Here is a 142,491-nt window from a genome sequence, read left to right as displayed (position 1 = left end):
AATTCCCTGAACTGTCTCACTTAGCAACTGATGTTTTGGGGGTCATTTGTGGTCGTAATGCACGGATTACCTGCTATACCAAGATAGTTAAGATAATTAAAAGTATGAGAGGCCTGGCTGTATTTTTAAAGAGAACATTTTGAGAACATAGGACAAAATGACTAATCTTTTCAAGTTGCCTAGATTTAATGATTTGAGACTCTGATTTGAGTCTCCATAGGAACTGAGGAGAGAGCGAGCTAGTGGAAAATATAGGATTTGGGCTCGTCTCTGATAGAAGACAGGGACCCGGTGGCTGTGACTAAGACGCTGAGCTTGTCTATCAGAAAGGTCGGCAGTTCGGCGGTTCGAATCCCTAGCGCGGCTTTAACGGGGTGAGCTCCCGTGACTTGTCCCAGCTTCTGCCAACCTAGCAGTCAGAAAACACATAAAAATGCAAGTAGAACAATAGGAACCACCTTTCTGGGGAAGGTAACAGTGTTCCGTGCGCCTTTGGCGTTTAGCCACATGAGCACAGAGACGTCTTCGGACAGCGCTGGCTCTTCGGCTTTGAAACGGAGATGAGCACCGTCCCCTAAAGTCAAGAACAATTAGCACATATGTGCGAGGGGAACATTTACTTTTACCTTTACCTGATGGGAGAACTTAAAAGGAGGTGGTTAGCTAGCCATTACGCAGCAGAGGCGTAGATGAAAAAAGCAAAAGGAGAGAGAGAACAAATGAAAATTTTATTCTGGCTGATATCCATCAAAGATAAATAAGTAGGTTTACTTTCCCTTCAACCAGTGTTTCTGAAAGTTGACCGTTTTAAGATGGGTGGACTTCAACTCCCACAATTCCCTAGGCAGTTTTGTATTTTGTATATCTGAAAAGTCTCAACAACAGGGGTTGTACTCAGCTGGTTCGGACAAACCGGTAGTGGCAACCTGCGGGTGTGGTGGCCCCCTGCCACAGCTCTATGCTGTCCTTTTTAACCACGTTTTTTAAGCCGCATGCATGCATGCAAGCCGCACATGCAAGCAAAGTGCATGTGCAGAAGGTGCACGCACTCACAGAGTATGCATGCACACGCACTCAGTTTCGGTGCGCGGTGAACTGGTGATAAAATTATGTAAGACCCGTTCAATAACCCCACTTGGTGCTTCGATAACAAAAACTCCATGTAACTTTATTCTTATTTATAAACACATCCTCCTTGAGCCGTTTCTGTCTCGTAACCGGGAAGAGGGATCCAGTCTGTGTTTTTAATCAAAGGCCACCTTGCTGTCTTATCAACATTCCTCGCAGGAAATACCTCCGGTTGTTATCCTAATTTTCCCTAGAGCAAGCCATGCATTTCTCCCCCTCCTGCTTCTCCCCAAATTCGGCCAGCGGAGAGAGCAAATGCACAGGAAACTCGGCTCTGAAAAACGCCTGCCGGAGGAATGGCCCAGACTGACTCTTGGCACTTCTCCTTCGGCTGCAGCTGGAGGCCCCAAAAGTGAAGGGCTGAACGGGTTCCAAGGCCAACAACAGCTGTGGGCCATTTGTGCTCTGCACTCTTCGAACCCAATGAGATCCATGGCGGTTTGCTCCACGGTTTGGGCTGTTTGAAGTCCAAGGTCAACTGCATGGAAAGGAACTCCGCTTCGGTCCAGAAAAATCTGAATTGCAGCTTGCAGAGTCTTAAGGGGGGGGGAAGGGGGGCTGGCTAATACTTGGGTTTGGTGGACAAGGTTTGGTTGGCTTGCGGCGCTTTGGATTTTCAATGGTGCAGAAACCACAGGTGGGGTCCAGTAATTGACTCAAATGTGGCCTTGCCAAGATGTGGATCTCAAACAGAGCATCAGTCTCATTTTCTTTCTTTCTCTCCTTCTTCCCTCCCTCCCTTCTTCTTTCCCTTTCTTACATTCCTTTCTTTATTCTTTCCTTTTTTCTCATTTTCTTCTTTTTTTCTCTCCTTCCCTTCCTTCCTTTTCTTTCTTCTTTCCTTTTTATGTTCCTTTCTTCCTTCTTTCCTTCCTTTTCCTTCTATCCTTTTCTCTCTCCTTCCTTTCCTTCCTTTTCTTTCCTTTTTCTTTCTTTCTCTTCTTTTTCCCTCCTTCACTCTTTCTTTCCTTCTAACATTCCTTTTTTCTTTCCTTCCTTTTCCTTCTTTCCTTTTATCTATTTTTCTCATTCTTTCTTTCCTCCTTTGTTACATTCCTTTTTCCTTCATTCCTTTTCCTTCCTTATTTCTTTTTTTTCTTTCTTATTCTTTTTCTCTCCTTCCTTTTCTTCCTTCCATTCTTCCCCCTTTCCTTCTATCTTACCTTCCTTTCCTCCTGCCATGTTTGCCCCCCCTCCCCCGCCTTAGAAAGTGGCACTAGCGCTTCACGGGATCTTGATTCTCAGTCTCGCTGTTGATGCAGCCTGGGAGTGCATGGGCTTTCTTGGTAGCTGCAGCCAACTGCTAGCTCTCCCATAAATGCAACGCATCCCGCGCGACCGCGCATAAACACGTGTCCCTGGGTTCACAAGAAGATCTTTTCGGACATTCCCGCCGGTTCCAGAGCCGGGACTTTCACACGGAGCAAAACGCTGCATCCCTCACGGCAGAATCGCAGCCTCCCTTCCTCGCAAAGCATCACGGTAGAAGATAATGCAAATGAGGCTGCACATAGCCCCGCCCAGTTCGTTCTCCGTGGGCTGCGATGCGAGTGATAAACCCGAGCGATTCAATCGGGGCCACGCCTCAAGTTACCATCAGGATGCAAAGTGACGTCAGGCACATGGGGCTCGTTCATCTGACGTCACTTTGCACCCGCTTGAGGCGTGGCTCCGATCTGAGGGGCCGGTCTTGCCTCGCCAATAAGGCATTAAACGTCATCCAAACGGAGCGGGGAGCTGAGCGGGCCGATTTGCATGGACTTCAACCGTGATGCTTTGCGAAGAAAAAGGACCGGCGACTCTCCCGTGATGGGTGCTCCGTTTCGCTTCGTGCGGAAGTCCCGGTTTTAGAACCGGCGGGAATGTTCGAAAACACCCTCTTGCCCACTCACGGACGCGTGTTTCGCCGCGGTTGCGCGGGACGCCGTAATCTCAATGTGTGTTGCCGCCGTAGGGTTTGGTGTCTGTGAAAATTATTCTTACTTTCTCGGACGGTGGAGATAGCATCCAGATGGGTTGTTATTATTCAATTTTTGGAGGCCCAATAGGGCTGGTTTGGTTCTAAAGGTAGAGGAAATAGAAGAAAGCCTGTGATTTGGTTGCCATATTTCCCTTTTTATGTCTGTTTGAAAGTGTTTTTCTTTCTTCCGTTTATTGCTCGTTTTCTTTATAGTATCTTGTTGGGGGAGAATATCCTTTCGTTCTACTTTTGATCCCCTCCCCACTGCTGGCTGGGGAATTCTGGGTGTTGAAGTCCACCAGTCTTAAAAGAGTCAACTTTGCAGACTTCTGCCCTAGCCGCATAATAGCAATAGCAGTTAGACTTATATACCGCTTCATAGGGCTTTCAGCCCTCTCTAAGCGGTTTACAGAGTCAGCATATTGCCCCCAACAACAATCCGGGTCCTCATTTTACCCACCTCGGAAGGATGGAAGGCTGAGTCAACCCTGAGCCGGTGAGATTTGAACAGCCGAACTGCAGTCAGCTGAAGTAGCCTGCAGTGCTGCATTTAACCACTGTGCCACCTCGGCTTTATTAAGCAAACTGCGTTGGCGGAGGGATACAATCAAGGTCAAGTTGAGGTATTAATACCACTTTTTAAAGCCTCAACACCACACCTACAATACTGCATCATAAAAAGATGTTGAGAAAGACTCTAGAAAGAGTGCGGAGAAGAGCGATCAGGATGATTAGCGGACTCGAGGCTAAAACATATGAAGAACAGTTGCAGGATCTGGGTATACTTAGTCTGATGAAAAGAACTAGGGGTGACAAGATAGCAATGTACCGATATCTAAGGGGCTGCCACAAAGAAGGGGAAGTCAAAGTATTATCAAAAGCACATGAAGGCAGGAGAAGCAGCAAAAGCCAAAAATCAATCAGCCGCCTTTCGTGCCTAAGGCGGGACTAGAACTCACTGTCCCCTGATGATTGGCCCAAAGTCACTCGGCTCACTTTCATGTCTAAAGCGGGACTAGATCACATGATCACATTTCGGAAGCTCTGTAACACAGCCTAATTAATGGCTGCTTGTAGCGGCCCATTGTCTCCTGACAGTCACTGATGTTTTTAGTGAAATACACTTTCTCTTTCTGGCAAAACCATGCCCGTTAACAACGGTGTTTAACAACCACTGCAAAAGAAGCTCCTAAAGCCTCCTGGAAACCCCCAATCCCCGTTATTGCTCTTCTCTGGACTCTACAGTCTCAACATCCTTTTCACATCGTGGCCACCAAAACTGGAGGCAGCACTCCAAATGGGACCTTCCCAAAGCCTTAGAACAGGGGTGCCCAAACTTGGCAACTTTTGAGAGTTGTGGACTTCAACTCCCAGAATTCTCCAGCCAGCATAGCAGCATAGCTCCAGCCACCATAGCTGGCTGGAGAATTCTGGGAGTTGAAGTCCACAAGTCTTAAAAGGTGCTAAGTTTGGGCACCCCTGCCTTAGAAAGTGGCACTAACGCTTCACGTGATCTTGATTCTCAATCTCGCTGTGGATGGAGCCTGGGAGTGCACGGGCTTTCTTGGCAGCTGCAGCCAACTGTTGGCTCCCCCATAAATGCAAGGTTCCCTCGTGACCGCGCATAAACACGTGTCCTTGGGTTCACAAGATCTTTTCGGACATTCCCGTCGGTTCCAGAGCCGGGACTTTCGCACGGAGCGAAACGCTGCATCCATCACGGCAGAATCGCAGCGTTAGAAAGTGGCACTAGCGGATCTTGATTCACGGGATCTTGATTCTCAGTCTCGCGGTTGATGCAGCCTGGGAGCACAGTGGCTTTCTTGGCAGCATCGCAGCCTTCCCTCCTCGCAAAGCATCACGGTAGAAGATAATGCAAATGAGGCTGCTCATCGCCCCGCCTCCCCGCCCAGTTCGTTCTCCGTGGGCTGCGATGCTGGCGATAAACCCGGGCGATTCAATCGGAGCCACGCCTCAAGTTACCATCAGGATGCAAAGTGACGTCAGGCACGTGGGGCTCGTTCTTCTGACGTCACTTTGTACCCACTTGAGGCGTGGCTCCGATCTGAGCGCCGGTCTTGACTCGCCAGCAAAGCGTTAAACCTCATCCAAACTGAGCGGGGAGGCGGGGAGCTGAGCAGCCTCATTTGCATGGGCTTCAACCGTGATGCTTTGCGAAGAGGACGGACCCGCGACTCTCCCGTCATGGATGCACTGTTTCGCTTCGTGCGAAAGTCCTGGTTCTAGAACCGGCGGGAATGTTCCAAAACGCCTTGTTACCCACCCACGGACTCGTGTTTCGCCGCGGTCGTGCGGGACGCCCTAATCTCAATGTCTATTGCCGCCGTAGGGCTTGGTGTCGGTGGGAATAGTTATACGATTCTCTGTGCGCTGTGGGAGACTCCACGTATGGGTTAATTAACCAATTTTTGGAGGCCCAATAGGGCTAATTCTACGTTGTTTTAAAGTTAGAGGAACGGGTAGTCGCCTCTTCATCTTATGCTTTTGTTCGAAAGTGATTTTGATATGTGTTTTGATCTTTTGGGAGAAAGTTCATCCCCCACCGGTGGTTTATGGGTCCCCTGGCCGCGTAAGTAACCAGGAGGATTAGCTGGTTGGAGGATGAAACACATGAAGAACAGTTGCTGGAACTGGGTATGCTTAGTCTGATGAAAAGAACGAGGGGTGATGTGATAGCAATGTACCCAATATCTAAGGCAGTGTTTTTCAACCTTTTTTGTGCAAAGGCACACTTTTTTCATGAAAAAAATCACGAGGCACACCACCATTAGAAAATGTTAAAAGAATTTAACTCTGTGCCTATATTGACTATATGTAAAGTAATTTTCCCACGGCACACCTTACACTATGTCACGGCACACTAGTGTGCCGCGGCACAGTGGTTGAAAAACACTGATATAAGGCAGTGTTTCTCAACCTTGGCAACTTGAAGATGTCTGGACTTCAACTCCCAGAATTCCCCAGCCAGCTGGCTGGGGAATTCTGGGAGTTGAAGTCCAGACATCTTCAAGTTGCCAAGGTTGAGAAACGCTGATCTAAGGGGCTGCCATAGAGAAGGGGAAGTCAAGCTATTCTCCAAAGCACCTGAAGGCAGGAGAAGCCACAGTGGCCCAAAGTCACCCAGCCACCTTTCATGCCTGAAGTGGGACTAGAACTCACTTTCGGGTGAGGAGTGGCTCAAACTCACTCAGCTCCCTTTCATGTCTAAGCCGGGGGACTTAGATCACGTTTTGGGAACTCAGTACCTAATTTATGGCTGTTTGTAGCAGCCTACTGTCTCCCGACAGTCACTAATGATGTTTTTAGTGAAATACACTTCCTCTTTTTGGGAAAACCATGCCAGTTAACAACCGTGGTGTCCATTTAACGACCACTGTAAAAGTACAGTAGTTTAAATTTACAATGTACGTACTCACATAATGGGCAGGCTCCTTGTGGTCGTAACTGGAGGATTCCCTACCTGCATTCCTAGGGGACAGATTCATCTTTTAGAGCCTTTTCAGTCGAGGTAGTTCTCAACTTACAACCGTTCGTTTAGTGACCAAACTTAAAACAACATTGAAAAAAGTGATTTGTGACCATTTTTCACCCTTACGACCATGGTGGCATCCCCAGGGTCACATGATCAAAGACCCACTAATTCCAACAACACGGTCAAACTATTTACTAAGGCTGTAATTATTATTATTCTCATCCTTCCTATTACCTACCTATCTCCTACTTATAAACTTGTTGCTTGTATCTTTAGGATTTATATTGCTTTACTTAGTTTCCTAGTATGATTCGATTGCTTATTTAGTATCCTATGACTATCACTGATTGTTATATCTTATGATTCCGGATTTCTATGTATACTGAGAGTTTACGCACCGAAGACAAATTCCTTGTGTGTCCAATCACACTTGGCCAATAAAGAATTCTATTTTGTTCTGTTCCATTCTATTCTATTCCTTAATTCTATTCTATTCCTTCTATTCTTATTCTATTCCTTATTTCTATTATAATCTATAAATTCTATTCCTTCTTTCTTTTCTATTCCATTCCATTTCATTCTATTCTTATTCTATTCCTTATTTCTAGTCTGTTCTGAATTCTGGGAGTTGAAGTCCACAACTCTTGAAATTACCATGTTCGGAGAACCCTTATATAGGGCCAGAGGGTGGTATTCAGCCGGTTCGGACCAGTTTGGGCAAACTGGTAAGCACCGGCAATCTGTTGGCCCTTCCCCTGCCCTATCCTGTCCTTTATTTCCTGTTTCCTAGCTAATCTCAATCACGCGGCACAGCTGATTTCCGCCCCCTTGCTGTTCTAGTTACGGTTGTTAAGTGAATCTGGCTTTCCCATTGACTCTGCGTGTCAGAAGGTCGCAAAAGGGGATTGCGTGACCCCATAACGTTGCCATGCCCACCAAAATTCCCTGAACAACTGTCTCACTTAGCAACAGGTGTTTGGGTCTGTGGTCATAATGAGAGGATTACCTGTATATCAAGATATTTAAGATAATTAAAAGTATGAAAAGCATGGCTGTATTTTTGGCTGTGATTGAGTCTCCAGAGGAACTGAGGGGTCGAGAGAGCTGGTGGAAAATATAGGATTTGCGCTCCTCCCTGCGGGAGACAGAGGCGTGGTGGCTCAATGACTAAGATGCTGAGCTTGTCGATCAGAAAGGTCGGCAGTTCGGCGGTCCAGTTCCCTAGTACCACTTAATGGGGTGAGCTCCCGTCACTTGTCCCAGCTTCTGCCAACCTAGCAGTTCAAAAGCACATAAAAATGCAAGTAGAAAAATAGGAACCACCTTTGGTGGGAAGGTAACAGTGCTCCATGCACCTTTGGTGTTGAGTGATGCCAGCCACATGACCACGGAAATGTCTTTGGACAGCGCTGGCTCTTTGGCTTTGAAACGGAGATGAACACCATCCCCTAAAGTACAGAATGATTAGCACATATGTGTGAGGGGAACCTTTACTTTTACATTTACTTGATGGAAAAACTTAAAAGAAGGAGGTCAGCTAGCCTTTATGCAGCTAAGGTGTAAATGAAGAAACAAACAAAAGGATGTGCACCCTTCCACAGCTCTGTGCTGTTCTATTTAACCATGTTTTATAAGCGCATGTGCAAAAGGTGTTTGCTCAACAAAGCGTGTGTTTTCGGTGCATGAACTGGTGGCAAAATTGTGTGAAATTCACCTCTGCTCATCAACCGCACCTGATATTCGATAAGAAAAAATCCCATGTAAATTTATTCTTATTTATTTATAAACATGTGCTCCTTGAGCAGTTTCTGACTTGTAACCAGGAAGAGGGATCTGGTCCGTGTTTTTAATCAAAGGCCACTTTGCTGTGTTATCAACATTCCTCGCAGGAAATACCTCAGGTTGTTATCTTAATTTTCCCTAAAAAGGGGTCTCAACATCCTTTTTACATCGTGGCCACCAAAACTGGAGGCAGCACTCCAAGTGGGGCCTTCCCAAGGCCTTAGAACAGGGGTGCCCAAACTTGGCAACTTTTAAAACTTGTGGACTTCAACTCCCAGAATTCTCCAGGCAACATAACAGCATAGCTCCAGCCACCATAGCTCGCTGGAGAATTCTGGGAGTTGAAGTCCACAAGCCTTAAAGGTGCTACGTTTGGGCACCCCTGCCTTAGAAAGTGGCACTAGCGCTTCACGGGAACTTGATTCTCAGTCTCGCTGTTGATGGAGCCTGGGAGCACATGGGCTTTCTTGGCAGCTGCAGCCAACTGCTAGCTCTCTCATAAATGCAATGCATCCCGCGCGACCGCGCATAAACACGTGTCCCTGGGTTCAGAAGAATATCTTTTCGGACATTCCCGCCGGTTCCAGAGCCGGGACTTTCACACGGAGCAAAACGCTGCATCCCTCACGGCAGAATCGCAGCCCTCCGTCCTCGCAAAGCATCACGGTAGAAGATAATGCAAATGAGGCTGCTCATCGCCCCGCCTCCCCGCCCAGTTCGTTCTCCGTGGGCTGCGATGTTGGCGAGAAACCCGGGAGATCCAATCGGGACCACGCCTCAAGTTACCATCAGGATGCAAAGTGACGTCAGGCACGTGAACCTCGTTCATCTGACGTCACTTTGCACCCGCTTGAGGCGTGGCTCCGATCTGAGCTCCGGTCTTGACTCGCCAACAAAGCATTAAACCTCATCCAAACGGGGCGGGGAGCTGAGCAACCTCATTTACATGGGCTTCAACCGTGATGCTTTGCGAAGAGGAAGGACCCGCGACTCTCTCGTGATGGATGCACTGTTTCGCCCAGTACGGAAATCCCGATTGTAGACCCGGTGGGGATGTTCGAAAGCCCCTTCTTGTATAAAATATTTTATTCAATTTTCACATTCCATTTGCAATCATTTATATACAGGGTATTTACTATAAGAAAAGAAAAAAAAAAGAAAAAGGGAATAAAACGAACAAATAAAAAGGAAACACAACTCATCATTCACAACCCCACCTAACCCTTGCATCCTCCATACACCCCATCTACCCCCTCCAACTTTCCTTTCTCCCTCTAACACTCCCCTCCTACTTCCCTTTCCCCTCAAACCTTCCTTCTCCCCTTACTCCCCAGACACCCTCCTTACATTCCCCTTACTCCTTACATTCCCCTTACTCCTTCCTTACTCCTCCCTCTTCCTTCCCTCTACCTCCCTCCTTGGTGTATGCCTTTATTCGAGTATTGTTTGATCTAATAAAAGTAAAGTGAACCAAGGAAAATAATAATAATAATAATAATAATAAAAAAAAGAACCACCGTATATAAATACATTCTTGTTCTTATTAAAACTATATTAACACCCCCCCCACCCCACCCCCCACAATCCCCATCCCTAATCCTCCCGACTTCCCAGGGCCCACACCTGGCACTACCTTCTATCTAAAATATCTTGTATACATATGGATTAAAAAATAAAAGTAATATATCAAAAAAAAAAAAAAATAAAAGCAGAGAAAGAAAAAAAAAAAAAAAAAAGTAAAAAAATAAAATTGAAAATATAAAAAAGAAAAAAAAAAAACCACTCTTTGTGTTGATCTCAGCCCCCCATCTTTATCTATGCTTAAATAGTATAAATCATTCTATCTATATTTTATTCTCATCTCTTACTTCTTTGCTATTTACCCCGACCTTCTGTAGGCTCTCCCGTTCCCTTCCTAAACCTCATGATCCCTTCCAATAAGATTTAAGCAACGTGGTTCATGCCATATATTCAAATATAACTTTACAGACAAGTAATCAAACTTTCCCTTCTAGTAAAATTTAAACAACGTAAGTGATCTTTCTTTACCCCTTTTTCAAACAGTAATTCAAAATAATCTAACCAGATTTCCCCTTCTTAGTAAAGTTAAGCAGCGTAGATCAGATATTACTTTACACAGGAATCAATTTCTATCTTAAGATAATTCCAACCGACTTCCCCTTCTAATAGAATTTAAATAACTTAGTTCATTCCACATGTATTTTACCCTCATCCCCCACTTGTCTGATATTTACCACTATCAAATTTATACTACCATTTGTTTAAAATATAACTCAGAGCAATTTGTAGCATAAATCATTCCACATATTCCAATAATACTTTCAGCAAGAGTCAGTTAACCTTCTATTTTAAGGTAGTCGCTTCTAACAAAGTTTAAACAACATAAATCATTCCGCATTCTTTTTACAGTTATCTTAAGATAATCCCAAGCGGCTTCCTATTCTAATAAGCTTTAAACAACATAAATTTTGCCCTCTTCCCTTGCTTGTCTGGTATTTACCTCAAATAACGTAGTTCATTCCACATGCATTTTACCCTCATCTCTTGCTTGTCTAATATTTACCACTATCAAATTTATACTAGCGTTTATTTGAAATGTAACTCAAAACTATTACAACCAACTTTCCCTTCAAATAAAAGTTAAATAGCATGGATCATATTCAAATAATACTTTCAGCAGGAGTCAGTTAACCTTCTATTTTAAAATAGTCCCATCTAACAAAGTTTAAACAACATAAATCATTCCGCATTCTTTTAACCACTATCAAATTTATGCTAACGTTACTTTAGAATCTAGCTCAAAGTAGTTTCACCCAGCTTTCCCTTCTGATAAAAATTAGTCCACTTTTTCTACCGGAGAGAGGTCTCAAACCCCCATTCAGTCCTCAACTTTAGGAAGTCTTTTGAAGTATCTAAATTCTCGATCTGCGTTCTTCTGCTTCTCCGAGGGAGGAGGGGCTACCCCCTCCATCTTGCAGCCGCATGGCCAGCCGTTTGCTTTCTCCTTCCGCTTGTCTCTCCTCTCTTCCAAGCGCATCAGGAAGTCCCGCCTTCAGAATCCTACAATAGAAATCTTGAGCCTCTGAAACAGAGTTAAGACGAAATCTTTGATTCTCAAATGTAACCGTGATGCCGGCAGGGGCCTCCCATCTGTATCGAATCTGTTGACTCCTAAGCTCTTTAGTTAAAAAGGTGTAGTTCCTTCTTGCTGTCAACATCTGGGAAGGTATATCTTTGAAGACAATCACGTCCTGGTCATCAACTCGGAGACTGTTATTATGAAACTTTTGCACAATCGCGTTTCTAGATTCTTTTGTAGAGAAATGTATAATTATATCCCTCGGGAGCTGTCGCTGTTCCGCTATCAATGAGTTCTGGCGATAGATTTTCCGAATCTGCCAATCAAAGTTAAGTCCCGGGCTTCCCAGCGCATGGCTGAAGGCTTCAGCAAAGGTCTGTTTCAAATTCTCTTGCTCCTTTTCACGGAATCCTCTGACTCTTATTGAAAATGCCTTCCTATCAAAATTTAGCATCATAAGCTGTTCTTCGTTATTTCTAATTTTTTCTTGTAAAATTTGAATGTTGGTAGTCAAATCAAAATTAGCCTTCTCCAGACTTTCCAATTTGTTCTCTATTTCAGCAGAGTAATCCGACAGGGCAGACACGGCTGCAAACGTATTCGCCTTCATTTGATTAACTTTAGATTTTAGATCATCATAAAGTTGCAATACAAATTCCTTAAGTTCTTGCTTAAAGGCATCAAAGATTTTAAAAAGATATTCCTGTGTTAAAACTTCTCCAGTAGAGGGCGTAGGAGACAAAGGCTGTATTTCCAAAAAAGATTCTTTAAATTCTTTAGACACATTTGTAGCAAGACGCTTCTTTGATCTGGGTGCCATAATAAATAAACAAGTAAGCAGCGCTTCGCTCCCCTCTATTTCCAAAGAAAAGGAGTTTATTTTGTTAAGGAGCGGTCTGCAGGAAGATAAGCCCGACTAAGTACATCCAGTAATCATCCACGGAGAGAAATCGCCATTTTGAAGTCTATTTAAACAAAGAAGTCTTTAAGACGAATGGTGCTGGTATTTAAGATAGTAATAAAAGCATAAATCTCACAGGGGTGGTACCCTCCCGTATCAAATCTAGCTTGAAAAAAACTTTGTTTTGTCCTGGGGGGGGCTAGCCTGTCTGGGGCTGCCAAAAAAAAAAAAAGGCAGCTGAGAAGAACTGGCCGGAGATAAAAGCTCCGCTTCGGCTGGATCTAATCTCTTCCACAGCCAAAAAAAGAAAAAGGCTGTGGCTTACGAATAGACCCTAGTCTACAGAGCTACCCTCCCTGCCCCTTTCTTAGCCAAAAAGGGGTGCTATCTATGATTTTATTTAGATATACAGACCAGATCTCTGAGGAGCTCGGTGGAGCCCTCCTCGGCAACAGGCCACGCCCCCAGGAAGTCCGAAAGCCCCTTCTTTTCCACCCACGGATACGCGTTTCACTGCGGTCGTGCGGGACGCCGTAACCTCAATATCTATTGTCGCCGTAGGGCCCGTGTCGGTGGAATTGGTACTTCAATTTTCGGAGTTTTGCAGGATGATCCAGTGATGGGTTATAATCAATAAATTTTTGGAGGCCCAGTAGGGCTGTTCTTACGTTGTTCTGAAACTAAAGAAACTGGTTTGCTCTTATTTCTCTTCCTTTACGTGTGTTTTTCACTGTGGTAAACCTATTACTATCTTGCGTTGTAGTATCTTGATGGGTGAGAATGGGAGATAATTCTTTTGTTCCGCTTTCGTTCCCCCCTTCTTGGTTTCTGGGTCCCCTGGCCGCACAAGCAAGCGGCGCCTCTTGGGATGCAGGCAGCATTCAAAACTACGTGGCGAGCAACCAGGATGATGGGGCTGGAGGCTGTACTGTAACTCCGTATGCTTAGTCTGATGAAAAGAATGAGGCGTGACATGATAGCAATGTACCGATATTTAAGGAGCTGCCACAAAGAAGGGGAAGTCAAGCTATTCTCCAAAGCACCTGAAGGCAGGAGAAGCCGCAGTGGCCCAAAGTCACCCAGCCACCTTTTATGTCTAAGGTGGGACTAGATCACATGATCACACTTTGGGAGCTCTGTAACACAGCCTAATTTATGACTGTTTCTGGCAATTCATTGGTCACCTGACAGTCACTAACAATGTTTTTAGTAATATATAGTTCCTCTTTGTGGCAAAACCATGCCCATTAAAAACCATATTGTCCATTGAGCAACCAGTGCAAAAGAAGTTTATGTTTACAATTTATGTACTCACATAATGGGCAGGCTGGGGTTATGGTCATAACTCGAGGATTTCCTATCTGTATTTCCAGGTGACAAATTCATCTTTTTGGAGCCTTTTCAATACAGGTAGTTCTCAACTTACAACCGTTCGTTTAGTGACCAAACTTACAACAGCACTGAAAAAAAGTGATTTGTGACCATTTTTCACCCTTACGACCATGGCGGCATCCCCAGGGTCACATGATCAAAACTCAGACCCTTGGCAACTGACTCATATTTATGACGGTCAGTGTCCCGGAAATGTGTGATCCCCTTTTACGACCTTCTGACAAGCCAAGTCAATGGGGGAAGCCAGATTCAGTTAACAACCGCGTGACTACATCTGTCTCACTCTTTCTCTTCTACCCTTTTCTTCTTTCCTTTCTTTTTTCCTTTCTTTTTTCCTTCCTTTTTCATTCTTATTCTTTCTCTTTCTTCCTTTTTCTTTCTTTCCTTCTTTTATATTCCTTTTTTCTTTCCTTCTTTCTTTTCCCCCTTCCTTTTCCTACTTTTTCTTTCATTTTTCCCTTCCTCCCTGCATTCTTTCCTTCCTTTCTTACCTTTCTTTTTTTCCTTCTTTTCTTTCTTTCTCTCTTTCTTCCCTTCCTTCTTCATTCTTTCTTTCCTTCTTTCTTACTTTCCTTTCTTTTTTCCTTCCTTCCTTTTCCTTTTTTATTTCGTTCACTTTCTTTCTCTTCTTTCTGACCTTCCTTTCTATTTTCTTTCTTTTTTCCTTCCTTTTCCTTTCTTTATTTTCTTTCTTTTTTCTTTTTCAAACGTTCCTTTCTTTTTCCTTTTTCTTTCTTTTTTAATCTTATTTTTTAAATTATTTTTAGGAATAACTCAAGGCAGCAAACATATTTCATATTCCTTCCTCCTCCTATTTTCCACACAATAACCTTATAAGGTGGGTTGGGCTTAGAGACAATGACTGGCCCAAAGTCATCCAGCTGGCTTTCATGCCTAAGATAGGACTAGATCACATTTTGGGAGTTCAGTAACACCATCCGTCATACAATTTATCCCGCAGACCCCTTAATCCTTTTTGCTCTTCTCTGGACTCTTTCTAGAGTCTCAACATCCTTTAAACATCCTGGCAACTTAAACAGGAGGCAGCACTCAAAGTGGGGTCTTCCCAAGGCCTTAGAACAGGGGTGCCCAAACTTGGCAACTTTTAAGAGTTGTGGACTTCAACTCCCAGAATTCTCCTGCCAGCATAGCAGCATAGCTCCTGCCACCATAGCTGGCTGGAGAATTCTGGGAGTTGAAGTCCACAAGTCTTAAAGTTGCTAATTTTGGGCACCCCTGCCTTAGAAAGTGGTACTAGCGGATCTTGATTCACGGGATCTTGATTCTCAGTCTCGCGGTTGATGCAGCCTGGGAGCACAGTGGCTTTCTTGGCAGCATCGCTTCCCTCCTCGCAAAGCATGAGGGTAGAAGCCAATTCAAATGAGGCTGCTCATCTCCCCGCCCCCTTCGTTCTCCGTGGGCTGCGATGCGAACGATAAACCCGGGGGATTCAATCGGAGCCACGCCTCAAGTTACCATCAGAATGCAAAGTGACGTCATCCACGTGAGCCTCGTTCACCTGACGTCACTTTGCAGCCACTTGAGGCGTGGCTCCGATCGGAGCGCCGATCTTGAATCTCCAACAAAGCATTAAACCTAATCCAAACTCAGCGGGGAAGCGGGGAGCTGAGCAGCCTCATTTGCATGGGCTACAACCGTGATGCTTTGCGAAGAGGAAGGACAAGGGAGTCTCCGATGATCGATGCCCCTTTTCGCTTCGTGCGGAAGTTCTGCTTCTAGAACCGGCGGGAGTGTTCGAAAATGACCGCCGGACACGTGTTTCACCGCGGTGGCGCGGGACGCCGTAACCTCAATGTCTAATGCCGCCGTAGGTTTTGTCGTCAGTGGAAGCGGCTATTTGTTTCTCATAGTGCGGTGGGACGAGTTACAGTTGGGTTATTCTCAATGAATTTTTGGAGGCCCAATAGGGCTAATTTGGCTTGTTTTAAATCTAAGAAGAAAAGCTAGGGGTTGGGTTTTGTCTCTCTGCTTTTCTATATCTTTGTTTGAAAGTGATTTTCTCTGTGTGCCAATTGTTTCTGTATCTTCATAAGCGAGAATGGGAGAAAAAAGCTAATGAAATCCTAGAATGCATTAACAGAGGGATACAATCAAGATTGAGGTATTAATAACCACTCTATAAAACATTAGTAAGAACACACCTAGAATACTGCATCATAAAATAGATAAAGGGCAACCAGCATAATGACCATGGGCAGCCCTTGAAGAGTATTTGGAGACTTCAACTCGTCCAGAATGCAGCCGCACGAGCAATTGTGGGTGCACCTCGGTACACCCACGTTACACCTATCCTCCGTGAGCTGCACTGGCTACCGATCGGTCTCCAGATACGCTTCAAAGTGCTAGTCGTAACTTATAAAGCCCTTCATGGTATTGGACCTGGGTACTTGAGAGACCGCCTGCTGCCAATTACCTCCCAAAGACCCGTCAGATCTCACAGGGTTGGCCTCCTCCGGGTTCCGTCCACCAGCCAATGCCATCTGGCTACCACCCGGGGGAGGGCCTTCTCTGTAGCAGCTCCGGCCCTTTGGAATGAACTCCCCGCGGAGATCCGGACCCTCAACTCTCTCCAGGCCTTCCGGAAAGCCGTTAAAACCTGGCTGTGCCGGCAGGCCTGGGGTTGATGAGTTCCCCTCCCCTCTCGACTGGTATGGCTGTGTGATTTTCGTGTATTTTAATTATGTGTACTGTTGTTTATGTTCCCTTTCCCCCCTGAGTTGTTCGCCGTCCTGAGCCCTCCTGGAGAAGGGCGGCATACAAATAAACCAAATACAAATACAAATGAGGGGACGAGGCTAAAGCTTATAAAGAACAGTTGCTGGAACTGGATATGCCTAGTCCAATGAAAAAACTAGGGGAGACATGATAGCAGTGTTCCGATGTCTGAGGAAGAGGAAGTCACCTTATGCTCCAAAGCACCTGAAGTCAGGAAGCAGCAAAGGCCCAAAGTCGCAGCCACCTTTCATGCCTAAAGTGGGACTAGATCACATATTGGGAGCTCAATATCATGGTCTAATTTATGGCTATTTGTAGCAACCGATTGTCACCTGACAGTCACTAATGATGTTTTTACTAATATATACTTCCTCTTTTTTGGAAAACCATGCCTGTTAAAAACCATGTTGTCCATTTAACCGCCAGTGCAAAAGTTTAAATTTACAATTTGTGTACTCACATAACGGGCAGGCTCCATTATGGTCATAACTCGAGGATTATCTACCTGCATTCCCAGGGGACAGATTCATCTTTTATAGACTTAGAGCCTTTTCAATACAGGTAATTCTCAACTTACACCCATTCATTTAGTGACCAAAGTTACAACAGCGCTGAAAAAAAGTGATTTGTGACCATTTTTCACCCTTACAGCCATGGTGGCATCCCCAGGGTCACATGATCAAAACTCAGATCCTTGGCAACTGAGCACAGCTGGGGAGAAATGAGGGGGAGAGAGGGAAGAACGGCCTTCTCCCCCTGATTTCTCCCTCGCCGCTTTCCCGGCCAGCCACCCAGCTAAGCAGGCATACAGGGCTGCAGCCAACTGGAGCCAAGAGGAAGGAGAAAGCCGAGCTTCTGCTAGGGACGGCCTTCTCCTCCCTCTCTCCCCCTGATTTCTCTCTGGCCACGCATGCAGAGGAAAGAGGCAAGGATGCTGGCCGGCGCTTGCTTCACTTACTACTCACCACTGCCATCCCTGCGCCTGCCAGCTTTAGCCCCACCTGCCCTGCTTAGCTGGCTGGCTGGCTGGGAAAGCAGTGAGGGGGTGAGTGCAGCCAGAATCCCTGCCTCCTTCCTCTGAGAGCTGCGGAACGGCGGCCTCTGGTCTGGTGCCATCTGGGGAAAACCCCTCAGTGGTGTTGCGTCTCCTCCCGAAACAAAGCCGCGGCGAGGAAGGAGTCTCTGGTGGTTGCAGCAGAAGGGGTGGGGGCGGCTGAAGCACTGTTCTGAGCATGTCCTGTTGTTTCTGGCGCCGTTTTGGTGAATCTGGCTTGGCAACAGGGTTTTCGCCATTGCTGAGAGCATCACTGGCAGCCGCTTCTTGCCATTGCCACCGAGCCACATTCATCAAAAGCAATGGCAGCAGCAATGGGACATGCTTGGGGAAGGGAGAGCCGGAACTGACTGCCCGGGATTGTGTTTCAGCCGCCACCGCTTCTGCAGCCACCAGAGACTCCTTCCTCACCACCGCTTTGTTTCGGGCTGAGAAGCAACGCCTCGGAGGGCCTGTCCCCAGATGGCACCTGAGGCTGCCTCGCCTCCCTCTGCCCCGCGGAAAAAAGAGCAGCTCCCCTTTCCCCTCTCACTTTCCTCAGCCAATGCACTATTTGGGGTTGGGGGAAAGTACTCCTTAGCTGCCCCTCCAGGAGGACCACCGCACATGCTCGATGGCTGGGAGGTTGAAAGGGCGACCACAGGTGAAGAGCGGCGAGGGGTTTTGGCAGCACGAAAGACTTCCAAGTCAGTGGAGGTGTTTTGTGTGGCTGGTGTACCTTGTTCCGACTTTCCCCAGGTGCAAAATGCTTTAAAAAATAAAAGTTTAAATTTTGGATTTTTTTTCTAAAGGGTTAGGGGTGCAAGGGTCTTGTAACTTGACAGCTTTAAGACTCGCACACTTCACATGCCAGAGTTTCTGAGCCAACATTTTGGTTGCTAAGCAAGAGCGTTGTTAAGTGAGTTTCACATTTTACAAGTTGGCCACGCCCACTCAGTCACATGACTGCCACCCCATGCCCATGAAATAGGCCACACCCACATAATAGGTAATAAAAAATTGTGAAAGCCACCCCTGGTCACTTGGTGATTGGCCCAAAGTCATCCAGCTCATTTTCGTATCTAAGGCAGGACTAGATCACATTTTGGAACACAGCGTAACCACCCGTCTCATACAATACTCTTCCTGCAAACCCCTTAATCCGCCTTTTTTTCTCTGGAGTCTTTCTGGAGTGTCAACATTCTTTTATATCGTGGCTACCAAACCTGGAGGCAGCATTCCAAGGGGAGGCCTTGCCAATGCCTTAGAAAGTGGTGCTAGAGCCGGGACTTTCGCACGAAGCGAAATGCTGCATCCATGACGGCAGAATCGCACCCTTCCCTCCTCGCAAAGCATCACGGTAGAAGCCAATGCAAATGACGCTGCTCATCTCCCTGATTCCCCGCCCAGTTCGTTCTCCGTGGGCTGGCGATAAAACCCGGGCGATCCAATCGGAGCAACGCCTAAAGTTACCATCAGACATGTGAGCCTCGTTCATCTGACGTCACTTTGCAACCGCTCGAGGCGTGGCTCCGATCTGAGCGCCGATCTTGACTCGCCAACAAAGCATTAAACCTTATCCGAAGTGAGCGGGGAGGCGGGGAACTGAGCACCCTCATTTGCATGGCCTTCAACCGTGATGCTTTGCGAAGAGGAAGGACCCGCGACTCTCTCGTGATGGGTGCCTTCGTGCGGAAGTCCCGGTAATAGGACCGGCGGGAATGTTCGAAAGCACCTTCTTGTTCACCCACGGGTACGAGTTTCGCCGCATTTGCGCGGGACACCGTAACCTCAATGCTTATTGCCGCCGTAGAGCTTGGTGTCGGTGGAAATTGGCGCTGTCTTTTCGGAGGATCGAGGGAATAGTCACGTGAGGGTATTCTCACAATAATTTTTGGAGGCCCAGTGGGGCTAATTTTCTGTTGAAGGTAGAAAATTGCTTTTAGTTGCGTTTTCTCTCTCTCCCTTTTCCGTATTTCTTTGAAAGTCATTTTCACTGTGTTCCAGTTATTGCTCGATCTTCCTGCCCCCTCTGTTTTCTGAGTCCTCTGGACGGAAGCGACTACAGGCAGCGTTCAAAATTGCACAAGAGTGTGTGGTGGAGGCAGCCAAAAAAACCAATGCAATCCTGAAGTGCATTAACCCAGAGATACAATCAAGATCAATTTGTAAAAAGTAAAGCTTTTAGTAACTGCGAGCGGGTCGCCCATGAGGCCAATGATGAAGGAAGACTCGGTCACAGGTCTTTCTCCGGGATGAGACGACCCAGAGCATAGTCTGGATGACTCTTTTATTGAGCATACACAAAGGAAGGGTGGAGTCACATGGTCTATGTGGACCAATCATGGTTGTACAAGTCTATGGTATATGGCAGTGGTCCCCAACCCCCGGTCCGCGGACCGGTGCCGGGCCGTGGAGTACCTGGCACCGGGCCGCGGAAGCCGGGTGTTCGCTGTCCCAGGCAGCCCCGCTGCGGGGAAACGGAAGCCCCGAGAACAAAACAGGCGTCAACGCAGAGAACGGGAGCCTCGCAGAAACAGCCCTTCGGGCGCTTCCTCTGCAGCCGGAAGCTTCAGCGGCCAAGGCGGCTCCGCTTGAAGAGGCTCTTCGAAGCTTTTTCCGGCGCCGAGAGGAGGGCTAACCCGCCCTCCCTAGCCAGGGCTCCGGCTTCGCCACATGCGATGCTCGGCGCATCCCCCGCTGCTGCTTGGCCTGCGAACCCCGGCAGCTCCGCTTTCCGGCTGCAGCGAAAGCGGCAAGGCACCTGCCGAGCGGCCCCAGCCCCGTTGGCAGTGGGCATACGGTCCCAGCCCAGCCAGCCTCATCGCAGCGAGGGGCTCTTGGGGAAGCCGCCTTGATCGCCCCCCGACCGGCTAATTTGCAGGGCGAGGCTTCCCCGGATGCAGTCCCGGCGACTTCCCTTCGGCTCGTCGGAGCTGCCCCGCGGCCAAGAAGTAGCCGGGAGGGCGGCCGCGGCTCCCCTGGGCGAGGTCTGACCGTGTCTCGGGAGGCGCCCACGCGAGCACGGCTCAGCCGGCAGCCGGGCGGGCCTCCGGAAGCGCTGGCGTTCCTCTTCAGTGGGATCGCCGAGAGGCCGAGGGCAGAGCCGCTCCCTTCCTCCCCATGGAGCCCACCGTGGGGAGGGGGCGAGGAGGGAACCGCCGCCCGTCCCGGCAGGTGGGGGCGGCGGTTCACCGGGGAGACGATCCGGAGGTAAGCACGGCTGACGACCACGCCCGCCAACCCACCTCCTTGCGGGCCACTTTGGCCTCGGCGTGCCGGAACTTGGACACCCTGAACAGGCTCATGCACCTTTCCCCGCACCTCTGAAGGACGCCGACCAATGACCGCCCTCTGGGCTAGTGCCCAGAACCGCTTCGCGGGAGCCCTGTGGGCGGAGGGGGTGGGCAGGCAGGGGCGCAGGGTCGCGAACAACGCCCCCCCACCCCTGCGTGCGCTCAGCGGGCCACGGTAAAATTATCAAAGGCTGACTGGTCCGCGGCGATAAAAAGGTTGGGGACCACTGGTATATGGTAACTCATTCACTTCCATGTAGACCTCTGAACCTAGAGAATGCCCATAGTCAGCAAATAAATCTTTTACTAGCATGCAAACTTTTGACCCCTAGTTAATGCTGAGAGTTAACCAGTTGTGACCTCTGACCTACTTAGTGCTTCAGAGTTAAATTGTGACCTCTGACCTTATGGTAAGTGATTACTGCTGATTCGCATAGTGTTCCAGCATAGCTATGCATGCCTACACTTATGTTACAACAAGTAACACCACACCTACAATAATGCATCATAAAAAAGATGCTGAGAGATCTTTTCTAGAAAGAGTGCAGAGAAGAGCAACCAGGATAAGGGGAGGGGAGGCTAAAACATGAACAGTTGCAGGGAGTGGGTATGCCTAGTCTGATGAAAAGAACTCGGGGTGACATGATAGCAGTCTTCCAATATCTGAGGGGCTGCCACAAAGAAGAGGGAGGGAGTCAAGCTATTCCCCAAAGCACCTGAAGGCGGGAGAAGCAGCAATGGCCTAAAGTCACCCAACCACCTTTCATGCCTAAGGCGGGACTAGACCTCACTGTCTATTGGTTATTGGCCCAAAATTGATATTGGACCTGGGTACTTGAGAGACCGCCTGCTGCCAACTACCTCCACCAGACGATTAGATCCCACAGATTAGGCCTCCTCCGAATTCCATCCGCCGGCCAGTGTCGACTGGCGACTACCCGGAGGAGAGCCTTCTCTGTGGCTGCTCCGACCCTCTGGAACGAACTCCCCGTGGAGATTCGAACCCTCACCACCCTCCAGGCCTTCCACATAGCCCTTAAAACCTGGCTGTTCCGACAGGCCTGGGGCTAAAGAATCGTTGCCCCTATCTCGAATGGTATGATTGTTGTGCTTTTAAATTATGTATTGTTTTGTGTTGTTGTCAAATTGTCTGTATCCCCCTTCCCTTGTTTGAGTTGTGAGCCGCCCTGAGTCCCCTTGGGGAAAAGGGCGGCATACAAATGAAATAAACAAACAAACATACAAAATTATCCAGCTGGTTTTTGTGGCTAAGGCAGGACTAGAACTCACTGTCCCCTTGGGAGCGGCTCAAAGTCCCTCAGCTCCCTTTCATTCTAAGGTGGGAATAGATCACATGATCACATTTTAGAGCTCAATAACACCGCCTAATTTATGACTGTTTGACCCCCCCCCAGTTAACGACCAAGTTGTCCATTTAACGACCACTGCAAAAGAAGATTACATTTACAATTTATGTACTCACATAATGGGCAGGCTCCATCATCGTCATAACTCGAGGATTCCCTACCTGTATTTCCAGGTGACAGATTTATCTTTTTGGAGCCTTTTCAATACAGGTAGTTATCAACTTACAACCGTTCGTTTAGTGACCAAAGTTACAACTGCACTGAAAAAAGTGATTTGTGACCATTTTTCACCCGTATGACCATGGCAGCATCGCCAGAGTCACATGGTTAAAACTCAGACCCTTGACAACTGACTCATATTTATTAACGGTCGCAGTGTCCCAGAAACGTGTGATCCCCTCTTGTGACCTTCTGACAAGCCAAGTCAATGGGGGAAGCCAGATTCAGTTAACAACCGTGTAACTAATTTTAGAATGGCAGTGATTCACTTAACAACGGTGGCAAGAAAGGTTGTACAATTAATGGCCTTGGTTAGCAACAGAAATGTTGGGCTCAATTGTAGTCGTAAATCGAGGACTACCCGGAGATGGATGGATGGATTGATAGAGATGATAGATGATTGGATAGACAGACAGATAGAGATTATATGGAGTGGGGGGAGAGAGTGTGCTCTTACATCCTGGACATAAATTGTTCGGACCAGTTCTGGCAAATTAGTAAGCATCAATGATCAGTTGGCCCCGTCCACCTGCTCTATCATGTCCTTTATTTCCTGCTTTCTAGCTCATCTCAATCGTACGGGATAGCTGATTCCCCCCCCACCCCCCGCTGTTCTACTTACCCCTGACTTGGAAGGTAAGCAGCCGAGCTTCTAAATGCTCCATTTTCAGCACTGCACACAAGCACTTTAGATGAGCGTGCGCCAGTGATGGGGTTCAAAAACTTTTACTACCAGTCCTGTGGGCGTGGCTTGGTGTGCGTGGCACGGAAAGGATACTATAAAATCTCCATTCTCACCCCACTCCAGCAGAAGGTTACTGCAAAATCCCCATTCCCTCCAGATCAGCTGGGACTCAGGAGGCAAAGAATAGATGGGGCCAGTCAGAAATGGTATTTACTGGGTCTCCAAATTACTCAAAATTTCTGCTACTGGTCCTCCAGAACTGGTCAGAACCTGCTGAATACATCTGGCTTCTGCGCGCTCACCGAACCTGTTATTAAACCGGCAACATCCCACCACTGTATAGGGTCTCCTAAAACTGCCAAATTTGGAGAGCCCTGGTATAGTTCAGAGCTCTGGTATAGGGTGTCTCCGCTTGAGCAAGGGGTTGGACTAGTAATCCAAAGGTGGCTGGGTGACTTTGGGGCACTGCTGGTTCTGCCATAGCTGGGGGGGAAATCCGGGAGAGAGCGAGGGAGGAGAAAGCCGAGCTTCTGCTAGGACGGCCTTCTCCTCCCTCTCTCCCTCATTTCTCTCTGGCCACACAAGTGGAGTAAGGAGGCGGGGATGCTGGCCGGCACTCGATTCATTTACCGCCCGCCACCGCTGCCCCTGTGGCCTACCATCTTCAGCCCCGGCCGCCCTGCTTAGCTGGCTGGCTGGTTGGGAAAGCGGTGAGGGGGTGAGCGCCATTCCTGCCACCTGCCTTCTTCCTCTAAGCGCCACGGTGAGGTGGCAACAGGTCAGGTGCCATCTGGAGAAAGCCCCTCAGTGCCGTTAATTCTCAGCCCGAAACAAAGCGGTGGGGAGGAAGGAGTCTCTGGTGGCTGCAGCAGAAGCGGTGGTGGTGGCGGCTGGAACACTGTCCTGGGCAGTCAGTTCTGGCTCTCCCATCCGTCATACAATTTATCCTGCAGACCCCTTAATCCTCCTTGTTGCTCTTCTCTGGACTTTTTCTTGAATCTCAACATCCCTTTTACATCGTGGCCACCGAAACTGGAAGCAGAGTTCCAAGTGGGGCCTTGCCAAGGCCTTAGAACAGGGGTGCCCAAACTTAGCAACTTTTAAGACTTGCGAACTTCAACTCCCAGAATTCTCCAGCCAGCTCCAGCCCCCATAGCTGGCTGGAGAATTCTGGGAGTTGAAGTCCAAAATCTTAAAAGGTGCTAAGTTTGGGCACCCCTGCCTTAGAAAGTGGCACTAGGGCTTCGCGGGATCTTGATTCTCAATCTCGCTGTTGATGGAGCCTGGGAGTGCATTTTTTTCTTGGCAGCTGCAGGCAACAGCTGGTTCCGCCATAAATGCAAGGCGACCGCGCATAAACACGTGTCCCTTGGTTCACAAGAAGATTTTTTCGGACATTACCGCCTGTTCCAGAGCCGGAACTTTCACACGGAACGAAACCCTGCATCCACCACGGCAGAATCGCAGCCTCCCCTCCTCGCAAAGCATCACGGTTAGAAGCCAATGCAAATGAGGCTGTTCATCTCCCCCGCCTCCCCGCCCGGTTCGTTCTCCGTGGGCTGCGATGCTAGGGATAAACCCGGGCGATCCAATCGGAGCCACGCCTCAAGTTACCATCAGAATGCCAAGTGACGTCAGTCAAGTGGGGCTCGTTTAGATGACGTTTTCCGTGGCTCCGATCTGAGCGCCGATCTTGAGTCGCCAACAAAACATTAAACCTCATTCAAACTGAGCGGGGAGGCGGGGACCTGAGCAGCCTCATTTGCATGAGCTTCAACCGTGATGCTTTGCGAAGAGGGAGGACCCCGCGACTCTCTCGAGATGGGTCCCCTGTTTCGCTTCGAGCGAAAGTCCCGGTTCTAGAACCGGCGGGAATGTTCAAGAATGCCTTTTTTTCCACTCACGGGCACATGTTTCGTCGCGGTCCCGCGGGACGCCGTATCCTCAATGTGCATTGCCATCATAGAGGTCGGTGTCGGTGGGGGAAAACTATGTTTCGTAGAGAAGTGTGGGATGACTCACCTTTGGGTTATCAAGAATTTTTGGAGGCCCACTGGGGCTAATTTCTCTCATTGTGAAAAGTAGACAAGTTCTGAATTCCGTATTGTATTTTTCCCCTTCTATGTCTTTGTTTGAAGATGATGTTCGCTTGTGTGCTCCTTTTTGGTCTTTTATATTGTAGTAACTTCATGAGTGAGAAGTATTCATGTAGTAACTTCATGAGCAGCTAAAAAACCCAATGCAATTCTAAAATGCATTGACAGACGGTTACAATCAAGATCAAGTGAGGGATTGATACCACTCTCTAAAGCTTTTTAGTAAGACTACACCTACAATAATACATCATAAAAAGAGGTTGAGAGATCCTTTCTAGAAATAGTGCAGAGAGGAGCAACCAGGATGATTAGGGGACCAATATGCTAAATGCTAAAACCTATGAAGAACAGTTGCTGGAATTGGATAGGTCTAGTTTGATGAAAAGAAGGACTAGGGGAAACATAATAGCAGTGTTCCAATAGTCAAGTCAAGTAGATTTTATTGTCGTTTCAACAATATACAGTATCTCCTTCCCCTCTCCCTGATTTCTCGCTGCCCACACACGTGGAGGAAGGGGGCGGCGATGCTGGCCGGCGCTCGCTTCATTTACCGCCCGCCACCGTTGCCCCTGCGGCCTATCATCTTCAGCCCCGGCCGCCCTGCTTGGCTGGCTGGGAAAGCGGTGAGGGGGTGAGCGCCGGCCAGCATTACTGCCTCCTTACTCTAAGAGCCACAGTGAGGCGGCAACAGATCAGGTGCCATCTGGGGAAAGCCCCTCAGTGCCGTTGATTCTCAGCCCAAAACAAAGCGGGGCGAAGGAGTCTCTGGTGGCTGCAGCAGAAGCGGCAGTGGCGGTGGCTGGAACACTGTCCTGGGCAGTCAATTCTGGCTCTCCCTTTCTCGAGCATGTCCCGTTGCTTCTGGTGCCGGTTTTGGTGAATGTGGCTCAGCGGCGGAGCTCTTGCCATCGCTGAGAGCATCACTGGAAGCCGCTTCTTGCCATCACCATTCAGCCAAACCCATCAAAAGCGGCCGCAGCAGCAACGGAACGTGCTCAGGGAAGGGAGACCCGGAACTGAAGACCCGGAACTGACTGCCCAGGACAGTATTTCAGCCGCCACCGCCGCTTCTGCTGCAGCCACCAGAGACTCCGTCCTCACCACCCCTTTGTTTCGGGCCGAGAAGCAACACCTCTGAGGGCCTCTCCCCGCATGGCCCCTGAGGCTGCCTCGCCTCCTTCTGCCCCACGGAGAAAAGAGCAGCTCCCCTCTCCCCTTCCTTGGCCTACCTGCTATTTAGGGGGGGGGGGGAGTGCCCCTTGGCTGTGGATTCTCAAAGGTTAGGAGGTTGAAGGAGCTACTGGAGGTGAAGAGCAGTGAGGGGTTTTGGCAGCGTGAGAGAAAGACTTCCAAGTCAGTGGCTTTATGGCTTTAACCGTCTGCCTTAATCCTCCTTGTTGCTCTTCTCTGGACTCTTTCTTGAATCTCAACATCCCTTTTACATCGTGGCCACCAAAACTGAAAGCAGAGTTCCAAGTGGGGCCTTCCCAAGGCCTTAGAACAGGGGTGCCCAAACTTAGCAACTTTTAAGACTTGCGGACTTCAACTCCCAGAATTCTCCAGCCAGCATAACAGCATAGCTCCAGCCACCATAGCTGGCTGGAGAATTCTGGGAATTGAAGTCCACAAGTCTTAAAAGGTGCTAAGTTTGGGCACCCGTCTTAGAAAGGGGCACTAGCGCTTCACGTGATCTTGATTCTCAATCTCGCTGTTGATGGAGCCTGGGAGCGCATGGGCTTTCTTGGCAGCTGCAGCCAACAGCTGACTCCCCCATAAATGCAAGGCGTCCCGCGCGACGCGCATAAACGTGTCCATTGGTTCACAAGAAGATCTTTTCGGACATTACCGCCTGTTCCAGAGCCGGGACTTTCGCACGGAACGAAACCCTGCATCACCACGGCAGAATCGCAGCCTCCCCTCCTCGCAAAGCTTCACGGTAGAAGCCAATGCAAATGAGGCTGTTCATCTCCCCCGCCTCCCCGTCCGGTTCGTTCTCCGTGGGCTGCGATGCTAGGGATAAACCCGGGCGATCCAATCGGAGCCACGCCTCAAGTTACCATCAGAATGCCAAGTGACGTCAGTCAAGTGGGGCTCGTTTAGATGACGTTTTCGATCTGAGCGCCGATCTTGAGTCGCCAACAAAACATTAAACCTCATTCAAACTGAGCGGGGAGGCGGGGACCTGAGCAGCCTCATTTGCATGAGCTTCAACCGTGATGCTTTGCGAAGAGGGAGGACCCGCGACTCTCCCGAGATGGGTGCCCCGTTTCGCTTCGAGCGAAAGTCTCGGTTCTCGAACCGCGGGAATGTTTAAGAATGCCTTTTTTTTCCACCCACGGACACATGTTTCATCGCGATCACGCGGGACGCCGTAACCTCAAGGTTTATTGCTACCGTAGCGGTCGCTGTCGGTGGAAAAAAAATTTCGTTTAGAAGTTGGTGTGGGATGACTCACACGTGGGTTAACAAGAATTTTTGTAGGCCCATTGGGGCTAATTTTCCTCATTGTGAAAAATAGAGAAGTAGTTGCGAATCGCATGTGTTTCTCTCTTTCTATGTCTTTGTTTGGAAGTGATGTTTGCTGTGTGCTCCTTTTTGGTCTTTTACATTGTAGTAACTTCATGGGTGAGAATGGGAGAAAATCCTTTAGTTCTGCTTTTCTCCCCCCCTCCCCTCCCCGTGGTTTCTACTTCGCGGGAAGCAGGCAGCGTGCAAAACTACCCAACTGTGTCCAGTGGCAGCAGCTAAAATAGCCAATACAATCCTAAAATGCATTAACGGAAGGTTACGATCAAGTGAGTGATTAATACCACTCTGTAAAGCTTTAAGCTCTTAGTAAGACTACACCTGCAATAATGCATCATAAAAAAGATGTTGAGAGATCCTTTCTTGATAATAAAATATTAGTTGATTTTGGTGATCAGTAAGTAGGAATTTAGTAACTCTTCGATTGTTATTAAATGTTTATTTGTTCATAGTTTGTAATGAGGGGTCCGTGACCCGTCAAAACCGCGGTAGAATAAAGCGCACCCGACGAAAGCGCGTACGTGATGTCAGTAGCGCGATGAAAAAAATTAAAAATAAATTAAATTAAAGCAAGCCGATTCACATAAAGGTAAGGGTTAGGTTAAGGGTTAGGTTTAGGGTTAGGTGAAGGGTTAGGTTTAGGGTTACGTTAAGGGTTAGGTTTAGGGTTAGGTTCAGGGTTAGCGTTAGGTTTAGCGTTAGGTTAAGGGTTAGGTTTAGTGTTAGGTTTAGGTTAAGGGTTAGGGTTAGGTTTAGGGTTAGGTTTGGGGGGGTTAGGGTAAGGTTTTCGCTTTAATTTTAAATTTACCGCTCACAGTGCGATGTTTTCGTCGCGCTGTGATGACGTCACGTACGCGCTTTCGTCGAGCACGCTTTATTCCACCGCGGTTTTGTGGTGGAACCGAGGGGTCCTGGGTGCTCTCTGAGCTTGGTGCAGATGTGTCATTATCAAAGTAGGTAACATCATCAGTGCTAGAAGGGAGTCAGGTTGGGGGGAAAAGAGGAGAAAGGACAAAAAGGAGAAAGGGTGGGGGGGAAGGAGGTGGAGGATAGTGGGATCCTTGCTGCTTTCTGAGCTTGGTGGTTTTCTTACAGACATTTCATTACCAAACTAGGTAACATCATCAGTGCTAGAAGGGAGTGGGGTTGGAGGCGGGGAGGAGGAGAAATAGAAGGACAAAAAGGGAAAATATAAGGAGGGAGATGACTGTGGTCCTTGGTGCTCTCTGAGCTTGCTTGTTTTCTTGCAGATGTTTCATTACCCAAACCAGGTATTATCATAATCAGTGCTAGAAATAGTGGGATATATTGAGAGAAGGAAGAGGAGTGGGGGGCGGGGAGAGAGACAACAGCGGGGTCCTTGGTGTTTCCTGAGCTTGGTGGTTTTCTTCCAGACATTTCATGACCCAGCTAGGTATCTCACGCCAATGACAATAAAACATCTGCAAGCAAAGACCACAGGGCATTTATTTCTTCATTTATTAAGTTTATATGCCTCCTGCCTCACGGTCATCACGAACTCCTCATCAGGACCTCCAACAATGACCGGCCTCAGAATTACATCTCCACAATCTCAAATTTTATTTATTGTGCATAGAATACTTTTAATGGTTTTATTTTAATTTATTCTGTGCAGAATATTTTTTTAATTATTTTTTGAGAATTTTTATTTATTGTTTATAGAATGTTTATTACAAGAAATGTTATCCCTTTTTGCAAATGTTTTATTTGTGATGCAATATGTTGCTTTTAAGTGTACAGGTTGGTGCATGGTTTATGTGTCTCAAGGTCGCTGCTTTTTTATGGGCAGGCCAGGTTGGTGCAAGGCAGCTTTGCCAGATTTTGTGTGTTTCTGTTTGACATCTTGTTGTTTAGGTAATTGTGAGGTGGTTGCTGGTTCTGTGAGCTTCCTGGCACTATCCTTTATAATTTCCCACAATACCTTGATGCTTTTTATTCCAGTGGCTTTGTCTTTCCTGTTCTTGGGGTTAGGGGAAAAAACTGGTTTCATCTGCAGTCTTTTGGGGGGAAATTATTTTTTTGGTGTTTTCCTGGCACTGTCATAGTTTGTGTGTGTGGGTGTGTAATGTCCCACAGTTATCTACACATTAATAATGATCAAGTACTAATAATATTTCCTTATACATTTTACTGACCTTTCCTTACATAATTGGTCTTTTCTTTCATACTTTTAGATTTCTAATTGCTGTTTCTGTTAGCAATTGATAAAACAAATCCCACGTGAAAAAGTATTTGAAGCCTTCTTGATTTTAATTGTCAATTTATTCATTCATGCACATTCTAATATTTATTCAGTTTTATATCTTTGTTTTTTCCACTGTTGTGCAAACACAATTCCAGCAGCTGTTAACATGTGTAAAATTAAATATGTATTGTATTCCCTTTGAAATACAAGTAGTAAGTAGTAAGCTAGCTACTTATCTTCTCGAAGTAGCTCTTTTATTGTTTTGTGTACTTATTTTAATCTTATTTAAGTAGTAAGTGCACAAAATAATAAATTTCCTTTTTTATATCTTCTTTTTGTAGATCATCCATTGGGGCAAAGAATTCAGTGACATTGTCTTGGCCACTCCGGGCGCATGATGGCCAAGCCACTCCCACCCAGTCACATGGCTGGCAAGCCACGCCCACTCAATCACATGGCCAGCAAGCCACTCCCACAAAGCAGGCTAAACCTACAGAAGAGGTTCCAAAATTTTTTGAAACCCACCACTGATTCAGGCCCACACAAACAGACTGTAACAGTTTCTTCCCACAAGCCATCAGACTCCTCAACACTAAGTTCTTAGACTTAGAGCTATATGTAGTCTGTGTCCTGCTCTTTTTTTCATCTATGTTGTCTGATGTAGCACCTCTTTGTGGAAACGTTTCATTTCACTGTGTACTGTACTGTACTGTACTGTATATTGTTGAAACGACAATAAAACCGACTTGACTATTGGAACATTGCTATTATGTCTCCCCTAGTCCTCCTTTTCATCAAACTAGACCTACCCAATTCCAGCAACTGTTATTCATAGGTTTTAGCATATTGGTCCCCTAATCATCCTAGCTGCTCTTCTCTGCACTCTTTCTAGAAAGGATCTCTCAACCTATTTTTTATGATGCATTATCGTAGGTGTAGTCTTACTAAAAAGCTTTAGAGAGTGGCATCAATCCGTCACTTGATCTTCATTGCAACCGTCTGTTAATGCATTTTAGGATTGCATTGGCTTTTTTAGCTGCTGCCAGTGGACACCGTTGGGTAGTGTTGCAGGCTGCCTGCATCCCGGGGAGGGGCGTGGGAGGAAAGCAGAACTAAAGGATTTTCTCCCATTCTCACTCATGAAGTTACAATATAAATGACCAAAAAGAAGCACATGCACTTTCAAAGAAAGACATAGAAAGGAAGAGAACTCGCAACTTCTCTATTTTTCACAATGAGGAATATTAGCCCCAATGGGCCTACAAAAATTCTTGATAACCCATACAGTGAGTCATCCCACACCTTCTTCGAAACATACTTTTTCCCCAACCGACAGCGGCCCCTACAGGGGCAATAGACCTTGAGGTTACGGCGTCCCGCGCGACCGCGATGAAACGTGTGTCCGTGGGTGCAAAAGGCATTCTTGAACATTCCCGCCGGCTCTAGAACCGGGACTTCGGCTCGAAGCGAAACGGGGCACCCATCTCGAGAGAGTCACTTGTCCCCCCCTCTTCGCAAAGCATCACGGTTGAAGCTCATGCAAATGAGGCTGCTCAGTTCCCCGCCTCCCCGCTCAGTTTGGATGAGGTTTAATGTTTTGTTGGCGACTCAAGATCGGCGCTCAGATCTCAGCCACGCAAGACGTCATCTAAGCGAGCCCCACTTGACTGACGTCACTTGGCAGTCTGATGGTAATTTGAGGCGTGGCTCCGATTGGATCGCCCGGGTTTATCCCTAGCATCGCAGCCCACGGAGAACGAAGCGGGCGGGGAGGCGGGGGAGATGAACAGCCTCATTTGCATTGGCTTCTACCGTGATGCTTTGCGAGGAGGGGAGGCTGCGATTCTGCCGTGGTGGATGCAGCGGTTCGTTCCGTGTGAAAGTCCCGGCTCTGCAACCGGCGGGAAGGTTTGAAATGATCTTGTGAACCAAGGAACACGTGTTTATGCGCGGTCTCGCAGGACACCTTGCATTTATGGGGAGTCAGCAGTTGGCTGCATCTGCCAAGAAATCCCATGCACTCCCAGGCTGCATCAACAGCGAGACTGAGAATCAAGATTCCGCAAAGCGCTAGTGCCACTTTCTAAGGCAGGGGGCCCCAAACATGGCACCTTTTAAGACTTGTGGACTTCAACTCCCAGAATTCTCCAGCCAGCTATGGTGGGTGGAGCTATGCTGTTATGCTGGCTGGAGAATTCTGGGAGTTGAAGTCCACAAGTCTTAAAAGTTGCCAAATTTGGGCACCCCTGTTCTGGCCACTCAGCTCCGGCGGTCCTTGGAGGAAACCGATTATCTAGACTCCTTTCAGTCTAGATTCAGGCTTGGCTACAGCACAGAAACTTGACCGTCCAACCAGATGTTCAGGGCTGTGAGTACAGAAGGTGCAAAGAAGCAGAAGAAACAGGAGTAGATCACAGAATCCTGCAAAAAGATGCCAAAACAACACCTAACACAGAGGCCAAAATGAGTCACTCCAACATCTGTAAAAATTACCCTCCGCCAATCCTGAACATGGGTGGGAATTAGAAGGGGGGAAAATATGTGGAAAATGAGCAGGTTAAAAGGTTGCGAGATTATCCAATACAGGTGGTCCTGGACTTATGGCCGCAGCTGACCCCCAAAATTTATGTTGCTAAGCGAGACGTTTGTTGGGTGAATTTTAGCCCGTTTTCATGGCCTTCCTTACCACAGTTGTTTTACGTGAATCTCTGGATTGTTGAGTGAAAAACACAGTACGCAAACTGAATCTGGCTTCCGCATTGATTTCGTTTGCCGGAAGGGCACAAAAGGGGAACCCGTGACCCTGGGACACAAGAACCGTCATAAAGATGAGCCAATTGCCCAGCGGCCGGATTTGGATAACGTGACCACGGGTTGCTGCAGTGGTCACTAAGTGGGAAAAACGGTCATAAGTCACTTGTACAAACTTGGCTCACAACTCAGGATATGGAACTGTTTTTGAACGGAAGGGAGTGGGGGTAATGGGTAATATCAGGAGATTGTACAGCTAGTCCTCGATTTACAATGGTTCAAAGTTACAACGGCCCTGAAAAAAGGGACATGACTGTTTTTCACAGTTACGGCCGTTGCAGCATCCCCATGGTCGCGTGATCAGAATTCAGATGCTTGGCAACTGGTTCATCTTTACGACGGTTGCAAGATCCCGGGGTCATGGGATCCCCTTTTGGGACCTTCTGGCAAGAAAAGTCAATGGAAGAAACCGGATTCACTTAACAACCATGTTGCTAACTGAACGGCTGCAGTTATTCACTTAACAAAGGTGGCAAGAAAAGTCATAAAATGAGTCAAAACTCACTTCACAAATTCTCACTCCACAATAGAAATGTTGGGCTCAGTCGAGGTGGTAAGTCAAGGACCATCTGTAGCAAAGAAGAGGAAGAATTGAAGGGATCCGAGAGTCCAGAAGGGGAAACGGAAGTTGGAAAATTGTGGCCTAAATCAGCCCTGATGCCCTCAGTGGTGATTGGCAGACGGGCTGCCACAGCAAAACATCTCCGTGTATTGACAAAATCTGCCCGTTACAAAAGCCCCCCCCCCCCCCGCTTAGATCTGGGCATATGCAGGTAGTCCTCGACCTACGACGAGAATTGAGCCCAACATTTCTGTTGCTAAGTGAGACATTTGCCAAGTGAGTTGTGCCACATTGTGCGACCTTTCTCGCCACGTGTGTTAAGTGAATCACTCCAGTTGTTAAGTTAGGAACATGGTTGTTAAGTGAACCTGGCTTCCCCGTTGACGGTGATTGTCACAAGGTTGCAAAAGGGGGGGGGTCACATGATCCCGGGAAACTGCAATCGTCGTAAATACGAGTCGGTTGAGTTTTGATCATGTGACACCATGGTCATAAGTGTGAAAAATGATCCTGTCGCTTTTTTCAATGACGTTGTAACTTTGGCCACTAAATGGACTGCTGTAAGTTGAAGACTACCTGTATTGTGCCATCCATTACGACATCCCAGATCTTGGGAAGAACTTAATGCAGACGACAGCAAAAGAGAGGAGAAAGAAACGGGGGAGGATACAAAGACCTGCAAATAGAAATAGAACAACTAAGGCAAAAGAAAGCAAAGGTAGCACCAATAATGATGGGCGCCTTGGATGCAATCCCAAAACAACTGGAGCACCACTGCAACTCCCCCCCCCCATTGACAAAATCCACATTATAGGTAATCCTCGACTTACAAGAGTTCATTTAGCGACCGTTCAAAATTACAAGGGCACTGGAAAAAGTGGCTTATGATTGGTTTGCACACTTAAAACCATTGCAGCATCTCCATGGTCAGGGGAACAAAATTCAGATGCTCGGCAACTGACTCGCATTTATGACGGTTGCAATGTCCCACTGTCAGGTGGTCCCCTTTTGATCCCCAATGGAGAAGCCCAGATTCACTTAACAGCCATGTTCCTGACTTAACAACCACCATGATTCACTTAACAAACGTGGCAATAAAAGATCGCAAAATGCAGCAAAATTCACTTAACAAACATCTCCCTTAGCAACAGAAATTGGGGGATCAATCCTGGTCGTAAGTCGAGGATTAGCGGTAGCCAATTGCGAAAGGCAACTTTACTTGGAACAGGTGAGATTGTGCCCAAATCCCTTTCATGCCAACATCCCATCCTGTCTATGGAGAGAACTCCACAGGCGGACAAAAGCCCCCAATCCCCTCTCAACCTCCAGCTGACTCTGCCATCCGCCATAACCACACATGACATTTAGATGCCCCTCAAAAGCAAAACTCAGGGGGCTGAATTCTACGGGGGGGGGGAGTAAAGGGGGGGATTTGAGGGGCAGCCCAAAGCACCGTCTGTCTAAAGTGTGGGGCACGTCAGACAGGCAGTAACATTTTCATAGACCATGATCAGAGGAGCAGCTGATCCTATGGAGAGACTCCTCCTGCATTCAGTCCCAGACCTACAAGTGGAAGTACCCCTTCCTTCCTTCCTCCTTTCACCTTCCTTCCTTCCTTCCCTCCCTCTTTCTTCCTTCTAGCCTTCCTCCCTTTCCATTCTTTTTCCTTCCTTCCTTCCTTCCATCCATCTTTTCTCCTTCCATCCTTTTTTCTTTCTTTCTTTGTTATATAAGTTTTTATTTTATTTTTTACATACAAAGATTCCTATTTCGGCTGAACAGTGTGTTGTCTAGGTACCATCCATTCTAGGAAATAATCGTTGTATTCACAACAATATTAACATATTGGCTAGCCATTGATAAAATAAGTCTCAAGTCAAAAAGTATTCAGTCTCTTTCTTTTCTTTGTGTTAGCTTATCCATTTTTCTTTCTTTCCTCCCTCCCTTCCTTCTTTCCTCCTTCCTTCCCATTCCTTCCTTCCTTTCATTCTCACTCCTTTCATCTTTTCTTTCATCCTTCTTTCCTCCCTCCCTTTTTCCTTTCTCCTTCCATTCTTCCGCCTTCCATCCTTCTTCCCTCCCTTTTTTCTTCCTTCCATCCTTCCTCCTTTCTCCTTCCTTCCATCTTTTCTCTTTCCATCCTCTCTTCTTTCCTCCCTCCCTCCCTTATTTTTCTTCCTCCCTCCTTCCCACTCTCTCCTTGGGAGGGGACAAAACCCAAGGGCTAAGGAGGGGGGGGAGCAAAGACCAAATAAAGTCGGAAGATCTAATTAAAACTTTCCTGTTCATTGGACCGCATTGCTCCGAACTTATAAACCAAACGAGGGGAACATTTTGATGCCGGGGCGGAAGGGAAAGGGTCCTGACTCACGAAGGGATGGAGGGGAGAGAAAAGGGGGATGACGAGACCTCATTCTGCCCTCCCTCCCGAGGCCACATCACAAAGCCTCGCCGGCCGTCTCGGTTGAGGCTGATCCATTTCGAATCCGAATTGGGTCTCCTTCAGGCTTCGCGGCTCTTTGATTTTGAAGCTGGTCTTGCAATTTGAAGATTAGGGAAAGGGGACGTCTGAGCATGGGCTGAGTGCTGTACGTGCGCCTGGGATTTCCCCCACTACATAGCGCATGCTGACGGTCCTGCAAGGAAAGAGGGGACTTTGCCGTTTCCACAGTTCTGCAAGGAGTGAGAAACGGTGCTTTAATCCGAAGCAAAGTTCGGCTGCAATAGGAACCGCAGATAGGGAAAGATCCTTGCAGCACAAAGCCCACCTTTGCTAGGTTGTGAGAACGCAGGTTTTTTGTTTTTTTTAAAAAGCACAGCGCCCGCCTGAAACCGCGTTAACATACCGTCCCTCCGCCCTCTGGACGGGACTCGGCGTGACTCCGATTTGAATACGAGCACACGGAGCCGGGCGGGGAGAGAAGCACCTTCATTTGCATTCACTGCGACCATGATGCTTTGCGAGGAACAAACCCCGGAGCTACGCGTGACTTTTTGCAGATTTTTCCTTTCGTGCAAAAGGCCCGGTTCTTAAAAGCGACGGGAACGACAGCACAGATATCTCTCTCGACCGGGGGATGCGCTTTTTGATGCGTCTCTTTGTACGCCATAATCTGGGCAGCACTCGCCACCGTAGCGGTTGGCGTCGGAGAGGGTGGAAAAGCATACTCTGGTTTCTCTTCAGATCGTATAAATCTTTCGCCTTTTACTAAAGATTTCCGTGGAGAGGAACATTTATGAGTTTCGATTAATTTTTTGAGGCCCTGCTTCGGTGGGGCTGCCTTTACCTGGTTCTAAAAATAGAGGAAAAAATTGCCGATAGGCTGGTTAACACTATAGTGGCGGTGATTCTGGTAGACAGTTTTCATGTCATTCCTAATTTTCTTTATTAGGCTATTTATCATACTGGCTAATCTCTTTGTTGCTCGTCTCTGGACTCTACAGTTTCTACTTTGTGGCGACCCGTATTCCAAGTGTGGCCTTAACAAGGCCTTATAAAATGGTATTAACACTTGACATGACCTTGATTCTATCCCTGTTTATGCGGCCCAGAACTGTGTTCGCTTTTTTGGCAGCTGCTGCACACAGCTGCCTCCTTTTTAAGTGCTTCTAAATCCCTCACAGTTGCTGCTGTTGAGCCAGGTGAATCACCTATTCTGTACCCATGCATTTGGTTTTTCTTCCCTAAATGTTCTTTTCTCACCACTGAACTGTGCCCATTTCATGGGAAACCACAGATTGCCGTTTGTGTTTATCCAATTTAGACAACAGGTGGTCCCTCACACAGGACCTCAGGGCAGTGTCATCTGAATGCCAGCCAGCCTGCATGGGAATTGCATAAAGGAAATTCATAAGAAACCCTGGAACATAATCCCTGCTTGAGGTTCCTTGAATATCAACCAATGCATAATATTAAAATAAACATATTATATTAGAGAAGCAGGGGATGGAATAGTATAACCCAGACAGCCAGAAATTTGCAAATACAGATTTTGATATGGATTTATTTTGTAGTTATTCTCCCCTCCCCTTCCCTTTCTTCATCTTGTTACTTTTTTTTTTGTTTTCCCTTCATTTTTTTTATATTTTTAACATGTCTCCACAATGACATGTTAAATAATCCTTAAATTCATTTAGCAATTGGGACCAGAATTTCCTTTGCTAAGCAAGGAAATTTTAACGTGGCTTTTAATTGAGCCATCTGATTTTTATAACCTTTTTTTTGCTCTGGTCGTTAAGTGAATCCAGATTTCCCCATTGATTTTTGGTCGTTGGGAGTCACACATGATCACATGGCCTTCAGAAGCTTCAATCACCATAAATGCAAGAATCCAAATTACACTCATGTCATTGCAGGGACACTGCGATAGCTGTAATTATATACCTTATAAAGCATAAGGCAATACACACCGTAAATATAGATCAGATCTTCCCCTTTCCAGGTAGATTAGGGAAAAAAGAAGGATAAGATGAGCTATTTCTACTTCCTTGATTTCCTACCTTGACAGTTAAGCCGCCACTGTGAGTGTCCTGCTTTCTCTGTTTCTCTATTTATTTCCTAGACAGTCTATGACAGTGGTCCTTGACTTCTGACCACAGTTGAGCCCAAAATTTCTATTGCTAAGGGAGACAGTTAAGTGAGTGTTGTCCTATTTTACAACCTTTCTTGCCACCATTGTTAAGTGAATCATTGCAGTTGTTAAGTTAGCAACTTAGAATTGAATAGAATAGCAGAGTTGGAAGGGATCTTGGAGGTCTTCTAGTCCAACCCCCTGCCTAGGCAGGAAACCCTACACCACTTCAGACAAATGGCTATCCAACATCTTCTTAAAAACTTTCAGTGTTGGGGCATTCACAACTTCTGGAGGCAAGCTGTTCCACTGATTAATTCAGGAAATTTCTCCTCAGTTCTAAGTTGCTTCTCTCCTTGATTAGTTTCCACCCATTGCTTCTTGTTCTACCCTCAGGTGCCTTGGAGAATAGTTTGACTCCCTCTTCTTTGTGGCAACCCCTGAGATATTGGAAGACTGCTATCATGTCTCCCCTAGTCCTTCTTGGCTTCCCCTTTCACTTTGCTTGTCAGAAAGTTGCAAAAGTGAATCACATCATCCTGGGACCCTGCAACCATCATAAATATGAATCAGTTGCCAAGCATCTGAATATTGATCACATGGCCATGTGACTTAGGGGATGCTATGATGCTTCTAAGCCACTTTTTTCAATGCCGTTGCAATTTCAGTTGCTAAATGAACAGTTAGAAGTTGACTACTCCCATACATTTTTATGATTATGTGACATCAAGTTTTTTCAACCCCTAGCAGCTCTGGTAATCCATGTCAAGTGGCCTGGAGCTGCCTGCTCGACCATCATGGATTTCAATGAAATTTGGTGTGAACATGCACAGAGGTCCTCAATGAACATTGGATAAGTGTTACTTTTGCTGATGCAATACTTGTGGAGATATAGTCATTTGTTTGACCCCATACCGCAGCCTTCGACAGTATGACTCTTGAGGTGAGACATAATATCTCCGGCAATATTTTGTTGAGAGAAACAAAACTTGGCCATCTTGTACAACTTTTTGTGCTCTATTAAACAAAATAATAAAAATATTGCACAATAACTTAGCAACACAAGGTTTTTGAATATAAAATTTCATACCGCTTTCCAGTAATTCACAAATTGAGTGCAATGTTGACGGTTTTTGTAAAAATGCCAAAAATAGGGTATTTTCAGCCCAAAAGACCTTCTGGAAACTCTTTCTCATTAATCTTTCCATGCGATGGATGGCAGAACAAGGTTATAAAATCAGGTGCAGTCACGTGATGACTCAGTTAAAAGCCACATTAAAATTTCCTTGAGTAGCAAAGGAAATTCTGGCCCCAATTGTTAAGTGAATTCTAAAGACTACTTAACATTGTATTTGCACAATGTCTGGCTACCTGGATTATTCCATCCTCTGTTTCTCTAATATAGTAATGTTTATTTTAATATTATGCATTGGGTGATAACCAAGTCTGTGCATAAGGAACCTCAAGCAAGTAATGGACAAAGAATTATGTTCCAGGGTTTCTTATGAATTTCCTTTATGCAATTCCCATGTGTTTCATTTCTGCAGTTTTTGACATTCCAATAATTTATTCTTCACAATGGATCAAGCAGAAATCAGCTTGAGCTAGCAAGCACACCAAATGTAAAGACCAGGTACTATTGCCCTTTTCTTTAAACGTTCTTCCCTCCTTCTGATCCATCAAAGTTAACTCATTCCTAATTTCTGTTTTCATAATTCTTGAAGTAGAAGTTCAACAGACGCCCATCCATGGAGGCTGGCTGGCCTTTGGATGACACTACCCGAGGCCCTGTGTGAGGCACCTGTTGTCTAAATTGGATAAAAACAAATGGCAATCTGTGGTTTTCCATGTGTTGGAAGAAATGTCCTTTTGGGTTCAGCTCCAAGTGGGGGAAAAGACACTGGAGACATGGAGGCTGCTTGGAAAGATGGTTTTAATGGTGGACAGGACCACATGGCTTGAGCCCTGAACAGAAAAGAGGATCACATGCTTCAATGTTGGTAGAGAAGGGAAGGGAAAAAGGGAAGCTGAGTCGCTGATTTTATGCCCTCTCTGGCCTTTGATCTTGAGCTTGTATTCTGATTGGTTGTCAGACTCCCATGGGGCCATGCAGGGGCAACTCTCTAGGCTGTGTTTTGAATCCAGGTTTGGTTGAGTTCTCAGATGCCATGTGGCGAGTTGGGTAAACAGCCAATATCATCATGCCTTAATCCCATCACTCTGGAGCTGAAGGGAAGAACTCTTTATTATGTAAAGTGGACTAGCTCAGGCTTTAATGGCTCATTGACAAAGGGAGATGGGCAGGAAGCTGCAGGCAGCTATTCTGTCTTTTAAAACATGTTTCTTCCTTTTCACATCCAGAGAAATATTCTGCCTTTTCAATATTTCCTAGGATATTTCATTTTTTTCTGGGAGAGGGATGCATGATAACTTCCTAGACATGAAATTCTTATGGATTTCCTTTATGCAATTCCCACGGGTTTTCATTTCTGTAGTTTTGACATTCCAATCATTAACTCTTCACAATGGATCAAGCGGAAATCAGCTTGAGCTAGCAAGCATACCAAATGTATGTCCTTCCCTCCTTGAGTAGTTCCGATCCATCAAAGTTCACTCATTCCCACAACATCACAACATCCTGTTTTCTATTCTTCATTTCTGTTTTGATCATTCTTGAAGTAGAAATCCAATAGACACCCCATCCATGCAGGCTGGCTGGCATTCAGATGACACTGCCCTGAGGTCCTGTGTGAGGGACCTGTTGTCTAAATTGGATAAACACAAACGGCAATCTGTGGTTTCCCATGAAATGGGCACAGTTCAGTGGTGAGAAAAGAACATTTAGGGAAGAAAAGCCAAATGCACCTGTACAGAATAGGTGATACACCTGGCTCAACAGCAGCAACTGTGAGAGGGATTTAGGAGAAGCACTTAAAAAGGAGCCAGCTGTGTGCAGCAGATGCCAAAAAAGTGAACACAGTTCTGGGCCACATAAACGGATAGAATCAAGGTCATGTCAAGTGTTAATACCGTTTTATAAGGCCATGTTAAGGCCACACTTGGAAACGTGGCACGACAAAACCGCGGTCCACTAAAGCACGCCCGATTAAAGCGCGTCGCTGACATCAGCAGCACGACAACAGCGACCGCGGAGAAAAAAGGGCGCTTTAAAAAGCGCTTAGAAAGCAAGCCGATTCACGTTAAGGTAAGGGTTAGGTTTAGGGTTAGGTTAAGGGTTAGGGTTAGGTTAAGCGTTAGGTTTAGGGTTAGGTAAAGAGTTAGCGTTAGGATTAGGTTTCGGGGGGGGGTTAGGTTTAGGTTTAGGGGTTAGTTTTAGTTTTAGCGCTCACAGCGTGCTTTTTTCGTCACACTGTGATGACGTCAGGTACGCGCTTTAGTCGAACGCGGTTTTGTGGTGGAACCCTTGGAATAGGGCCGCCACAAAGTAGAAACTCGAGTCCAGAGATGAGCAACAAAGAGATTAGCCTGTGTGATAAATAGCACAATAAAGAAAATTAGGAATGACATGAAAACTGTCTACCAGAATCACCTCCACTATAGTGTTAGCAGCCTATTGGTAATTTCTTTCTCTATTTTTAGAACCAGGTAAGGGTAGCCCCACTGAAGCAGGGCCTCAAAAAATTAATCGAAACTCATAAATGTTCCTCTCCACGGAAATCTTTAGTAAAAGGCGAAAGATTTATACGATCTGAAGAGAAACCAGAGTATGCTTTTTCACCCTCTCCGACGCCAACCGCTACGGTGGCGAGTGCTGCCCAGATTATGGCGAACAAAGAGACGCATCAAAAAGCGCATCATCCGGTCGAGAGAGATATCTGTGTTACCGTTACCGTCGCTTTTAAGAACCGGGCCTTTCGCACAAAAGGGAAAATCTGCAAAAAGTCACGCGTAGCTCCGGGGTTTGTTCCTCGCAAAGCATCATGGTCTCAGCGAATGCAAATGAAGGTGCTTATCTCCCCGCCCGGCTCCATGTGCTCATATTCAAATCGGAGTCACGCCGAGTCCCATTCAGAGGGCGAAGGGACGTTATGTTAACGCGGTTTCAGGAGGGCGCTGAGAAGCTGGAAGGAGAAAAGATGGAAGGAAGGAGAAAGAAAAGAAGGAAGAAGGAGGAGGAAAATGGAAGAAGAAAGGAAGAAAAGAGGAAGGGAGGGAGGAAATAAGGAAGGAGGTAGGAAGAGAAGGGGAAGAGAGGGAAAGAGCAGAAAGACAAAGAGGATGAAGTTGATAGGCAAGAGGAAGGAAGAAGGAAAGAAGGAAGAAAAAGGGAGGGAGGGAGGAAAGGGGGAGACAGGGAAAGAGCAGAAAGACAGAGAAGGTGAAGGTAGATAGGCAGAAGGAAGGAAGAAGAAATAGGAAGGATGGAAGGAGGAAGGAATAGAAGCGAAGGGGAAGAGAGAGATGGAAAGAGCAGAAAGACAGAGAAGGTAGATAGGCAAAAGGAAGGAAGCTGAAAGAATGGAAGGAGGAAGGAAAAGGAGGAAGGGAGTGAGTGAGGAAAGAAGAGAGGATGGAAGGAGAAAGGAAGAGAGGGAAAGAGCAGAATACAGATAAGGTGAAGGTAGATAAGCAAGAGGAATGAAGGAAGGATGGAAGGAGGAAGGAAAAAGGAGGGAGAGAGGGAGGAAAGAAGAAAATAATGGAAGAAGAAAGGAAGAGAAGGGGAAGAACAGAAAAATAAAGAAGAAAGGGAGGAAGGAGGGAAGGTGAAAGGATGGAAGGAGGAAGGAAGGGAAAGAGAGATCTAAAGAGCAGAAAGACAAGGTAGATAGGCAAGAGGAAGGAAGGAAGGAGAAAGAATGGAAAGGGAGGAAGGCTAGGAAAGAGGGAGGGAAGGAAGGTGAAAGGAGGAAGGAAGGAAGGAAGGAAGGAAGGAAGGGGTACTTCCACTTGTAGGTCTGGGACTGAATGCAGGAGGAGTCTCTCCATAGGATCAGCTGCTCCTCTGATCATGGTCTATGAAAATGTTACTGCCTGTCTGACGTGCCCCAAACTTTAGACAGACGGTGCTTTGGGCTGCCCCTCAAATCCCCCCCTTTACTCCCCCCCTGTAGAATTCAGCCCCCTGAGTTTTGCTTTTGAGGGGCATCTAAATGTCATGTGTGGTTATGGCGGATGGGATGGCAGAGTCAGCTGGAGGTTGAGAGGGGATTGGAAGCTTTTGTCCGCCTGTGGAGTTTCTCCCCATGGACAGGATGGGATGTTGGCATGAAAGGGATCCGGGCACAATCTCACCTGTTCCAAGTAAAGTTGCCTTTTGCAATTAGCTACCGGTAATCCTCGACTTACGACCAGGATTGATCCCCCAATTTCTGTTGCTAAGGGAGACGTTTGTTGAATGATTTTTGCCTCATTTTGCGACCTTTTATTGCCACGTTAAGTGAATCATGGCGGTTGTTAAGTCAGGAACATGGCTGTTAAGTGAATCTGGGCTTCTCCATTGGGGATCAAATGGGGACCACCTGACAGTGGGACATTGCAACCGTCATAAATACGAGTCAGTTGCCGAGCATCTGAATTTTGTTCCCCTGACCATGGAGATGCTGCAATGGTTTTAAGTGTGCAAACCAATCATAAGCCACTTTTTCCAGTGCCCTTGTAATTGTGAACGGTCGCTAAATGAATTCTTGTAAGTCGAGGATTACCTGTAATGTGGATTTTGTCAAGGGGGGGGGTTTGCAATGGTGCTCCAGTTGTTTTGGGATTGCATCCAAGGCGCCCATCACTATTGGTGCTATCTTTGCTTTCTTTTGCCTTAGTTGTTCTATTTCTATTTGCAGGTCTTTGTATTCTCCCCCGTTTCTTTCTCCTCTCTTTTGCTGTCGTCTGCATTAAGTTCTTCCCAAGATCTGGGATGTCGGATGGCACAATACAGGTAGTCTTCAACTTACAGCAGTTCATTTAGTGGCCAAAGTTACATCGTCATTGAAAAAAGTGACATGATCATTTGTCACATGATCAAAACTCAGACAGTTGGCCACTGACTCGTATTTATGACAGTTGCAATTTCCCAGGATCATGTGACACCCCCCCCCTTTTGCAACCTTGTGACAACCACCGTCAACGGGGAAGCCAGGTTCACTTAACAACCATGTTCCTAACTTAACAACTGGAGTGATTCACTTAACACATGTGGCGAGAAAGGTCACACAATGTGGCACAACTAACTTGGCAAATGTCTCACTTAGCAACAGAAATGTTGGGCTCAATTCTCGTCGTAGGTCGAGGACTACCTGCATATGCCCAGATCTAAGCGGGGGGGGGGGGCTTCTGTAACGGGCAGATTTTGTCAATACACGGAGATGTTTTGCTGTGGCAGCCCGTCTGCCAATCACCACTGAGGGCATCACGGCTGATTTAGGCCACAATTTTCCAACTTCCATTTCCCCTTCTGGACTCTCAGATCCCTTCAATTCTTCCTCTTCTTTGCTACAGATGGTCCTTGAGTTACAACCTCAACTGAGCCCAACATTTCTGTTGTGGAGTGAGAATTTGTTTTTTATGACTTTTCTTGCCACCTTTGTTAAGTGAATCATTGTAGCTGTTCAGTTAGCAACATGGTTGTTAAGTGAATCCGGTTTCTCCCATTGACTTTGCTTGCCAGAAGGTCGCAAAAGGGGATCCCATGACCCCGGGATCTTGCAACCGTCGTAAAGATGAACCAGTTGCCAAGCATCTGAATTCTGATCACGCGACCATGGGGATGCTGCAATGGCCGTAACTGTGAAAAACAGTCATAAATCCCTTTTTTCAGGGCCGTTGTAACTTTGAACTGTTGTAAGTCGAGGACTAGCTGTAATATCTCCTGATATTACCCCAATTACCCCCACTCCCTTCCGTTCAAAAACAGTTCCATATCCTGAGTTGTGAGCCAAGTTTATACAAGTGACTTATGACCATTTTTCCCACTTAGTGACCACTGCAGCAACCCGTGGTCACGTGATCCAAATCCGGCCGCTGGGCAACTGGCTCATCTTTATGACGGTTCTTGTATCCCGGGGTCACGGGTTCCCCTTTTGTGCCCTTCCAGCAAACGAAATCAATGCGGAAGCCAGATTCAGTTTTTCACTCAACAATCCAGAGATTCACGTAAAACAACTGCGGTAAGGAAGGCCATCAAAACGGGCTAAAATTCACCCAACAAATGTCTTGCTTAGCAACATAAATTTTGGAGGTCAGCTGTGGTCTTATGTCCAGGACCACCTGTATTTGATAATCTCACAACCTTTTAACCTGCTCATTTTCCACATATTTTCCTCCCTTCTAATTCCCACCCATGTTCAGGATTGGCGGAGGGTAATTTTTACAGATGTTCGAGTGACTCATTTTGGCCTCTGTGTTAGGTGTTGTTTTGTAATCAGCTTTCGGCATCTTTTTTCAGGAGGCTGTGATCTACTCCTGTTTCTTCTGCTTCTTTGCACCTTCTGTACTCGCAGCCCTGAACATCTGGTTGGAGGGTCAAGGCCGCTAAATCTTTTGCTGAAAGGCCTCAGGGATGTTTCTTTCTTTCTTTCTTTGTCCCTCCCTACAAATACTTCTATCTTGGTCTGGCTCTGTCTAATATTCAGATTGCACAGCAGGAAAGAAACTTTAATTCAATCATGTCTCCAAGATAAACAAGAGCTTGGAAGGAACCCAATGCCAGTTCGCAAACTTTGAGCCTGGAACCAGGAACAGATTTAAAAGTGGATTTAAAAGAGACGCATCGGGGATGGCTTCTTTCGCAGAAATCCCCTTTTCAGTTCCAGGCTTCCTAGGAAGATTGTCCCCTCCCCAGAAGGCGACTTATTAGCTCTCCGAGTAGTCCTTGTTTTACGACAACAATTGAGCCCAAAATTTGTTGCTAAGCAAGACAATTAACGGAGTTTTGAGCCATTGTACAACCTTTCTCGCCAGTGTTGTTAAGTGAATCATTGCCATTCTTAAATTAGTCACATGGTTGTTAAGTGAATCTGGCTTCCTCTATTGACTTGGCTTGTCAGAAGTTCGGAAAAGGGGATCACACGATTCTGGGACACTGTGACCGTCATAAATACGAGTCAGTTGCCAAAGGTCTGAGTTTTGATCGTGTGACTGGGGATGCCGCCATGGTCGTAAGTAGGAAAACTGGTCACAAATCACTTTTTTCAGTGCTGTTGTAACTTTGGTCACACACGGCCTAATTTATGGCTTTAACCATCGTCATACAATTTATCCTGCAGACCCCTCAATCCTCTTTGTTGCTCTTCACTGGCCTCTTTCTAGAGTCTCAACATCCTTTTTACATCGTGGCCACCAAAACTGGAAGCAGAGTTCCAAGTGGGGCCTTGCCAAGGCCTTAGAACAGGGGTGCCCAAACTTGGCAACTTTTAAGACTTGTGGACTTCAACTCCCAGAATTCTCCAGCCAGCATAACAGCACAGCTCCACCCACCATAGCTGGCTGGAGAATTCTGGGAGTTGAAGTCCACAAGTCTTAAAAGGTGCCAAGTTTGGGCGTTAGAAAGTGGCACTAGCGCTTCGTGGGATCTTCATTTTCAGTCTCGCTGTTGATGGAGTCTGGGAGTGCATGGGATTTCTTGGCAGGTGCAGCCAACTGCTGGCTCCCCATAAATGCAAGGTGTCTTGCGAGGCCGCGCATAAGCACGTGTTCCTTGGTTCACAAGATCATTTCGGACCTTCCCGCCAGTTGCAGAGCCAGTTTCACACGGAGCGAACCGCTGCATCCCTCGCGGCAGAATCGCAGTCTCCCCTCCTCGCAAAGCATCACGGTAGAAGCCAATGCAAATGAGGCTGCTCATCTCCCCGCCCAGTTCGTTCTCCGTGGGCTGCGATGCGAGCGACAAGTCCGGGCGATCCAATCAGAGCCACGCCGCACGTGGGACTCGTTTAGATGACGTTACTTTGCAGCCTCTTGAGGCGTGGCTCCGATCTGAGCGCCGATCTTGACTCGCCAACAAAGCATTAAACCTAATGCAAAGTGGGCGGGGAGGCGGGGAACTGAGCAGCCTCATTTGCATGGGCTTCAACCGTGACGCTTTGCGAAGAGGAAGGACTCACGACTCTCCCGTGATGAGTGCCCCGTTTCGCTTCCTGCTGAAGTCCCGGTAATAGAACCGGTGGGAATGTTCGAAAACGCCTTTTTATTCACCCATAGAGACGAATTCCGCCGCGTTTGCGCGAGACGCCGTAACCTCAATGTCTACCGCCGCCGTGGAGTAGGGTGTCGGTGAAAATAAATCTTTACTTTTCTGTAGAATGTGGGAGGGCCTACAACGTGGGTTCTCAAACCAATTTTTGGAGGCCCAATAGGGCTAAGTTTGCCTTGTTCTGAAGAGGAGAGATTGCTAATTTTCTCTGTATTGCTTTCGTTCTCCTTCATTTCTTTCCCCCATTCCCTATGTTCTCTGGACGCAGAAGCTAGCAGCTCCTCTTGAGGTGCAGGCAGCATTCAGAATGACTGAAGACCGTTGGTTGGTGGCAGCCAGAAAAGTCAATGCAATCTGTAAATGCATTAAACAGAGGGATACAATCAAGATCAAGTCAGAGATACTTTGCTTGTTGGAAAGTTGCCAATGGGGATCAAACGATTCTGGGACACTGTGACCGTCATAAACACGAGTCAGTTGTCAAGGGTCTGAGTTTAGACCATGTCAAGGGTCTGAGTTTAGACCATGCTGCCATGGTCGTAAGGGTGAAAAATGATCACAAGTCACTTTTTTCAGTGCTGTTGTAACTTTGGTCACTAAACGAATGGTTGTAAGTTGAGAACTCTACCTGTATTGAAAAGGCTCCAAAAATGTCTGCGAATTACAAAAAAAAGAAATCCAGTAATTTAATACTACATATAATTACGGCGGCAAGGATTGCCTTTGCCCAGAAATGGAAAAACAAATTAATTCCAAGCGAAGATGAAATAATAAGAAAGGTTATGGACTGTGCTAAAATGGACAAACGAACTTAAAAAAATCCAGGGAAAAGAAGAATCAATTCTACCATATATGGGATAAATGATATAGGTGGATGGAGGAAAGAAACAAGAATCAATGAAGGACTATAACAAAACTCAAAAAATAATAGTTATGAGTAAAATAAGAGGGTTAAGAATGGTGAAATCCAAATGAAATACAATAGAAGGGGAAATAATATAAGGTGAGCTGTATCGATTGATAATTGCTATTATAAAGAACAGGAAGTTCCTGTTCGTATTGTATTGTATAAATGTGGTGTACATCTAAATTTTGAAAGAAAAGGCTCCAAAAAGATGAATCTGTCACCTGGGAATACAGGTAAGAAATCCTTGAGTTATGACCATAATGGAGCCTGCCCATTATATGAGTACGTAAATGTTAAATGTAAACTTCTTTTGCAGTGGTTGTTAAATGAACACCATGGTTGTTAAATGGGGGTCAAATAGTCATAAATTAGACCATGTTACTGAGCTCCCAAAATGTGATCATGTTATCCATTTCCGCCTTAGACATGAAAGGGAGCTGTGAGCCACTCCCTGCGGGACAGTGAGTTCTAGTTGTGCCTTAGCCACAAAAGCCAGCTGGGTGACTTTGGGCCAATCACCAAGAGAGAGTGGATTCTAGTGCCACCTTAGGCACAAAAGGTGGCTGGGTGACTTTGGGGCACTGCTGATTCTGCCATAGCTGGAGAGAAATCAGGGAGAGAGGGAGGAGAAAGCCGAGTTTCTGTTAGGGACGGCCTTCTCCTTCTCTCCCTGATTTCTCTCTGGCCACACACGTGGAGTAAGGAGGCGGGGATGCTGGCGGGCGTTCATTTCATTTACCGCCCGCCACCGCTGCCCCTGCAGCCTACCATCTTCAGCCCCGGTCGCCCTGCTTAGTTGGCTGGCTGGCTGGGAAAGCGGTGAGTGGGTGAGCGCCGGCCAGCATTCCTGCCTCCTTCCTCTAAGAGCCACGATGAGGCGGCAACAGGTCAGGTGCCATCTGGGGAAAGGCCCTCAGTGCCGTTGATTCTCGGCCCCAAACAAAGCGGCGGCGAGGAAGGAGTCTCTGGTAGCTGCAGCAGAAGCGGCGGTGGTGGTGGCTGGAACACTGTCCTGGGCAGTCAGTTCTGGCTCTCCCTTTCCCGAACATGTCCTGTTGCTTCTGGTGCCGGTTTTGGTGAATGTGGCTCAGCGGCGGAACTCTTGCCATTGCTGAGAGCATCACTGGAAGCCGCTTCTTGCCATCACCATTCAGCCAAAGTCATCAAAAGCGGCGGCAGCAGCAACAGGACATGCTCAGGGAAGGGAGAGCCGGAACTGACTGCCCAGGACAGTATTTCAGCCGCCACCGCTGCTTCTGCTGCAGCCACCAGAGACTCCGTCCTCACCACTGCTTTGTTTCGGGCCGAGAAGCAACACCTCTGAGGACCTCTCCCCGGATGGCCCCTGAGGCTGCCTCGCCTCTTTCTGCCCCACGGAGAAAAGAGCAGCTCCCCTCTCCCCTTCCCCAGCCTACGTGCTATTCAGTGGGGGGGAAGTGCCCCATGGCTGCCCCTCCAGGAGGACCACTGTGGATTCTCAACGGGGAGGAGGTTGAAGGGGCTACCGGTAACAGTAACAGCAACAGCCTAATTTATGGCTTTAACCATCCGTCATACAATTTATCCTGCAGACCCCTTAATCCTCCTTGTTGCTCTTCTCTGGACTCTTTCTTGAATCTCAACATCCCTTCTACACCGTGGCCACCAAAACTGGAAGCAGCACTCAAAGTGGGGCCTTGCCAAGGACTTAGAACAGGGGTGCCCAAACTTGGCAACTTTTAAGAGTCGTGGACTTCAACTGCCAGAATTCTCCAGCCAGCATAACAGCATGGCTCCAGCCACCACAGCCGTTCAGTTAGCAACATGGTTGTTAAGTGAATCTGGTTTCTCCCATTGACTTTGCTTGCCAGAAGAGTCAACTCCGGGACCCTGCAACCCTCATAAAGATGAACCAGTTGCCAAGCATCCGAATTCTGATAACGCAACCATGGGGATTCTGCAACGGCCGTAACTGTGAAAAACAGTCATACGTCCCTTTTTTCAGGGCCATTGTAACTTTGAACCGTTGTAAATCGAGGACTAGCTGTACAATCTCCTGATATTACCCCAATTACCCCCACTCCCTTTCGTTCAAAAACAGTTCCATATCCTGAGTTGTGCATCAAGTTTGTACAAGTGACTTATGACCGTTTCTCCCACTTAGTGACCACTGCAGCAACCCCGTGGTCATGTGATCCAAATCCGCCCACTGTGCAACTGGCTCATCTTTATGACGGTTCTTGTGTCCCAGGGTCACAAGTTCCCCTTTTGTGCCCTTCCGGCAAACGAAATCAATGCGGAAGCCAGATTCAGTTTGCAAACTGTGTTTTTCACTCAACAATCCAGCGATTCACGTAAAACAACTGCGGTAAGGAAGGCCATGAAAACGGGCTAAAATTCACCCAACAAACGTCTCGCTTAGCAACATAAATTTTGGGGGTCAGCTGTGGTCGTAAATCCAGGACCACCTTTATTTGATAATCTCGCAACCTTTTAACCTGGTCATTTTCCACATATTTTCCTCCCTTCTAATTCCCACCCATGTTCAGGACTGGCGCAGGGTAATTTTTACAGATGTTCGAGTGACTCATTTTGGCCTCTGCGTTAGGTGTTGTTTTGTAATCAGCTTTCGGCATCTTTTTTCAGGAGTCTGTGATCTACTCCTGTTTCTTCTGCTTCTTTGCACCTTCTGTACTCGCAGCCCTGAACATTTGGTTGGAGGGTCAAGGCCGCTAAATCTTTTGCTGAAAGGACTCAGGGATGTTTCTTTCTTTCTTCCTTCCTTCCTTTCTTTCTCTTTATTTCTTCTCTCTCTCTCTCTCTCCCTCCCTCCCGCCCTCCCTCCCAATACTTTTATCTTGACCTGGCTCTGTCTAATATTCAGATTGCACAGCAGGAAAGAAACTTTAATTCAATCGTGTCTCCAAGATAAACAAGATCTTGGAAGGAACCCAATGCCAGTTCGCAAACTTTGAGTCTGGAACCAGGAACAGATTAGAGCAAAAGGAAACTCTTCCTGGAGAAATAAAAGTGGATTTAAAACAAAAGCATCGGGATGGTTTCTTTAGCAGAAATCCCCTTTTTTCAATTTGAGGCTTCCTTGGAGGCGACTTATAAGCTCTCCGGGTAGTCCTCAATTTAGGACTACAATTGAGCCTAACATGTTACTGTCTTACTGAGCTCCCAAAATGTGATCATGTGATCTAGTCCCACCTTAGAAATGAAAGCAAGCCAAGTGAGTTTGAGCCACTCCACAGGGGACAGGGAGTTCTAGTCCTGCCTTAGGCACGAAAGGTGGCTGGGTGACCTTGAGGCAGTCACTGTCTCTAAGCCCAACCCACCTCATAAGGTTATTGTGTTGAAAATAGGACGAGGAAGTAATATGAAGTATGATTGCTGCCTTGAGTTGTCCCTAAAAAATAAAATAAAAAACAAGATTGAAAAAGAAAAGGTTAGAAAAAGAAAAGAAAAAAGAATAAAAGAAAAAATGAAAGAAGGAAAAAATGGAAAGGAAGGGAAGAAGGAAAAAGCGAAAGAAAGAAAAAAGAATTAGAATGAAGGAAAAGGAAGGGAAGAAAGGGAAAAAGAAAGGAAGGGAAGACAAAGAAAGGAGGAAGAAAGAAAAGGAAGAAAGAAAAAAGGAATGTAAGAGACGGGAAGAAGAAAGAATGAAGGAGGAAAGAAGGAAAGAAGAGAAAAAGAAAAAGGGAAGGAAAGAAGGAAAAAGAATGAAGGAAGAAATAAAAATAAGGAAGGGAAGAAGGAGAGAGAAAGAAGGAAGGGAAGTAAAAAAGAAGGGAAGAAGAGAAAGGAAGAAAAAGAATGAGAGAGGAAGGAAAGGAAAAATGAATGTAAGAAAGAAAGAAAAGGAAGGATAGAAAAAGAAAAATAAGAAAAAAGGAAAGAATAAAGAAAGGAATGTAAGAAAGAAGGAAAGAAGAAGGGAGGGAGGGACGAAGGAGAGAAAGAAAGAAAACGAGACTGATGCTCTGTTTGAGATCCACATCTTGGCAAGGCCACATTTGAGTCAATTACTGGACCCCACCTGTGGTTTCTGCACCATTGAAAAGCCAAACCACCTCAAGCCAACCAAACCTCCTTGTCCACCAAACCCAAGTATTAGCCAGCCCCCCTTCCCCCCCCCCCTTAAGACCCTGCAAGCTGCAATTCAGATTTTTCTGGACCGAAGCGGAGTTCCTTTCCATGCAGTTGACCTTGGACTTCAAACAGCCCAAACCGTGGAGCAAACTGCCATGGATCTCATTGGGTTCGAAGAGTGCAGAGCACAAATGGCCCACAGCTGTTGTTGGCCTTGGAACCCGTTCAGCCCTTCACTTTTGGGGCCTCCAGCTGCAGCCGAAGGAGAAGTGCCAAGAATCAGTCTGGGCCATTCCTCCGGCAGGCGTTTTTCAGTGCCGAGTTTCCTGTGCATTTGCTCTCTCCGCTGGCCGAATTTGGGGAGAAGCAGGAGGGGGAGAAATGCATGGCTTGCTCTAGGGAAAATTAGGATAACAACCGGAGGTATTTCCTGCGAGGAATGTTGATAAGACAGCAAGGTGGCCTTTGATTAAAAACACAGACCAGATCCCCCTTCCCGGTTACGAGACAGAAACGGCTCAAGGAGGACGTGTTTATAAATAAATAAGAATTAATTTAAATGGGGTTTTTTATTACCAAAGCACCAAGTTGAACAAACTTAAAGGTAATCTATTAAAACAAGAGCCTCCAAACACTCCGTTCGAGTGGGGAAAAACAACATTTAACGCTTCAGTGTAGTCAATACATTGCATTTCCATATACCCCGGCCCTAGATACTGAGGGTACGGTGTCCCGCCTGATCGGCCATAAACACGTGTCCCTGTATTCACAAGAAGACCTCTTCGAACGTTCCCGCCGGTTCCAGAGCCGGAACTTTCGCACGAAGCGAAACGCTGCGTCCATCACGGCAGAATCGCAGCCTTTCCTCCTCGCAAAGCATGACGGGAGAGGCCAATGCAAATGAGGCTACTCTTCTCCCCCGCCAAATTCGTTCCCCGTGAGCTGCGAGCGATAAACACGGGCGATTAAAATCGGGAGTCACGCCTAAAGTTACCATCAGGATGCAAAGTCACGTCAGCTACGTGAGGTCTTTTTTTTTAAAGAAGCGGGTGTAACTTTTGCTTTCAAAAGGAATCCAAACTGAGCGGGGAGATGAGTAGCCTCATTTGCATGGGCTTTAACCGTGATGCTTTGCGAAGAGGAAGGACCCGAGACTCTCCCGTGATGGATGCACCGTTTCGCTTCGTGCGGAAGTCCCGGTTCTGGAACGGGCGGGAATGTTCGAAAAAGTATTTCTGTCCATCCACAGATCCGTGTTGGCCACGGTCGCGCGGGGCGCCCTAATCTCAGTGTCCATCTCCGCCGTAGGGCTCGGTGTCGGTGGAAGCAACGAGCATACTCTGGTTTCTCTTCAGATCGTATAAATCTTTCGCCTTTTACTAAAGATTTCCGTGGAGAGGAATTTATGAGTTTCGATTAATTTTTTGAGGCCCTGCTTCGGTGGGGCTACCCTTACCTGGTTCTAAAAATAGAATTAACTATGTTTTGTTGCTCGGGAGAATGGTTGCTTCCCATTCGGCTGGGTAGATAGTCAAATGCTGGAGTATCTGCTCCCTTTGAACTCTACTCATGCAGAGGAAGCCATTAACTTGCTTTAAACGAGATGTACATTGCCACCATTAAAAATCAAATTTCCTCCCTGTAGGCCGTGGGATCTAGAGTCTAGACCAGTGGTGACCTTTTCCAGTCAGAATACCCAAAGCGTGCAAGTGTGCACACAAGTGTCCCAAACCCCCAATGCATACGCCCTGCCTCCCCCCATGCATAGGAAAGCCTCTGGCGCCTGGGGAGGGGGACGAAAACGGTTTCCCCCGGCGCCCTGGAACAGATAATTTCCAAAACTTCCAATTGGCCATTGGGCCTGTTTTTTGCCTTCCCCAGACTCCAGGGGCATTTCTAAAAGCCTGCGGAGGGTGAAAACACCCCCCCAACCCAACTGAAGGCTGAAAATCAGCTGGCCGGCATGCACATGTGCACTGGAGCTGATGGCTCACGTGCCAGCAGATATGGCTCCATGTGCCACAGGTTTGGCATCACTGCTTTAGCCTCTAACGTATAGGCACTTCGGGCGCCAAGTTAAAATAGAAACTCGGATCATAGAGTAGCATGCGCAATCATATTGCATAGATTGAAATTTGCTCATGCGTCAGGAACACCTGAAAAAGGTCTAGATATTATAGTGCAAGAGCTATGTGTAAACCATGAAAGTGGGTTTTTGGCAGAGGTGGGCTGCTGCCGGTTCAGACTGGTTCAGGCTAACTGGTAGTTCTGACCACCGGCTGAGCCTGCTCACCTGCCCCAGTGCTATCCCATCCTATATATCCAGGGGTGGGATTCAGCTGGTTTGGACCGGTTCAGGCTAACTGGTACTTCTGACCACCGGCTGAGCCTGCCCACCCGCCCTGGTGCTATCCCATCCTATATATCAGCAATCAGTTGGCCCCGCCCAGCAGTTCCTGCCGTAGTCTGTCCTATATTTCCTTTGTTTGAAGCCCAGCTGATAGGCGCGGCAGAGTGTATTGATGCGCCTCAGCTGTTTTACTCACCGCAGCTGCAGTAGAAGGTAAGTTTTAGAGCTGTTTTGAAATGTACTGCGTGATGCGGAGCACATGTTTGTTGCTCTCAGCAAACCAGTTGTTACACTGGTTGAATCCCACCACTATAATGGTTTATGGTTTATGGTTTATTATTTATAGGCCGCCCTTTTCCCTGAGGGGACTCAGGGCGGCTTACAATTTATGGGGAGGGGAATACAAGACAGTAAGACATAAAACAATACATAAGTAAAATAGAACACAACATTCATTCATCATTCGGGTGGGGACGGGTTACAATCTTTATCCCCAGGCCTGACGGGATAGCCAGGTCTTAAGGGCTGTGCGGAAGGTCTGGACGGTGGTGAGGGTACGAATCTCCACGGGGAGATCGTTCCAAAGGGTCGGAGCTACTACTGAAAAGGCTCGCTCGCCTGCCCACGCAGCCCAGCTGATTTCTACGCCTCGCCTGCTTTACGCACCACGGCTGTCCGAATAAGTGTGCTGGAAGCCGCACACATGAAGTCGCTGTGTGTTTGAAGCCACGCGCGTTCACATTTTTGGTTCTGCACTCGGCGAACCGGTTGTTAAATTATGTGAAGCCCACCTCTGTTTTTTGGCACTAGGTGCCTTAGGGTAGAGGTGTCAAACTCAATTGCATTGAGGGCCATATCAGGGCTGTGGTTGACCTTAGGGGGAACAACTGGGTGGGCGTGGCCAGCTTGACACCATTCCCAAAATTGCTGGCATGTCCCTCTTTGCACTGGGTAGACCAGGCCGAAGCGACACCGGCCAACCCCTTACATTTTCCAGGATGGCCTCGTGGGCTGGATCCAACCATATCACGGGCCGGATCCAGCCTGCAGGCCTTGTGTTTGACACCCCTGCCTTAGGGGGAATAAGGCAGGTGTGTGCAACTGTTAGCTGAGCTTCTTAGCTCAGCATGTCCTACAGACCTACCCAAAAGTCAATTATCAGGATGATCAGGGGAGCAACGCACGCATGGGTGATGGATGGACTAAGCTCTTTTCTCATTCTTTCCAGGGATCTGCGCTTCAACCGCATCAAAAGCATCAAGCCAGGTGTCTTCAGGAATCTGAAGAATCTCGACACTCTGTAAGTTTCTCGTGTGCTCCCTTGCTCCTTTCACCCGCCTTAACCTAAAATGGAAGGATGGAAAGCCGCCAGCTGTTTCTTGCCTAACCTAGCAGAAATAACCCCTGCTGAGCCAGGGATGGTTTTGATTTTCTTGGCTGGGGCACGATGCTTAAGTTCAGTCACGGTCTGCTGGATGAGTTTCAAGGTAGCTTGATTTGTTGGCTCAGATTGGGAAGGCAGAATCACCTGTTCTGTTGTGCTTGGACAGCCCTGTGTTTTATTGCATTCCAGGAGGTCATAGCTCATGAGTTGGGCTTCAGAACTCATAGGTTTCTAGGAAGCCTTGATCTATGTAGGACAGAGGCAGGCAATTAATTTTATCCAGGGCCCACATGAGAAACTGGGACTGTTGTAAAAGGCCAAAACAAGAAAGGTTCCTGGTGCTCTCTGAGCTTGTTTTCTTACTGATGTTTCGTTACCCAACTAGGTAATATCATCGGTGCTAGAAGGGAGTGGGGTTTGCAAGGAGGAGGGGGGGGGAGGAAGACTGTGGGCTCCTTGATGCTTTCCAAGCTTGGTTGTTTTCTTACAGAAGTTTCATTACCTAACTAGGTAACATCATCAGTGCTAGAAGGGAGTGAGGTTTGTAAAGAAGAGGAGGAGGATTCTGGGGTCCTTGGTGCTCTCTGAACTTGGTTGTTTTCTTGCAGACATTTTATTACCTAAGTAGGTAACATAATCAGTGCTAGAAAGAGAATGAGTTTGCAGGGGGGGGGAGGAGGAGGAGGAGGAGGAGGACTGTAGGGTTCCAAAGCTGCTTTTTGCAAGAGGCAACTGGACTTTCTGATGTTTCTTTGAAGACATTTCACTTCAGCTTCTTGGATGCTTTTTGCTTCTTCAAAAAAAGTCCGGTTGCCACTTGAAAGAAAGCACCATTGGGGGAGCCATGACCTGGATGACTGAGAATCTCCATAGACTGTGGAGTCCTTGGTGATCTCTGAACCTGGTTGTTTCCTTGCAGACATTTCATTCCCCAAACTAGGTAACATCATCAGTGCTAGCAAAAGAATACCAAGGACCCGTCATTTCAATCCTGAGCTACCAATATTCTCATTTATTTAGAACCAACAGGGCTATGAAGGTGCACATGCACTCACATATAAATTGAAACAAAAAGCAGTGGTCACCTTTATCCTTGGACAGTAAAGATGACTATCAAGCAAATTGTATTGGAGCGCATGAAACTAGCCATTCACTAGAATGGCAAAATCACAAAACTGTCCCACTTCTTTGGTCATTTCAATACAATACAATAGCAGAGTTGGAAGGGACCTTGGAGGTCTTCCAGTCCAACCCCCTGCCTAGGCAGGAAAACCCTATACCGTTTCAGACAAATGGTTCTCCAACATCTTCTTAAAGACTTCCAGTGTTGGGGCATTCACAACTTCTGGAGGCAATTTCTGTTCCACTGATTAATTGTTCTAACTGTCAGGAAATTTCTCCTCAGTTCTAAGTTGCTTCTCTCCTTGATTAGTTTCAAATCCACTGGAGAAAGCAATTCGTGTTTGGGAGAGTTAGCAGTAACAGGAAACCACGTCAACAAAGAACGTGGTGGATAGACACTATCAAAGCTGGCACCAGTTGGAACATAGAACAACTCAAACACTGCCATATCTGTGGTGGAATACGCTATGCAGCCAGGGCCAAAAGAAGCAAACTTCAGTTTTCTAGCTAAAAAATGTCCATTGCAGGCAATGGATTCATGCTCACTTAACGACCACAGAAAAATGCTGTGAAAACAAGTCAGTTTTGTAGGTGCCTCGCTTACAGCCATCCTGGCATATGATGGAAATTCCAGGTTCCTTTTCCTACCGATACAATGAAATGATTTTTCTGAAGCAGCAGAAAACAGCCAAGCAAATTTTTAAAAAATTAAATAAAATAGGAGCAGCTTCCAACTTGGGATCCAAGCCTGATTAGAACTGAAGAAAGCAAAGAGGGAAACAAAACTGGATCAGTTCAAGGCAATCCAGGCCAAAAGGTTTAAGCCAAGAAGCTTATCACCAACTCTGCTTTGCAAACTTTGGCGATGTCGACGGATGCTGCTGGATGCAAATCCTTCTGTGGAAACAGACCACAGCTTGTTCTAACCAGAGCCAAAACATAGACAGCCAAATCTTTTGGCTGCTTTTCCAGATGTGTTTGACTGGTGCTGTTTCTGGAAACCATGGAAACCATCTGCAGATGTTTCAAGTGGAGACCTAAAACTGAAACTCTCATGAAATTGCACATTGTGGAAACTCGCACTCCAGCCTCTCGTTTCCTGCCCTTTGAGGGTTTGTTATGAATCATTGGGATAGGGCCGAATAACCCCTCGGTCGCCGTCCGAAGCATCTTTCAAAATACAGGTAGTCCTCGATTTACGACCACAGTGGAGCCCCTCCCACATTTCCATTGCTAAGCGGGACAGCTGCTGAATGAGTTTTGCCCCATTTTGCGTCCTTCCTTGCCAATGTTGTTAAGTGAATCACTGCAGTTGCTGAGTTAGTAACACGGTCGCTAAGCGAAACTGGCTTCCGCACTGACTTTGCTTGTCCAAAGGACGTAAAATCGGATCACGGGACACTGTGATCCGTCAAAATGTGAGTCAGTTGCCAAGCATCTGAATTTATCCAGTGGCCGTGCAATGGTCGTAAATGTGAAAAATGGTCACAAGTCACTTTTTTCAGTAACCTGGCATGGTCACTAAATGAACTGTTGTAAGTCAAGGACTAGCCAACATATCCCTTGAAGATTGCTGCTAGAGGAGAACTTCCTTCGCTCGGAGCCTGTCCCAGCCACAGAGGGAGGAGAAGACTTTTAGCATCAACTTTTTCAGTTTACCTGAAAAAAATATTGTTGCCTCTTTAGACGGAAGTCCCATCATTCCAAAACAGGTAGAAGAGAATTTCTGTAACTAAGAGTTGATCTGGAATTGGCGTTTTCTGAGCTTGTTTGTTTTCTTTCAGACATTTCATTACCCATATAGGTAACATCATCAGTCCTAGAAGGTAATGAGATTTGTGGGAAGGGGGGAGGAGGAGGAAGAGGAGGACTGTGGGATCCTTGGCTATCTCTGAGCTTGCTTGTTTTCTTTCAGACATTTCATTACCCATATAGGTAACATCATCAGTCCTAGGAGGTAGTGAGATTTGTGGAGAAGAGGAGGGGGAGGAGGAGAACTGGGGTGCCCTCTCTGAGCTTGGTTGTTTTTTGAGCAAACATTTCATCACCCAAGTAATGGCATCAGTGCTAGAAGGGAGTGACGTTTCTTCCCTTTTTCTACATAGCAACTTGCCATGGCATTCTTGGTAAAGCTGTGGCTTTTTCCTTGGCGTTCCTTGACTCTAGGGCATTGGTTTCTGCTCATTTGTTTGTCTGGTGTTAATCCCTGCTTATCTGGGTGTGGGCTGGTGGAGAGGATGTGCAAAATCACTAAAGAGCAAACCCCACTCCCTTCTAGCACTGGTGATGTTACCTAGTTGGGTAAAAGAATGTCTGAATGCAAACAGACAACCAAGCTCAGAGGCTACAGACCACTTTACTTCACTGGAAGAGCCGAGGTGGCGCAGTGGTTAAATGCAGCGCTGCAGGCTACTTCAGCTGACTGCAGTTCTGCAGTTCGGCTGTTCAAATCTCACCGGCTCAGGGTTGACTCAGCCTTCCATCCTTCCGAGGTGGGTGAAATGAGGACCCGGATTGTTGTTGGGGGCGATATGCTGACTCTGTAAACCGCTTAGAGAGGGCTGAAAGCCCTATGAAGCGGTATATAAGTCTAACTGCTATTGCTATTGCTATTTACAGCCCGGTGACCTAGAGCTATGCTCCCTGATGGATGGAGTTAATTCCAGACTTAACTGTAGCTGTTTTGTTCAGATTTATATCCTGTTTTTCCTTTACACAAATGGATTTTTTTTCTTCTATTCCCAGTAAATTGAGGGATGGTTAAATGTGAGACTCACCTTTTATTAATCTGCCTACTGGGATTTCATAGTTGATTGTCTCACTTCTGAAGTCTTCAAATAATCCTTGGATGAGGAATGGATGATAATCGGTTCACGAGGAAAACATCGGAACTCAGCCAGAAAGCTCCAAATAATGTATTCATCCATTGCTTTGATCTATCTCTTTCACCCCCAACCCCCCCAACCCTTCCAGGCTTTTGAACAACAACTTACTGAAGCACATAGCACAAAATTCCTTTGAAGGGCTTAAGAAGCTGAAATACCTGTGAGTATTGATCTTTCCACAGCTTTTGATATTCTCTAAAAATCAATGTTTTTCAAACTTGGCAGCTTTAAGATGGGGGGACTTCAACTCCCAGAATTCCCCAGCAAACTGGGCCAATCACCAGGAGATGGTGAATTCTAGTCAAGCCCTAGCTGAGTGAGTTCTGGTGAGTTCTAGTCCCACATTAGGCATGAAATTTGGTTGGGTAACTTTGAGCCAGTTTCTAGGAGACTGTGAGTTCTAGTACTACCTTAGACATGAAAACTACCTGGGTGATTTTGAGCCAGTCTCCAGGAGACTGTGAGTTCTAGTTCTGCCTTAGACATGAAAACCACCCGGGTGACTTTGAGCCAGTCTCTAGGAGACTGTGAGTTCTAGTACCACCTTAGACATGGAAGAACTTAGAGTGCGTGGCTTTTGGGCGAATTCCCAAGTGATGGTGAGTTGTAGTTCCACCTTAGGCATAAAAGCCAGCTGAGTGACTTTGGGCCAGTCACTGTCACTCAGCCCAACCCACCTCACAGGGTTGTTGTTGAGGGGGAAATAAAAGGAGGAAGGAGTATTAGGCCTGTTTGCTGCCCTGAGTTATTCTAATCCTAATTCTTCCCTTTCTCTCTCTCTCTCTCTCTCTCTCTCTCTTTTCCAAGTTACCTTTACAAGAATGAAATCCAAAGAATTCAGAGCGAGGCTTTCAAGGGGCTGCATTCTCTGGAACAGCTGTAAGTTGGGGCCAAACATTTGGTTAGCAAATTGCACAGAGACCGATGGAATTTCCTCTCTGGGTTTTAGCCATGCAAACCCCCCATCTCTCTTGCCTCCCTCCTTCCCTCCCTCCCAAAAATAACAAATGCAAGTTGTTCTTAAAAAATATTTGGCTGGCCAAGATGACTGTGAATCTTGGCAAGAGTTCGTTAGGAGAAGATAAAACAGCACCAAAGAGTTGGGTTTTTTTTTTTGCAAAAAGATGGAGACTTAGCCCTCATCTCGCCTCCTCCCTTTAGAGCAGCGGTGTCAAACTCAATTTCACTGAGGGTGGCATCAGGGTCGTGTTTGACCTCGGGTGGCATGGCGGGCTTTGGGCAGTTGGTGGGATTCAAATAACTCAACAACCAGTTTTCTGCCCTAATGATCAGCTGTGTGGGTAGCACTCTGCCTCCGGGATTCCCCGGGGAGCAAAAAGGGCTGCTGCAGGAGGCTATGCCTCACCCGTCCCCCTGCACCCCGTTTTGGGCCTCGTAGGTCTCCATGCACTTACCTGGGAGCCAAAACGCGGCACATGGGGACTCCCGGGAGGGGCAGGGCCAGCCAGCAATTTAACAATCGGTTCTTCCGAACTGGCTTAAACCAGCTGAATCCCAACACTGGATTTGGGGTGTATGTGGCCAGAGTTGGCGTGGTCTGCTCGATGTCGATCATGTCGGAGGCCCCTGTGTGGTGGCCAAGTGCTAAGGGCAGGATTTCCCTGAGATCCTCCCCCACTCTCATGATAATCTTCCTTCCTTCTTCTTTTTCTTTCCCTCTTCCTTCTCCTTTCTCCTTCATTCCCCTTTCCTTATTTTTTTTCCTTCCTTGCTCTCTTCCCATTTTCCCATCTTTCCCTTTCCCTTTCTCCTTTTCTGTCCCTTCTTGCATGCTGACTCTGTAAACCGCTTAGAGAGGGCTGCAGAGCAGTGTAAAGCGGTATATAAATCTAAGTGCTAGGGCTATTGCTACGCTCAAATGCAAAAGGGGAAACATTTCTCCTTTTGTTTTCTTTTTAGTTTATTTGCTAGCATTCTGCCAGCGAAAACAGAGCTCGGGGGGGGGGGTGTCACGCATGGCTCCTGAGCTCTGTTTTTGCTGGCAGAGGGTTGCAGGAGGCCATCACAGCCAAAGAAATGGGGCGCGGGGGAGGCGCAATAGGCCCCCCGAGCTCCGTTTTTGCTGGCAGAGGCACCATCGGGCAGTGTTTTACTGCTTCCAGGCTGGCCCCAAGGGCACGAAGTAACCACCCCACAGGCCGGATCCTTGAGTTTGACACCCCTGCTTTAGAGAATTCCATGCTGTGTCTTCTTTAGTTGTGTAGCCTGGGTTGTACATCGATATATCCTTAGATGTATTTATAAACATCTACAGGTAGTCCTCATCTTACAACAATTCATTTAGCAACCGTTTGAAGTTTCAACACACTGGGGGGGAAAAGGGACTTAGGACCGCTTTTCATGCTGATGACCTTTGCAGCAATTCCCCGTGGTCATGTGATCAAAATCCAGATGCTGGGCAACTGGCTCGTATTTATGACGGCTGCAGTGTCCTGGGATGATGTAAACCCCCTTTTGCGACCTTCAGTGAGTCAATGGGGAAGCCAGATCCCCTTAAGAACCGAGGTGCCTTCCAACTCTGTTATTCTATTCCAATGATGGCGAACTTTTTCGGCACCGAGTGCCCAGACCACAATGTGTGTGAATGTGCATGTATGTGTGCATGCCGGAGCACTGGAAACCCGAAGACCAGCTGGCTGTCATGTGCATGCCTGTTTTTGGCCACTTTTGGGACTGTTTGGGGGGCTGTTTTCAGGCTGTGTTTCGGGCTGTTTTCTAGCTGGTTTTTGGACCAAAACCAGCTTGAAAAATGGCCTGAAGGTTCCCTGAAAAACAGTCTGGAAAATGGCCCCAAAACAGGCCGTTTTCCAAGCTGTTTTTCAGTGAATTTTCAGACCTTTTTTCAAGCCTGTTTTTGACTTAAAAATGGCTTGGAAAACAGCCAAAAAACAGGCCATTTTCCAGGGAATTTTCAGGCCTTTTCTCGAGCCATATCACCCCAAAAAAGGCCAGAAAACAGCCCCCAAAATGGCCACATGCATGCCGTAAAACCAGAAGAGCAGCTGGCAATGGCACGCGTGCCCACAGAGAAGGCGCTGAGTTCCACCTCTGGCACGCATGGTTCATCATGGTTCTATTCTATTATTTTTGATTTTCCGTTGTAGGAACAGCTTTTGATTCAGGTCCTAAAACAGACACCTTCCCTTTGCTCAAATCCATCTCAGTAAAACTGAGCCGCTTAATGGGAGCCTCAAATATCTTTTTGGATGGAAACAGGAAAAAGACAAAGAAGAAGTTAGGAGAAAGGAGAAGAAAAATGATTAAAAGTGGAATTCTTGAGAGCCCAAGAGAAAAGGGATAAAAGAGGAAGAAGGGGGGAAAGAGTTGTATTAGTAGATTAAAGGGAATAAGTAATAGGATTGGTATTGTTATGCAACTAATTAAGAAATGGAGAAATTATAGCATATTGTTAATTGTGGAAAAAATTGAAAGAAATGCTCTCTGTGTTAAAACTTAATTAGAGGATATATATTTATAGTAAAATAGACCCATGGAGAAATAGGAAACAATAATTTGGTGTAATTTTTGAAGGGGCAAATTGAAGAGATGGTTTATGTATTAAGAAGAAATAGAAGTATAAAAATGGAAAATAATGGAAGAAAAGAATTTGGCTGAAACAAAGCTACGATGTAAAAAATGGATGATGTAAATGAGAGGATGTAAGGGGGAAGATCCGCTCAACACCTTGTTTCTATAATATGTGTAAATTTGTATTAAAAAAGAAAAAACTTTGGATTTAAAAAAAAAATACATTTTTCGATGGTGATCGGATTCTGGAAAAACGCTTGCACTGATCTCACTGTTTTTCCTAAATCCCTCCACCCATTTGTGAGTCATCCGGTGCAGCTCTCTTATCACACATCCAACTCAACGTGCAATGAATGGTCAATTCAACACTTTAACACATGTCAAAATGCATCAGAAGGGCTAAGAAAACTCCAGAATGCTGGATGTGTTACATTCATGGCTAGAAAAACTAAACAATTGTGTTGGAATCGAAGGATCTGTCCGCGATAATCAGGCAATATTGGAGAAGAGAAAGACTTCTAGTTGTTGCAGCCTAGATAACAATTGTTTTTTTTCTGGGTCTGTAGCAGTGGTGGGTTTCAAAAATTGTTTGAACCTACTCTGTGGGTGTGGCCTCCTTTGTGGGAGTGGCTTGCCGCCCATGTGACCGGATGGGAGTGGCTTGCCGCCCATGTGACTGGATATGAAGATGCCGACGACACTTGTCAGAACCACCTTAAATTACCTCACACACAGCACTGGCCTGCATAAGAACATGATGTAAACTTGTTTTTTAAAAGGCATCTTTGGTTTGCGTTAAAACAACTTCAACACACGCAATGTTCTGATTGCACCACAAACGCAGTAGTCATCCTTACCTTCCACAGAGGCCCTGCGTTTTATAAATATGAGCATGTTAGTGTAGAATAATCATATCCAAGGACCAGTGGTGGGTTTCAAAATTTTTTGGAATCTCTTCTGTAGGTGTGGCCTGCTTTCCGGGTCTACTGGTGGAACCTCTTCTAACCGGTTCGGTAGATTTGACGAACCGGTTCTACCGAATAGGCGCAAACTGGTAGGAACCCACCTCTGGTCTGTAGTAGCAACGTGACAGGGAAATTCAGTTGTTTTGAGGAACACATTTTTACACCAATAGAGAAAACTTTGAATTTCTGACTTTCTTGTTGCTAATTAAGTTTTCAAACCACCATATACAGATAGTCCTTGACTTACAACCACAATTACGTCCCAAGTTACCCTTGCTAAGCGAGACAACTGTTAAGTGAATTTTTCCCCATTTTACGACCTTTCTTGCCACAATTGTTAAGCGAATTGTTCAGTTAGCAACACCGTTGTTAAGTGACTCTGGCTTCTCCTTTGACTCTGCTTATCAGAAAGTCGCAAAACGGGATCCCGTGACCCTAGAACACTGCAACCGTCATAAATACGAGCCAGTTGCCAAGCTGCTGAATTTGGATCATGTGACCATGGGGATGAAGCAACGGTTTTAAGTGTGAAAAGCGGCCATAAATTTTCAGTGCCGTGGTAACTTCAAATGGTCACTAAATGAGGGCTATCTGTATATTGTACCCCACTCCGGAATCCCCATTCTGAGGAAGAGGGATGGTTAAGATATATGAAATGTAAATAAATAAATACTTACTTGTGGTTTAGTTAAGCAGCCTAACTTTGGAAATTAATTAACCCTTCTGTTTCTTTATTTTTTGTCCCTTGTCATACCAGCTACCTGCATTTTAACAACCTTGAAAATTTGGAAGTGGGAACTTTTAATGACCTACCCAAGCTGGAAAGACTGTAAGTGGTGAAGTGATGGACAATAAATTGGTAATAACTTTTGCTCATGCAGATTTCATGTAGATTCCAAAGGGATGCTGATTTTTAACAAGGCAGCCAATGGCCTGCTTCACCAGGTGCCCTGAAATCTAGATTATTAGTAATTTATTAGAAAGCTGAACTGACTGAATTTGTCTCATATTTTACAACAGGAAGCCTTGGTTTCATGTAACCCACAGTGCCAAAAATGGAATAAACCACAGTGTGATTCTTATTTTACACTATACGTGTAAGGGACTTTCTGTTAATGGAGGTGGAACCACTCCATGGTTTTCTCCATAAGCCCAGGGTTTTTCACAGATCTTCTGCAGCTGAAGGCATTTTTGGCTCAGCTTGGAGCTGGAGCAACTTTTCTTCCTCCTCCTCCTTCCCCTCCTCTTCTTCCTCCTCCTTCTCCTCCTCCTCTCATGTTCCTTCTTCTCCTCTTCCCTTCTTCCTTCCTTTTTCTTTCTTTTCCTCCTCCTCTTCTTCTTCTCTCCTCTTCTTCCTTCCTTTTTCTTCCTTCTCCTCTTCCTCTTTTCTTCTTCCTCTTTTTCTTCCTCTTTTCATCCTCCTCCCATTTCTTCTTCCTTCCTTTTTCCTTTTCCTCCTTCCCCTCTTCTGCCTCCTCCTCCTCCTCTTGTTCTTTCTTCTTCTCCTTCCCCTCCTCCACTTCTTCCTCCTCCTCTTCTTCTTCCTCCTCCTGTTCCTTCTACCTTCCTTTTTCCTTCTCCATTTCCTCCTCTTCATTTTCTTCTTCTTTTTTCTCTTTCTTCTCTTCCTCCTCCTCCTGTTCCTTGTTCCTTCCTCCTTGTTTCTTCTTCTTCCTTCTCCTCCTCCTGTTCCTTGTTCCTTCCTCCTCCTTTCTTCCTCCTCTTCCTCCTCTTCTTCCTCCTCCTGTTCCTTGTTCCTTCCTCCTTCTTTCTTCTTCCTCCTTCTTCCTTCTCCTCCTGTTCCTTGTTCCTTCCTCCTTTCTCCTTCTTCCTTCTCCCTTCTCCTCCACCGCCTCCTCTTCCTGTTGTGGGAGATTCAAAATTCTGGTCCGAATTAATTTCAGAGCTTCAGAGCTACATAGTATGAACTATATAGATATCTTGCTTAGAGAAGACCCACCAACCATAAACACTCAACTATGTGGGCCTACTTTTAATTTCCAAGTCTTTGATTGTTGCAGAAAATTAAGGGACTCAGACTTCGGAACCAAAAGAAGTAGTTTTTATTTGCGCAAAGGTTCAGAGCAAGGTAGCCAAAGCAGACATCTAAACATCTGAACAACCTTCTTATGGAGAAGCAAGTTCTTATATGTTCTTCAAAAGCAGCCAGACCTGGAAATGTACTATGTCAGCGTTAATTAGTCACATAATCTATACACTACTGTTACTATGCAAAAAGCAGATAAAGATCTTGGCCTCCTCTCCTAGATCGAGGTCACAGGTGACTTGCAAATAAGCATCTAAATTTCCGATAATGGGTTTGGGCTAAACTTTAGCTTGCACATGAGGCAGGTGTGAATTTTTTAATTTCCTGTTCTTCTACAAGTCTTAAAAGTTATTCCTTCTTTCTGTCTTGCCTCATTTCATGCCTTGTCTCACTCTTATGTCCTGCTTTACTTTATGTCCTGCCTCATGATGGTCACTCAACCACATTCTCTTTGTTGTCTCCAACACAGATTCTTGAACAACAACCGAATTTCTCAGATCCAGCCTGGAGCTATAGCTCAACTCGAATCTCTCAAACGCCTGTAAGTTAACAGCATTTTTAATCTAAGGATCAGGACAAATCCTCCTTCGGCAATCCAGGGGTTTAGTCCCTGATAAAAATGACTGGCCCTTAACCTTCCAAAAAACCAGATCACTGGGTACCCCTTACACATCCTTTCTCAACAAACTTTTCTTAACAGTTCTCACCCCCTGATCTCAGTTGGACAATATCATTATTTTGTTCAGAAGTGCCAGTTTAAAGCTGCTGGATTTTGCTCCTTAAGGTTATACAAAAGTCACAATAAGCCAGAGGTGGTATTCAGCAGGTTCTGACCAGTTCTGGAGAACCGGTAGCAGAAATTTTGAGTAGTTTGGAAAACCAGTAAATACCACCTCTGACTGGCCTTGCCCCCATCTATTCTCTGCCTCCTGAGTCCCAGGTGATCGGGAGGGAATGGAGATTTTGCAGTATCCTTCCCCTGTAATGAGAAGAGAATACAGATTTTGCAGTATCCTTCCCCTGGAGTGGGGAGGGAATGGAGATTTTGCAGTATCCTTCCCCAGGAGTGGGGAGGGAATGGGGATTTTGCAGTATCCTTCCCCTGGAGTGGGGAGAGAATGGGGATTTTGCAGTATCCTTCCCCTGGAGTGGGGAGAGAATGGAGATTTTGCAGTATCCTTCCCTTGGAGTGGGAAAGGAATGGGGATTTTGCAGTATCTTTCCCCAGGAGTGGGGAGGGAATGGGGATTTTGCAGTATCCTTCCCCAGGAGTGGGGAGGGAATGGGGATTTTGCAGTATCCTTCCCCTGGAGTGGGGAGAGAATGGGGATTTTGCAGTATCCTTCCCCTGGAGTGGGGAGAGAATGGAGATTTTGCAGTATCCTTCCCTTGGAGTGGGAAAGGAATGGGGATTTTGCAGTATCCTCCCCCAGCAGTGGGGAGGGAATGGGGATTTTGCAGTATCCTTCCCTTGGAGTGGGAAGGGAATGGGGATTTTGCAGTATCTTTCCCCAGGAGTGGGGAGAGAATGGAGATTTTGCAGTATCCTTCCCTTGGAGTGAGAAAGGAATGGGGATTTTGCAGTATCCTTCCCCAGGAGTGGGGAGAGAATGGAGATTTTGCAGTATCCTTCCCTTGGAGTGCGAAAGGAATGGGGATTTTGCAGTATCCTTCCCCTGAAGTGGGGAAGGAATAGAGATTTTGCAGTATCCTTCCCCTGGAGTGGGGAGGGAATGGGGATTTTACAGTATCCTTCCCCTGGAATGGAGAAGGAATAGAGATTTTGCAGTATCCTTCCCCCTGCCACGGCCACCAAGCCACACCTACAGAACTAATAGTAATAAATTTTGAATCCCACCACTGCAATAAGCCCTATAAGCCCAGGGGCAGGAAACACATTAATCTGTGTTTCTCAAGCTTGGCAACTTTAATCAGAATAGAGCTGGAAGGAAACTTGGAGGTCTTCTCGTCCAGCCCTCTGCTCAAGCAGGAGACCGGCCTATACCATTTCAGACAAGTGAATCCAATCTCTTCTTAAAAACTTCCAGGGTTGGAGCATCCACAATGTCTGAAGGGAAGCCGTTCCACTGATGAATTGTTCTAACTGTCAGGAAATTTCTTTGTAGTCCTGGATTGCTTCTCTCCTTGATTTGTTTCCACCCATTGCTCCTTGTCCTGCCTTTTGGTGCTTTGGATAACTGGTTGACTCCCTTCTTCTTTGTGGCAGCTCCTGAGATATTGGAATTCAGCTATCATGTCTTCAATGAAACCCACACACTTGAACCTGTGTGGACTTCAACTCCCAGAATTCCCCAGACTGAAACTGAACTCACACACCCCTAATTACTATCCAAGAAATACGAAATGTGAATTATTAAGTTCTAATAGTCCTTAGCTGGCTCAGTGGCTAAGATGCTGAGCTTGTTGATCAGAAAAGTTGGCAGTTCAGCGGTTCGAATCCCTAGCACCGCATAACGGAGTGAGCTCCTATTACTTGTCCCAGCTTCTGCCAACCTAGCAGTTCGAAAACACATAAAAATTCAAGTAGAAAAATAGGGACCACTTTTGATGGGAAGATAACAGCGTTCTGTGCGTCTTTGGCATTTAGTCCTGACGGCCACATGACCACGGAGACATCTTCGGACAGCGCTGGCTCTTTGGCTTTGAAACGGAGATGAGCACCGCCCCCTAGAGTTGGGAACGACTAGCACATACGTGCGTGGGGAACCTTTATCTTTACCTTTAATAGTCCTTACTTAGTCCTCACCAATCATTAATGATCAATCAGTGACCATTCAAAGTTACAATGAACCCCCAAAAGATACTTGTGAGCCAGTTCCGGACTTCCAATGACAGTACTCACCCCCATGGTCACATGACCACATTTTGGTTGCTTGGCTCTCTTTTTCATTCAGCTGCGGTCACATGACACGATTTGTGATGGTTTTTTTTCCCTGGAAACTGGCTGTTTTTTCACCAACAACCCCTCATAGGCATGCATTGATTTATTTAGTTTATAGTTTTATTGATTTGTATGCCGCCCACTCCTGAAGGACTCCGGGCGGCTTACAATAAAACAAGGGAGGGGAATAATACACAAACAACATTAAAATATACAACAGTCACAATCTCCAGGGGGCTGAATATTACGAGAGCCCCCCGGCCTGCTGGAGCAGCCAGGACTTAACAGCTTTGCGGAAGGCCGGGAGGGTAGTAAGGGTCCGGATCTCCACGGGGAGATCATTCCAGAGGGCTGGGGCTGCAACAGAGAAGGCTCTCCCCCAGGGAGTCGCCAGCCGACATTGGCTGGCAGATGGAATCCGGAGGAGACCTAACCTGTGTGATCGAATCGGTCTATGGGAGTGATCGGCCATCATATTTAATGGCCATCATATTCGCTTTACGAATGTGCTGGTTCTTTTTGCCACAAAAAGTCATAAAACTAGGTCAAAACATGTGGCTGCCTCAGCTTATGACTGTCATGACTTAGGATGGACATTCTCGGCTCTATTACAGTCGTTAAGTCAAGGACTATGTGTCAGCCTCAGATTAGGAAGCATATAAAACGTGATTTTGTGTCAGGTCCTTCAGCCGTTCAAAAGGACATTCCTTCTTGTTTGTTTACGTGATCAGAGCTCGATCTATGTAAACTTTGATGTGGAAATACGTTGCTGGTTGTGCTGGGTGGCTGTTTAGCCAAACCTTCTTTGAAAGCATTTTTGAAACGCTTTTCGGATTTGGAAATGAATTGTGCTTTAGTAAAAAGAGCGGAAAACGGCATGTTTGCCTCAGAGAACTGTCTAAAAATAAATATTTATGCAGGCAACTTCCCAAGAGACGAATGGAAGAGAAACGTAGATTATCTCAAACGATCCCTGAGCCAGGCATTGATCAGACTACTAATGCTGTGCCAATTTTATCCCCCCACCCCCCGGTTATTTGTTTTGATTTCACGAAGAAAGATACGGAAACTTGGAATGTCTCTCCCCCCGCCCCCCCAAGGAGAAGAACATGGTGGGGAAACATCTCACAAATGGGACATAGGTTTCTTGCCCTGTAAGGCAAGAAAGGGGACCGGGCTTTCATTTTGCATTCCTCTCACCAGTAGCCTACAACAGAGGTGTCAAACTCATAGCCTGTGGGCCCGATTTGTCACCGCGGTTTAGTCGGGCGCGGTTTTGTCGTTCGCCCTTTTGCCGGTGAATCGGCGAATCTATGGGCACCTATGGCATGCAGAGCCCTCTCTGCAGGCACACAAGCCGTTGCCCCAGCTTAGCTGCACTGTATATGTGCGCCCATCCCGCCTGCCAACTGATTTTCAGGTTGTCTGCCGTGCATGCATGAGACGGGGCGCATGGGCGAGACACGCACGCATGCGTGGGGGGTTACGTGCACAGGCGGGAACATGAGGGGTCCCCCTCACATGGCCCGTTTTTGGTCCCAGGAGACTGCAGGGAGGCCTACTAGGCCCAAAATGGGGTGTGGGGTGGGATGTCGTGCACACATTGAATTATGGGTGCAGACACGTGGATGCGGGCTGTTGCGTGTGCGCACTTTCGGCACACAACAACAAAAAGGTTAGCCCTCACTGCCCTAGTGATTTGCCCTGACGGTATTGATCAGGGTGGCCTTGGTGTTTCCCTGATCGACCTGTAGTTTGCTCTTCGCTTGTCTGGCAGATGACTTTCCTGTATCTGTAGTTCAACAGGAAGGACTGTTAACTCCTAAAGTCAACCCTTTTTCTTCCCCATCTGCCTCCTCCCAGGCGGCTGGATTCGAACGCCTTGCTCTGTGACTGTGACCTGATGTGGCTGGCAGAGCTGCTGAGGAAATATACCATACAGGGCAACACGCAAGCAGCTGCCACTTGCGAGAGCCCACCTGAATTACTGGGTCGTTCGGTCATCACCTTGACCACCCGAGAATTCAACTGCGGTGAGTGACATCATCCGATCCGCTGAACTATTGTATTCACTGTTTTTCCTGACTGCACAGCATACTTCACGCCTTACTAGCACTGATGATGTTACCTAGTTGGGTAGTGAAACAGTAGTAACAGTCTGCAAGAAAACAAGCAAGCTCAGCGGCCGCTAAGTACCCCATAGTTGGCGTTGGCATCCTCCTCCCTCATTCCCTTCTAGCACTGATGATGTTAGATATTTGGGTAATGAAAGGTCTGTAAGAAAATCATGAAGCTCAGAGAGCATCAAGGATCCCACAGTCATCGTCTGCCTCCTCCTCCTCCTCCTCCTCCTCCTCCTCCTCCTCCTCCTCCTCCTCCTCCTCCTCCTCCCCCCCCATTCCCTTCGAGCACTGATGATGTTAGATATTTGGGTAACATTTGGCAACTGGCATGTATTTATGATGATTGCAATATCCTGGGGTCATGTGATCACCAGTTGTGACCTTCCCAGCCAATTCCCGGCAGGCCAAGTCAGTGGCGGAATCTGGACTCGCACTCTGACTGTGTGTTTTGCTTAACCACTGCAGTATTTCTCGTAACAACCACGGCAAAAAGGATGTAAAATAGGGTGCAACTCGCTTAACAACCACCTTGCTTTGCAACAGGAATTCTGTGGTGGTAAGTCAGTGATTACTTGCCTTGATTCATGTCCCAACAATCCCTGGGAGCAGTTAAGCAAATATTGACCTGGGTTTCTGGGCTGGGTTCAGACACTTGGCCGACTCTGACCCTTAATTAGCAAGTTTCTGGGTTCACATAAGATCTTTTGATTGAATGCCTGATTGAATGCACAAGTGAGAGTAGAATAATTGTAGGGAAACAGTGCCATCTAGAGGAAATTTATGGTTCTTACAAGACTGATGTCAGCTCTACAAGGTAGATCTGATCGGGAAATCAATTGCATGGGAAGCTAAAAATAACTTATTGAAATTGACTACAATAACAGAATCTTGCAAGTTAAGGCAATGGAATGGAATAGAGTAGAATAGAGTGGTGTAGAGTAGAGTAGAAAAGAAAAGAAATCTGGAAGACACCTTGGAGGTTTTCTAGTCCAGCCCCCTCCTCAAGCAGGAGACCCCGTACCATTACAGACAAGTGACAGACCAATCTCTTCTTTAAAACCTCCAGTGTTGAAGCGCCCACAACCTCTGGTGGCAAGCTGTTCCACTGGTTAATTATTCTCACTGTTGGGCAGATGAACAGCTTGCTTTCAGAAATGAATGAATGCCCACCTTCCTCCTCCTCCTCCTCCTATTTATATAACTGAATTAGAGGGCTGTTGGCCTGCGGAATAGGACAACTCACCATGGCCAACTCGCCATAGTCAAATCGCCTTAGACAACTTGCCGCAGGAAAACTCTCCGTTTCCAACTTGCTTTCAGGACAATTCAACCCGGGATAATTCAAGAAAAGGGCAAGTAGGATTGCAGCTCACCCCACCCTTGAGAACTTCTAACTTAAGAACTTCTCGAGCAATTCCGACAAATCACCCGTCCATTCCATTTGCTCATACTGTAAATGTCAGAAGAGCAACAAAGACGATTAGGGGAGTGGAGGCTAAAACATAGGAAGAACGGTTGCAGGAACTGGGTATGTCTTGTTCAAGAAAAAGGAGGACTACAGTAGAGGTGAATGAGACCCTGTTTCCCCCAAAATAAGACCTCCCGGGATAATAATCCCAATAGGGCTTTTGAGCGCATGCGTTAAAATAAGCCCTCCCCTGAAAATAAGCCCTCCCCTGAAAATAAGCCCTCCCCTGAAAATATTGCAATACAGCAGCAGCCATGAGGTGACCACCCTCGCCGCCTCCTGCACCTCAAAAATAATAAGACCCCCCCAAAAATAAGGCCAAGTGCTTATTTCAGGGGTCAAAAGAAAATAAGACCCTGTCTTATTTTCGGGAAAACACGGCGTTAGGGATGTAACCCTAGCCTTGGCTTGACAATGTATATAAGCCATGATTGTAACAAATGAATCTGTTACTTTAAATGCTAGAGAGAGGTACCGTATTTATCGGCGTATAACACGCAGTTTTAAAACTAAAATTGCAAGCTTAAACCCTGCCTGCGTGTTATACGCCGATACGCCGGGTCCCAAACTGCCTGCTCCAGCTGATTCACCGGCGCCCATGAAAGGAAGTTTTCTTCCCTACTGAAACAGAAGCCACAGCAGGAGAGCGAGGCTGCTGCCGGCCGTTTCACCTTGCGCAGCGAATTTGACTGGGTCCCGGGGCTTCTGCCGGGCGGCAGAAGCCCGGGAAGGCGAAAGGAAGTTTTCTTCCCTACTGAAACGGACGCTCTCCATGGATACTTTGACCTTCCTACAGTTGCTTTTCTGAGCAACTGGGAGACAGAAGGGACGCAATCTCCTTTCATTCTCCCTCTGCCTTATTCACTCGTTCGGGCAGCAGAGAACGGAAGAAAATTGCATAGCCAAGGACAAAGGAGCCTGCAGCCTCCTTCATTCAAATGTTCAGGCAGCGGGGATGGGGGGGGGGGGGCTTTCTCGCATGCCTTCTTTCTCTGAAGCGCTGCAAACCTTGGGATTGTGTAGCAGCCAAAGATCGCCTGGTTAAAAAGGAGGAAGAGGAGGCTCCACTAGTCCGGAGCCCATCCGCGGTGGCAGGGATCCCCCACACACATACACACACACACAAGGAGGGAGGAGAGACAGAGAGAGAGACAGACACACACAGAGAATGACAAGAGAGACAGAGAGAGGGAGGGGGGGAGATAGAGGTAAAGAGCCACACAGAGAGTGAGAGACAAACAGATACAGGGAGAGGGAGGGGGAGAGGGAGGGAGTGTTTATGCACAGAAGGAAGATTTAAAACTTCGGAGTGAATCCGGGAAGAGGGAAGAGATGGAGGACTGACTTTTCACTCCGATTTCTGAGCCCCCAGCTGTTAGTGACGGAGAAGGACGAAGGAAGAGATTGCATTTTTGTTAGGCTGAAAGAGCTGTGGCGTTTTAAAGAAGTCCCGTTCTTTTTATTTAAGCACGAAAGGAAAAATCTCCAAAAAGCCCGGGGCTTGCAAAGCATCACGGTCTCAGAGAATGCAAATGAAGGTGCTTATCTCCCTGCCCGGCTCGGAGTCATGCTGAGTCCTATTCAGAGGGCGGAGGGACGCTGTGCTTTTTTTTTTTTGTTTGTTTATGTTCTCACAACCATGCAAAGGTGGGTTTTGTGCTACAAGGATCTTTCTTTCTTTCTTTCCCTGTCTGCGGTTCCTTGCAGTTGCTTCGGTTTAAAGCACCGTTTCTCATTCCTTGCAAAACTGGGGCAGGACTGCCTCTCCTTGCAGCAGGCTCGGTTGCAAAATGTTTCCCTGATTTGGTTTATAAGTTCGCAGCAAGGCAATCCAACAAATAGGAAAGTTTTAATAAGATTTTCTGACTTTATTTGGTCTCTGCTGCCACCCCCAACCCCAACCCCTCCCAAGGAGAGAGTGGGAAGGAGAGGAAGGAAGGAGGGAGGGGGAAGGAAAAGAAGGGAGGGGGGAGAAGATGGAAGGAGAAAAGATGGAAAGAAGGAGGAAGATGGAAGAAGAAAGGAAGAAAAAGAAGAAGGGAGGGAGAAAAGAGGGAAGGAAGTGGGAAGAAAAGGGGAAGAGAGGGAAAGAGCAGAAAGACGAGGAGGATGAAGTTGATAGGCAAGAGGAAGGAGGAAGGAAGGAAGAAAGAAAAAGGGAGGGAGAGAGGAAAGAAGAAAAGATGGAACTAGAAAGGAAAGAAGGGAGGGAGGAAAGAGGAAGACAGGGAAAGAGCAGAAAGACAAAGGTGAAGGTAGATAGGCAGAAGGAAGGAAGAAATAGGAAGGAGGGAAGGTGAAAGGATGGAAGGAGGAAGGAACAGAAGCGAAGAGGAAGAGAGAAATGGAAAGAGCAGAAAGACAGAAAAGATAGATAGGTAAAAGAAAGGAAGTTGAAAGAATGGAAGGAGGAAGGAAGAGAAAAGGAGGAAGGGAGTGAGTGAGGAAAGAAGAGAGGATGGAAGGAGAAAGGAAGGAAGAGAAGAAAGTTTGCCTTTTAAGAGGAGTTAATGTTATAATTCATGTTCTAATGTTATAAATTTTAATCCAACATTAAGTTCCGAGCTTCCAAGTCATTTATTTTTAATGAAAAAAATTTTTACTCAAATTTTTGTGTTAAAATGGGGGGTGCGTGTTATACGCCGGTGCGTGTTATACGCCGATAAATACGGTAATTGGATGCTATTGCTTTAAGTAGCCATAAAAGGAGGAAGGAACTATTACGGTTTCTCCTGATGCTCCTGATTGTTCTTGATAGTTCCTGACTGTTACTGCATGAGCTGAGTATTTGGAGAGAAGACTGTGTATTGGATGGTGGCAGGTCTGTATAGTAGAGCAGTGTTTTTCAACCTTTTTTGTGCAAAGGCACACTTTTTTCATGAAAAAAATCACGAGGCACACCACCATTAGAAAATGTTAAAAAAAATTAACTCTGTGCCTATATTGACTATATATAAAGTAATTCTCCCACGGCACACCTTACACTATGTCACGGCACACTAGTGTGCCGCTGCACAGTGGTTGAAAAACACTGTAGTAGAGAGCCGAGGTGGCGCAGTGGTTAGGGTGTAGTACTGCAGGCCACTTCAGCTGACTGTGATCTGCAGCTCAGCGGTTCAAATCTCACCGGCTCAAAGTCGACTCAGCCTTCCATCCTTCCGAGGTGGGTGAAATGAGGACCCGGACTGTGGGGGCAAGTTGCTGACTCAATTTGCTAAAAAAAATTGTAAACCGCTTAGTGAGGGCTGAAAGCCCTATGAAGCGGTATATGTCTAATAAATAAATAAATAAATAAATAAATAAATAAATAAATAAATAAATAAATAAATAAATAAATAGTTACCTGTCTACATGGTGAATTGTGAGTTGAGCAACTGTAACTTCAACAAGACTGCTTATAGTCTGATTTTGAAGACTATCTATTCTATTTTTGTTAACACAAGTAAAGATATTCATTGTTTTACCTTCGGTGGCTGTGAGTGACTATTCAGCGACTTATTTGTTACTAACTTCTGCTGAAGAACTCTAGTCTCCTAACAGGGGTAGACGTAACACACGGTAGCTCTCTTCTAATATTTGAGAGGCTGCCGCAGAAAAGAGGGGGTCAAGCTGTTCTCCAAAGCACCAGAAGGCAAAACCAGAAGCATCGGATGGAAATCAATCAAGGAGAGAAGCAACCTAAAACTAAGGAGAAATTTCCTGACAGAACAATTAATCTATGGAATGACTTGCCCTCAGAGGTTGAGGGTGCTCCATCACTGGAGATTTATAAGAAGAAATTAGACAGGCATTTGTCTGAAATGGTAGAGGGTCTCCTACCTGATCAGGGGGTTGGACTAGAAGACCTCCAAGGTCCCTTCCAACTCTGCTATTCTTCCTGAGCAGAGGCTGACGATAGAAAACGAATGTAGGGGGTGAATTAAATCAGATCAGAGCTCAATTTAAGCTCATCTTAATTTACACCCTAAGGGCCTTAATCTGGATGTTGGCTGAAGAGGGACCGTTAGGAAACATTCATTGAAAACACCAAAGTCATGTATGACCTCCTTCAGCCTTTTGAAGGGTTGCCCTCCGTTTGTCTGTGTGTTTCAGAGAGCCCTCGCATCACAACTGAACCGCAAGACGTCGATGTTACTCTGGGCAACACCGTCTATTTCATCTGCCGTGCAGAGGGGAATCCGAAACCTAAGATTATCTGGCTTCACAACAAGTAAGTAAGATGGGCATGATGGCGGAAGCAGCGTCCCAGTCTGTGTCGGAAAGACCTTGGAAGATGGAGCCAAGAGACAGTCCCAAGGGAATGGTCAGATAAGAGATAACATAGCCCACAGTTGGGTAGGGAAAGGGGCAAGAGGCTCTACTGACCCTCCCTAGGTTCTTGAGCTGAAGAGTGGTGGGAGGATTGTACTTTCAGTGTTACAAGATTGGTGTCAGCGTCGCAGGGTAAAGCAGATAGAAATCATAACCAGATGAGTTCATTCTACTTAAATGTAAAGCTACACAGACAGAATCTTGCCGGTATGAAACTAGAATTCTACTTCTTCGTCTCCTTTACAGCCTGAGAAACTAGGGAAAGTCTCTTCCCAGAATCAAACCTGGCCCATTATTCAGCTGCAAGCTATGCTGTCTTGTTGTAACTTAAGTGTAGGCATGCATAGGTATGCTGGAACACTATGCGGATCAGCAGTAATGATTTACCATAAGGTCAATAATACAAACTGCTGACTCTGAAGCACTAAGTAGGGCAGAGGTCACAACCTGTTAACTCTCAGCACTAAGTAGGGCAGAGGTTACAACCTGCTGACTCTGAGTATTAAGTGGGGTCAGAAGTTTGCATGCTAGTAAAAGATTTACGGCATACAAATAAACTAAATCTGAAATCTGAAATCTGAAATTTGCTGACTATGGGCATTCTCTAGGGTCAGAGGTCTGTGTGGCAGTAAATGAGTTACCATATACCATAGACTTGTACAACCATGATTGGTCCACATAGACCTTGCAACTCCACCCTTTCTTTGTGTATGCTCAATAAAAGAGGCCTTCAGACATTGCTCTGAGTCGTCTCATCCCGAAGGGAACTCGTGTCCGTGTCTTCCTTCATCATTGGCCTCATGGGCGACCCGCGGAGAAATCGCACTGTCTCATATCTGATCATTCCCTTGGCAGCATTTTTTTGCTCAGTCCCTCAAGGTCTTTCTCGCATACCTTTACACGATCTAAGGTCAGGTGATGCGACCTTCCCAGCCGGCTTCCAACAAGTGAAGTCAATCGGGGAAGCCGGATTCACTTAACGACCTTATGATCCACTCGGCAATTGCAGTGATTCACTTAAAGACTGTGACAAAGAAGTCGCAAAACTCACGACCTTGCCTTGCTTAGCAATGGAAATTCTCATGCCAATTTTGGTCGTAAGTCAAGGGCTACATATTCCCACATTTGTGCACTAGTTTGACAATCTTAATGTCACTTAAATTGTCTTGGCTCATGTCTCCCTTGGATAAGTTGACAGCAGCCCTTTCCCCCCATCTCAGATTCAGATAGTTTCGATTGTTATCTGGGAGTAACACCACTTGTAGTCCAATCCTTCCCTAAATCAAAGACGGAATGAAGCTGGCTGCCATCTTCTTCTCTCTTTTTTTTGCACTGCAGCAACGAGATTGACATGAGGGATGATGGGCGGCTGAACCTGCTACAAGATGGCACATTGATGATCCAAGACACTAAAGAATCCGACAAGGGAATCTATCAGTGCCTGGCCAAGAACATTGTGGGCGAAGTGAAGACTCCTGAGGTTGCCCTGCGCTACTTCGGCATTCCTTGTAATGTCCTTCAGATAAATGAAGATCTTGTCCCTAGGTCTATATAGAACCAGATGGATAATCTCTTCCTGCTGGTTTTAGGATGGGGCCCTGAAATCCGGTCGTAGCATCTCACCTGCCTTATCTGTACGGGCTGATGAAACCGGACCAATTTGGGAAAGTTTGCAAACTCACCGTTGTTACGGGTGGGATTTGCGATCCCATAAAATGCAAATGAGTGAAAAACCAAAAGGGTTTTGAGTGAGTGAGTGAATGACGTGGCCAGGAGAACTGTGGTAAGGAGAAACATCTCAAGAACTTTGTCTCAGGGTCATCCGCGAGGGGCTGGTTAAGAAAGTCAACAGGGCAACCACCACTGCACCATCAAATCAATTCATGACAATTTTAAAAAAGGGGTGTGGCTTTCATTGCACACCCTGTGATTGGCCCCTTGGCTATTTTGAACCCCTCACTGTGGACATTCCAGTTCGGTCCTCTTCTGCCGAAGACTCACTATTTCCTACAAATGTGGCCTTCAGGGTGATTTTAAAGAACCAGCACAACCTTTGACTCCTCCCTCATGCTACAAGTGGTAGTGTCAAGTTAGATTCACACAATACGCCAAAATCCTAAACTTGAACTAAGAAAAGATAGTTGCGATATTTGTATGTCATGTTATATCCAAGGTCAAAATAAATCCATCCAAGTTTTCTCAACATTTTCAAAAGTGGTTTGCCACTGCCTCCTCCCCCCCCCCCTAAGGCTGAGAGAGAGCTAGACTGGCCAAATATCACCCAGTTGTCTCCAGGCCCAAAGCAGGACTAGAACTCACCGTCTCCCACACCAAACTGGCTGTCAGTGTTCCAAATATCCAGAATTAAATCAGGCAAAGTATTGCTCTAAGTTCCGATTTATTAAGAGAGACATGTTGGCACATTTGTGGAAAACCCGAATCTGAAAGCTTCCTGGGTTTTCCACCCAGTTGAAAGTTCATGATTTTGCTCCCACACCCACAAGTCCATCACATGGTCCAAACTTCCACTGCCAAGCTGGCAGTTCCACCCATTTCCGGTCAAGCTCAGAGGTGCAGAGACAAAAGGTGACCTTGGGCTTTTAGAAAGAAATTTTTTATTTTGACAACAACACATTCTACTCCTTATTATTCCCCCTCCCAATTCCTCACTAATGAAAAAGCATAGTAAAATAATACAGAGTGTGGCAGGCCAAAGATCCTAAAAGGAGTCAGCTGCAGGCCTGACACTGGCGCTCTAATAAAACACTGTTCTGACCCCACTCGTCCCACACCAACACACTCCGAGTCAGAGATACTTTACGGAATTTATTAACAGACAGACAGGTCCTTGGCAGCAAACCAGCACAGATAAGCCGTGGCAGCAATCCAGCCTGCCAGGCTCACAATACTGTTCTCCAACATTCGTTAATGCGTTGACTTCTGCAAAAGGGGCATGTGCACAAGCATTCCTTTTATAGTCCGGAGAGGAGCCTATTTACCAGCAGCTGAGTGCAATTACCTCCTGTAACTGTGCAACTGTTCCTTACACCTATTAGCTCTCCAGTGCCGGGCATCCAGGAACAACTCCCTGCTGACATCAGGATCACATTCCCTTGTCTCCTCCCCACTGGTCCAAGGCTCAGGCGCCTCCTGATGGCCAACCAGCCTCTCTGCGCCCTGCTCGGAGTCAGAACCCTGTCCAGGGTCCTCCACATCCTCCAAAGCCAACTTATAGGGTCCCTTGCTGTCGGAGTCTGGTGGCAGCTCCAACGGCTTCTGCTGGGCCATAACAAAACACTATGGTTTAATACCGTGCTTTTCAATTCATTTTCAGGCAAGGAAAACAATGCACAGGTACAGTATAGGAGGTACCTTGCTCAATAGTAGTAACTGTGAGAGGGATCTTGGAGTCCTAGTGGACAACCATTTAAATATGAGCCAGCAATGTGCAGCAGCTGCCAAAAAAGCCAACACAGTTCTAGGCTGCATATTGAATTGAATTGAATTGAATTTATTATATTTCTATGCCGCCCTTTTCCCCGAAGGGGACTCAGGGCGGCTCACAACTCAAATCAAGGGGGGGGGGTACAAATAAGGAATAAAAAGACGAACAAGACAATACCATAATTTAAAAGCACACAGCAACCATACCATTCGAGGGGGGACAAAAGCTCAATTAGCCCCAGGCCTGTCGGAACAGCCAGGTTTTAAGGGCTTTGCGGAAGGCCTGGAGGGTGGTGAGGGTTCGAATCTCCACGGGGAGTTCGTTCCAGAGGGTCGGAGCAGCCACAGAGAAGACCCTCCTCCGGGTGGTCGCCAGTCGGCATTGGCCAGCGGATGGAATTCGGAGGAGGCCTAATCTGTGGGATCTAATCGGTCTATTGGAGGTAATTGGCATAAACAGAGGGATGGAATCAAGATCGCGTGAAGGGTTAATACCACTTTATAATAAGGCCACACTTGGAATACGGCATTCAGTTTTGGTTGCCATGATGTAGAAAAGACGTGGAGACCCTAGAAAGAGTGCAGAGAAGAGCAACAAAGATGATCGGGACCGGAGGCTAAAACATAGAATGAACGATTGAAGGAATTAGGTGTTGCTTATCAAAGAGAAGGATTGGGGTGGCATGATAGCATTCTTCCAGTATTTGATGGGCTGTCACAAAGAGGAGGGAGAGTCAACCTATTCTCCAAAGCTCCTGAAGGCAGGACGAGAAGTAATGGATGAGAATTTATCAAAGGGAGATTCAACCTAGAATTAAGGAGAAATTTCCTGACCGTGAGAACAATGAATCAATGTTAACGGCTTACCTCCAAAAGTTGTGGGTGCTCCATCACTTGAGGTTGTCTGGAGTGGTATAGGCCAGTTCTCAACCTGTGATCTGCAGACCTCTGGAGGGCCCTTGAACAAAAAATGTTATGGTTTAAATCTTAAATTAAGTTTTGTGGGTCCATGGCCACAAAGCGGGGTCCGTGGCAGTTGTGGGTTGCAAATATTTTTACTACCGGTTCGGGCGTGCTCCCGCACATGCACAATACTTCTGTGCATGTGCAGAAGCAGGTGGGCGGGGCCTCCTGCCGCCACTACAACCGGTTCTGCCGAACCAGGAGCAACCCACCACTGGTCCATGGTGAAGAAAAGGTTGAGAATCACTGGTGTAGATTCAACTACTTGAGCAGGGGGTTGGACTAGAGGACCTCCAAAATCCCTTCCAACCCTGTTATTCTATATTGAGTCGGAATATTCTGAAATGGTCGGAGTTTCTTTACGGTATTAAGCGAGCGCGTCTCTCTGTCCTTTTATGTTTTTCAGCCAAACCTACATTTGTCATCCATCCCCAGAACACAGAAGTCCTGGTGGGGGAAAGCGTGACTCTGGAATGTGGGGTGTCAGGGCATCCCCTGCCTCGCATTGTCTGGATGCTGAGCTCAGGGTCGCCCCTGCCCCAAAATCCGCGCTTCAATATCACCAACTCCGGCGGCCTCTATATCCAAAATGTCACTTTGTCGGATGAAAGCAAATACATCTGTAAAGCCACCAACCAAGAGGGATCCATTACGGCAACAGCAAACATCATTGTGCAAGGTGAGAATATTATCAGCCAAACTAAGGTGATAAATTAGACCAAAGTTGGGTGCAGGAAGTCCTTGTTTAGCGACCGTTTCAAAGTTACACAGGCACTGAAAAAAGTGACGTGACTGTTTTTTCACACTTAAGACCGTTTGCAGCACCCCCGTGGTCACATGATCAAAAATCAGACCCTTGGCTGCCGACTCCTATTTATGACGGTTGCCGTGTCCTGGGCTTCTCTGATCCCCTTTTGCGACCATCCGACAAGCAAAGTCCATGGGGAAGCCAGATTTCCACACCTCTTCTCATGGCTGAGGTTGAGAAACATTGCCTTAATTTGGTCTTCTCAATCTTTCTCTGGGGTTTTAATTTAATCTTTAATGCTTGATGGAAAGACGTTTGCACATTCCCACGCATCTTTATAGAAGATGTCTCTTTTCCTTCTTTTCCTCCTGCAGATACACCCAGATTTTTGATAGCTCCCAGTGATCAGACCGTGACTGAGGGTCAAAATGTGGATCTGCCCTGCTCTGCAGATGGACATCCTCGCCCAGTCATATCTTGGACAAAAGAAGGTACTTTCTTGGCCTTGCTGTCTTCTGTAAGGATTTAGAGTCATGGAATCCTGAGGTGAAAGGGATCTCTAAGATTAGACTCGATCTGTGTTTCTCAACCGCAACAATTTTAACAGAATAACAGAGTTGGAAGGGACCTCGGAGGTCTTCTAGTCCAACCCCCTGCTCAAGCAAGAGACCATATACCATTCCGGACACATGGCTACCCAATCTCTTCTTGAAAAACTCCTGTGATGGAACACCCACAAGCTGCTCCACTGATTAATTGTTCTCACTGTCAATAAATGTCTCCTTAGTTCTAGGTTGCTTCTCTCCTTGATAAGTTTCCATCCATTACAATATAATACAATAGCAGAGTTGGAAGGGACCTTGGAGGTCTTCTAGTCCAAACCCCTGCCTAGGCAGGAAACCCTATACTGTTTCAGACAAATGGCTATCCAACATCTTCTTAAAGACTTCCAATGTTGGGGCATTCACAACTTCTGGAGGCAACTTCTGTTCCACTGATTAATTGTTCCCACTGTCTGGAAATTTCTCCTGAGTTCTAAGTTGCTTCTCTCCTTGATTAGTTTCCACCCATTGCTTCTTATTTTACCCTCAGATGCTTTAGGAGAATAGCTTGACTCCCTCTTCTTTGTGGCAGCCCTTGAGATATTGGAACGCTGCTATCATGTCTCCCTTGGTCCCTCTTTTCATTAAACTAGACATACCCAGTTCCTGCAACGGTTCTTCTTATGTTTCAGCCTCCAGTCCCCTTTATGCCTTGTCCTCCTTTCAGGTGCTTCCTCTGAAATGTTTTCAGGATCACACTTCACAATACAGAATAATAGAATTGGAAGGGAGACCTTGAAGGTCTTCTAGTCCAACCTTATACCAGTGATGGTTAACCTTTCTGGGGCCAAGTGTCCAAAGTGCGTGCATGCGCGCCACAATCCCCAAAATGCAATACGAGTGCTTCCCCATGTATGTGTCTCACCCCTATGCATGCCTGTGCATTTTCTGTGCATGCATACACACACCCAGGGAATGTGCCCTCCGAACATGCGTCCCCAGTCCTTCCAGGCTTCCAAGTTGGTACAGAAAGCTTTTCAGGCCCGAAATGGGAGGCCATGGAGAGGCCTCGCGATCTCCGCAGCTTCTCCCCCAAGTGCATCCTAGCTTTCCCCTCCATTCCTGCCTCCTGTGCTTTCCCTGATCTCCGCAGTTCACCCACCCACCCATCCAGCGCACCCTAGCTTTCTCCTGCATTCCTGACACGGAGTGCACCTGCAGAGAATGGAACCTGTGGAGATCGGGGCACAGGTGGCAGGAATGCAGGAGAAAGCTACAGAGCGCTGGGGGGGAGGGAATTGTGGAGATCGGGGAAGGCCCTGCCCACATGCATGCATGGCAGAGACCCAAAGACTAGCTGGCTGGTGGAAGGCACAAGCGCATGTGTAGTGGAGCTGGGCTGGGGCGATGGCTGACGTGCCCACATGGAGGGCTCTGCATGCCACCTGTGGCCCGTGTGCCATAGGTTCGCCTTATACCATTCCAGACAAGTAATTATCCAATCTCTTTTTAAAAGCCTCATGGTGGAGCACCCACGACTTCTGGAGGCAAGTCATTCCACCGATTAATTGTTCTGTTGCAGCAGATTGAGGTTTGTAATCTATTTACGAAAGACCAGGACTTGAGACCACGAAGGTGAGAGAAACAGGTTTATTTGATGCATCGAGTTCAGCGTGTTCAGACACCAAAATCTGAACTGCCTGGGCTCTGCCCAGGATGCTACTTTTATGCCGTGTTCCACACTGTGCATTCTTAAGGCGTTTCCATACACGAGACAAGCATGACATTTCGAAAAGGGGAAGTTCATTTGGAATGTTACAGAGAAGTACATAGGAAAAATACAAAAAAGAGAAGTTCCTATAATGTCTTAAGCTGTCAGCAGTTTTTACCTCTGTTCTATCTCTCACCCACGCCTGGGTTCCTGTGCCCCTCTTTTACAGGGTCTTGCCACACTGTTCAGCCCTATTTTTAATACTTATGAGGAAGTTGGAGAGAAAGTTCACTCCAGCTAAAAAGTCAACTTTGGGACTCCAGGGCACTAGAATGAAAAGCCAAGCTAATATGAATGTATAAGGTCCATTCTATTAAGACCACCTAACCTGGCCAGCACTGGTGGGTTTACCTGTGCACCCCCTCCTGCATCAGTTCCCTCTATCAAGAAATTTCTCCTTAGTTCCAGGTTGCTTGTCTCCTTGATTAGTTTCCATCCGTTGCTGCTTGTCCTGCCTTCAGGTGCTTTGGAGAATAAGTTGTCCTCCTTTTGGGGGGGCAGTCCCTCAAATACTGGAACACTGCTATCACCCAAGCCTTCTCTTGGCTAAACTAGGCATCAATGTTCCCTCTAATTTTTTTTCAGTGTGAGCGGAAAAGTATAGTGTGTGAGCTGCACAGTTTCATGCCTGAGCAGTGGGCATACCCAATTCCTGCAACTGTTCATCATACGTTTTTGCTCCCCCCCCCCGCCAATCATCTTTGTTGCTCTTCTCTGCATTTTTTCTAGTCTCCTCATCTTTTTTTATATCACAGTGGACTTCAACTTCCAGAATTCCCTTGTCAGCATCTTAGGGATGCTGAGGTTGAGAAATGCTGTTCTAAGGAAAGGTGTGAGAAGAAATTAGATCCCAGACTAATTTTAGGCCTGCACTGCCTTTAACTCTCCTTTTAATCAGCAATATGACTTGCAAGCAACCGAAACCAGGAAACTACAGTACATCACAAACAAAATTAATACAATCGTGCAAAGATCACTTAACTTCTTTCAGCTGATAATTGGCAACCAGGCTAAACTAAGTGTCAAGCGTATCTCCCTCAATAACCAAGAAAGAAAACTCCCAACTCCATTTTTCGTGGAATTAAAATACTTTTACTGGTTATGAAAAGATAGCAGCAAAAGTAAAGCAAGATCTGAGCCAGGAAGGCGCAAACAAGTACATATCAAATGATAACCCAGCCCCCTCCCTCTAACGACCCCACCCCAGCATCCAATCAGCAACTCCCTTAGGTGTCATGTGTGTCCAAAAGGCATCATCAGGTTGGTATGCAGGACGTTTGGCCTTGACCAGGTTTAAACACCGGCCACCAGCATGCACAGAAGATGATGAGAAGAAAACTCCCTTTTCCATTCACTCCTGTACCATTTATTCCCACCCCAAGTACCATGTTCCCACCCTCCCCGTTACTTATGGCAGCCGATCGTAAGTAAGCAAGGCAGAGGCTCACACTAAGTAGCAAACCAGGAAAATCTTTGTAGAAGACAAACTTTTCTGAGCACACACTGGTGGGGCCCAGTGGTGGGTTTCAAAAAATTTTGCCACCAATTTGGTGGTCGTGGCTAGGTGGGGGCATGTGATGGAGTGGGTGTGGCGAACTTGACATCACTCACGCACACTCAGTCACATGACTCCCCGCCCACCACCAAGCCATGCCCACTGAGCTGGTGGGGACTTTTTGACACTTATGACCTGGCGGGCCATGGGTCCGTGGAAACGAGGTCGCCCTCTTCCCCGGGGGCCCCAAGGTACAGCGGGAAGCATTTCTCCTGCACGCTCATCTCGCGGACGGGACCTAGCTGGCCCGGTTCAGTGCACCAGGAGGAGCAGGGTGCTCCGGCTGCAACTGTGGGGAAAGCCCGTCAGAGGTGAGAAGGGGGCACTTTTCCCATGGCCGTCGCAGAAGCTGCCCGGGTGAGCCTCTCCCTGCCTCCCCAGGCCAGGTCCGCAGCTCGTGCCAGACTGAAGCTGCAGCTGCCACCCACTAGCTTTGTCTGCCTGGCCGGCAGGACGTAAACAACACAAATCAGGCCACCAGCTCTCAAAGAGGCAGCTGAGAGGCTTCTTTGCCAGCTAGTCGCTGGCCACAGGGCGCCGAGAAGTCCTCTGGTTGGCCGGCGAGAAGAAAGCTGCTGTCATCTTTGCGCATGCGTTGAAGTCCACAAGTCTTAAAGTTGCCAAGGTTGGAGACCCTTGATCTAAATTAGGCATTTCCAGTGGCTATTTCCAATAACTTGTTAGTCTACTCCTGCTCTCTCTCTTTCCCCTATCTCAAGTTCAGAAGACCACCTGTGGTATTTTTCCCTTTTCACCCTCCCCACCCACCATCAACCAACCCATATTTACCTAGAAGATGTCTTGCAACCTTGGAAGAATGCCACTTCTCCACATTATCCTTCAACCCAGGAGCCGAGGTGGCGCAGTGGTTAAAATGCAGCACTGCAGGCTACTTCAGCTGACTGCAGTTCAGCAGTTCGGCTGTTCAAATCTCACCGGCTCAGGGTTGACTCAGCCTTCCATCCTTCCGAGGTGGGTAAAATGAGGACCCGGATTGTTGTTGGGGGCAATATGCTGACTCTGTAAACCGCTTAGAGAGGGCTGAAAGCCCTATGAAGCGGTATATAAGTCTAACTATTGCTACTATTGCTATAAGAATCCAGAAGAAAAGATCAAAGGAGAGTTACAGTTGGACTTTCAGGCTCAGCATCAAGACCCAGCGTGGTGTCCCTCAGGAAGAAATCCAGGGTGAACCTCTCAAAATTAACAATCCGTCCTCATCAACTGGACCCGACTGGGTAGATAGCACCTCTGCTTTCAAGGAAAGCTTGTCCGTCCTTACTTATGGAGCTTCTCAGTCATCCAGGTCCTGGTTGTCCCAAAGGTGCTTTTTCTAAAGGCAAGTGGACTTTGTTTTTCCTTGAAGACATTTCGCTTCTCATCCAGGAAGCTTCTTGGATGGGAAGGGAAACGTCTTCCAAGAAAAAAGCAAAGTCCAGTTGCCTTTTGAAAAAGCACCTTTGGGCCTTGTCTATCCGTCATGGGAGAATTTCTCCAACAGCACCATGTCTTCACACATTCCTTTTGTTCATAGGTGGCCCATTACCAAACAGTTGGAGATATAGTGTCCTCTCCACGGGAACCCTGCGCATGGTCCAAGTGTCCCTTCATGATCAAGGCCACTATGAGTGCCATGCCACCAATGCTGTGGGAGCCCAGAGATTTTCTGCGAGCCTCAAGGTCACCCCACGCGGTAAGTGCATGCGCAAAATTCTTGCTGATCTCCTTCTCCTCGATCAGTTGATTTCGTTCTGCCCTTTACCGATAGATCCCTAGAGGCACAGAAGAAGCAAAGCCAATTCTAAAGGTTTCCATGGAAAACAGCATAGGTAACATTCCCTTTTTCCCTGTTAGCTCCCACCCCTCGCCCCGTCCATTGTCCACCGATTCGACATGTTCTTTGTGTTTTGAGAAACAGTCCGTGCAGTTTGAAAGGTTCTCAGAACGTGACCTTGATGTGTCCCTGTCCCTCCCGATTTCCCTAAGAATTCCACCCTCTCCCTTCAGTTTCTGCTTTTGAGCTGCGAGAATTGCAGGTACCAATAAAATCCGAGTCGGCCTTGACACTGGTCTTCCCCAACCTCATATTTTCCGGAATGTTTGGAGTTCAACGCTCATGGCCAACCCATCTGGAAGAAATGTCTTCTCTTAATTTCTGTCCCCAGTTAAATGCAGAATACAGCATAACAGTGTTGGAAGGGACCTTGGAGGTCTTCTAGTCCAACCCCTTGCTCAAGCAGGACACCCTGCATACACCATTCCAGACAAATGTCTGTCCAATCTCTTCTTAAAGGCCTCCAGTGATGGAGCACCCACAGCTTCTGGTGGCAAGCTGTTCCACTGCTTAAACCTGACTCCATGTTTTCACCCCGCCCCCACCCCACCCTTTTATCTTTCCTAAACAGTTATGCCTGTATTTCTTCATCCACCTCAAGATACAGTTGCAGAAGTCGGCCAAGACATTGAGATCCCTTGTACCGCCCAAGGGGAGCCACAGCCAACGATAACGTGGTCGAAGGTCGGATGGTTTATCACTTAACACAAGCAGTATCGGCTTTTGTTTAGGGCTGGGAGCAATGGTGGGATTCAAATTTTTTTACTACCGGTTCTGTGGGCGTGGTTTAGTGGGCGTGGCAGGGGAAGGAAAGTTACTGCAAAATCCCCATTTCCTCCCGATCAGCTGGGACACTGTATATCAGTGTTTCTCAACCTCATCTGCTTCAAGATGTGTGGACTTCAATTCCCAGAATTCCCGAGCCAGCGTTTCTGAAATCACCAGGCTAGAAACCAGGAGACTGTGAGTTCTAGTCCCACCTTAGGCATGAAAGCTGACTGGGTGACTCTGAGCCAATCACAGAAGACGTGTGAGTTCTAGTCCCGCCTCAGGCACCAAAGCTGGCTAGATGACTTTGGGTCAGTCCCTCAGCCCAACCCACCTCACAGAGTTGTTGTTGTTGTGGGGACAATAGGATGAAGAAGGAGGATTAGGTATGTTTGCCACCTCGAATTGTTTATAAAAGTAATAAAGGCGGGATATAAATTAAATAAATTAGAGAGGTGAATAGAATTTGCTCCTCCTTCAGAATAACACATCCCCCACCAGAAGCCCACATCCAATGTCTCCCAGCCAGAGATGGTATCCAGCAGGTGCTGACCAGTTCTGGAGAACCGGTAGCGGAAATTTTGAGTAGTTTGGAGAACCAGCAAATGCCACCTCTGGCTGGCCCTGCCCCATCTATTCTCTGCCTCCCAAGTCCCAGCTGATTGGGAGGAAAGGGGGATTTTGCAGTAACCTTCCCCTGGGATGGGGTGGGAATGGAGATTTTATAGTTTCCTTCCCCAGGAATGGGAAGGGAATGGAGATTTTGCAGTATCCTTCCCCTGGAGTGGGGAGGGAATGGAGATTTTGCAGTATCCTTCCCCTGGAGTGGGGAGGGAATGGAGATTTTGCAGTATCCTTCCCCTGGAGTGGGGAGGGAATGGAGATTTTGCAGTATCCTTCCCCTGGAGTGGGGAGGGAATGGAGATTTTGCAGTATCCTTCCCCTGGAGTAGGGAGGGAATGGAGATTTTGCAGTATCCTTCCCCTGGAGTGGGGAGGGAATGGAGATTTTGCAGTATACTTCCTCTGGAGTGGGGAGGGAATGGAGATTTTGCAGTATCCATTCCCTTGGAGTGGGGAGGGAATGGAGATTTTATAGTATTCTTCCCTTGGATTGGGGAGGGAATAGAGATTTCACAGTATCCTTCCCTTGGAGTGGGCAGGGAATGGAGATTTTGCAGTATCCTTCCCCAGGAGTGGGAAGGGAATGGAGATTATACAGTATCCTTCCCCTGCCACACCCACCAAGCCACACCCACAGAACCGGTAATATTTTTTTTTGAATCCCATCACTGATCCAATCCTTTCCCAGGTAGTTCTCATTACAATATAGGGAGTCCTCAACTTCCAACAGTTCATTTAGTGACCGTGAAAATGGGACCAAAAAAAACTGATTTATGACTAGTGATGGGATTCAAATAATTTAACAACTGGTTCTCTGGTTTCTTCCAACAACTAGTTAATCAAACTGTTCAGAAAGTTAACAACCGTTTTTTCCAAAGTGGTGCAAACTAGCTGAATCCCACCACTGTTTATGACCCTTTTTCACAGTTACGACCTCTGCAACATCTCCATGATCACGTGATCAAAATTCAGATGCTTGGCAACTGGTTCATATTTATTACCATTGCTGTCTCCCGGAGTCCTGTGATCCCCTTTTGCGACCTTCTGACAAGTAAAATTGATGGGGAAGCCAGATTCACTTAACAACCGGGTTACTAATTTAACAAATGCAGTGATTCACTTAACAACTGTAGCAAGACAGGTCACAAAATGGGGCAAAAGTCATTCTACAAATGTCTCACTTTACAACAGAAATTTTGGGCTCAATTGTCGAGGACTACCTAGAGTTCATTTAAAAGTTAAAGGGGCACTGAAAAAAGTGACACAACTGTTTTTCACACTTAAAGATGTTTGGAGCATGCCTGTGGTCACGTGATCAAAATTTGGCCGCTTGGCAAGTGACTCATATTTATGACAGTTGGCAGTTGCAGTGTCCCAGGTGATCTCCTTTTGCGACCTTCTGGCAAGCAAAATCAAGGGAGACGCTGGATTCACTTAACAACCATGTTATTAATTTAACAACTGCAGTGATTCGCTTAACAACTGTGGCGAGAAAGGTCTTAAAACGGGACAAAACTCACTTTAACAACCATCGGGCTTAACCAGAGAAATCTTGGGCTCACTTGTGATCGTAACTTAAGGGCTACCAGATTTATATTCTGTTGGTGAAACAAATTAATAAATTAAATAAAGCCTGTGGCTCTATTTGTGGGTGCCATTTTGACTTTTTTGACCTTGGTGGATGACTGTGGACCAGATCGTGGTCTCCCCACCAGAGAGAATCCTATTCATGATCCAGATTTTTTTCCTCCCTTTTTCTACACCAGGACCGGATTCAAATCACAGAGAGTGGCAAGTTCCACATCAGCCAGGAAGGCACTTTATCCATCCGGGATTTGGGTCTGGCAGATCAAGGACAATACGAATGCATAGCCAGGAGTAGCTCGGGGCTAACCGCCAGTGCCATGCAGCTAACCATCATCGGTAAGAGCAAAAGAGACATTCTTCCTTCAAAACCGATTTTGTTTCATTTTTGCCTAGAAGGGAAGGTGGGAGGGAGACTTCTAACTTCTAATGCCAAGGAGAGAGAGAGCGTCAAAATGTTAACAAGGTAACAAAAAAACCCACTCCCCCTTTTTTTACCTGTATTGTACGTGATTGTGCAGAGAAAGAGACAGGGCTTTGATTGTGGTTATCTTTCACATTAAGTGAAAGATCATGTCAACACGAATTACGGTTTCACCGTTGTCTCCTCCATTAACTGTTTGTCGCAAAGGGAGATCATGTGACCATGAGATGCTGCGTTGACTAAATCCAAGAATTGGTGGCAAAGTTGTTTTTTTAAAATGAAGTTTTTTATTTGTTTTCAATTTTTAAAAAAAATATAAACATTCCATCTTTCCATAAGCAGCGTGTCGTCTGGGTACGTATTTCTTCCCTAAATTATAATACATTGAATATTTAGAACATTATAAAACTCTATATTTCCTTCTTAACATATATTCTAATAAAAATACAATAATAACATTAAACATCATTATTTTCATAATATTGGCACCAACAATTGTCCTTTAACTCTTATCTCTATTTTGCTATATTTTCTATTCTTTTTTTAACCCTCTTCTATTTCCAATTTCCTTTTTTATTCTCTAACCATTGAAAGAACACTTCCCATATCACAAAACAATCAGTTCTTTCTCCTTAATTGCCAATGTTAATCTACTCATTCCTGCAAAATTGGTTTTATTCAGCTGTTGTAACCGTGAATCGTCATTGCATTGCACCAAGCAGCCAGTAAGCAAGCAAGCAAGGCAATAGCAATAGCAATAGCAGTTAGACTTATATACCGCTTCATGGGGCTTTCAGCCCTCTCTAAATGGTTTACAGAGTCAGCATATCGCCCCCACAGTCTGGGTCCTCATTTCACCCACCTCAGAAGGATGGAAGGCTGAGTCAACCCTGAGCCGGTGAGATTTGAACCGCCGAGCTGCAGAACTAGCAGTCAGCTGAAGTGGCCTGCAGTGCTGCACCCTAACCACTGAGCCACTTCGGCTCTGCATTACCTGCATTACCTACAAGCTGTTGAGATCCTAGTCATAGTGAGATCATTCGGAGGCACGGGATAAGATACCATCAATACGCGGACGATACTCAATTGTATCTGTCCACCCCGTGCCAACTCAATGAAGCGGTGGACGTGATGAGCCGAGGTCTTGAGGCCGTTATGGACTGGATGAGGGCTAACAAGCTTGTACTCAACCCGGAGAAGACCGAGTGGCTGTTGTGCTTTCCTCCCAATAATTCGATCGGTGTTCCATCGCTCAGGCTGGGGGGTCAAATTCTATACCCCTCAGAGAGGGTTCGCAACTTGGGAGTCCTCCTGGACCCGCAGCTGACTTTTGACCATCATTTGACGGCTGTGACCAGGGGGGCATTTGCCCAGGTTCGCCTGGTGCGCCAGTTGCGACCCTACCTGAACCGGGAGGCCCTCACAACAGTCACTCGGGCCCTTGTGACCTCTAGGCTGGAATACTGCAACGTGCTCTACATGGGGCTGCCCTTGAAGAGCATCCGGCGACTCCAGCTAGTTCAGAACGCAGCCGCGCGAGTGATTGTGGGTGCACCTCGGTTCACCCACATAACACCTATCCTCCGCGAGCTGCGCTGGCTACCTGTTGATCTCCGGGTGCGCTTCAAGGTGCTACTTATCACCCATAAAGCCCTTCATGGTAGTGGGTCTGCGTACTTGAGAGACCGCCTCCTGCCAATTACCTCCCTGCGACCAATAAGATCACATAGATTAGGCCTCCTCCGAGTTCCATCTGCCAGTCAATGCCGACTGGCAACTACACGGAGGAGAGCCTTTTCAGTAGTAGCTCCGACCCTTTGGAACGATCTCCCCGTGGAGATTCGTACCCTCACCACCGTCCAGACCTTCCGCACAGCCCTTAAGACCTGGCTAGCTCGTCAGGCCTGGGGACAAAGATAACTGCCCCCACCCGAATGATGAATGAATGTTGTTTACTATTTTACTTCTATGTATTGTTGTGTCTATTGTCTGTATACCCCCCCCCCTTTATTTTATGTAAGCCGCCCTGAGTCCCCTCAGGGAAAAGGGCGGCCTATAAGCATCAATAAATACCTAAATACCTAGTCAAATGAGCCTCTTGCTTAATTTTCATGAATCCTTTAAACTAATTACATTCTTATTCTTTTTTTTTTTCACCGGGAAAACAAAGCCACGAACATCGGAAGGAGCGGTGATACCTTTGTAGCCACCTCCATCCAGGAAGCCATCAGCAGTGTGGACTTCGCCATCAATTCGACACGCACCGAACTGTTCAGCAAGTAAGACTATCAGGAATGCCATAAACATTGAATGAGATTTGTTGCCACGCTGCACATCAGGTAGATGCAACAGGTAACAATCAACCATTGAGTCATCGGTCCTGTCTGAGCTTGGTTGTTTTCTTGCAGACATTTGATTACCCAACTAGATAATATCATCAGTGCTTCAAGGGTATGGACTTTGGTCTCTGTTTATATACAATTGGCTTGCCCTGTCAGAGTAGGAGTGTTCTTGGTGGTTCCTTGATTTGGCTGTCTTTACTGTTTGTTTGTTTGTTTGTTTGTTTGTTTGTATTGGTAGTTTCTTGATTGTGGAATTGTATACTGTTTGATTGTTTGTCTAGTATTAACAGAAGTGGGTTCCTACCAGTTCGCACCTATTCGGTAGAACCGGTTCGTCAAATCTACCGAACCGGTTAGAAGAGGTTCCACCAGTGAACCTGGAAAGCAGGCCACACCTACAGAAGAGGTTCCGAAATTTTTTGAAACCCACCACTGGTCCTTGAATATGATTATTCTACACTATCATGCTCATATTTATAAAACTCAGGGCCTCCGTGAAAGGTAAGGGTGACTACTGTGGTACAATCAGAACATTGCGTGTGTTGAAGTTGTTTTAACGCAAACCAAAGATGCCTTCTAAAAAACAAGTTTACATCATATTCTTATGCATGCCAGTGCTGTGTGTGAGGTAATTTAAGGTGTTCTGACAAGTGTTGTTGGCATCTTCATATCCGGTCACATGGGTGGCAAGCCACTCCCATCCGGTCACATGGGTGGCAAGCCACTCCCACAAAGGAGGCCACACCCACAGAGTAGGTTCGAACAATTTTTGAAACCCACCACTGAGTATTAATCATGGTGTTCTCTGTTCATCTGCATGTTGATTGCTTGCAAGGGGATGTTCTGCGGGTTTTGTTTCCCTTTTGGAGCTTTGATTGTCTCTTTTAAATAGTATGAAGATGTTGTTTATCTCTATGTGCCAATGGTTGATTCAACGGAGTGCCAGGCTCCCCAGAATTCTCACAGTTGCTCACCGTTTCCCACTTAATGTCCATGTGTTGTGCAATTAAGGATGTCTTCTGACTGCTAGTTCATCCATGTGTCCTGTTAGTGTTCTGCCTGCCTGTCCTACATAGTGGCTGTTACAATCCCTTCTAAGCATCTTCTAAGCACTGAGGATATTACCTAGTTGGGTAATGAAATGTCTGCAAGAAAATAACCAAGTTCAGAGAGCACCAAGGACTCCACAGTTGATCACTGAACTACAAATATACCCTTCTATTGGTAACAACCAACCAGTCCGGAAATTAATTGGGGGAAAAATATTACAATGCAGAAATCGAAGTTTGCAAGATATGATGAGCCGCTAAAAGGATCACATTCTGTGCCTCCCAAACAGGAGACCCAAAACACCGAACGAATTGCTGGCCCTTTTCAGATATCCACGAGACCCCGATACCATCGAGACCGCTCGGGCTGGAGAAATCTTTGAGAGAACCCTGCAGCTCATTCAGGATCACGTCCAGCAAGGATTATTTGTGGACATGAATGGAACGGGTATAAAGTGGGAATAGTCCCCCTGCTTTTTTTTTAGTCATAAGAATATACTCCAGGAAAATAAAAACGTTTTTTCTTGCTAAGTGGTTAGCAGGAACACCAGAGCGCCCTGTAAAATTCAGTGGGCATTTCCTATATTCTAGGCCAGGGGTCGGCAAACTTAAACACTCAAAGAGCCATTTGGACCCGTTTCCCATAGAAAAGAAAACACCGGGAGCCACAAAGGTCCTAACCGGAAGCCCCCTGTTCAATTCTGGAGCTGACCGGAAGTTCAGTTCCCCCACCATAGAGTCTCCTCCTAGCACGGCATACTTTTTCCTCTATCTGTCATAACTGAAAGCCCTATCAATTGTGGAGACAACTGGAAAACCCTCCCCTTGCCATAGAGTCTTCTCCTGGTGCACTGTGCTTCTCCCCCACCACCACCACCACCGGAAGCTCCTCTCAAAATTGTGGCGCTGACCAGTGACGGAGCCGCAGCAGAGGGAGGAAAGAGCCACATGCGGCTCCAGAGTTGCAGTTTGCCAACCCCTGTTCTAGGCAACCTTCGTTGGAGTCTTAGGCTGTTAAATTATCCCATTATGAAATCTGGAAAGCCATTTTTTTAAAAAAAAGATAAATTACACCATTTCATACTGAATGGCTGTGTTCCAAACTCCTAGAGCTGTGATGGTGAACTTTTGGCCCTGACCCCACCCCCATTTGTGGTCATAAATGGATAAATTAAGCCTCTGGAATAGACATAAACAATCAGGAAAAAGATGGATCTGTTGGTAGCATCTCATAAACTCGCACAGCCCAGGAGCTGGGAAGAAACACCTCGAATCTCTGAAAGAGATGCTGCTTTCATGAACTAAACTCTTAATGAGTCTGAGAAATTCTCTTCATTAGTATCGGCCCGTCCTCCCACCCCACCCCCCACCTCACCAGATAAGGAACAATGCTGGACTTGGCAGTAAAGTTTAAGCAAATTGCAAAATGTAGGAGGCTAGAAAGTGGAAGGCCGTGAGTTCAAGTGTCGCTTTAGCCATGAAACGCAGTTGGGTGAATTTGGGCCAATCACAAAGAGATGGTGAGTTCTAGTCCCGCTTTAGCCATAAAAGCCAGCTGGGTGACTTTGGGCCAATCACAAAGATGGTGAGTTCTAGTCCTGCCTTGAAAGCCCGCTGACTGCCTTTGGGCTAGTCCCTCTCTCCCAGCTCAATTCATCTCACGGTGTTGTTGTTGTGGGAACAATAGGAAGAAGAAGGTGTGTTATCTATGTTCACCACCTTGAGTTATTTGTAAAAATAATAAGGGCAGGAAACAAACAAATGTAGTTCATCCACTTTGATTCTAACTCCAATCCAACATTTTAACCTTGTCTTGCAGGCTATCGCTACAATGACCTAGTTTCCCCGCACTACCTGAACATGATTGCCAACTTATCGGGATGTTCCGCCCACCGCCGCACCCCCAACTGCTCCGACATCTGCTTCCATAAGAAGTACAGGACCCACGATGGGTCTTGCAATAACCTCCAGCACCCTATGTGGGGCGCATCCCTCACGGCCTTCCAACGGCTGCTGAAGCCCGCTTACCAAAACGGCTTCAACCTCCCCCGGGGCTTCTCCTTGGCAGAAGATTCCAGGGATCTCCCCCTTCCTCTGCCTCGCTTGGTCTCGACTGCCCTGATTGGCACGGAGACCATCACCCCGGATGATCGCTTCACTCACATGCTTATGCAGTGGGGGCAGTTTCTGGACCACGACTTAGACCAGACGGTGGCTGCGATTAGCATGGCACGTTTCTCAGACGGGGCGTCATGCAGTCAGGTGTGCACTAGTGATCCCCCTTGCTTCTCCATTATGATCCCCAAGAATGACCCCCGGGTACGCCGAGGACGGTGCATGTTCTTTGTGCGTTCCAGCCCCGTGTGTGGCAGCGGGATGACCTCCCTGCTGTTGAATTCCGTCTACCCCCGGGAGCAGATCAACCACCTCACCTCCTTCATCGACGCTTCCAACGTCTACGGCAGCACCGAACAGGAGTCCCTTGAACTGCGGAATCTCAGTAACCAGAATGGGCTTCTGAAGTCAGGCCAGGTGGTTCCAAGTTCAGGAAAACCCCTCCTGCCTTTCGCCACCGGGCCGCCGACTGAGTGCATGCGGGATGAAAGCGAGAGCCCGGTGCCGTGTTTCTTGGCCGGGGATCATCGGGCCAATGAGCAACTGGGATTGACTTCTATGCACACCTTGTGGTTCCGCGAGCATAACCGGGTGGCTGCCGAGCTCCAGTCTTTGAACCCTCACTGGGATGGGGATACCATCTATCATGAGGCTCGCAAGATTGTGGGGGCCCTGATGCAGCACATCACCTATTCCCACTGGCTTCCCAAGATCCTTGGAGAAGCTGGGTTGAAGGTCATGGGAGACTACAAAGGTTACGACCCCACCACCAATGCTGGCATCCTGAATGTTTTTGCCACCGCAGCTTTTCGCTTCGGCCACACCCTCATCCATCCGCAACTCTACCGGTTGAATGAAACTTTCAAGCCCATCCGGCAAGGCCATGTCCCACTTCACAAGGCGTTCTTCTCCCCATTCAGGATCATCCAGGAGGGTGGCATTGATCCCCTTCTGCGTGGACTTTTTGGCGTGCCTGGGAAAATGCGGGTGCCTTCTGAACTCCTCAATATGGAGCTGACCGAGAAGCTGTTTTCAATGGTGCACTCAGTCTCCCTGGACCTGGCAGCCATCAATATCCAGAGAGGGCGCGATCACGGCATCCCTCCTTATAATGACTTCCGGGTCTTCTGCAACCTCACCTCTGCTCAGGAGTTTGATGACCTCAGGAATGAAATTAAAAATCTGGAGATCAGGGAGAAACTCAGGAGGTATGGGAGCATGGACAATGGATGCTAGAGAAGTCTCCATCTCCCTTCTTTCTCCTCCTTCTGTGTCTCCATCTCCTTTCTTCTTCCTCTTTTCTATTTCCTCTCCCTTCTTTCTCCTTTCTCACTCTATGTCTCCATCGCCTTCTTCCTCTCCTCTGCATCTCTCCCTTCTTTCTCACTCTGTCTCCATCTCTTTCCTCCTCCCTCTCCTCTCACTATCTCCCTTCTTTCTCCTTACTCCGTGTCTCCACCTCCTCTCTTCTCCCTCTCCTATCTCATCTCCCTTCTTTCTCCTTCTCTTTCTCACTGTGTCTCTATCTCCTCTTTCTCCTCCCTATCTCCATCTCCCTTCCTTCTCCTTTATCACTGTGTCTCCATCTCCTCTCTTCTCCCTCTCCTCTCTAGCTCCCTCTCCCTTCCTTCTCCCTCTGTCTCCATCTCCTTTCTTCTCCCTCTCTTTCTCCATCTCCCTCCTTCTCCATTCAACTTGTTGGGCCAATGCTTCTCCAATGTCACTCTCCCAGTCTAATATCATAGCCAAGATATCTGTCCAGTGTAGTTCTAGGTTTATCCATTACCACTTCAAAATCTGAGACCTTCTTCTTGAAAGATAAAAATTTCACCCCCATGAAAATTCTTGCAGTCCCTCCACTGAATCTGCTCCACGTCTCTTAATCTTTTCCTCCTTCGCTCCTGCAGCTTATATGGAATTACAAAGAATGTGGACCTCTTTCCCGCCTTGATGGTAGAAGATCTTATCCCAGGAACCAGAGTAGGGCCAACTCTCATGTGCCTACTGGTGACCCAGTTCAGAAGACTCCGAGATGGAGACAGGTAATTCCCAATTTTCCCTCAGAAACCAGTCTCTCTACCAGCGTCTTCAGTCTGGCAGCCAACAGGTATGTCAGTCCCCATCAACCTTGCCAGAAAGATCGTGCTAGTTAACAGATTAACAGAGTTGGAAGGGATCTTGTAGGTCATCTAGTCCAACCTTGCCCCCCTCCCGCCCAAGCAGGAGACCCTACCTACACCATTTCTGACAGATGGCAGTCCAGTCTCTTCTTGAAAGCCTCCAGGGATGAGTTGACATCCAACATTTGGAGGCTGCCAGGTTGGAGAAGGTTGCTCTTTATTCTTTCACCCAAGCAACTTGCTGTTGAAGTGATTTACCCTATTTCCCTGTAAATAAGACCTCCCGGGGTAATAAGCCCAAACAAGCTTTTGAGTGCATGCGCTGAAATAAGCCCTCCCCTGAAAATAAACCCTCCCCCAAAATATTGCAACACAGCAGCAGCCATGAGGTGATCACGCTCAATGCCTCCTGCACCTCAAAAATAATAAGATCTCCCCGAAAATAATGCCAAGTACTTATTTCGGGAGTCAAAAGAAAATAAGACTCTGTCTTATTTTCGGGGAAACACGGTATCATAATTTATGATTTGTCATAGCTGTTTATATCTTACTTTTCAGGATAACAGTCTCCTTGAAAGGGGCTTTCAATCCAGAGTGACAATTATAAACAAAACACAGTATTTGGTGATTTTATTTACTGTTAAACCCACTTCAGCAGATTAGCCTTTCTCTCATTTCCTTGGGGAATCTGTTGTTTTAATCAAGGCTCACCAGCCCTGGCAAAGAGCGTGTTTTTAAATTAGTCGTATCTTATTTGATGAGTTCCCACCTGTTCTTGCCAAGATACAGCAATAGCACTTAGACTTATATACCGCCTCACACAATGGTGGGATTCAATTTTTTTTTACTTCCGGTTCTGTGAGCATGGCTTGGGGGCAGGGCAGGACGGATACTGTAAAATCTCCATTCCCTCCCGGTCAGCTGGGACCGGGGAGGCAGAGAATAGAAGGGGTGGGGCCAGTCAGAGGTGGTATTTACCGCTTCTCTGAACTACTCAAAATTTCCACTACAGGTTCTGCAGAACTGGTCAGAAACTGCTGAATACCAACTCTAGCCTCATAGTGCTTTATAGCCCTCTCTAAGCAGTTTACAGAGTCAGCCTATTGCCTCCCACAATCTGGATCCTCATTGTACTGGCCTCGGAAGGATGGAAAGCTGAGTCAACCTTGAGCCAGTCAGGATCGAACTGCTGGCAGTTGGCAGTGTTAGCCTGCAAAACTGCATTTTAATTGCCATGGCTCTTATAGAGAAGCACATCTAGAGACTCTATGGAGATTCTCAGTCATCCAGGTCATGGTTGTCCCAAAAGGTGCTTTTTCTCAAGAGGCAACTGAGCTTTCTGTTTTTTCTTTTTGCTTCTCATCCGGGAACCTTCTTTAGCTCTGACTGGATGGCGATCCTTCCATTTCCCACCCTCCAGTCAGAACTGAAGAAGCTTCCTGGATGAGATGCAAAACGTCTTCAAAAATAAAATAAAATCCTGTTGCCTCTTGAAAAAAGCACCTTTGGGACACATCTGGAGAGAGGAAAAATGTTCTTATAAGACCATAATTAAATCTCCCTCTTTTGAGTACTCCAGATGTTCTACACCCTCACCTTTTTGCTTCTCTCTATTAGGTTTTGGTATGAAAACCCAGGTGTGTTCACTTCAGCCCAGTTGACACAAATCAAGCAGGGGTCCTTGGCCCGCATTATCTGTGACAACAGTGACCACATCCAGCAGCTCCAGAGGGATATCTTCCAGGTGGCCTCCTACCCTCAAGGCATGGTGGACTGCAGTGAAATTCCCCAGGTGGATCTGCGTTTGTGGAAAGACTGCTGCAAAGGTGAAGAAATCCCAGCGCGGTGACACTTTGCAGGAATAGGTCAAAAAAGTGCCTTTCTCCACTTAGGAGACACTATTTCCTGTTCCGACCTAGGCTTCCCGATACAGTAAAAAGCAGGCGCTTAGTCCCCCAAATCCTCTTTTTATTTCAAAGGCTGTGAATCATGTTCATTCACAGCCCGTAATTAGTCCCAACTAGTTTGTGAAGGGTTGCGAAATCTCCATTCCCACCCCACTCTGGAGCCAGCCAGAGGTGATAGTTGCTCAGTTCTCTGAACTACTCAAAATTTCCGCTACCGGTTCTCCAGAACGTGTCGGAACCTGCTGAATTTCACCCCTATTCATAACTCAACATTTTTTCAGTGCCATTGTCACTTTGAACGGTCACTAAATGAACTACCTGCAACTATATTTCAGAGTCCTTGGTGCTCCATGAGTTTGATTGCTTTCTTGCAGGCGTTTCATGACCCAACTAGGTAACATCATCAGTGCTACAAAGGGGTGGGGTTTACTCCCTGTAAATATACTTGCCGTGTCAGTGTTGGTGGAAATACTGTTTTTGGTCTTGGTGGTTCCTTGATTAGACTGATTATTTGTGCTGGTAATTTTTTGATTGGGGTATATTGTTTATTGCTTGATTGTTGGTATATCTTGGTGTTAATCTCTGCTTATCTGGCTGTTGATTGCGGGTGAGGAGGTGTTTTGGTCTTTTTGCTTCCTTTTTCAGCTTTCATCATGTCTTCGGACTGCCAGTTGGTATTAGCAATAGCAGTTAAACTTATATACCGCTTCATAGGGCTTTCAGCCCTCTCTAAGCGGTTTACAGAGTCAGCATATCGCTCCCACAGTCTGGGTCCTCATTTCACCCACCTCGGAAGGATGGAAGGCTGAGTCATCCTTGAGCCGGTGAGATTAGAACTGCAGATAACAGTCAGCTGAAGTGGTCTGCAGTACTGCACCCGAACCACTGCGCCACCTCGGCTCTTCATGGATCCACTTTGCTAGTCTCCTGCTTGCCTCTCCTACCTAGTGGCTGTTACAGATTCTTCTAGCACTGATGATGAAATGTCTGTAAAAAAAAAATAACAAAGCTCAGAGACCAGTTGAACCCCGAGTTATAGATATTCTCTTTCATTGGATTTCTGAGTGCAATTCAATTCCTGGTTTGTAACTCAACCCTGAGTTACAAATATTCTATTGTAAACTAATTTTAGAAGGTGGTGATGAACATGGATTGTAGTAGAAGAATAATTTAGGATTTTAGGTCTGATTTCCATCAAACCAGCAACTGTTTCTGGATAATATTGGTCACATATGCTCATTCCAGTGGTGGGTTTCAAAAATTGTTCGAACCTACTCTGTGGGTGTGGCCTCCTTTGTGGGAGTGGCTTGCCACCCATGTGACCACGTGGGAGTGGCTTGCCGCCCATGTGACCAGATATGAAGATGCCGACGACACTTGTCAGAACCACCTTAAATTACCTCTCACACAGCACTGGCATGCATAAGAATATGATGTAAACTTGTTTTTTAAAAGGCATCTTTGGTTTGCGTTAAAACAACTTCAACACACGCAATGTTCTGATTGCACCACAAACACAGTAGTCATCCTTACCTTTCACAGAGGCACTGAGTTTTATAAATATGAGCATGATAGTGTAGAATAATCATATCCAAGGACCAGTGGTGGGTTTCAAAAATTTTTGGAACTTCTTCTGTAGGTGTGGCCTGCTTTCCGGGTCCACTGGTGGAACCTCTTCTAACCGGTTCGGTAGATTTGATGAACCGGTTCTACTGAATAGGTGCGAACTGGTAGGAACCCACCTCTGGCTCATTCGCAGGAGTCCTTTCATAATAACCTCTGGTCTGTGATTGTAATAAAAAAAAAAGTTTCACAATCAACTCTTCCTTTCTCCTTCACCTTCCACCCGCTTCGCCCCCGTTGCCTGAGGGAGAACATTCCTGGAGTATAATGCTATGGAAAATCGATGGGGCTCTCTGTGTCTGGTTGTGTATGAACCACAGACATACCCATTCATAAAGCTGTTGTTGAAAGGTGGAGAAAAAGGGAATGATAAAAGAAGTGAAAGTTCACCTGCAGTGGCCTTCAACGTAGGTAGCGTGACATAGTCCTTGCATTAAAAATGCGAGTTGATACATCCGTGTTAAGAGACTTCATTCTTTGAGACACATGGAGGTGAATCACCTGATGAATTGAAATCCAGCTGTCTCCCAGAAAATGGTATTTTTGAGGCACCTCACTTCAAGGATTGCATACAACATAGAAGAATAGGATTGGAAGGGACCTTGGAGGTCTTCTGGTCCAACCCTCCTGCTTAGGCAGGAGACCCTGTTTGTCAGGACAAACAGCTGTTCTTCAAAGCCTGCAGTGATGGAGGGCCCACAACATCTGGACTTCTGAAAGCTGTTCCAGACTGTTTGTTTTCACTGTCAAGAAACTTCTCTTTTTAAGGTTCTTCCACCTGTTAATTCTTGTCCTGCCCTCCAGAGCCTTTGCCGTTTTTGTTTTTCTTCTCTGCCCATTTTCTAGAGTCTCAACATCTTTTTTTGTATTAGGGTGATCAGAAATGGATGAAGTCTTCCTACAGCGCCCTCACTAGTATCCTAAATAAGAGAACGTTTTCTTGGAGAACATAAATGTTTTTCCATTGAAGTTTAGATGTAGTCTTTTCAGATATCGAATTTGTCACCGTTTCTTAATGCGTTTTGTCCAACCAAAAGTGGCCAAGGGGTGTTGCTGACCTGAGATTAGCTTTTTGGAAAGAGAAGTGAGCATGTGCTTTCGTATAGAACCCATTTAGCTGGTTCCCCTGTATCTTCTACATGCAGGGAGAATGAAGAAAGCTAAGATGGCGGATACGGGCATTTATGAGTTGTTGTTTTTTTCAAAAGTTGTGAAATTCTTCTTCTTGCCCTAGATTGCAACACAAGAGGTCAGTTAAGGGCTCTCTCACAGCAGTTCCGAAGCAAAAGATCATCCAACTTCAGCTATCCAGAAGAAAACCCATCCAAAGCCACCCTATTAGGAGAACCAAGGTATATTTCTCAGCGGCTGCTTCTTACACTTAATGTAGCTTAAGATTTAATGGACTCTTTTTTTTGAAAAATCTCATCCTCTGTATATTTTTTGCACGATCAACACATTTATGGGTTTACTCACAGAAGGGCTAAGGCAATTTCAGCTACACTGTGTGTGGACGTCAACTCCCAGAATTCCCCAGTCAGACGAAAAAGCCAGTTGAGAAACATTGGACTAAGGCTACCAGATGTGGTTTGAGAAATTCCACATGACTGCAGTATGGTCTAGTGCAGTGTTTCTCAACCTTGGCAACTTGAAGATGTCCGGACTTCAACTCCCAGAATTCCCCAGCCAGCATTCGCTGGCTGGGGAATTCTGGGAGTTGAAGTCCGGACATCTTCAAGTTGCCAAGGTTGAGAAACACTGGTCTAGTGGTTATTGTTCTAGTAGCTAAGGCACCAGGCTAGTAACCAGGAGACGGTGAGTTCTACTCCCACCTTAGGCATGAAAGGTAGCTGGGTGACTTTGGGCCAATCCTTGTCTCTCAGCCCTCACAGGTTGTTTTTGGTGGGAAAAATAGAATGGGGAAGTAGTATTACGAATGTTGGCTGCCTTGAATTATTTATAAAAATAAGAAAGTGGGTAGAATAGAAGAGGAATAGAAGAGAATCATTGACCAAGTGTGATTAGACACGCAAGGGATAAAAATAATAATTAAAAAAAGATTAAAATTGCAAAGGGTTAGCTTTTTCTTCAACCCTTTACTTCCACCTAATAGTAATTAATAGCAATAGCAATAGCAGTAGACTTATATACCGCTTCATAGGCCTTTCAGGCCTCTCTAAGCGGTTTACAGAGAGTCAGCATATTGCCCCCAACAATCTGGGTCCTTATTTTACCCACCTCGGAAGGATGGAAGGCTGAGTCAACCCTGAGCCGGTGAGATTTGAACCGCTGACCTGCTGATCTAGCAGTAGCCTGCAGTGCTGCATTTAACCACTGCGCCACCTTGGCTCTTAATTTGGTTACCCTAAGCCAGTGGTAGTCAACCTGGTCCCTATCGCCCACTAGTGGGCGTTCCAGCTTTCATGGTGGGCGGTAGGGGTTTGCTGTAACTCTGCGCAGTGGGTAGAGTGCAGTACTGCAGGCCACTTCAGCTGACTGCTAGTTCGGCAGTTCGGCGGTTCAAATCTCACCGGCTCAGGGTTGACTCAGCCTTCCATCCTTCCGAGGTGGGTAAAATGAGGACCCAGATTGGTGTTGGGGGCAATATGCTGACTCTGTAAACCGCTTAGAGAGGGCTGAAAGCCCTATGAAGCGGTATATAAGTCTAACTGCTATTGCTATTGCTTTATAAATTTTATAAAATAAAGTTACTTCCCTACTTTATAAATCACCATTACTGTGGAACTGGTGGGCGGTTAGAAAATTTTACTACTAACAGAGATACAAAAGTGGGCTGTAGGTATAAAAAGGTTGACTACCCCTGCCCTAAGCAGAATATCTCTCCCCTAAGTTTACCAGAAACTCCCACATAAACATTATCTCACTTACATACCCCCGTGCACTCCAGCAAAGTTCTAATCCTTGCTTTTATTCACTTCTTGTTAGGGTGGAGGAATCGCCTTTGAAAGATGAAGAAGACCTCAGATCTTTAGTGAAGGGACTTGAACAAACTATCTTTTCTCTTCGGAAACAGGTACATGGGTGGGGAGAACTGGGTTATATCGCCTTCTGTTTCAAAGTCCTTGTCATTCGTAAGGAATTCTGGTTGTTTCATCTGTGAAGGCTATCCAAAACCTCTTATGGAACCTGAAGTTTCTGTAAGCAGCCAAGAGTTGCTCTATCAAGGAGACGGGCAGCATATAAATTAAATAAATAGATAAAGTTGGTAACATTTTTTTATGAATGGTATTTTATATTACTGGCTTTGTGCACCTTATGACTTGGCCTTAGCAAAAACCTTGCCAATGATGCTCTTCTAAATCACGGTAACATAAATCATTATATATGTGGGATTCTAGTCATCAAATCAACCCATCAGGTCATCTCTACTACAGCCTTCCTCAGTCTTTTACTCTCTGGGTATCTTAAACTTCACTTTCCATAATACTATCAGGCAGGCCATTGTGGCAACAGTCTAGCACAGGGGTGTCAAACTCACATTGTCACGTGACGTATCACAACTTTTGCTAAATTGAGGGTGGGCGCGGCCAGCATTTGATACATCTGGTCTGCGGGCCAGGAGTTTGACACCCCTGGTCTACCATCTTTGAAGGACACTAAATTAAGAATGGTTGCCAGGTTCATTACTTCCGATCAACAATGATTGCTTCCGATTAATAGATTGGTCCCCCTCTACTAATCACTCTCCTGATTTTCTTTGCTGCCAGGTCAATGGCTTGGAAGGTCAACTCAGAAGACACCAAAGAATCCTTGCTACTAAATATGGCCGCCATCTAGAGAATGGAGCAAAGGAGAAAAAAAGATGACCTCTTTTAGGTGCTGCTTGAGTGAGAGGACAATCTGTGGGTGAAAGAAGGAAGGGTGGGTTGAGGAATGTTTTCTGGAGCAAGGCCAAGAGCATTGGTGTCCATAGATGGGAGAAATGGTGACCCAGGGAAGAAATGACTCAACTGATGCACTTCTAACGCCCAGTAGTTCAATGCACATCATCACTTCATTGATGGAATGACATCAGGATTCCTGCATCACCATCTTGATGTCACTGTGGCTTGTAAAAGACATCAGTCATTAAGAGTACTATTTGGATTGCAAGACTCACTTCTGAGCAGCTGGTCTTTCTTAAGCCATGCACCTATCTCTTTTTCTCAAAAAAAGAAAATAATCTTGTATGGTATTGGTAGTCAAGTGTTGAAATAGCAGAAGTATTGATAGGCAGATCCAATGATGGTCTTTTGTTTTCAGAGGAAAGGTAAGAAGGTCAAGACTCCCACAAGTGAATTTTCATCCTTAATGACTTAATGGAGATGTCCATGTAGTTTTCTCTATGTCACAAATGGGGATGGTTTGCTGTGGCCTCCTGGGATATTTTTTTCAGCTTTCCTGTTTAGTTTGCAGATCTAGGATTTCTTGATGGTGTCATATCAAAGTGTCCAAAATATCTAACCCTGTTTAGCCTTTCGATATCAGCCAAAGTCGAACTAAAGATTTCCACCTTCTGAGATACTTTCAAGTTAAACTTGATTCCTGGTGGATTCATGGATTCATACATGTTACTTTCTGGGTCACAATATGGAAGTGATTTGTGTTGGCGCTGACCTATTGCAGCATGTGGGTTATTTACTTCCCACTTAGTCCATAGCTATGGTTTTCTCTGATGGCCTCCGGCTGAAGTACTATCTAGACACGACTTTACAATATTTAGTCTTAGATCAGACTGCCCATGTGTTGCTACCCATTAAAGCTGAATAACAGAATGACATGGTTGGAAGGAACCTTGGAGCTATTCTAGTCCAACCCCACACTCAAGGAGCAGATCCTATACCAGTGACGGCGAACCTTTTTGCCACCAAGTGCCCAAACTGGAATGCACGTGCGGGTGCATGTGTGCATGCGCCGGCCAGCTGTTGTTCGCATGCAGTGGAGCACCGGAAATCTGAAGACCAGCTGGCCAGTGCGTACCCAACACTCCGACGCATGCAAAGACCAGCTGGCGACAGCACGCGTGCCCAGAGAGAGGGCTTTGCGTGCCACCTCTGGCACGCATGCCATAGGTTCACCATCATGGTCCTATACCATTTCAGACAAATGGCTGCCCAATGTCTTCTTAAAAACCTCCAGTGATGGAGCATCTACAACTTCTGAAAGCAAGCTGTTTCACTGATTAACAGTTCTCAATGAAAGGAAATTTCTCCTTAGTTCTAGGGTTGCTTCTCTCCTTGATTAGTTTCCATCTGTTGCTTCTTGTCCTGCCCTCAAGTGCTTTGGAAAATAGGCTGATTCCCTTTTTTTGTGTGGCAACACCTACTTCTAGCAAATTAGATGCTCTTGAGTAGTTCTACTTCAATATATTTCATTTTTTTCCCATGCTTCCTTACTTGAGTCTGGCAATATACCCAGGTCGTGTTGCACAAGCAGACCTTATGGATTTATAGGCTTAGCCCGGCTAGCAGTGAATTCTAGTGCACATTCATTATATTGAAGTAAAAAGGTAGGCCTTATTTCTTCCTAAACTACATCTTGAAAAGAGACAGGCATGTGAGAGAGAAAGACAGAATATATTCCCTTATACCTCCCTTATACACAAAAGGACAAAAAGTTAAACTATCAATAGGCCATCCCAAAGCTGCTTTTGAGAGGGAACCGGACTTTCTGGTTTTTCTTTGAAGACGTTTCACTTCTCATCCTCTTGGAAAAGCACCCTTTGGGGCAACCATGACTGATGAATCTCCATAGACATTTACCAATAGGTCAGAGGAAAAACACACTGCTTTGTGAAGGCACTGGCATTATCTGTCTCTTTCTATTCATTTTAGCAGTCGACTCACAAGTAGAGATGTTGCCCTCTCTAGCAGCTACCGTATTTTTTGGAGTATAAGACACACTGGAGTATAAGACACACCAAGGTTTTGAAGAGGCAATTTTTTTAAAAAAAAAGGTTTTGCACTCTGCAAGCCTCCCAAAAACAGCCCCTTTTTCGTGAAAACAGGCCCATTTTTTTCAAAAAAAAAAGGCATGAATAGCCTTCGGGAACGTGCAGAGTGCTCCGGGGGGGGGGGGCTCAAAAGCAAGCAAAAAAAAAATTGGCATGCATAGCCTTTAGGAGGTTTATAGAGTACTCCTGGGGGCTGGGGGGGGAGAATTGTGCAAAAAACAGCCTTTTTTCACTCATTTCTGCCTTCTCCAGCCCCCAGGAGCTCTCTGAAAGCCTTCTACAGGCTCTGCACGGCCATTTTTGGGAAGGTGGGATGGAGTTTAGGAGGCAAAAAATGCTGTATTCAGTGTATAAGACGCACCCAGATTTTCAGCCTCTTTTTTGAGGGAAAAAGGTGAGTCTTATACTCCGAAAAATACGGTATATACTTTTTCTTCTGCAAAATGCCTGGTTCAAAGATGTCACTGCTTCTTAGCTTCAGAAACCTAGGTCCACTTAAAGTACAATCAAGCAAAGCCAACGATGACAAAATACGAATAATCAACCAATCAAATCAAGAAAAGCTTCAACAGGTATTTAATTAGTAAGACATCTTACTGTCTGAAGACTCGAGCAAAGACCTAATTAGCTGGAAACAAGCATGTATTAGAAAAAACATGCTGGGAACATGGACTAAATCAACAATATTCCCTTTGGTTGATGTTGAGCAGTCATTCCTCAGTTGTGAACATGTCAGAGATAAGTACCAAGCTGATTGGAAACTTCTCTTTGTTACATTAAGCTAGCTGTGACCTCAAAAGCTGCTTGAAATCTCTCCAGCTGCTTAAACTCTTTCACAAATGACATTGCTAATCTCCTTAACTCCAGGAGGTTTCTAAGATGAAGCATACTACAAAACTGCAAATTTGGGTGATTGACATCAGAACATTTATCCATACCTTGTCTTTGGATATTTCTCCGGGTTTCCACTTGCCTTCCTGTACATCATGCCTCATTACTTACAGCCTGTTGTTGCTGAGATAAGACAATTAGGAGGCGAGCCTCGAGAAATATCTGAGGCTGGGAAGATGTTCTCAAAAATGTTCAGACAAAATGCCACATGTCCAGCTGGAATTCACCTAGCATAGCTGTTGTGATGGATTCTCCTTGTCGATTCAGAATCACTCCAAGGACTTATGTCTGAAGTGCCAGCCAAAGCAATAAGATCTTTATAGTAGTTTCTACTGCACAAGTATTCCATTGCTTCAGCTAGAACTGTTTGGAATCTGATTTCAGATTAAGATATCTGATGCTCTTTCATTGCATTGAGATGCTTCAGGAAATTAAGTGGTGCTATGCTATACAGGTAATCCTTGCTTCATGACCACTCATTCAGTGACAATGGCACTGAAGGAGTGGTACTTATGACTGACCATCGAAGTTCTGGCCATTGAATTTCCTCTGCAGCCACATAATTGTGTTTCAGAAGCTCAGTGATCGGCCCACACTTCTGACTGTCAGTTGTCATGTGATCATAATTTTGAGGTTTCCCTGTTGGCTTCCAACATGCAAAATCAATGGGGAAGCCAGCAGGAAGTCTGAGGCAGTCACATTTGTGTTTCAGGCACTCAGCAATCAGCTCACACTTCTGACCATTGCAGCATCCCATTGTCATGGGATCGTGATTCACAACCTTTCCTGTCAGGCTTCCAACAAGCAAAGTCAATGGGGAGGACAGCAGGAAATTGGAAATTATGGTCACATAAGGTCCTTTGTTAATAACCCACACAGTCCTTATCTAACAACAGGAACTGGGACTGCCATAATTGGCAACACTAAGTGGCATAGTCACATGGCTTTCAACTTCTGAGTGAGTTGCTTAACAATGGATTTTCTGTTCCTAGTTAGCATCATTAAATGAGGAAGATATGTATTCTGTTGCAGTTCACAGTGGCCAGTATAATATATTTTAGATAGAGGTTACCGTTGGCTCTTGGGATAAGGAAATCTCCAGAGACAGTTGGTGCTAACAACCTTGAATATGAACATAACGCTTGCTCTTTCCAAAACAAATTTTCCTAAAATATTTTCCAACATTTAAGGAAGGACAAGAACCTGCAAAAAATTCTTTTTTGTTACCAGATATTTAGGATTAGTGAAAAAGAGAATTCACAGAAAAACCACTTATACGTAGAGATCAGTTGTCTGTAGCTAAATCTTCAAATTCCAAAGACTCCTCAGCTAAATTGCCTACAATCCACATAGGGATTTTGATCAACTGTAACAATCTTGCAGATGTTCCATTTAAAATATCCCTTTCTTCTAAACCAGCAGTTTAAATGTGGATTTGGGGGGATAATTGTATAACCCTTCAACCCTATTTTTCCCTTTTTTCTGTGGAAAAACGCCTCAAACTTCCCTCCTATTAGAGCATTGTCTTTCAAACTCAGCAACTCTTAATATGTATGGACTTCCATTCTCAAAATTCCTCAGCGAGTCATGCTGATTGGGGAATTCTGGGAGTTGAAGTCCAAACATCTTAAAAGTTGCTGAGTTTGAAAGACACTGCTCTAATAGGGAGGAAGTGAAGTGGCTATCAACCCACCACAGTTATCATTTTGTCCCTCCTTTTTTATATGCTTTCCATTTTCCCCTCTAGTTTTTGAAATCTGGGACTTGAAAAAGTAGACACTATTCTAGAGGGTGATCACAATAATTGGGAGAAAAAACCCATGCCCCTGTTGCATTTATTTTCAGTTTATTTTGGGAACATCTCAAGTAGGGAATTTATTTTTTTCACAACATACACTGGTGATTATGCAATACACAACTGGTCATGCACCACTGCAGTTCACAGATTTAGCAGATTCTCCTTCTAGATTTTGGGAGATGGGAATATATTTGTTTCTAATTTTGCTCCAGGCAATTGCAAATAAAGCTGTTGTATTCTTTCTGAAAACATTTTGGTCCATTTTTTTTTGTACTGACTCCTTTTTCCTGGCTATGGCTTTCTCCATAAAAATTCAGTATCTCTTTCTGTATTATTTGGAATGTAATACTCTCCTTCACCAAACCAACTGTCATTACAAAATGCATGGTCAAAGTGATGTGGAAAAGGAAAACATTTGGTAGGCTAACATTCCCCTGTCCTAGTTTTTAAGTTGAGGATTCAATTTACAGGTGGTAAGATTATCTTTTGTCATGTGTTCAAGCCTTCCCCCTTCTATTGCACTAAAAAGAGCAACTGGCAAAACTTAGCAAGGTCTCTAAAGCTGGATCAAAAAGCTACTTTGGAGAGAGGGGTTACATAGGGCACTGAGAAGATACCTGAAAGGAAGCAAGTTTGGATACTGTGGCATACATCTGGCTTTCTCTGCTTGCTGCCCATCACTTGTGTTGGGAGATATATGTTCCAGCCAAGAAGGAAAGGCTGGGATGCAACTAGTTCATACTTGGGGTATATATAGAGAGCCAGGAAAAGAAGATAAAGGGGCTGTTGCTCTTGCAGGTTGGCTTCAGAATGAACCTCTACTACTGAAAGGGAAAGACCGACTCTGGCCCACCTTGCTAAGTAATATATTAAACTACAGCACCATTGATTGACTGAATTGAACTGCTGCTCTCATATTCCTTGCACAATTTGCAAGATGTGGAGTCATTTATAAGAAAAAAGTGTGATAATGCAAAGCAATAATTTATAATATAATTCAAATTAAACTACGAGGTAATACAGAACAGCAAAACTGGTAAACAAACCACAAGAATACAGGAGATAGTAAAATGTTCCTTTATTTAACCATACTAAACAATAGTAAAACTGAACCAATGTGGACTGTGGTTACTTTTTACTGACTAGTTATAAAAACAATAGCAAAATGTTTCAGACGTTTACCTTGAGAAACCTTATACAATTTCATTCAGAGCTGAACTGATTTTGCTGGTTACTGAAACATGTTAGCCATGCTCTCTCCATTTACAAGGTTCCTTTCCCATGTAGATTCTTACATAATTTTGGAGATTTCGATTTGTTCTGAAGGATTTTCCCCACTCCATACATTTCTAATTTTTCTTCTCTGTAAGAGGTTGAATCCAAGTGAATCATGCCTGATCCTTTGATTTCAATTTTATAGGTGCTGTTTGGAACAGGAAAAGTAATTTTGGTAGGATATTCTTTTTACTGTAGCAATTCCGCAAAGTACTGATGTAGATTTTCCATTTTTCAAAATCTAATTTAATTTGCTTAAGTAATTTTATATACTTCTCTTCATTTATCACTGCATATCTTGCTGTTAACTATATTCCCAAATATTTAACTTTCTTAACTATTTGAATGGTTTCTTTGATGTTTATAAAGATTTCTCCTGTTAGTGAAGCTCTTTCCACACTCGAGGTTTTTTTTTTGTTGGGAATTCTTTGATGTTGACAGAGGTGTCCATCCCGAGCAAAGTTCTTTCCACATTCCAGACATTTGTAGGATTTTTCTCCAGTGTGAATTCTTTGATGTCTATAAAGACTCCCTCTCACACTGAAGCTCTTACCACACTCCAGACATTGATATGGTTTTTCTCCAGTGTGAATTCTTTGATGTCGAAAAAAATTTCCCCGCACACTGAAGCTCTTTCCACAATCCAGACATTGATATGGTTTTTCTCCAGTGTGACTTCTTTGATGGAGACGGAGGAGTCCAATTCGAGCAAACATCTTTCCACACGCCAAGCATCTGTAGGATTTTTCTCCAGTGTGAATTCTTTGATGTTTATTAAAACTCTTCATATTGAAGCTCTTTCCACACTCCAGACATTTGTAGAGTTTTTCTCCTGTGTGAATTCTTTGATGTTGACGAAGATGTCCCCCCTGAGTAAAGCTCTTTCCACACTCCATGCATTTGTAGGGTTTTTCTCCTGTGTGAATTCTTTGATGTTGATGGAGGTGGCCACCCTGAGTAAAGCTCTTTCCACACTCCATGCATTTGTAGGGTTTTTCTTCTGTGTGAATTCTTTGATGTTGATGGAGGGTATCACCCTGAGCAAAGCTCTTTCCACATTGCAGGCATTTGTAGAGTTTTTTTTCAGTGTGAATTCTTTGATGTCTATAAAGATTTCCCCTCATACTGAAGCTCTTTCCACACTCCAGACATTGATACGGTTTTTCTCCAGTGTGAATTCTTTGATGATTATCAAGAATTTTCTTCAGATTGAAGCTCCTTCCACACTCCAAGCATTTGTAGGGTTTTTCTCCTGTGTGAATTCTTTGATGTTGACGGAGGGTTCCACTCTGAGTAAAGCTCTTTCCACACTCCATGCATTTGTAAGGTTTTTCTCCAGTATGAATTCTTTGATGATTATCAAAACTTCCCCTCACACTGAAGCTCTTCCCACATTCCAGGCATCTGTAAGATTTTTCACCTGAGTGGATTCTTTGATGTATATAAAGACTGCTTTTTTGACCAAAGTTCTTTCCACATTCCACACATTGATAAGGTTTTTCTCCAGTATGGATTCTTTGATGTCTATAAAAATTTCCCTTCACATTGAAACTCTTTCCACACTCCAGACATTTGTAAGATTTTTCTGCTGAGTGGATTCTTTGATGTATATAAAGACAACTCTTGTTCTTTCCACATTCCCCACGTTGGTAAGGTTTTTCTCGTGTGTGAATTCTTTGATGTCTATAAAGATTTCCCCTCACACTGAAGCTTTTTCCACACTCCAGACATTTGTAGGGTTTTACTCCAGTGTGAATTCTTTGATGATTATCAAGAATTCCCTTCAGATTGAAGCTCTTTCCACATTCCAGACACTGATATGGTTTTTCTCCAGTGTGAATTATTTGATGTCTACAAAGGTTTCGCCTCACACTGAAGCTCTTTCCACATTCCTGGCACTGATATGGTTTTTCTCCTGAGTGGGTCCTCAGATGGTCTTGAAGCTTCAGATTTGTTTTGAAGGATTTTTCACATTCTGTGCATTGGTGTTTCTTTTCTCCCTGGCGGGTTCTTCTTCCTCGGGGATTCCCGCGTTTTCCTTCTGTGCTGAAGGACTCTCCGCACTCCGGGAGCGTCTCAGCGGCTCCGCTAATTCCCGCCTTTCCCTCCTTCTCCCGGCTTCTCCCTCCTGGCATCTCCCTTCAGCTCCGGCTCATCCCGTTTGCGGGTGGCTCTTCCGCAGCCCCGGAGCGGCCGGGAGTTTCTTCCCGCCACCGCCTCCCGCGGAAGCCGCTCCTCTTCTCTCGGCCGGCGCTTTCTTCCTCCGCCGGGCTCGTCCGTCCTCCTGAAGGGGCGAAGGGGGAGGAAGAGAGGCGCGTCAGGGCTTCGTCCCTTTCTCCCCCGAGAGGAGACCCAAGCCCGCCCGGGGAGGAAGGCCGAAGCCGCCGCCTCTCACGGGTCTTTCAGGCAGGCAGCCCCCCTCCCTCCGCCCCCGCCCGGGAGTCTTAAAGCGTCCCCCCCGCCCTACCTGCCTCGGGCGTCCGCCAGGCCAGGCCCTCCGTCCAGTCCCCGCACTTACGCGTCCCGATATCCTCCTGGTGACGTCATTGAAATCCGGGCGCTTGGCAACCGGCATGCATTATTCATGAGGGCTGCAACGTCCCTGAGTCACGTGATCCCCCAAGCAAAGTCCATGGGGGAAGCTGGATTCGCTTAACCGCCCAGTGAGTTATTTAGAAACGGCAAAGATTTGCTTAAAAAATAGAGATGTTTATGGAGACTCTCGGTCATCCAGGTCATGGTTGTCCCAAAGGTGCTTTTTTCTTTTTCACAAGAGACAACTGGACTTTCTGGTTTTTCTTTGAATATCCTCTCCCTTCTCGCCCAAGAAGCGTCTTCAGCTCTGACTGGAGGGTGGGGAATGTATAAATCCTTCCATTCCCATCCCGCCATCCAGTCAGAGCTGTAGAAGCTTCTTGGATGAGAAGGGAAATATATATTCAAAGAAAAAGCATAATGTCCAGTTGCCTCTTGAAAAAAGCATCTTTGGGTTAACAAAGAAAGGTGGTGAAATTGGGGTGACTCACTTAACTCCATTGCTTAGCAATAGAATTTCTGGTCCTAACTGTGATATAAGTCAAGGACTACCTGGATAGATAAATAGGTAGGTAGTTAGGTAGATGGATGGATGATAGATAGATAGATTATAGATAAATTATACAGATAGATGATAGGTAGGTAAGTAGATGATAGGTAGGTAGGTAGGTAGATAAATAGATGATATAAAGATAGATGAAAGGTAGATAGGTAGGTAGGTAGGTAGGTAGGTAGGTAGGTAGGTAGAAAGAAAGAAAGAAAGAAAGAAAGAAAGAAAGAGGAAGCATAGATTGCACACATAAACCACATATTTCTGCTCCATAGGTGTTACACTGCTGAGATTGCCATCTTGACTTTTTTGACCACCACCTGTGATTTTCTTCTGATTTTGCTTGAACCTGTGCTTATGAATGACTGCAATACTTTTTTAAATTTTATTTCCTTCAGTCTGAAGTTTGTCTTTAAATACAGGAAGTTCTCAACTTACAACCACAAAAATTCTGTTTTTAAGTGAGTTTTTCCCCAGTTTATGACATTTCCTGCCACTGTTGTTCAGTGAATCACTGCAGTTTTTAATAACAAAGTTGTTAAGTCAATCTGACCTTCCCATTGACTTTGCTTGTCAAAAGGTCGCAAAAGGGGATCACATGACACCAGGACATTGCAACTGTCATAAATATGAATCAATTGCCAAGCATCTGAATTTTGATCATATGGCCAGGGGGATGCTGCGATGGCCATAACTGAAAAACGGACACATCCCTTTTTTTGATGCCCTTTTAACGTCAAATGGTCACTAAATGAATTGTTGTAACTCAAGGACTACCTGTATCATACTTGCTCTATGGCTGAAGAGGACGGCCAACAAAGTGGTTCGCTCACTCTTTGCTGCAAAGGATAATTATAATGCCATTTATTCATCATTTAGTTTTTTATTGCAACTACCTACAACATAATTGTGTTTCAGAAGCTCAGTGATCGGCCCACACTTCTGTCAGTTTCAAGTTGTCACGTGATCATAATTTTCAGCTTTTTCTGTTGGCTTCCAAAAAGTAAAATCAATGGGGAAGCCAGCAGAAAGTCTGAGGCAGTCACGTTTCTGTTTCAGGCACTCAACAACCAACTGACACTTCTGACCCTTGCAGCATCCCATTGTCATGGAATTGTGATTCACAACCTTTCCTGTCAGGCTTCCAACAAGCACAGCCAATGGGGAGGACAGCAGGAAATAAGAAGTTATGGTCACATAAGGTCCTTTGTTAATAGCCCACACAGTCCTCACTTAACAACAAGAACTGGGACTGCCATAATTGGCAACACTAAGTGGCATAGTCACATGGTTTTCAACTTCTGAGAGAATTGCTTAGCAATGGAATTTCTGTTTCTAGTTAGCATCATTAAATGAGGAAGACATGTATTCTGTTGTAATTCACAGTGGCCAGTATAATATATTTTAGATAGAGGTTGCCGTTGGCTCTTGGGATAAGGAGATCTCCAGAAACAGTTAGTGCTAACAACATTGAATGTGAAGAGGTTCCACAAATCTACCATGCCATTTAGAACCGGTTCGAGCTCCCTCCCCACCGCACCATGCTTGCTCCGCCTGCGGCTCGCTGATTAGCTGGTTCACCAATCACCCCGCCCGCCTCTAAGAGTATTATCTAAAATCTTAAAGCTCTCAAGTTTCAACATTCCTGGGTTTTTTTCTAAAGGGTTAGGGGTGCAAGGGTCTTGTAACTTGACAGCTTTAAGACTTGCACACTTCAATGCCAGAGTTCCTGAGCCAACATGACTGGAGGAGGAATTCTGGGAGTTGAAGTCCACAATTCTTAAAGCTGTCAAGTTTGAACACCTCTAGGTTTTTTTTCTAAAGGGTTAGGGGTGCAAGGGTCTTGTAACTTGACAGCTTTAAGACTTGCATGCTTCAAATGCCAGAGTTTCTGAGCCAACATTTTGGTTGCTAAGCAAGAGTGTTGTTAAGTGAGTTTCACCACATTTCAGAAGTTGACCACGCCCACCAAGTCACATGACTGCCAAGCCACTCCCACTCAGTCACATGGCTTGCAAGCCATTCCCACAAAGCAGGCCACACCTACAGAAGAGTTTCTAAAAAACGTTTGAAACCCACCATTGATTTTGGAGGATAATTGTATAATCCTTCATGCATCTCCCTTTTTCCTTTTTTCTGTGGTAAAAAGCCTCAAACCTCCCTCCTATTAGAGCAGTGTTTTCAAACTCACCAACCCTTAAGATGTGTGGACTTCCATTCTCAAAATTCCCCAGTGAGTCATGCTGATTTCGGAATTGCGGGAGTTGAACGCCAAGCATCTTAAGAGTTGCTGAGTTTGAAAAATACTGTTTAGAGAGGTGGCTATCAACCCACCACACTCATCATTTTGTCTCTTTTTTATATGCTTTCCATTTTCCACTCTAGTTTTTGAAAACTGGACTTGAAAAATAGACACTGTTCTAGATGTTGATCACAGTACTTGGGAGAAAAAACCACTTTATTCTACTGCCTCCTTTTTCCTGGCTATGGCTTTCTCCATAAAAAATCAGTATCTCTTTCAGTGTTATTGAATGTAATATTCTCCTTCACCAAACCAGCTGTCTTTGCAGATAATTAAATAAAGGTCAAAATACATTGAATATGGACAAATATGAAACTGATATGGGGAGATTGTAAGCAGAGGTTTGTGATTCACTTTTTTACATGATAATTAAACTGAGTTGCTAATTGAATGAATATGATAATAAAAGGACAATTAAGCATGGGTTAAAATATATGAAACATTGATCTATATAGAACCTTTAACATGATGAATAAACTGGGATGTGTATCGCTTGTTAGTCTATATAGAAGATTAACAGAATTGTAAAGAACATTGAACAGTAAGGATTGCCATTTATAGACAGTTAAGGGTAATCTAATCCAAGATATAGAAAAATGGAGAGGGAACATGAAATATACTTACAATGGGAAACTATTGAGATTTAAAGACAGAATCACAAATTGAGGGTGTGTAAGGATGTATAATTATATAAATATAATGATGAAAATATCTGGGAATTGTAACCAGGTCTACATCTAGAGCCAAAAATAGGCTGGGTTTTTTTTTTTTTTAAAAAAGCAGAGTGATAAAAAAGGAGGAATATATGTCCTATATATGTCAAAATTAAGTGTTATTTTAGTGTTACTTCGAATGTATACACTCCTTCACCAAACTAGCTGCCTTTGCAAAATGCATGGTCAAAGTGATGTGGAAAAGGAAAATATCTGGTTGGCTAACTTATTCACCTGTCCAAGTTTTTAAGTTGAGGATTCAATTTAAAGGTAGTAAGATTATCTTTTCTCATGTGTTCAAACCTCCCTCCTCCTATTGCATTAAAAAGAGTAACTGGCAAAACTTATTAAGGTCTCAAAAGCTGGATCACAAAACTACTTTGGAGAGGGGGGCTACATTGGGCATTGAGAAGATAACTGAAATGAAGCAACTTTGGATACCCTGGCATATATCTGGCTTTCTCTGCTTGCTGCTCAACACCCGTGTTGGGAAGAGATATGTTCCAGCCCATATGGAAAGGCTGAGATTCAAATAGCGCATACTTGGAGTATATTCACTGAGCCAGGGAAAGAAGATAAAGGGGCTGTTGCTGTTGCAGGTTGGCTTCAGCATGAAACTCTACTACTGAAAGGGAAAGACCGACTCTGGTCCATCTTGCTAAGTAATATATTTAACTACAGCACCATTGAATTAAATTTGGTATGATTATAGAAGAATGTACAATTGAATACTGTTGCTCTCATATCCCTAGTACTATTTGCAAGATGTGGACTCAGGGGTGACATTCAACAGGTTCTGGAAAACTGGTAGTGGACATTTTGAGTAGTTCAAAGAACCAGCAAATACTACCTGTGGCTGGCCCGAGAGGAATTGAGAATTTGCAGTATCCTTCCCCTGCCATACCCACAGAACCGGTAGTAAAAAATATTGAATCTCACCACTGTATGGACTCATTTATAAGAAAAATGTGATCAGGCAAAACATTTAACAATTTATAATATAATTCAAATTAAACTATGAAATAATACAGAGCAGCAAAACTGCTAAACAAACCATATGTCTGGCTTGCAGCCATGTTCCTTTTGGCTCTTTGGCCTGCCACAATAATTTTCTATTCTACTATGGTGTTTCATTAGTGGGGAATTGTGAGGGGGGATACTAAGGAGTAGAATGTTATGTTCCCAAAATAAAATTCCTTTCTAGAATCCAAGGACATCCTATGTCTCTACACTTTTACACGTGACTGGAACTGGATGGGTGGAACTGCCAGCATGGCAGTGGAAGATTGGACCTTGTGATAGACTTGTGGGTGTGGAGGCAAGATCATGAACTTTAACTTGGAGGGGAAAACAGAAGAAGCTTCAGATTCGGGTTCTCCCAGATATGCCAGCATGACTCTCTTAATAAATTGGAACTTTATTATTTAACAACCATAAAAGCATAGTAAAACTGAACCAATGTTAATTGTGGTTACTATTTACTGACTAGTTATGGAAAGAAGACTAAAATGTTTCAGAAGTTTCTATACCCTGGAATATTTGAGCTGATGATAAAGTCCTTGCTCATGTTGACACATACAATTTGAGATGGTTATCTATACTTCTAGACATGTTATCATTCATTCTTGATAATATAGGAATCAATCTGGTAGGCCAAACCATCCATTTTCTTTAGATTCTTTTAAAATTTTCCAACTTATTCTCGCTTGTTTCCTTGCCAAATAAATTTCAAAATCAATTTATTCAAATCATCAAAGAATTTCTTTCCAATTTGTAGAGGTGCTATTTGGAACAGGAAAAGCAATTTTGGTAGGATATTCATTTTTACCGTAGAAATCCTTCCCAACATTGATGTAAATTTTTTCATTTCTCCAAATTTAATTTTATTTGCTTAAATAGTTTTATATACTTGTCTTCTTTTATCACTGCTTATCTTGCCGTTAACTATATTCTCAAATATTTAACATTCTTAACTATTTGAAAGGTTTCTTTGATGTCTATAAAGATTTCTCCTGTTAGGGAAGCCCTTTCCACACTTGAGACATTTATATGGTTTTTCTCGTGTGAATTCTTTGATGTTGACGGAGGTGTCCATCCTGAGTAAAGCTCCTTCCACACTCTAGGCATTTGTAGGGTTTTTCTCCAGTATGAATTCTTTGATGATGATGGAGGTTTCCAAGCTGAGTAAAGGTCTTTCCACACACCAGGCATCTGTAGGGTTTTTCTCCAGTATGAATTCTTTGATGATTATTAAAATTTCCCTTCACATTGAAGCTCTTTCCGCACTCCAGGCATTTGAAGGGTTTTTCTCCTGAGTGTATTCTTTGATGTCTGTAAAGATTTCCCCTCGCACTGAAGCTTTTTCCACACTCCAGACATTTGTAGGGTTTTACTCTGGTATGAATTCTTTCATGTTGACGGAGGTCTGCATCCTGAGTAAAGCTCTTTCCACACTCCATGCATTTGTAGAGTTTTTCTTCTGTGTGAATTCTTTGATGTTGATGGAGGGTATCACCATGAGCAAAGCTCTTTCCACATTGCAGGCATTTGTAGAGTTTTTTTTCAGTGTGAATTCTTTGATGTCTATAAAGATTTCCTCTCATATTGAAGCTCTTTCCACACTCCAGACATTGATACGGTTTTTCTCCACTATGAATTTTTTGATGATTATCAAGAATTTTCTTCAGATTGAAGCTCCTTCCACACTCCAAGCATTTGTAGGGTTTTTCTCCTGTGTGAATTCTTTGATGTTGACGGAGGGTTCCACTCTGAGTAAAGCTCTTTCCACACTCCATGCATTTGTAAGGTTTTTCTCCAGTGTGAATTCTTTGATGATTATCAAAACTTCCCCTCACACTGAAGCTCTTTCCACATTCCAGGCATCTGTAAGGTTTTTCACCTGAGTGGATTCTTTGATGTATATAAAGACTGCTTTTTTGACCAAAGTTCTTTCCACATTCTACACATTGATAAGGTTTTTCTCCAGTGTGGATTCTTTGATGTCTATAAAAACTTCCCGATTGCTTCCGATTGAAGCTCCTTCCACACTCCAAGCATTTGTAGGATTTTCCTCCTGTGTGAATTCTTTGATGTTGATGGAGGTATCTACCCTGAGTAAAGCTTTTTCCACATTCTAGACATTTATATGGTTTTTCTCCTGTGTGAATTATTTGATGTTCACGGAGATGTCCACCCTGAGTAAAGCACTTTCCACAGTCCAGGCATTTGTAGGGTTTTTCTTCTATGTGAATTCTTTGATGTTTACTGAGGTGTGACCCCTGAGTAAAACTCTTTTCACACTCCAGGCATTTGTAAGGTTTTTCTCCAGTGTGAATTCTTTGATGTTGATTGAGGGATCCACCATGAGTAAAGCTCTTTCCACACTCCAGACATTTGTAAGGTTTTACTCCAGTGTGAATTCTTTGATGATTATAAAAATTTCCACTCACATTGAAGCTCTTTCCACATTCCACACAATGATAAGGTTTTTCTCCTGTGTGAATTCTTTGATGATTATCAAGTGTTCTCCTCTGATTGAAGCTCCTTCCACATTCCAGACATTGATATGGTTTTTCTCCGGTGTGAATTATTTGATGTCTAAAAAGATTTCCCCTCACACTGAAGCTCCTTCCACATTCCTGGCACTGATATGGTTTTTCTCCTGAGTGGGTCCTCAGATGGTCTTGAAGCTTCTGATTTGTTTTGAAGGATCTTTCACATTCTGTGCATTGGTGTTTCTTTTCTCCCTGGCGGGTTCTTCTTCCTCGGGGATTCCCGCGTTTTCCGTCTGTGCTGAAGGACTCTCCGCACTCAGGGAGGGTCTCGGCGGCTCCCCTTGTTTCCGCCTTTCGCTCCTTTTCCCGGCTTCTCCTTCCGCGCATCTCCCTTCGGCTCCGGCTCATCCCGTTTAGGGGCGGCTTTTTAGCAGCCCCGGAGCGGCCGGGAGTTTCTTCCCGCCTCCTCCTACCGCGGAAGCCGCGCCTGAGGTGGGCAGGGCTGCTCCGCGAGGCCGCTCCTCTCCTCTCGGCCGGCGCTTTCTTCCTCCGCCGGGCTCGTCCGTCCTCCTGAAGGGGCGAAGGGGGAGGTAAGAGAGGCGCGTCAGGGCTTCGTCCCTTTTCCCCCCGAGAGGAGACCCAAGCCCGCCCGGGGAGGAAGGCCGAAGCCGCCGCCTCTCACGGGTCTTTCAGGCAGGCAGCCCCCCTCCCTCCTCCCCCGCCCGGGAGTCTTAAAGCGTCCCCCGCGCCCTACCTGCCTCGGGCGTCCGCCAGGACAGACCCTCCGTCCAGTCCCCGCACTTACGCGTGCCGATACCCTCCTGGTGACGTCATTGAAATCCGGGCCCTTGGCAACCGGCATGCATTATTCATGAGGGCTGCAACGTCCCTGAGTCACGTAATCCCCCAAGCAAAGTCCATGGGGGAAGCTGGATTCGCTTAACCGCCCAGTGAGTCATTTAGAAACGGCAAAGATTTCCTTAACAAATAGAGATGTCTATGGAGACTCTCGGTCATCCAGGTCATGGTTGTCCCAAACGTCCTTTTTTCTTTTTCACAAGAGACAACTGGACTTTCTGGTTTTTCTTTGAATATCCTCTCCCTTCTCACCCAAGAAGCGTCTTCAGCTCTGACTGGAGGGTGGAGAATGTATAAATCTTTCCATTCCCATCCCGCCATCCAGTCAGAGCTGTAGAAGCTTCTTGGATGAGAAGGGAAATATATATTCAAAGAAAAAACATAATGTCCAGTTGCCTCTTGAAAAAAGCACCTTTGGGTTAGCAAAGAAAGGTTGAAAAATTGGGGTGACTCACTTAACTCCATTGCTTAGCAGTAGAATTTCTGGTCCCAACTATGTCATGTCATGGACTACCTGGATAGTTAAATAGGTAGGTAGGTAGGTGGATGGATGATAGATATAGATAGATGATTCAGATAGATAGATAGGTAAGTAGATGATAGATGATATATAGTTAGATCAGTGTTTTTCAACCTTTTTTGTGCAAAGGCACACTTTTTTCATGAAAAAAATCACGAGGCACACCACCATTAGAAAATGTTCGGTGCTCGGAACACCAAAGGAGACGCGCCGCTGGTAACACTTACCAACTTGACAGCGCGCGTTGTCCTCGCTGCTCCGGTCCTCCGCGATTGTTGCTATGGGCGCACGCATGGGACGTCAGTGACGTCCCTGCGTGCGCTACCTCCCGGTGGTCCCCACGTTTTTAAAGTAAACGTGGGGCTGCAGGGACTTAATAGAGGCATCCCTGTGTCCCGAAAGCAACTTTCGGGACACAGAGATGTCCCGAGGCAAAAACACCCAGCGGGTGTTTTTCTCACGGCACAGGTTACACTATGTCATGGCACACTAGTGTGCCGTGGAACAGTGGTTGAAAAACACTGAGTTAGATGATAGATGATAGATAAATAGGTAGGTAGGTAGGTAGATAGATGATTTATAGATGATAGGTAGATTGGTTGGTAGATAGGTAGATAGATGATATAAAGATAGATGATAGGTAGATAGATAGATAGATAGATAGAAAAAAGGAAGCATGAATTGAACACATAAACCACATATTGTTCCACAGGTGTTACACTGCTGTGATCGCCATCTTGACTTTTTTGACCACCAACTGTGGCTTTCTTCTTATTTTGTTTGAACCTGTGCTTGTGAATGACGGCAATCCTTTTTTTAATTTTATTTCCTTCAGTCTGAAGTTTGTCTTTAAATACAGGTAATTCTCAACTTACAACCACAAAAGTTCTGTTGCTAAAGAAGATAGTTTTTAAGTGAGTTTTTCCCCAGTTTATGACATTTCCTGCCATTGTTGTTCAGTGAATCACTGCAGTTGTTAATAACACGGTTGTTGAGAGAATCTGACTTTCCCATTGACTTTGCTTGTGAAAAGGTCGCAAAAGGGGATCACATGACACCAGGACATTGTAACTGTCATAAATATGAATCAATTGCCAAGCATCTGAATATGACCACGGGGATGCTCCAATGGCCGTAACTGTGAAAAACGGACACGTCCATTTTTTCAATGCCCTTTTAATGTCAAATGGTAGCTAAATGAATTGTTCTACCTCAAGGACTTCCCTATCATACTTGCGCTGTGGCTGAAGAGGGTTCCATCAAAGCTTCAAATTGCATTCTCTCCTCCCTTTCTCTCCTTTTCCCTCACTCTTTTTGCTGCAAAGGATAATTATAATGCCATTTATTCATCATTTAGTATTTTATTGCCACTATCTACAAAGATTTCACCCCTAGATTCTTCTGATTTACAATACAATACAATGCTATAGCAAAGTTTGAAGGGACTTTGGAGGTCTTCTAGTCCAACCACCTGCCTAGGCAGGAAACCCTATATTGTTTCAGACAGATTTACCCTTCGTTGGAATCAAAAATCTACTTTGCTGTCAAAATACAGGGATTTTGGCCAGTGGTTAAGGCAGGTTTTTTGGTTTATATTGGTTAAGGACACCAGGTTAGAAAAAAAAGATTATGAATTCCCCCTCCCCTCCACCCTCTGTATATAAAGTCCTCACTTAACAACAGGAACTGGGACTGCCATAATTGGCAACACTAAGTGGCATAGTCACATGGTTTTCAACTTCTGAGAGAATTGGAATGTTTGGAATGTTTGGAATGTTTATTATAATTTATAGGCCGCCCTTTTCCCTGAGGGGACTCAGGGCGGCTTACAAAACACGGGAAAGGGGGTACAAAGACAAAAGACATAAGACAATACATAATATTAAAAATAGAGCACAACATTCATTCATCATTCGGGAGGGGACAAACTCAGATTTTTCATCCCCAGGCCTGACGGGCTAGCCAGTTCTTGAGGGCTGTGCGGAAGGCCTGGGCGGTGGTGAGGGTGCGAATCTCCACGGGGAGATTGTTCCATAGCGTCGGAGCTACAACTGAGAAGGCTCTCCTCCGAGTAGTCGCCAGTCGGCACTGACTGGCGGATGGGATTCGGAGGAGGCCTACCCTGTGCGATCTGATGGGACACAGGGAGGTAATTGGCAGAAGGCGGTCTCTCAAATAGCCAGATCCACTACCATGGAGCGCTTTATGAGTGGTAAGTAGAACCTTGAAGTGCACCCGGAGATCAACAGGTAGCCAGCGCAGCTCACGGAGGATCGGTGTTATGTGGGCGAACCGTGGTGCGCCCACAATCACTCGCGCGGCCGCATTCTGGACTAGCTGAAGTCTCCGGGTGCTCTTCAAGGGCAGCCCCATGTAGAGCACGTTGCAGTATTCCAGCCTAGAGGTCACAAGGGCTCGAGTGACTGTTGTGAGAGCCTCCCGGTTCAGGTAGGGCCGCAACTGGCGCATCAGGCGAACCTGAGCAAATGCCCCCCTGGTCACAGCTGACAAATGATGGTCGAAACTCAGCTGTGGGTCCAGGAGGACTCCCAAGTTGCGGACCCTGTCTGAGGGGTATAAATTTTGTCCCCCCAGCCTGATTGATGGAACATTAACCAAATTTTTGGGAGGAAAACACAACAGCCACTCGGTCTTTTCCGGGTTGAGCACCAGTTTGTTAGCTCTCATCCAGTCTTTAACAGCCTCAAGGCCCCGGTTCATCACTTCCACCGCTTCATTGAGTTGGCACGGGGCGGACAGATACAACTGTGTATTGTCCGCATATTGGTGGTATTTTATCCCGTGCCTCCGAATGATCTCGCCCAGCGGTTTCATGTATATGTTAAATAGTAGGGGGGATAAGACCGAACCCTGCGGCACCCCACAAGTAAGGGGCCTCGGGGACGATCTCTGCCCCCCCACCAACACCGACTGCGACCTGTCCGAGAGGTAGGAGGAGAACCACTGCAGAACAGTGCCTCCCACTCCCACCTCCCGCAGTCGTCGCAGAAGGATACCATGGTCGATGGTATCGAAAGCCGCTGAGAGGTCAAGGAGAACCAGGATGGACGCATGGCCTCCATCTCTGGCTCTCCAGAGATCATCGGTCAATGCGACCAAAGCGGTTTCTGTGCTGTAACCGGGCCTGAAGCCAGACTGGAAGGGGTCAAGATAGTTAGCTTCCTCCAAGGTACGCTGAAGCTGGAAGGCCACCACCTTCTCAACAACCTTCCCCACAAAGGGGAGGTTGGAGACTGGACGGTAGTTGTTAAGAATTGCTGGATCCAAGGACGGTTTCTTCAGGAGGGGTCTCACCACCGCCGCCTTCAGCGCGGTGGGGAGGTGTCCCTCCCGAAGAGAGGTGGTAACAACCGCCTGGATCCAGCCTCGTGTCACCTCACTGCTGTTGGCAACCAGCCAGGAGGGACACGGGTCCAGTATACAGGTGGAGGCGCTCACAGCTCGCATAGCCTTGCTTAGCAATGGAATTTCTGTTTCTAGTTAGCATCATTAAATGAGGAAGACATGTCTTCTTTTGTAGTTCACAGTGGCCAGTATAATATATTTTAGATAGAGGTTGCCGTTGGCTCTTGGGATAAGGAGTTCTCCAGAAACAATTAGTGCTAACAACATTAAATGTGAACATTCCGCCTGTTTTTTCCCAAAAAATTGCTGGAAGAAATTTCCCCAGTTCATACCCAGCCGGGAAGCAGTCACTCCAATCGTTCTCCCTTACAGCATTCAAAGTGGGCAAACTTAAGGTGGACCAGAACTCTGAAATAACTGTATAGCTAATTCTAACATTGGAACTGGACATCATGGAAAGTGGGAATTTGAAGAACTACGTGAAATTATAAAAATATGCATAAATAATTAAAATCAAAACTAAATAGAATTCTGAACCCACAGAAGCAGATATCTAAAGAAGAATTCAAAGAAGAAGGGGGGCAAGATAATGAAGGAGTAGAAACAGAGGGAAACAAAAGGCAGACAAAAGAGGTTGAGGCTCTTAGTGACATAAGGGAAATTGAAAGGGGAGGTTTTGCCCCAAAAAAGAGAAATAAAAAACATCCTTTTGGTGGTGACCTGGGGAAAGTTGGGGAGAGTGGATGTGCCAAAGAAAAGAGAAGGGAGAGGGCAGGAGCAGAGAAGTGGGACAAGAGACTTACTAGGAAAAAATCAGGCAACCAGAAATTTTTATGTGAGAGAATATAAAACTAAGATAAGAGTTTTATTTCTAAATATGACAATAAAATGGAGTTGCTAATTGATTGAATGTAATAATGGAAAGATAATTAAGCAAAGATTGAAATATATGGAATATGGATAAATGTGATATTGATACTGATGTGGGCGGTTGTGAAAAACATGACAATAAAATGGAGTTGCTAACTGGTTGAATCTAACAATGGAAAGACAACTAAACAAATGTCAAAATATATGGAATGTGGAAAAATATGAAACTGACAGGAAGTTGTAAAGCAGAGGTTTGCCATTCACTTTTATACATGACAATTAAACTGAGTGGCAAATTAACTGGAAACGACAACTATTGAGAATTAAAGGCAGAATCACAAATTGGGGGCGTGTAAGGATGTATAATTATATAATGATGAGAATAGCTGGGAATTGTAACCAGGTCTACATCTCGACTAAAATTAGGCGGCGGGGGGTTGGGGTGTTTAAAAGTACTATGACTATGTATGTATACGTTTTTGTTCTATTTTTCTTTTTAAAAAAGGAGGAGAATATATGTTTAAAATTAAATATGTATATTGACAAGGAACTATAAATACCATCAACATAAAATGGTGCTTGCTCAGAAGTTGAAATCCACCAAGCAAATTAGATGAAGAGTGGGAAGAAAAGGAGAGAGGTAAGGGAAGGAAAGAGGGATAGGAGAGAGGGTAGGAGGGGGGAAGAGAAGGAAAGAAATGAGTGGAAAGGGGAGAGAGGAATAGGAGAGAGGAAGGGGAAGTAGAGAAGGGAAGGAGGACAGAGAGGAGAAAGGAGGTAGGGAGGGGAATGAGAGAGGGAGAAGAAAGTGAAGGCACAAATATAGTTTATGGAGAGCAGAAAAGCCAATAACTGTTTTTTCATTTTTCTTTTTCTTATGGGGAGTTGATGGTATGATGAATTGATGTAAACATTTAACAAAAAAACACAATGTTGGCTATGTAATAGTATACATGTAATTATATGTTATGAAAATGAAAAATAAAAAACTTTACAAAAAAAATCATAATCACCACCATGGCTTCAAGTCTTCCTGCATCCAAGGAAAGAAACCCCTACAAACTGCCATTTTTAATTCTAGCACTGTTCTGAAATCCTCTGGTATTATCTTCTGGGGTCGAATTGCTTCCGTCCTTGGAATGCACTTCCCTCAAAAGTGTTCTATATTTTCCAGAATTTAAGGAAGTCCAAGAACCTGCAAAAATTCTTTTCTGTTATCAGATATTTAGGCAGGGATGTGCGGTCACTAGAGGCAGGGGAGGCGTGGTCTCACCAGTCATGAGGAAAAGGAATTCTAAATAATTTTTTAAAAATAAGTCAAGCCAAGGTAGTTGCTACCAGATTCACAGTGACTTGGAACAGTGCTTTGTGTTAACTGTGGGGGCAAGATCATGAACTTTAACTTGGGGGGAAAATGGAAGAAGCTTCAGATTCGGGTTTTCCCAGACATCCCAGCATGACTCTCTTAATAAATTGGAACTTTTGAGTAATACTTTGTCTTGGACTCTGATTTAATTTTGGATGTTATTTGGAACCCTGACACCAAAAGAATAAAGGAGAAAGTAAAATCTCCCTTTTATTTAACAACCGTAAAAGAATAGTAAAACTGAACCAATGTTAAATGTGATTACTGACTAGTTATGGAAAGAACACTAAAATGTTTCAGAAGTTTCTATACCCTGGAATATTTGAGTTGATGATACAGTTCTTGCTCATGTTGACACATACAATTTGAGATGGTTATGTATACTTTTAGACATGTTATCACTCATTCTTGGTAATCTAAGAACCAATCTGGTAGTCCAAACCCTCCATTTTCTTTAGATTCTTGTAAAATTTTCCATTTTACTATCGCTTTTTTTGTTCAGTATATTCCCAAATATTTAAGTTTCTTAACTATTCTAATGGTTTCTTTGATGTTTATAAAGATTTCTCCTGTTAGGGAAGCTGTTTCCACACTCAAGACATTTATATGGTTTTTCTCTTGTGTGAATTCTTTGATGTTGACGGAGGTGTCCATCCCGAGTAAAGCTCCTTCCACATTCCAGGCATTTGTAGGGTTTTTCTCCAGTGTGAATTATTTGATGATGATGGAGGTTTCCAAGCTGAGTAAAGGTCTTTCCACACACCAGGCATCTGTAGGGTTTTTCTCCAGTATGAATTCTTTGATGGTTATTAAAATTTCCCTTCACATTGAAGCTCTTTCCGCACACCAGGCATTTGAAGGGTTTTTCTCCTGTGTGAATTCTTTGATGTCTATAAAGACTTCCCCTCACATTGAAACTCTTTCCACACTCCAGGCATTTGTAGAGTTTTTCTACTGAGTGGATTCTTTGATGTGCATAAAAACTGCCCATCTGACTGAAGCTCTTTCCACAACCTTGGCATTTATATGGTTTTTCTCCGGTGTGAATTCTTTCATGTTGACGGAGGTATCCACTCAGAGTAAAGTTTTTTCCACATTCTAGACATTTATATGGTTTTTCTCCTGTGTGAATTCTTTGATGTTCACGGAGATGTCCATCCTGAGTAAAGCACTTTCCACACTCCAGGCATTTGTAAGGTTTTTCTCCTATGTGAATTCTTTGATGTTTACAGAGGTGTGTCCCCTGAGTAAAACTCTTTCCACACTCCAGGCACTTGTAAGGTTTTTCTCCTATATGAATTCTTTGATGTTGATGGAGGGATCCACCATGAGTAAAGCTCTTTCCACACTCCAGACATTTGTAAGGTTTTACTCCAGTGTGAATTCTTTGATGATTATAAAAATTTCCACTCATATTGAAGCTCTTTCCACACTCTAGGCATTTGTAAGATTTTTCTCCTGAGTGGGTTCTTTGATGTCTATAAAGACTGTCCATCTGATTGAAGCTCTTTTCACATTCCAGACATTTATAAGGTTTTTCTCCGGTGTGAATTTTTTGATGTTGACGGAGGTGTCCATCCTGAGCAAAGCTCTTTGCACACTCCAGGCATTTGTAGGGTTTTTCTCCCGTGTGAATTCTTTGATGTTGACGGAGGTGTCCCCCCTGAGTAAAGCTCTTTCCACACTCCATGCATTTGTAGGGTTTTTCTCCCGTGTGAATTCTTTGATGATTATAAAAATTTCCCCTCACATTGAAGCACTTTTCACATTCCAGGCATCTGTAAGATTTTTCTCCTGAGTGGATTCTTTGATGTATATAAAGACCACTCTTGTGACGGAAGCTCTTTCCACATTCCACACATTGATAAGGTTTTTCTCCTGTGTGAATTCTTTGATGATTATCAAGTGTTCTCCTCAGATTGAAGCTCTTTCCACATTCCAGACATTGATATGGTTTTTCTCCGGTGTGAATTATTTGATGTCTACAAAGATTTCCCCTCACACTGAAGCTCTTTCCACATTCCTGGCACTGATATGGTTTTTCTCCTGAGTGGGTCCTCAGATGGTTTTGAAGCTGCTGATTTGTTTTAAAGGATTTTTCACATTCTGTGCATTGGTGTTTCTTTTCTCCCTGGCGGGTTCTTCTTCCTCGGGGATTCCCGCGTTTTCCGTCTGTGTTGAAGGACTCTCCGCACTCCGGAAGCGTCTCAGCGGCTCCGCTTGTTTCCGCCTTTCCCTCCTTCTCCCGGCTTCTCCCTCCAGGTATCTGCCTTCGGCTCCGGCTCATCCCGTTTGCGGGCGGCTCTTCCGCAGCCCCCGAGCGGGCGGGATTTTCTTCCCGCCTCCTCCTCCCGCGGAGGTCGCGCCTGAGGTGGGCAGGGCTGCTCCGCGAGGCCGCTCCTCTCCTCTCGGCCGGCGCTTTCTTCCTCCGCCGGGCTCGTCCGTCCTCCTGAAGGGGCGAAGGGGGAGGTAAGAGAGACGCGTCAGGGCTTCGTCCCTTTTCCCCCCGAGAGGAGACCCAAGCCCGCCCGGGGAAGAAGGCCGAAGCCGCCGCCTCTCACGGGTCTTTCAGGCAGGCAGCCCCCCTCCCTCCTCCCCCGCCCGGGTGTCTTAAAGCGTCCCCTGCGCCCTACCTGCCTCGGGCGTCCGCCAGGCCAGACCCTCCGTCCAGTCCCCGCACTTACGCGTGCCGATACCCTCCCGGTGACGTCATTGAAATCCGGGCGCTTGGCAACCCTCATGCATTATTCATGAGGGCTGCAACGTCCCTGAGTCACGTGATCCCCCAAGCAAAGTCCATGGGGGAGCTGGATTCGCTTAACCGCCGAGTGAGTCATTTAGAAACGGCAAAGATTTGCTTAACAAATAAAGATGTCTAGGGAGACTCTCGGTCATCCAGGTCATGGTTGTCCCAAAGTTGCTTTTTTCTTTTTCACAAGAGACAACTGGACTTTCGGCTTTTTCTTTGAATATCCTCTCCCTTCTCGCCCAAGAAGCGTCTTCAGCTCTGACTGGAGGGTGGGGAATGTATAAATCCTTCCATTCCCATCCCGCCATCCAGTCAGAGCTGTAGAAGCTTCTTGGATGAGAAGGGAAATATATATTCAAAGAAAAAACATAATGTCCCGTTGCCTCTTGAAAAAAGCACCTTTGGGTTAGCAAAGAAAGGTTGAGAAATTGGGGTGACTCACTTAACTCCATTGCTTAGCAATAGAATTTCTGGTCCCAACTGTGATATAAGTCAAGGACTACCTGGATAGATAAATAGGTAGGTAGGTAGATGAATGGATGGATGGATGAATGGATTGTAGATAGATTATACAGATAGATGATAGGTAGGTAGCTAAGTAGATGATAGATATAGTTAGATGATAGATAGATGATAGATAAATAGATGTTTGGTAGGTAGGTAAGTAGATAAATAAATAATGATATAAACATAGATAGGTAGATGATGGATGGATGGATTTATGGATGGATAGATAGATAGATAGATAGATAGATATAGATAGATAGATAGAAGATATAAAGATAGATGATATAAAGATAGATGATAGGTATATGATAAATAGATGGATAGGTAGGCAGTCTACAGTCAGAGCTGTAGAAGGGAAATATATATTCAAAGAAAAAACAAAGTCCAGTTGCCGCTTGAAAAAAGCACCTTTGGGTTAACAAAGAAAGGTGGTGAAATTGGGGTGACTCACTTAACTTCATTGCTTAGCAATAGAATTTCTGGTCCCAACTGTGATATAAGTCAAGGACTACCTGGATAGATAAATAGATAGGTAGTTAGGTAGATGGATGGATGATAGATAGATTATAGATAAATTATACAGATAAATGATAGGTAGGTAAGTAGATGATAGGTAGGTAGGTAGGTAGATAAATAGATGATATAAAGATAGATGAAAGGTAGATAGATAGAAAAAGGAAGCATGGATTGAACACATAAACCACATATTTCTGCTCCACAGGTGCTACACTGCTGGGATCGCCATCTTGACTTTTTTGACCACCACCTGTGGCTTTCTTCTTATTTTGTTTGAACCTGTGCTTGTGAATGACCGCAATACTTTTTTAAATTTTATTTCCTTCAGTCTGAAGTTTGTCTTTAAATACAGTAAGTTCTCAACTTACAACCACAAAAATTCTGTTTTATGTTAGTTCTGCCCAGCTTTATGACATTTCCTGCCACTGTTGTTCAGTGAATCACTGCAATTATTAATAACAAGGTTGTTAAGTGAATCTGAACCTTTAACATGATGAATAAACTGGGATGTGTACCGCTTGTTATTCTATATAGTAGATTAATGGAATTGTAAAGAACATTGAACAGTAAGGATTGCCATTTATAGACAATTAAAGGTAATCTAATCCAAGATATGGAAAAATGGAGAGGGAATATGAAATATACTTACAATGGGAAACTATTGAGATTTAAAGACAGAATCACAAATTGAAGGTGTGTAAGGATGTATAATTATATAAATATAATGATGAGAATAGCTGGGAATTGTAACCAGGTCTACATCTAGGGCCAACAATAGGCTGGTTTTTTTTAAAAGCACAGTGACTATATATGTATACTTTTTTGTTCTCTTTTTTTTTTAAAAAAGGAGGAATATATGTCAAAATTAAGTGTTATTTTAGTGTTATTTGGAATGTAAAAGTCTCCTTCACCAAACCAGCTGTCTTTGCAAAATGCATGGTCAAAGTGATGTGGAAAAGGAAAATATCTGGTTGGCTAACTTATTCACCTGTCCAAGTTTTTAAGTTGAGGATTCAACTTACAGGTAGTAAGATTATCTTTTCTCATGTGTTCAAACCTCCCTCCTTCTATTGCATTAAAAAGAGTAACGGGCAAAACTTAGCAAGGTCTCTAAAGTGGATGACAAAACTACTTTGGAGAGGGGGGTTACATTGGGCACTGAGAAGATAACTGAAATGAAGCAACTTTTGGATACTGTGGCATATATCTGGCTTTCTCTGCTTGCTGGTCAACACCCATGTTGGGAAGAGATATGTTCCAGCCAATATGGAAAGGGTGCGATTTCTCCACGGGTCGCCCATGAGGCCAATGATGAAGGAAGACACGGACACATGTTCCCTCGGGATGAGACGACCCAGAGCATAGTCTGGATGACTCTTTTATTGAGCATACACAAGGAAAGGGTGGAGTTGCAAGGTCTATGTGGACCAATCATGGTTGTACAAGTCTATGGTATATGGTAACTCATTTACTGCCATATAGACCTCTGAACCTAGAGAATGCCCATAGTCAGCAAATAAATCTTTTACTAGCATGCAAAATTCTGACCCCTACTACAGAGTCAGCATGCAAACTTTTGACCCCTACTTAATACTAGAGTCAGCAGGTGGTAACCTCTGCCCTACTTAGTGCTGAGAGTTAACAAGTTTGTGACTTCTGCCCTACTTAGTGCTTCAGAGTCAGCAGTTTGTATTACTGACCTTATGGTAAATGATTACTGCTGTTGTATACGTGTTCCAGCATACCTATGCATGCCTACACTTATGTTACAACAAAGGGTAAGATTCAAATAGTGCATACTTGGGGTATAGTCACAGAGCCAGGGAAAGAAGATAAAGGGGCTGTTGCAGGTTGGCTTAAGTATGAACCTCTACTCCTGAAAGGGAAAGATCGACTCTGGTCCATCTTGCTAAGTAATATATTTAACTACAGCACCATTGAATTAAATTTGCAATGATTATATAAGAATGTACAATTGAATACTGTTGCTCTCATATCCCTAGTACTATTTGCAAGATGTGGACTCAGGGGTGAAATTCAACAGGTTCTGGAAAACTGGTAGCAGACATTTTGAGTAGTTCAAAGAACCAGCAAATACCACCTGTGGCTGACCGCAGAGTGGGGTGGGAATGGAGATTTTGCAATATCCTTCTCCCAGAGTGGGGTAGGAATGGAGATTTTGTAGTATCCTTCCCCTGAAGTTAGGTGGGAGTGGAGATTTTGCAGTCTCCATCCCCTGCCTCACCCACAGAACCGGTAGTAAAAAATATTGAATCTCACCACTGTGTGGACTCATTTATAAGAAACATGTGATCAGGCAAAACATTTAACAATTTGTAATATAATTCAAATTAAACTATGAAATAATACAGAGCAGCAAAACTCCTAAACAAAACATATGTCAGGCTCGCAGCCATGTTCCTTTTGGATCTTTGGCCTGCCACAGTAATTTTCTATTCTACTATGGTGTTTCATTAGTGGGGAATTGGGAGGGGGGATACTAAGTAGTGGAATGTTATGTTGCTAAAATAAAATTCCTTTGTAGAATTCAAATACATCCTTTGGCTCTACACTTCTACACGTGACCAGAACTGGAGGGGTGGAACTGCCAGCATGGCAGTGGAAGATTGGACCATGTGATGGACTTGTAGGTGTGGGGGCAAGATCATGAATTTAAATGGGGGGAAAACAGAAGAAGCTTCAGATTCGGGTTTTCCCAGATATTCCAGCATGACTCTCTTAATAAATTGGAACTTTGAGCAATACTTTGTCTTGGACTCTGATTTAATTTTGGGTGTTATTTGGAACCCTGACACCATAAGAATAATGGAGATAGTAAAATCTTCCTTTTATTTAACAACCGTAAAAGAATAAAAAAACTGAACCAATGTTAATTGTGGTTACTGACAAGTTATGGAAAGAACACTAAAATGTTTCAGAAGTTTCTATACCCTGGAATACTTGAGTTGATGATACAGTCCTTGCTCATGTTGACACATACAATTTGAGATGGCTTTCTATACTTTTAGACATGTTATCACTCATTCTTGGTAATATAGGAACCAATCTGGTAGTCCAAACCCTCCATTTTCTTTCGATTCTTGTAAAATTTTCACTTTTATTCTCGCTTTTTTTCCTTGCCAAATAAATTTCAAAATCAATTTATTCAAATCATCAAAGAATTTCTTTCCAATTTGTATAGGTTGTATTTGGAACAAGGAAAGCAATTTTGATAGGATATTCATTTTTACCGTAGCAATCCTTCTCAACATTGATGTAGATTTTTCCATTTTTCCAAATTTAATTTTATATGCTTAAATAGTTTTATTTAATTATCTTCTTTTATCGCTGCATATTTTGATGTTAACTATATTCCCAAATATTTAAATTTCTTAACTATTTGAATGGTTTCTTTGATGTTTATGAAGATTTCTCCTGTTAGTGAACCACTTTCCACACTTGAGACATTTGTAGCCTTTTTCTCTAGTGTGAATTCTTTGATGCCTATAAAGATTTCCCCTCACACTGAAGCTCTTTCCACACTCTAGGCATCTGTAAGATTTTCCTCCTACGTGTATTCTTCGATGTGCATAAAGAGTTTCCCTCAACCTGAAGCTCTTTCCACACTCCAGACAATGATGTGGTTTTTCTCCGGTGTGAATTCTTTGATGGAGACGGAGGACTCCAATTCGAGCAAAACTCTTTCCACACTCCAAGCATCTGTACGGTTTTTCTCCAGTATGAATTTTTTGATGTTTATTAAGATCCCTCTTCATATTGAAGCTCATTCCACAGTCCAAGCATCTGTACGGTTTTTCTCCAGTATGAATTTTTTGATGTCTATTAAAATCCCTCTTCAGATTGAAGCTCTTTCCACACTCCATGCATTTGTAGGGTTTTTCTCCTGTGTGAATTCTTTGATGTTGACGGAGGTGTCCCTTCTGAATAAAAGTCTTTCCACACTCCAGGCATTTGTAAGGTTTTTCTCCAGTGTGAATTCTTTGATGATTAATAAAACTTCCCCTCAAACTGAAGCTCTTTCCACATTCTAGGCATCTGTAAGATTTTTCACCTGAGTGGATTCTCTGATGTATATAGAGATTGCTTTTTTCACTATAGTTCTTTCCACATTCCATACATTGATAAGGTTTTTCTCCAGTGTGGATTCTTTGATGTCTATAAAAATTTCCTTTCACATTGAAGCTCTTTCCACACTCAAGGCATCTGTAAGATTTTTCTCCTGAGTGTATTCTTTGATGTCTATAAAGATTTCCCCTCAAACTGAAGCTTTTTCCACACTCCAGACATTTGTAGGGTTTTTCTCCGGTATGAATTACTTCATGTTGACGGAGGTTTGCATCCTGAGCAAACCTCTTTCCACACTCTAAGCATCTGTAGGGTTTTTCTCCAGTATGAATTCTTTGATGAATAATCAAAACTCTCCTCAAACTGAAGCTCTTTCCACACTCCAGACATTCATATGGTTTTTCTCCGGTGTGAATTCTTTGATGATTATCAAGAGTTTTCTTCAGATTGAAGCTCTTTCCACAATCCAAGCATTTGTAGGATTTTTCTCCAGTATGAGTTCTTTGATGTTTACTGAGGTATGCTGCCCGAGTAAAACTCTTTCCACACTCCAGACATTTGTAAGGTTTTTCTCCAGTATGGATTCTTTGATGATTATCAAGAGCTTTCTTCAGATTGAAGCTCTTTCCACAATCCAAGCATTTGTAGGGTTTTTCTCCTGTGTGAATTCTTTGATGATTAATAAAACCTCTCCTCAAACTGAAGCTCTTTCCACACTCCAGACATTCATATGGTTTTTCTCCGGTGTGAATTCTTTGATGATTATCAAGAGTTTTCTTCAGATTGAAGCTCTTTCCACATTCCTGGCACTGATATGGTTTTTCTCCTGAGTGGGTCCTCAGATGGCTTTGAAGCTGCTGATTTGTTTTGAAGGATTTTTCACATTCTGTGCATTGGTGTTTCTTTTCTCCCTGGCGGGTTCTTCTTCCTCGGGGATTCCCGCGTTTTCCGTCTGTGCTGAAGGACTCTCCGCACTCCGGAAGCGTCTCGGCTGCTCCGCTTGTTTCCGCCTTTCCCTCCTTCTCCCGGCTTCTCCCTCCGGGCATCTCCCTTCGGCTCCGGCTCATCCCGTTTGCGGGCGGCTTTTTCGCAGCCCCGGAGCGGCCGAGAGTTTCTTCCCGCCTCCGCTTCCCGCGGAAGCCGCGCCTGAGGTGGGCAGGGCTGCTCCGTAAGGCCGCTCCTCTCCTCTCGGCCGGCGCTTTCTTCCTCCGCCGGGCTCGTCCGTCCTCCTGAAGGGGCGAAGAAGGAGGAAGAGAGGCGCGTCAGGGCTTCGTCCCTCCCCCCCCCCCCCGAGAGGAGACCCAAGCCCGCCCGGGGAGGAAGGCCGAAGCCGCCGCCTCTCACGGGTCTTTCAGGCAGGCAGCCCCCCTCCCTCCTCCCCCGCCCGGGTGTCTTAAAGCGTCCCTTGCGCCCTACCTGCCTCGGGCGCCCGCCAGGCCAGACCCTCCGTCCAGTCCCCGCACTTATGCGTCCCGATACCCTCCCGGTGACGTCATTGAAATCCGGGCGCTTGGCAACCCTCATGCATTATTCATGAGGGCTGCAACGTCCCTGAGTCACGTGATCCCCCAAGCAAAATCCATGGGGGAGCTGGATTCGCTTAACCGCCGAGGGAGTCATTTAGAAACGGCAAAGATTTGCTTAACAAATAGAGATGTCTATGGAGACTCTCGGTCATCCAGGTCATGGTTGTCCCAAAGGTGCTTTTTTCTTTTTCACAAGAGACAACTGGACTTTCGGCTTTTTCTTTGAATAAATATTTCCCTTCTCACCCAAGAAGCGTTTTCAGCTCTGACTGGAGGGTGGAGAATGTATAAATCCTTCCATCATTCATATCCCGCCATCCAGTCAGAGCTGTAGAAGCTTCTTGGATGAAAAGGGAAATATATATTCAAAGAAAAAACATAATGTCCAGTTGCCTCTTGAAAAAAGCATCTTTGGGTTAACAAAGAAAGGTTGAGAAATTGGGGTGACTCACTTAACTCCATTGCTTAGCAATAGAATTTCTGGTCCCAACTGTGATATAAGTCAAGGACTACCTGGATAGATAAATAGGTAGGTAGGTAGATGAATGGATGGATGGATGAATGGATTGTAGATAGATTATACAGATAGATGATAGGTAGGTAGCTAAGTAGATGATAGATATAGTTAGATGATAGATAGATGATAGATAAATAGATGTTTGGTAGGTAGGTAGGTAGATAAATAAATAATGATATAAACATAGATGATAGGTAGATGATGGATGGATAGATAGATAGATAGATGATATAAAAGTAGATGATAGGTATATGATAATAGTCCAGATATTCCATCTTTAAACCTGCGGGTGAAATCTTACACCCCTCAGAAAAGGCCCGCAACTTGGGTGTTCTCCTGGATCCGCAGTTGACACTAGAACATCATTTGTCAGCTGTGACCAGGGGAGCTTTTGCCCAGGTTTGCCTGGTGCACCAATTGCGACCCTACCTGGACCGGGAGGCACTCCAAATGATCACTCATGCCCTCGTCACCTCAAGGCTCGACTACTGTAATGTGCTCTACTTGGGGCTGCCCCTGAAGAGTGTTCGGAGACTACAATTGGTCCAGAATGCAGCCGCGCGAGCGATACTGGGTGTACCTATGTACACCCATGTTACACCTATCCTCCGTGAGCTGCACTGGCTTCCCATTGGTCTCCGAACACGTTTCAAGGTGCTGGTTATTACCTTTAAAGCCCTACATGGCCTAGGACCTGGATATCTCCGTGACCGCCTCCTGCAACATACCTCCCAGCGCCCAATAAGATCGCACAGGGTGGGCCTACTCCGAGTACCATCGACTATGCAGTGTCGTCTGGCGGCTCCTCGGGGGAGGGCCTTCTCTGTAGCTGCCCCCATCCTTCGGAACGATCTACCCCCTGAGATCTGGACCCTCCCCACTCTATTGGCCTTCCGCAAGTCTGTTAAGACCTGGCTGTTCTGGCAAGCCTGGGGCTGTTGATCTTGATTGAACTTCAGCCCCATTAAAATCGAGTTCATGTTCTGTTTTGCTTTTAATTTGTTTCTGTTCTTGTATTTTAATCTTTGTTAATATTTTTAACTGTTTTTATGTAAGCCGCCCGGAGTCCGTCGGGATTGGGCGGCATACAAATCTATTAAAATTGAAATCAAAATCGATAAATAGATGGATAGGTAGGCAGATAGATGATATAAAGATAGATGATAGATGGATAGGTAGGTAGGTAGGTAGGTAGGTAGATGATAGATAGATAGATAGATAGATAGATAGATAGATAGATAGATAGATGGATGGATGGATGGATGGATGGATGGATGGATGGATGGATGGATGGATGGATGGTAGGTAGGTAGATAAATAGATGATATAAAGATAGATGATACGTAGATGATGGATGGATGGATGGATAGATAGATGATATAAAGAGATGATAGGTATATGATAGATAGATGGATAGGTAGGCAGATAGATGATATAACGATAGATGATAGATGGATAGATAGGTAGAAAGGTAGGTAGGTAGATGGATGGATGGATGGATGGATGGATGGATGGACGGATGGTAGGTAGGTAGGTAGATAAATAGATAATGATATAAAGATAGATGATAGGTATATGATAGATGGATAGGTAGGCAGATAGATGATATAACGATAGATGATAGATGGATAGGTAGGTAGAAAGGTAGGTAGGTAGATGGATGGATGGATAGATATAGATAGATGATATAAAGGTAGATGATAGATACATAGATGGATATGGAGATAGGTAGATAGATGATTTATAGATGATAGGTAGATTGGTCAGTGGGTAGGTAGATAGGTAGGTAGATGGTATAAAGATAGATGATAGGTAGATAGAAAAAAGGAAGCATGGATTGAACACATAAACCACATATTTCTGCTCCACAGGTGTTACACTGCTGGGATCGCCATCTTGACTTTTTTGACCACCACCTGTGGCTTTTTTCTTATTTTGCTTGAACCTGTGCTTGTGAATGACCACAATACTTTTTTTAAAATTTTATTTCCTTCAGTCTGAAGTTTGTCTTTAAATAAAGTAAGTTCTCAACTTACAACCACAAAAATTCTGTTTTATGTTAGTTCTGCCCAGGTTTATGACATTTCCTGCCACTGTTGTTCAGTGAATCACTGCAGTTATTAATAACAAGGTTGTTAAGTGATTCTGACCTTCCCATTGACTTTGCTTGTGAAAAGGTTGCAAAAGGAGATCACATGACTTCAGGACATTGCAACTGTCATAAATATGAATCAATTGCCATGCATCTGAATTTTGATCATATGACTACGGGGATGGTGCGATGGCCATAACTGAAAAATGGGCACATCCCTTTTTTCAATGCCCTTTTAACGTCAAATGGTCACTAAATGAATTGTTGTAACTCAAGGACTACCTGTATCATACTTGGTCTGTGGCTGAAGAGGGTGGCCACCAAAGCTTCAAATTCAGGATTTTAAGCGTCAAACTATTAAGTGTGTCCTCTCCTCCCTTTCTCTCTTTTTCCCTCATTCTTTTTGCTGCAAAGGATAATTATAATGCCATTTATTCATCATTTAGTTTTTTATTGCGGCTACCTACAACTATTTCACCCCTAGATTCTTCTTGCTGATTGCTCCGCCCGCTGCTCGCTGATTGGCTGGCTCACCAATCACCCCGCCCGCCTCTAAGAGTCCTATGTAAAGTCTTAAAGCTGTCAAGTTTGAACATTCCTGGGCTTTTTTTTCTAAAGGGTTAGGGGTGCAAGGGTCTTGTAACTTGACAGCTTTAAGACTTGCACACTTCAATGCCAGAGTTCCTGAGCCAACATGACTGGAGGAGGAATTCTGGGAGTTGAAGTCCACAAGTCTTAAAGCTGTCATGTTTTAACACCCCTGGGGTTTTTTTTCCTAAAGGGCTAGGGGTGCAAGGGTCTTGTAACTTGACAGCTTTAAGACTTGCATGCTTCAAATGCCAGAGTTTCTGAGCCAACATTTTGGTTGCTAAGCAAGAACATTGTTAAGTGAGTTTCACCACATTTTAGAAGTTGACCACGCCCACCCAGTCACATGACTGCCAAGCCACTCCCACTCGGTCACATGGCTGGCAAGCCATTCCCACAAAGCAGGCCACATCTACAGCAGAGTTTCTAAAAATTTTTTGAAACCCACAATTGATTTGGGGAGATAATTGTATAATCCTTCATGCATCTTCCTATTTTTCCTTTTTTCTATGGTAAAAAGCCTCAAACTTCCCTCCTATTAGAGCAGTGTTTTCAAACTCACCAACTCTTAAGATGTGTGGACTTCCATTCTCAAAATTCCCCGGTGAGTCATACTGATTGGGGAATTGTGGGAGTTGAATTCCAAGCATCTTAAGAGTTGCTGAGTTTGAAAAATACTGTTTAGAGAGGTGGCTGTCAAACCACCACACTCATCATTTTGTCCCTCCTTTTTTGTATACTTTCCATTTTCCACTCTAGTTTTTGAAAACTTGACCTGAAAAATAGACAGTTCTAGATGTTGATCACAGTATTTGGGAGAAAAAAACCCATATCCCTATCGCACTTATTTTCAGTTTATTTTGGGATCATCTCAAGCAGGGAATTTAATTTTTTCACAGCATACA

General features: G+C 45.3%; 4 protein-coding genes, 1 long non-coding RNA gene and 3 other non-coding genes across 8 annotated transcripts; 4 read left to right on the top strand and 4 right to left on the bottom strand.

Annotated features, from left to right (window-relative positions):
• Window positions 1–36,457: 36,457 nt before the first annotated feature.
• On the top strand, window positions 36,458–36,572 carry LOC116509813. Its single transcript, XR_004255537.1, has one exon. It is a non-coding gene; the product is annotated as a U5 spliceosomal RNA (small nuclear RNA).
• Window positions 36,573–41,478: 4,906 nt separating this feature from the next.
• Window positions 41,479–41,593, bottom strand: LOC116509812. The gene has a single exon (XR_004255536.1). It is a non-coding gene; the product is annotated as a U5 spliceosomal RNA (small nuclear RNA).
• A 5,268-nt stretch (window positions 41,594–46,861) lies between these two features.
• On the top strand, window positions 46,862–47,670 carry LOC116509617. The gene is made up of 2 exons (XR_004255518.1): window positions 46,862–46,970; window positions 47,281–47,670. It is a non-coding gene; the product is annotated as an uncharacterized LOC116509617 (long non-coding RNA).
• A 5,661-nt stretch (window positions 47,671–53,331) lies between these two features.
• LOC116509815 lies at window positions 53,332–53,444 on the top strand. The gene has a single exon (XR_004255539.1). It is a non-coding gene; the product is annotated as a U5 spliceosomal RNA (small nuclear RNA).
• A 1,944-nt stretch (window positions 53,445–55,388) lies between these two features.
• LOC116509616 (peroxidasin homolog) lies at window positions 55,389–107,531 on the top strand. Its single transcript, XM_032218848.1, has 21 exons — window positions 55,389–55,646; window positions 59,826–59,897; window positions 60,545–60,616; window positions 65,009–65,080; window positions 66,768–66,839; window positions 71,064–71,233; window positions 76,884–77,001; window positions 78,441–78,610; window positions 81,916–82,188; window positions 82,632–82,748; window positions 87,660–87,818; window positions 88,531–88,643; window positions 91,117–91,273; window positions 93,529–93,637; window positions 95,040–95,197; window positions 96,569–98,072; window positions 98,772–98,906; window positions 100,602–100,810; window positions 103,749–103,866; window positions 105,461–105,548; window positions 106,243–107,531. Exons 1-21 carry the CDS (start codon window positions 55,474–55,476, stop codon window positions 106,339–106,341), a joined length of 4,158 nt encoding a protein of 1,385 aa, XP_032074739.1. The 5' UTR covers window positions 55,389–55,473; the 3' UTR covers window positions 106,342–107,531.
• A 4,686-nt stretch (window positions 107,532–112,217) lies between these two features.
• LOC116509472 (zinc finger protein 850-like) lies at window positions 112,218–122,856 on the bottom strand. The gene is made up of 4 exons (XM_032218622.1): window positions 122,780–122,856; window positions 120,580–122,595; window positions 118,973–119,052; window positions 112,218–114,570 (listed from the first exon to the last, which is right to left on the bottom strand). The coding sequence occupies exons 2-4, from the start codon at window positions 122,431–122,433 to the stop codon at window positions 112,740–112,742; spliced, it is 3,765 nt and encodes a 1,254-aa protein (XP_032074513.1). The 5' UTR covers window positions 122,434–122,595; window positions 122,780–122,856; the 3' UTR covers window positions 112,218–112,739.
• Window positions 122,857–129,132: 6,276 nt separating this feature from the next.
• Window positions 129,133–131,713, bottom strand: LOC116509024 (zinc finger protein 420-like). Its single transcript, XM_032217902.1, has 2 exons — window positions 131,643–131,713; window positions 129,133–131,454 (listed from the first exon to the last, which is right to left on the bottom strand). The coding sequence occupies exon 2, from the start codon at window positions 131,290–131,292 to the stop codon at window positions 129,541–129,543; it is 1,752 nt and encodes a 583-aa protein (XP_032073793.1). The 5' UTR covers window positions 131,293–131,454; window positions 131,643–131,713; the 3' UTR covers window positions 129,133–129,540.
• Window positions 131,714–135,606: 3,893 nt separating this feature from the next.
• On the bottom strand, window positions 135,607–138,343 carry LOC116509023 (zinc finger protein 345-like). The gene is made up of 2 exons (XM_032217901.1): window positions 138,280–138,343; window positions 135,607–138,092 (listed from the first exon to the last, which is right to left on the bottom strand). The coding sequence occupies exon 2, from the start codon at window positions 137,928–137,930 to the stop codon at window positions 136,170–136,172; it is 1,761 nt and encodes a 586-aa protein (XP_032073792.1). The 5' UTR covers window positions 137,931–138,092; window positions 138,280–138,343; the 3' UTR covers window positions 135,607–136,169.
• Window positions 138,344–142,491: the final 4,148 nt, after the last annotated feature.

This window comes from Thamnophis elegans, chromosome 5 (genome assembly GCF_009769535.1).
Source record: "Thamnophis elegans isolate rThaEle1 chromosome 5, rThaEle1.pri, whole genome shotgun sequence".
NCBI classification, from domain to species: domain Eukaryota; kingdom Metazoa; phylum Chordata; class Lepidosauria; order Squamata; family Colubridae; genus Thamnophis; species Thamnophis elegans.
This window is presented reverse-complemented; position numbering and strand designations above follow the sequence as displayed.

Bases quoted from the DNA above. Each gene is read 5' to 3' on its own strand.
- LOC116509024 (XM_032217902.1), bottom strand. From the start codon at position 131,292: ATGAGCCGGAGCCGAAGGCAGATACCTGGAGGGAGAAGCCGGGAGAAG.
- LOC116509616 (XM_032218848.1), top strand. From the start codon at position 55,474: ATGTCCTACAGACCTACCCAAAAGTCAATTATCAGGATGATCAGGGGA. The intron at 77,002-78,440 runs GTAAGTAAGATG...TTTGCACTGCAG, and splicing joins ATTATCTGGCTTCACAACAA to CAACGAGATTGACATGAGGG. The intron at 95,198-96,568 runs GTATAAAGTGGG...CTTGTCTTGCAG, and splicing joins TGTGGACATGAATGGAACGG to GCTATCGCTACAATGACCTA.
- LOC116509023 (XM_032217901.1), bottom strand. From the start codon at position 137,930: ATGAGCCGGAGCCGAAGGGAGATGCCCGGAGGGAGAAGCCGGGAGAAG.
- LOC116509472 (XM_032218622.1), bottom strand. From the start codon at position 122,433: ATGAGCCGGAGCCGAAGGGAGATGCGCGGAAGGAGAAGCCGGGAAAAG. The intron at 119,053-120,579 runs TAAATGTCTCAA...TTTGAATCTCAG, and splicing joins TTCACACGAGAAAAACCATA to CCTTTCCATATGGGCTGGAA. The intron at 114,571-118,972 runs GTATCCAAAGTT...CCGGAGCTGAAG, and splicing joins AAAGCCAGATATATGCCAGG to GGAGATGCCAGGAGGGAGAA.